At 43.6% G+C, this 130,872-nt stretch overlaps 1 protein-coding gene across 2 annotated transcripts; it reads right to left on the reverse strand.

Moving 5' to 3' along the window:
- Window positions 1-4,601: 4,601 nt before the first annotated feature.
- On the reverse strand, window positions 4,602-120,606 carry TAF4B (TATA-box binding protein associated factor 4b). 2 transcript variants are annotated; one of them, XM_066578976.1, is made up of 15 exons: window positions 120,190-120,606; window positions 117,100-117,245; window positions 98,948-99,070; window positions 89,172-89,876; window positions 87,034-87,156; window positions 84,852-84,941; window positions 81,335-81,586; window positions 77,099-77,234; window positions 74,335-74,431; window positions 52,306-52,475; window positions 46,136-46,266; window positions 32,851-32,976; window positions 30,192-30,248; window positions 16,763-16,870; window positions 4,602-5,344 (listed from the first exon to the last, which is right to left on the reverse strand). In XM_066578976.1, exons 1-15 carry the CDS (start codon window positions 120,401-120,403, stop codon window positions 5,192-5,194), a joined length of 2,631 nt encoding a protein of 876 aa, XP_066435073.1. In that variant the 5' UTR covers window positions 120,404-120,606; the 3' UTR covers window positions 4,602-5,191. The 2 variants fall into 2 exon arrangements, with proteins under 2 accessions (XP_066435073.1, XP_066435074.1); XM_066578977.1 differs by lacking the exons at window positions 4,602-5,344; window positions 16,763-16,870 and adding an exon at window positions 29,807-30,116.
- Between the last annotated feature and the right edge of the window lie 10,266 nt (window positions 120,607-130,872).

A 130,872-nucleotide genomic window follows, 5' to 3' on the forward strand; every position in this document is an offset into this window, starting at 1 on the left:
ACAAACACTTGTACAGCGCTGTCAGATCTACTACAGGGACGAAAAATACAGACGGCCTCATTACTTTTCAATCAGCCCTTGTACAACTTGGGGATTTTAGAAACATTTGGAAACCAACAAAAGTTCCTAGTCTGTAGTTTACATCTGAGTTTCCAACTCTATAGAATATTTTATTTTTGTTGTTGGGAATATCAAATGTGCGTTAGTCAGAATACTTGATGTGTCCACACTAATTGATACCTTCCAACTACTGAGGCATTACATAAGCACGATGGAAATCTCCTGCATAATTATGTGTTGATGATCACCTGCAATAAACCCCTTGACTGCTTTGTTTCCAGTAATTTCTGCAGTCAATGAGCCTGCAAATATACAGGCAAAATGAGGGGTTATAATTTGCCTTAATGATAATGAAATACGAAATTTTAATTTAAAATGTAAAAGATACCTGCCTACAGAAATTTATAAAATGCAGAGCATGGTATAGGAATTACTTTCAATGTACACTACTGCCGTGAAGATAGGTTAACCATCCAACAGTCATGTTAAATTGCAAAAAAACCCTCCCCGGTATAGCGCCAGATATCGCGCTCGCCGTGTGAAACCAGCCTAAAAACAAACATACATATTAAAAAAGCTGGAGGTTCCGTCGTAGCATGGAGCTGTTTGGCCAGGGGATTCCCATTTCCTGTTCCCCGAATGGAGCAGGAAACCAGAACCCCTGACGCAGGTGTAAAACAACCCTAGCTCGGTTTTCAACCCCAAATGAGTTAATATAGGATTTTAATTCTGGTATTTTTATTCTTATGTTCATACTTCCTTTTCGAAGGCAATACATGAAAGGGGAGTGGATTTGTAGGACTTGTGGTAGGATGTAAAAATCTCATTATAGCAGAAATACACTGGTTAATTCATGTTCCACATGAATCTAGTAGAACAAACCAGTTTTACTGGCAGTTACCCAAGGACAAAATGCCACTTGACTGAATTAATGCTGGCCTCTTGTCACTCGAGTTATTTGAGATTATTTACATTGCTGTTCATATGGCACTATTCGGCCTCCACCACAGCTAATTGTATGTGTTCCGGATTTTAATTGGCTTCTTTAATATTGCCTGAGGACGAAATGCTCTCCTTTGCCTCATACCAGCCTCTTAGCCCAGTGCAGTAATAGCTACAATTAAGAGTGTCTAAATCCTGCTCTAATCTTGTGCCAGAACACAGGGTGAAATCTGCCTCCCTCACACTTTAACACAAAATGTTATTTATCCTTTTCTACGCAGCATCAGAAAAAGAAAGTTTACAGCAAGTAAACCGAATGCTGATGAATGCCGAGCCACTTTATAAGGAACATGCCATTTTTAGGTAGTGATAAGTAAAAGCAATCTGTGGAACTCTCTGCATTGGGTACATAACCTGGGAATTTAGAAATAGGAGCGATCCCTAAAAAGGATCCAGATTGCTATTTTTGTAGCTTTGCAGTCACAGTCAATAAGCAGGGCTACTAAATGCTGTGGAAGTTGCACATCTGCTTCATGTAAAGATACTATTGTTAACAGTGTTTGCAAACTAAAAACAGTCAAAAGGTGCCGGTGTCATACAGATTAGGAGATGGAAGTAGAAAGGACTCACCAATTCGTCCTCTGATGGCTCTGCTGAGTGTTTCTCGGAGGCCACATGGATTGTTAGAATCAATGGTCTGGTGAAAGCCAATCAGAACAAACAGTAGCCAAAATAGCACAGCCCTTTCCCTTCCGATACTGGAAGTTGTGATCGGCAGGGACCATAGCAGTTCTACCTCCACTAATTAGACATTATCGTATATCATACAAATAAAAAAATAACTAAATTTTACTATTTGTATAGTGCCAATTTACATATATTCGCTTATATACTCTGATGTATACCTGGGCAACTGCATCCAAATAAATATTTTCTAATGCCATTTGTTATGTAAAAGGTACCGATTGTTGTCATTGGCCCAATAAGGGAGGTAAAGAAAATGCATCCACCATTTTTTTTTAAAAAATTATTTTTTAATCTATTTAATTTTTTTTCTTGAAAGCCTCTGGAACGGGCAAAGTATAATTGTCCAAGGGTAAAGTGTGGAGACTGCAAGCACTTTTTTTCTGGGCCACTGTGCTTTATTCATGGTGATACATCACATGACTCAGGCAGGCACCCTCATTGTAAAACTGGTTTAGAAACATTTTTGTTTTTCCACCTAGAGCCCAGATAAATGATTTGTTGAATCACTAGGTTTTTGTAGGAAGAAATTATTATATCGCAGTGAAGGAGCAAGAATAGAGCAAGTGAGAAGGAAGATGAGTAGTCTGTAAATTTAGAGGCGGTACGCCACACATTGGTCTACAATGTAAACAGCGTAAGGCATCCCCAGAAGATGAAGCAGTGTGAGCGATGATGAAGCTTGAGCTAACTGCTCTGAGACAGAAGCCCAGCAACTGTCAAGGCAGAATGGCTACTGCAGTGAGGGGGGGGGGGGGGGAAGGGGAGGATTTTGGGACCCCCTGTTATAGGGATTCTGTTGCAATTGTGATCACTGAACATTTTAGATTACGTAGGGCTCAGAACAGGTAACATTTTTTATATACCGGCTAGTCTATGAACAAATGTATTTGGAAAGACTAAGTAAAATGCACATAGACTGAACACTCTAGCTGTGCTGCTGTGTGAATGGTATTGCTCAGTCACCGGTCCCCATGTAAACATTCAGGGCTGTGAGACGCTCTTTCCGCACTAGTGTTCTTGGCTGGTGGGGTTGTATTACTGGAAGTAATGTTAGCTCCATCAAAATAGCACATAAAGTTGCAAGAAAAAGTAAAACCATTGTAATTACCTGCATTTTTGTATTGATTGCTAAGGAAATGTGGTCCAATTGTTTACGATTACGATTTAAAGGGAATTGTCAGCTACTTTGAGCCGTATAAGCCAAGCTTAGAGGTTCAGAGCAGTTGGCATACTCCGCTCAAGAATGTTTTATACTCATCTTCCCCAGTTTCATCATTGTCAGTGCTCAAACCCATGCTGAATGCTTTGAGTGGACTATTTAGATGCGAGCATAGAATGGGAGGACTACTTAGCGCATGCCTATGTAGTGCGCTCAAGGCATTCAGCGGCAGGTTTGAGTCTTGACAACAGGGGAACATAAAGAAAGGTAAATAAACTTATATTCCAGAGCTCAGAGTAGCTGACAGATTCCCTTTAAAACACAATCTAAGGAAACTAATAACGCACAAACTATTATATCCACAGTGCAAAAAAAAATCGATAAAAAGATAGTTATAGCCAAACATATCTGTACTCTGTTCTATAGCAATTCTTCCTAAATTTGAAGAAATTAGTTCTAGCGGACACTATGGATGCTCCACAAATGAAGAAAAAATGGTTTGTAAGTGTGTTCAGCCATTTTTCACGTTGGTTTTGTCCACTTCTGTAGGCTCTTCTTTTCCTGCCGTATTCAGCCTTTCCTGGCAGTCAATTATTTGCATTTTCCTTTATTTAAAGTGTTCCTTTGCACATGTCCAGTTATATCCTGCATGTCTATTAAAAAACTTTCTTTTGAAGACAAAATCACTAAGGTGAGGACAGGAGATTTCACGGTGCGGAATTCCGCACCGTGAGCATTGAGCTATTAGGTTCAATAGAACCTAATAGCTGCGGGCAACGCGGCAGAAATCTGTCCGTGGGAAGGAGGCCTAAATGAGAAAATGGGTTGCAGCTAGCGCATACCTAGCAACATATCAGATTGCTCTTTGCTGTTCAACTCCTGGGCAGGCTGATACTATTGTTGGCCATCTAGCCATGTCATTAACCATATTATTATATATACAGTAAGAACAAAGGTTGGCACAAGTTTTGTCTTTTTAATGAAAACCATAAAATGTAAATGAACAATGGCAGTGCAAATAACAGGACATGTAATAATATCCTTCATTTTACATTCTCTCTGTATCAAAAACTTTTTAGCAAAACATGTGGAAAAAAGTCAGAGGCAAATATGACAGATACACACATATTGGGTATCCAAATACGGTAATTACATTCTTAGGAGTATTGTATGGTCCTTCAGTTGAAAGCCAATGCAGATATACATATACAGTATAGTGCACTGAACTGTAAACTTTTTGATCTTCATACATGGATCTTGTATCCTGCTCCCCCTAAATGGAGAGTTTGTACAACGCTACAACTTCTTCATTACATGGGCTTGTATGTCCAGGGCAGATTAATGAGACTCTCCAATCATATACATGGATATTTTGGTACAGAATATGGTTAATACAGCAACAGAGATAAAACGGCATAGCCAGGCCTCTGTGTCCTCAATTCTATAGCAATTCTTTGTAGAGCTGATGGAACTGGTTATTGGAGACAGACTGGTTGCTATGGATGAGCTGCTCCACAGCACAAAAAGAAGGTTTGTAGGTAATGTATTCTATATAGCCAAATATGTACTAGAGGCTCTGAATATTATACGATTGTGATACAAGAAGGATCTTGATCTTTTCAAGTATGAAAACGGAAAACGCATACAGAAGATGAAAATACCCCCCCCCCCCCCAAAAAAAAATAGCATAAACTCTAAAAAAGGAAAAAATGAAAAAATATTGTCTGATATTGAATTGAATATTGGTAGATACAAAAATAGCCAATTTTAAAAATGACAAAAGATTAAGAAACATTGCCTTAAATAAAATTACAACCAAAACTGAAAAAAACATCTAGAAACAAAATATGCAATCAGCCTTATTTTGTTTTCCATTGTGGTTTTCTGGCACCACCGAAATCTAGCAGTTTGTTCACTTATACAAGGTATAAGCGGAAGAATTGTACGCTGGCTAAGGCTTGAAGAATGCAATTTTGGTTCGTCACAGTTGGGGGTTGGGGAAGGGGGTATTTTCCAGACAGTGCTTTAGGCATAAACAAAGTGTAAACACCCCACCGGATACACCTGAAGGCACTTCTGTGTGAAAACTGACAAGCAGGATCCCTCTCCTGGATCCCTGTGGAACGGGCTATACCGATAGAACACAAGAACAATCCACACTTGCTGTATTATGTCTTATTGGTATAAACATATCCTATAAAGAAATAACCTCCTAGAGACTATATATTTTCTGAAACACAACAAAAATGAACAAAAAAGAAAAGTCTTTGAGAACGAATCAGTTCACTTCAGAAGGGCACGGTACAGCGACAAGGAATGTTTGGTTGTCCGTTCTTGTTCCATACAGAATATTAAATCCCTGAGACTAACCCGAGTTATTCTTGGAACAAATGATTTAGATACGCTGAAAACTGGAGAACCAGATGTATAAAATCCCTGAAAAAAAAAGTAAAAGCAAAGATGTGTTAATTCTTAATAAAGTGCAATAGGTCATGAATGTGGTTATTGAAGACATCATCAAATAAAGCTTAGCATGGTCATCACTGTTTTTAATCCCCCTCCAGTTTTGATCATTCTAATTATATAAAAAAGGCAAAAAGGGGCCGTGTCATTAAGGGGTTAAATAATGTACTAACTTCCTCCTCTGGGTCATTACGACGCAGGGATACCACATGTGAATTTTTATTTTTAATTTTTTACAAAGTGAAGGAAGACAAGTGTTGTTTATTTTTTTAATAATTTTTTAACTTTTTTTAAAACTTTTTTTTTGTGCCTTTAGGGGACTTCCACAGAGACCCATCAGGACCCCCTGATCACATTCAGCGGGGCCGATGGCGACAGCCCTTTACATGCTGCAGTCACATAGACTGCAGCATGTAAAGGGTTAACACAGCAGAGATCGGAGGTTTTCTCTGATCTCTGCTGTAAGAGCTGGTGCCTGGCTGTCCTCTGACAGTCAAGCACCAGCTTTCCCTGCCACAGAGACCATCGGCTTGCTTCTGACAAGCCGATGGTCTTTATGGCAACCTGTACACAGACTAGTGCAGGGGTTTGAAATTAAAAGCGTGAGATTGCCAGGAGATCGGCAGTATCTCCCTGCTTCTTATTTCAAAGACCTGAACTACTCTGTGTGGGTCTGTGCAGGCAGAGCACAATGCCACAGCTTGTGGCATTGTGCTCTGCAGATCCCATAGTGACATATGGCCCGGAACTCTTCCGGGCTATATCGCTATGGGCAGTGGAGCTCCTACCGGAAAATTTCCGGGCGTGCCACTCAAGGGGTTAAAAGTTTAATCAAGGCATTGAATATGGGATGAAACACAGATAAGGCAGAGCAGTAAAAGTTAGGATTGCGTATGTTTAAAGGGTTACCAGGTGATGGACTTATAATCTGGAGCCACTGATGTGGTGTGAAGTGTCCATGTAATAGTTGTTAAATTTAGTCCGTGGGTCAATAGCATATCCGCAGAATAGGTGATCAGTAGCTGATCAGCAGGAGCCCACTGCTCAGGATCCTGCCAATAGCTTCGTTAAGTGCCGCTGCCATTTCAGTCCATAACAGACACAGGGCTCTACATAGTATAGCGTCTGTGTCTGGTATGGAGCTCGATCCTATTGACTTGAATGGGAAAGACCTCCATACCATACACAGCTACTATACAATGTACGGCGCTGTGTCTGGTATGGACTGAAATGGCAGCGGCACTCAACCAAGCGATGCTGTCATTTCAATCAGCTGATTGGCGGGATCCTGAGGGATATTGCAGCTCGGTCCCCTTCATTTGAATGGGACTGAGCTGCTTTCAGGCCACATAACCGATGTACATGCTGCGGTCTCGTTAATCAGCTGACTGGCAGGGTCCTACTGTTTTGGGATCTCCGCCAATCAATGACCTTTCCTGCGGATACGTCATCAGCCATGTAGCCCTGGAAAACCCCCTTAAGACTTTTAGATCTTTCACACTATGTTCTGGTACAGAGAGGACTTCCGACAGGTACTTCGCTCTTGTAGGTCTTTGTAGATTCATCCTGGACTGTAGTGTTTGCTTACTAGCTTTATAACATCTAAGAGCATAATTCATACTTTTGCTTGTTGTCAATGAAATCAGTCATAAAGACTGACATTCAGCAACCACTAATAGCTTGTCTGAGTTCTTGAAATACTATGTTGACCCTACACTTGATGGAGGAGCATGCTTGTTTAAGGTGGAGTCAGTAGAACATGTTATTGTTCAGTAGATGGCATGCAGAATATGCAGATTTATTACAATGAAGAGCAGGGTAAAAAATGGCTGTCAGACCCCTCTCTGGCAGTGGCTTACCACCATGTCCCATTCGGCTCATCTCTTATTCAGAGAGAGTTGGCGGGCTCACACACATGCACTGAATACATGATAATGTGATTGTGTAATGATGATACTTTCCAGAATGCAAATCACTAGAATTTTTTTGCCACAAGGAATACTGGGAGGTTTGAGCTCTGAATCCAGCACTGTAAGAATTATAGAGGTATGTCCACACTGTGCGGATGCTGTACAGATTTATGTGTGGATTTTCACTATATCCAGTGAATCTACAGTTCTGTTGACCATGCACCCAAATGGGTTTTTGTACCCAATTTACATGTCCTTGAAAATATCTGCACAGAATAAGGATTTCAACAAAAATTTTAAAATCTGATTATTCATGTAGATTAAGCACTGAAAAGTCATAGCTTAGTCCACTGAACCTCAATGGAAGTAGTCTACAGAAAATACAAAATCGGCAACAGAAATCCCAAGTTCTACAAATCCTAACCAAGTGAACATGATCTAATACAAAGTGCAACTTCGGATCAGTAATGGAATATGCAGAATTTAAGACGTTTTTGAACTTTTTTGATTTAGCGATATAGCAGTTCACATAATACATCCCTTCATGAGCAGAAGCAATTCAGATAAGACCAACACACTGACTGCTGCCATTCTAATGGAAATTGAAAGGAAGAGGAGAAGCCAACATCCACACAAGTTGGTCATTACTACTACCACTAATTTTTGTATGAATATTCCAACATTTATATATAGGTGTACATATATGCAGGTATACAAATACTATACAGTGCACACCACTTTATGGCTTCACTGTATTTGGGGAGGAAATTCATTATTGCACCTAAAGGCAAAGAAGAATTGTCAGAGTGCTTCATGTGTAATGCTGAGGAAAGGCAAATTGATATGGTACAGCGGCCATTCCCAGAAAACTGATGAGGCAGAAATGCTCCTATATGCCAAGAGCTGTACCCAACAATAAAGAACAGAGAAATGTCTGCTTTCTAGCTCTAAAAATTGTGTTCTGTAGGTGTATCTGTGTATGGGTTTTTATATGGCCGTGGTCTGTTTTTCCTCCTTGTGTACAGGGTGGGCTAAAAGGTATGGAGACACTTGGTGGTTGGAAAAGCCACCCTGTGTGTGGCATGTTACTAAGGGGAAGGGGGCAAAATCTGAGCACAGCAGAGTACAATATGGGGGCCATCATGAAAGCTACTATCTTGGAACCAAGTCGATATTTTTAAATGGATAGGGTGGTGCAAACCTGGTGTGTATGAGGGTCTGATGCCCAGTAAAATGTCTGGGGACCAGAAGCCTCAAGGAGCTGAAGAAAAAAAAAAAGTGTAGATTTGTGTGAAAATTGACTTTACTAGGAGGTGCTGCCGACCAGTTAAAGCCACCAACTGGTGGACTTTCACTTCTCCTGGTATTCCCTTGTATGCTCGTAGCGCATTCTGGTAACACCGCCGCTTTTGGGTTTATTCTCAAGCCCCAAGAGTTATGTCCAATCCAGCTTGACTGATGAAGGGGCCTACCCCGAAACACGCATCTGCTAGTTTTAATTGACACAATAAAGAGAAGTTGGATAAATCTTATTCCACTGCCTGTTGAAATTCATTGGAGAGCAGCACTGGGCTACCAGTATTGTTTCATAGAATCATAGAATGGTAGAGTTGGAAGGGACCTCCAGGGTCATCAGGTCCAACCTCCTGCTCAATGCAGGATTTACTAAATCATCCCAGACAGATATTTGTCCAGCCTTTGTTTGAACACTTCCATTGAAGGAGAACTCTCCACCTCCTGTGGTAACCTGTTCCACTCATTGATCACCCTCACTGTCAGAAAATTTTATCTAATTTGTGTCTCCTCTTCAGTTTCATGCCATTGCTTCTAGTCTTTCCTTGTGCAAATAAGAATAGAGCTGATCCCACTGCACTGTGACAACCCTTCAGATATTTGTAGACTGCTATTACATCTCCTCTCAGCCTTCTTTTTTGCAAGCTAAACATTCCCAGATCCTTTAACCGTTCCCCATAGGACATGATTTGCAGACCGCTCACCATCTTGGTAACTCTTCCCTGAACTTGCTCCAGTTTGTCTATATCTTTTTCCGTTTCTCCATTCGCAATATTTTCAAGTGGAAAGGGGTGCAAGTGATATGTATCTGGAAGAGAATTTGACATTTAAGCACAGACTTGGATATCTCATTAAAGTTATTATTTTTCTGTTACATGGAAATGCTCATGTTTTGAATTGTAAAGGCTATTCTCTTCTCCCATTAACGATGCACTGAGAGCAACACCTCAGCAGAAATGCTGGCATAGGCGTTCAGGATCTGCTGTTACATGTGCACTGCGTAAGCCCTGGAATTGACATTACCCCAGAGGTAGAAGTCCAAAGGGGTCAGATCTGGCGAGACCAGGGGCCACTCCACTAGGCCATGATGTTCAATCCATTTCCCTGGAAACTGCTGATCCGAAAACTCATGGACATTGCGTCCATAATGTGGGGGGTACCATCCTGCTAGGAAAAAAAGTCTTCATTGCCCAATGACAGGAACACCTAACAAGTGCAGATACTTGGCAGCAGTAAGGTTACCGTTGAATAAGCCCACTATCTTCACGCAAAGCACCAAAGACTTTCTGTGCACTAATCGTTTTGGAGGGATCCACACAGTGTGGATTAGTGTTGGGTCAGTAGTGATGGTTTGGTTTATTCCCCTCACCATTCACGTAGAACAGTACAGTCTCTGTGACATGTGGGTTCCTTTGCAATTTCTGTGACACCCATTCTGCAAATTCAACACAGAGATTGGGATCGTCCTTGTTGGAATGATGCAGCAACTGGATCTTTTACGGATTCCTTTTGTGTGAAGGCAGCATCCGCCTTATGGTGGTTTGACTTACCCCACTCTCCCGTGACACACACCAGGTGCTATAATGTGGGCTCTTGCAGAAGGATGCCAGGATGGCCATTGCTGTTGCATCACCTGTGGCAAATTTGTTACAGCCACTTTTTGGCAGGTCCAACACGGAACATGTTTGGTGAAATTTGCCAACTGTGGCAGATGTGTGTACTGTTAGATTGCCAACTTTTGAAATCCACTGCAATAACTTGGGTACTGTGCTCCCTGGAGATCAGCAGAATCTCTATCCTCTCCTTGCCTGTTACACAGACAGATATGGCTGCAAGATTAAAATTGATAACTTTGGCAGGAATAAAAGGTATATCGCATTTATGCACAGATTTGGATTTCTTACCAAATTCTCTATTGGATACATATGTCACATGCACCCCATTCCGTTTGAAAATATTAACTTGGTTCCAAGATCTTGGCTTTCAAAATGTCTGCTGCGTTGGGACACCACTCCTCAAAGATTTGCCTACTTCCCCTTAATATGGAATATGGTGGTTAGGAATGCCATCCTATGTTTTGCATTTATTCAGGTGTCTCCATACCTTTGGACCACCCTGTATTTTGCCCAACACAAGAACAAACCTATAAGGCATTTTAGACTATTTTTTTTGTTTTACATTATCAATTAGCAATGTAATTGGTTTATCCATGTGAGCGCCAACTACAGGGAAAAAATAGACCTGATCTACTGATCATCACAGTTGGAGCCAACCCAGGTCATGATGGGTCACATGATAACTGCTTCCTCTATTTTTCTATACAAGAGAAGACTAATAAAGCTGCTTCTGCGTTCTCTCCAGTTTTCAGAGATATTAAATTTGCCAATGTTCCAATGGCGCAGTTTTGAAACATGCACCATACAGATTTTAATCCTGAAATCACTGCACTATGCTTCTCAGCGGTGACCAGATATGTGGGGTAATTTCCAACTTTAACATGTATGCCTGGTCTGCCCCATTTTCTAGAGATTGTTTCAAGCTACAATCCTCCGCAGTGCTATTTTTCTCCTTCAGCTGGGATGATAATGCACTGAAAACAAACTATGGTTGTGGTTTTCCACAGTCTGTATTTCATATTGAAAATATTACTCAATGTTTAGTGTCACCTCTACTCCTAAATGTACATTTTGCTTAAGATTTGAAATTGTAGTGTGAAGGCATTTATCCTTTGTCTGATAAAGATTATACGTCAATATGCATAGGTGTAAATCAGGTGTTTTGGCAACAATGTAGATGCCGCATTAGGTGACAATTCTTTTAAAAAGACCTCTCAAGGCCAGGTTAGCCTGATTTTTCAAAAATGGTGCTATTCTAGTCCATAGACTGTAGTATTACAGCTCAGATCCAGTCATGTTAATGTAGCTTAGCTGTAATACTTGACAGAGCCCTTTGACAAGAGTATTACTGCTTTTTTTTAGCGAAAGCAGCCATGAATTTCTCATTTTACACTACCCTTTTAAAGTCTGTACTATAGGGTGTTTCACGTGAAGCGCAACCCAGTAATTTTTCAATATGTATGTTTAGGACGAGGATACCTCAAAGCAGTGTATACAGATGCTTACCTTGGTTATTGGTGAGCTCATAGCAGAAGATGTTGAAAGGGGTCACAGACGACCTCCAAGAATTAAACGCATGCCCACATGAATTGCAGCAATGTCACAGCTAAAGTTATTCTTCAGTGCAGCAACGGGGTGGGGTTTATTGGTAAAACACTTTACCCTTTAAGTGGCCATACAGGAAAAAGTCTGCCGATGTATGGTCTGGTGATCTACATGACCACAGACCCTTCAAAATGATTTTATCCACGAAGAATGAACAAGTTTTCACCATGCTCTGGTGAATTCCCAATTATCGTTATAACGACTTGTATAAAAGGGTCTGACATTGATTTACAAGAATGCTGATGTCCAATAGGTGGCGCTGCAGAGGTATTGTTCCATCTTCCTTACTTGCATATAATTTCCCAGAGGAGCATGCATGGCCTTATAAGTCTCCTCACTCACCTCCTAGGTGTATCTTTAAGGAAAGAAAATACCCTTCCTAACCTTAGTTGGATCTGTAACAAATCACTCAGTTTTGCTAGAAGAAACCATCTTGCAGCTCCTACTCCTCCAGCTGGTTCATGAATTCTGAGAGTACTGTCAGAACGTTCAATGTTGATGTCAATGAAGATAGGCAGTTGTGGGACAATCCACGCCATACACTGACCTTTCTGGGATACAGTGGTTTTTCATTGATTTCATGTGGGTTGGTCCTGTCCCAAATCCATGTGTTTTGGCTATTCAAGTGGCCACACAGCTAACCATGCGTCATTGGTAAACAGTTCCTGATGTTGGCCTAGATTTCGCCAGAACCACTCTTCGTATTCCAGAAGCTTCACCATATCAAGCAGCAGCAGTTCCTGAACAACTGTGACGTGGTAGGGTTTCAACTTTGGCAGCATGTCCGAGAGGCACTAAGCAAGTAAAGGCTTAAAAAAGACAGATATTGTCTCGTCTCACCAGCAATGCCTCTGAAGCATTATGGAAATGATAGAATCCTGCGGGAGCTCCGTCCTCATAGCAGTCGGCAAGCGTCCAGAATCCGTGGAAGAAAAGAGGTATGGAGTAGAAGCTCCCCCCCATACCTCTTTTCTGCCAAAGGCTTACCAGTTTCGTGTGATAAAACATGAAAGACTTTTGCGGGGAATGGGGCAAACGTCTCTTCACATCCTGGACTGTAGTTGCTGGCGACCTTGACCCCCCCTCCTTAATGTGTATTCAACAAAGTTCCACTTTTTAGGAGACACTCCTTCTCCAGAAATGTTGACTGCACACCAGCAGGTCCTGCTCCCTGATGAACACCAACCACATTCATGGCTGGAAACCGGACAGAAGTCATCAATAAACTCTAGACTTCGTCTTGAAATTTGTGTACAGGTTTTCTAAAATATGGATTGTGCTTCGAGTGAAACCTCCTGTATCTAATGCTGTTATTGCCATATTTTAATATAAAATGAACAGGATCTCTCTACCCTTCCTCATTACGGAGTGCAAATAAAAATAGATTTAAAATCCATTTGAATGCAGAACTTAAGAAAAGATTCCTGGCTTTTGTTACTTTTAAGGGGTACATAAAGGAATAGGAGGTTTCAAAGATGCTGCAGTTGGAATTTGGAGTAAGAGGAAATACTTTACGCTTCCCACTGAACATATAAAGAAGATTTCACGTTTTTTAACATTCAATTTCTTCCTGCTGTAAATCCAGTGTAGTGTACTTAAAATGACTACCAACTACAGGTCATAGAAGAAGAAAGCTTCCTTGTCCCTTTAGACACAATGCCACAAGGTCGGGTCTTTTATATGACAACCTTGTGTGATCTGAGGGAAATTATAGTAATGCAGCACAGCTGCCAGCGCAGGGTTGAAAACGAGGTCAAATCCGCAGGAAGCAGCAGAAAGCCCGAGGCAACATTATAAATGAAACAACCCCCAAGGGAGTTGCAGCAACCAAGGAGTGATGTCCTTCAAACTTTGGAATTATAGAAAGGTGAAAGTATAATCAAATACTTCTGCTTGACATTTCAGAAAGCAGACAGTATTTTATCCAACGCAAGACTTCACTGAAAAACTACTTTTCATGTATGCAGAGAACGGAGCGCATCAAGAAGGGACTGGAAAATACGAATCTTTGTTCATTTTTAATCACCTGCTATTCCTTTTATATGGAGCGTTTGCCTTTACGTACTAGATTTCATAATGACTAATGCATGCTAAGGACTACCAACATTGTATTTTCCTAATTAGATACAACCCTATGCGTAGAAACGTTAGACATGAATAACTCTTCTTTGATGGTCACAATCATGGCAGCACAGTTTAAACTCTCTTCCTACATAAGGAAAGTTTGCTGCTGAGCAGACTCCGAGCTTTTTCTTTGATGAGCGCTCCTGAATCCACCCGATCAGAGAGAACTGCTCAGCCGGACAGTAGGTGGAAAAGAAAAAAAGAGGAGGCAACTAGTTCACCAGCCACATGCAGAACTGAAGGACACCATGAGCATACCGAATGTAGACTATAGAACTCCATAGGAAAAAAAGGTCCTGCTCATCCAGTAATTTGGAAGAAATTAAAGATTCCAAGTTTTATTAAAAGGCGAATAAAATTCCATCTTGGCAGCAACCCATCGCACAAATACTCTGCTGACAGGTGTCTAATACCACCCCGTGTCCTTAGTCACAGTTGCACAGTCCCTCCCTGCACTGATCACTAGGAGGTAGCGTGAGAGGAGGAGGGTGGGAACCATATGGAGCTGGCTATGTAGAGGAAGGAGCAGTCTGTATGGGAGATGGGGGACCAGTATGTAACAGACACAAGGAGCTCTATGAGACTTGGAGGAACATGGGAGCAGTTATTGTTACGAAGGGAGAAAACCATGGGAGCAGTCATTACTGGGGGTAGAAACCATGGGAGCAGTCATCGTTACTGAAGGGGGTAAACCATAGGTACAGTCATAGTTACGATCAGTCAGGGAGGGATGGGGGCATGTCAACAATCCGCTGGTGAAGAGGGCGAGGTCTATGCACTCTACTTTAAGCCTTTCTAACAATGGGGATAATGTTGGAGCCTGGAAGATACCAGATATACAACATTAACACTCTTTTCTGCCTTCGACCACCAGGCCTTAGACCACTGGGAATATTACTATAAACTTGTTAACTATCCTACATAATTATGAGAAATTACTTGGCACTATATATTAATATGCATTTTCCTCTGTTTTGTTTTGCCCAATTCAGAAGGAACAGCGTCCATCTCCCCAAATTCTCTGCTCACTACCTACAAAAGCGACAAACTCAACATCAGTCACAATACACATGCTGTGCTATTCCATCCAAAACATAACCACTCATCTGAGCACCACAGCCCCTTCTAAGGCCCAGACTTCATATATATAGATCGCAAGGCCCTGTCCTATTCAAGTGAATGTAATTGAGCTGCTATAGCAGGGTACAGCCATTATGAAATGTGTGGCACTGTGCCTGGTAGGCAGTGAATTGGCTGCAGCCAGTTCAAACAGCGGATCAGCGGGAATCACAACCCCACCAATTTGATACGGATGACCTATCCTCAGGACTTTTGCAGATAAAAAATTAAAAAGTAATTTGGTTTTGCATCACTGCTTTGTTACACACAGAACCTTTATGCCGATGAAATTATATAAGGGATTATATTTTGTGAAACACAATTGTAGCTTTCATTAGGGAAGAGACACAAATTAGATATTAGAAAAAAAAACTTTGACAGTGAGGGTGATCAATGAGTGGAACAGGTTAGCACGGGAGGTGGGGAGTTCTTCAATGGAAGTGTTCACACAAAGGCTGGACAAATATCTGTCTGGAATGATTCAGTGATCCTGCACTGAGCAGGGGAGTTGGACCCGATGACCCTGGAGGTCCCTTCCAACTCTACCAGTCTATGATTCTATGATTAGTACCATTTTGGAGCACATGCAACCTTTAAATCAGTGTTTATTCTGATTATTGCAATGCAGATTACAAAAGAAAAAAAAACCCAACAATTTGGCTTTTTTTTTGTCTTACTTCTTCTGCATGGCAAACGTTGTAACATAGTAACAGTTATGATTGCTGTACAGCTCAAGTAATTATGAATGCAGCGATTTCCCTGATGTGTTTTTTTTCTCCATTTAAAAAACGTTTTTGGTAGGGAAAAATGGGGATTTATTTGTTTTCTTGGTATTTTGTGATATTTTATGAAACCAGAAGAAAAAAAAAACACCTAAAAACAACACTTTAAAACCGAGAAATGGACTTGTATATGTGATTATTTGAAGGAGAATAGAGGTAGCCCCCTTTTGATACCTTTCAGATGCTGCAGTCGCTATTGACTGCAGAATCTAAGGCTTGACAAAGTGTGATCACATGTGAAACAGCTGTAGGCTATGTTTTTAATCTGTATCCTGTGACCATTTGCAATAAAAGATTTCTAGCACCAGTTTTGCGAGTGCCATGCCTTGCTTCCTTTCCGTATAGATGTTATGAAGTCTCTATATTGATTCGGTACTAAAGCACCTATACAGCTGGTCCTGTAGTGTGCTCTGCCTAGTCATATTAATCTAATGGTTCCATGGAGGATATTGTGAGCAGTGCCAACTTCTTTCTATGCTTGAAAATAGACTTTCTAGTATAAAATTTTCAAAAAGGGTGTAGGTCATAGCAAGATTTTTTTTCAAGAAAATATTAATATACAAAAGCTTTTATAAACAAAGTAAAAGTAAGAACATGGAGCCAGTTGTGCCCATAACTGGAATTAAAAGGATCCCTATACTTTTGGCCATTGTTTTATCCCTGAACTCCACTACACTATCTATGTAATTACCTAACCGATACCCTAGTTATGAGTGCGGACATTGATTGGGACAATGTCTGAGTTTATCTGCTTGATTCTAGCAAACACAATGCTCCATCTAGAGACATTTAAGACCTTTTCCTGAATGCTAAGAGCTGCGTATAACCACTCAAACTAGTACACAAAAAACAAAAGGTTTTAACTTAAAAAAACAGTAAGACAAGGCACAAAAGGATAAAATGCCATGCAAACGGATTGTTAACCGTTGATACCTCCATTACATTTTGTATGCTTGTATCCAGGGGTCTTTTTCTTCTAGGCCCAATGGCAGCCAGCGCTGTAAGATTTGCCTCTCGGTATTGTATTTGCTCCAGTTCCAGCTGTTGCATCTGAGAAATAAAAGATATTCATCACTACAAGAAAGATGGAAACTACAATTTTCTGCACGGCCTTCATCCATTTGTTAAAGAAAAAAAAAAAAACCAGCAGCAAATATTGATCAATTAAAGGATATTTTTATATACTGTATTATAGCTATTTGTTTCAGCAACACAAACATACAGAAATTCACACTTTTCATAAAAGCAATGCTGAATGTGCTGAACTGTACTTCACGATAACGGGGCAGACTGTCACCAACCTGTGACGTATGGTATCCATGGGCAGAGCACACGGTCAACTTATTCACAGCTCCCCGAATCTTACACTTGTGCACGATGGAGCCCAAGCCATATCCAGGCATGGCCTCACCCCCCAAAACTGTTCGCTGCCACCACTGACCATTTCTAACAGGTAGGTCAGGTGCTTAAGTTCTGCTTACTGGGAATACGGGCCTCCCCGATCTCCATCAGCCAACACAATTAATACGCCTTTGGTGTTCCGGTTTATTTTGTTAGAGCTCCAGGACAGACTAAAGTTTAAATCTTTATTCTAAAAAGGCTAGCAGTGCTTAAAAAAGTATATAAAAGGGATATGTACAAAAGGGTAAGGAATATAAAAAATACACATAGAACAGTTATTAAAACAGTCTATGAGGTTGATTCAAATAGTCCTGGCTAGGAGCACATGGAAAGATGGACAGTCCTGCATCAGATGCAGCTCAAGGGTCAGACAATGGGAAAAGGACCCCCTTTAGTCTTAAAGGCTCCTAGGGCCGCACCGTTGCCGTCTTTCTTGTGACATCATGGGTAGGCCGGCTAAGTAGATGAGCAGATCTTATGGCAGAAATATTAAATTGGGTTTCCATCCAGATTTCCCAAGCTGGTGATCCAATAGGGAAACTATGGCCTCCATATTTACTATCATGAACTTACCAATGATTAGACATGAAACACCATGTGAAAAGGATTATAACCATGTTTCCCCGAAAATAAGACAGGGTCTTATATTAATTCTTGGTCCAAAATATTACTTTTTTACATGTATATGTGCCTGGACACCATTTAAAAATCATGCTAGGGCTTATTTTCAGGGTAGATCTTATTTTCACGGAACCAGGGTAGTCCATCAGGTGTACGATTCCATGTATTCTGGGGATTGCACCTTGATGGGAATGGATGCATTGTATTCACTGTATGCTTCTGGTTCAGGAAATATAATTAGGGTCTGGCTTACGCCGGGCTCACACGGCTGTATGCGTAATCTGCTGCGGGCCTCCTGCAGTGGATTCCAGCTGTGAGCGCGGCCATGACCCTACGGAAGGCCACGTAAATTGTATTGCGTATGACTGAGTACTCACGCAGGTAGTGATGTGCAGTACTCTTTTTTTTTTTGGCTTACATTTATCGATGACGTAGGTACACGCTGCTCTATGCAATGTAATGGAGTATGGACTATGGGTATATCCGTGACCTATGGATTGTTAACAGCGCTCGGGCATGAACATCCAGCAGAGGCATATATAACTAAATCCCGTTCAGACCCTACTGCGCAGGACTTCACATATGCAGGAATTTTGCCAGTCAAGCCCTGGATTGTTAATAGCACTCGGGCGCGGACATCCAGCAGAGGCACATATAACTAAGTCCCGTTTAGATGCTACTGAGCATGTGCTGCTTCTCCCCGGCATTATACAAGAATCAAGCATGACAAGTAAGGAGGGGGCTTGTCCGGGAGCTGGTTTCATCATTGGCTGATAGCCTAGCGAATCAGACGAGTGGATGGGCGGAGCCTCCCGCTTATAAGGGAGGCTCGGCACGGATCTTACCAGGGATGTCAGTAGGGGCTAAGACGCCGTGAAGTGCAGACAGAGGTGTTTGAGGAGTGCAGGGCTCTTGCTGGAGGCTACAATCAAGTATAGTTTCTACCAACTCTAGGGCGTGAATGCACATCCAGACTTCCAACTAGATAAGCACAGATTGCCCAAAACTGAGAGATATGTTATCTGAATTTCTCAGGGCTTTATCTGTACTATCTTAAGTGGATGCTCTGACGACTATCAGTCCTCCTAGCCTAAAAACAGAGCACTCTAACACTGATATATTAAACAGTGCGATCTTTAGCCATTGGGCATAAACACTTTGGAGATGTGTGTATAAGCATCAAATACCACATCATCCACATATTTGGTGCAAGTGCCAACATCGGCTCTGATCGCAAAAAGAGGGGATACCCCCATATAATTGAGTTACATTCCTTAACCCTCTGAACTACTCCATCACAAGTATTAGAAACCTTTTAGGCAATTCTGTGCCCAGGCAAATATACCACTATGTTAAATACAGTATAAATCAGTGGCATTATCGGTCGCAGGCGCCGACCACATGTACCTCTAGAAGGACAATATAAATGATCACGAACTAACTACATATAAGTGTTAAGCCCTACGAACCATTTTTCATTTGGGGCATTTGAGTACAAAAGACAGAGGCTATTTGTCTTGATCCTGATGAATCGGCTCACTTATTACATCAGGGCCGTAGAAACGCGTCGATTAAATATTTTTTATCTATCATCCTTAGCCTTCTGAAATAAAATTTATACTGTTATTACCACTGTATAAATAGTAATATAACCGTACCTGTAAATCTATTAAGGGAACGGTAATTAACATCGGTATAGTGGATCACCACGATAAGGTGCTATACCTACCCCCTGTCCTGTATGTTCTTTGGGTGTTTGTATGTTTATGTTCGTCTAGTTTTCTGATGTGTGCTGGGCCATTTGGTGGTGTGATTTAGCTTATTTTAAATAAAGTCCTATAATAAAAGTTCTATTTTAATAATAGAACAGATTATCTAATCTAATATTTCTGGGGCACTTTCACAGTGAAAGTCCCAGTGACGAGAGTTGAAGAATAGCTAGCTTCTTTTTCTGCCTCGCTTTGTGTAGCTTCAGTGGCCTGTCTTGCCTTTGCCTCTGTCTGTTGTCCTGAGGCACAAAAAGATGGTCTTTTGCTCTGTGGTCTCTCTTCCAGAAAGTTTTTTTTTTCCAACTGCAGCCTTCTAGTTTTTTGTCCAAGTCTGGACTGAACAAGAATTGCCCATAGGAGGGCAAGGAACATAATTTATTCATGGAGGCTAGGCCCCCTGACCAAGACTTAAGCCACAGGACTCTTCTTGTGGAGTTACATAGGGCTGCTCTAGGTGCAGTCTAACGGCCTCGGCTGAAATATCCGCCAGGAAGCTTGCTGTCATCTTGAGGACCGGTAGAGAGTCTAGGATTTGCTCGTGTGGAGTTTTGTTCTGGATGTGTAGCTGTAGCTGACTGTAGCCAGATGTTGAGCGTTGGACAGCAAGAGTAACAGAAGTCCTGAATCGTATAAGACCTGATATATCACTGAAGGGCAAGATGACCAGGCTCAGGCTCACATATTGTGGCCATGTAATGCAGGCAGAGTCGCTAGAAAAATCAATAATGCTTGAACAGATCAGTGGCAAAAAGAGAGATGACCTGGCCACCAAAGAACACGATGGCTTAATACTGTCAAAGCTGATAGTGGCATGGATATCAACCAACTGAAAGAAGCAGTGCAAAACTGAAAAACATGGAGGGAGCTCGCCTTTAGGGGTCACCAAGGCTCGTGAGCAACTAAAATGCCAACAGCAGCAGCATGGAAAGATGCTCATGGTTCAAGGAAGGGATACACCATTTTCTCAGTGGTAACATTGCTGTACTTTCATATCCTACTCATTCTACGTAGCTCCTACCCTCCCTCACACAGCTGTACCATATTTCATGTGTTTGGTCAGACCATGAAATCATGCTGTCATTTTTTTGAACCAGTTCACTTGGGACTTTCCTAAGAGATGGAGACTCAATGAGACTCTCCTAAAAGACCCTGTAACCATCTCAAAAATATCTGACCACCTCACCACTTTGCAACAAATGAAAATCCACAAATCACAACAGATCTAGGTTTGCCTAGCTTACAAGGCCTTCACGAGAGGTCAGAGCTCTGATTGCCTCCTGCAAAAAGAAGGAATCATCACAGGTCCAACTTGCTATGTTAAGACGTTTTACTCTGCTAGAGATAGAGAAATGCTAAGTTGTTGCCGATTAGCCAACTAAAGACATTAGTGATACAGAAATACAACTTAATCTCCTATACACTTCCATGGCTAAAAGAGCTCTTCAAATGGACCCAATCCAGTTATTTTAAACTAGCTAATAAACCCTTAAGTTCCGATCTACAAGGCTTAAGATAAAAGAGAATTAACATCGTATACTCCAGTAGTTCTGGAAGCGGAGCCTGCATCTCAAACTTAGATAAAATTGCCCTAAAATTCCATTAGTTTTATAGCACCTAATATAAGCATAGGCCCCAACAGAATCCTTCTGCTTAACTAGTTTCCCTAAAGCATATTCCTCTTCCAAATCTCAATACAAGCCATAATTTACAATTAAACCAACCTATCACTGAAAAAGTAGTTGAGGAGCCTATACTGGGTGAAACCCCTTACGCAGAATGCTTCATCGCTCTCTATAAAAAAAAAAACACACACACAATCACTTCCCTATGCCACCCTTTAACACTTCTCTACAACGAACTATTGCCTGGAAAACGTACCTGAAGAATTTCTAAATGCCCATATAAAAGTCATCCCTGAACCAAATAAAAATCATGTCTCCCAAAAAATATTGTCCAATCTCACTATTAAATTTGGACTCTAAAATCCTAAGTAGTATACTAGCTAATCATTTTAATTACTTTTTTTTCTCTCATACATAAAAGACCAAGTTAGCTTTATTTTGTCACAACAAAGCCCCAGACATGAGACGTTCTTAACCTTATCCATAGCCCTCACACACAAAAAACTCCAATCTTCATTCTAGCACTAGATATTGAAAAAAGCTTTTGATAGCCTTTCATGGAACTACCTTTCTGCAGTCCTGGAAAGGGTGGGTTTTCAGGGCGCGAGTGTCAGAGCACCGCAATCTTTACTAACTCTGTGCAATTAAAACTCCCATGCGCTAACTCCAGTTCACTATCCATTCAGGAGAGGCACAAGAAAGGGTTTTTTTTTTGTTGCTGTCGCTTTTTGCATTAGCAATGGAACCCTTGGCATGCCTTATTAGAAAAAAACCAAACATCTTGGGCATTACAAGTGGGAAATCTCTCTGCAGACGACATCCTCCTTATCCTTTATAGGCCCCTTACTGCTCTCCCAAATCTAATTGCAATGCTGGTTTCCTTTGCAGCCATAGCTGGTCGGCTGGTCAATATGAATAAAACAGAAGCTCTTTACTCTAACATTCCCTCACCTAGGCAGAAACTCATACAAGTTATTTTCAGGTTCCAAGCTCCCCTACAATACATTACATACCTAGGTATCAAGATCACCCCTTCTTTAGATTCACTATATAAATGGAACTACCCTCATTATTTAACTCTCTTAAATCGGATATGAAGAGAGAAGATCAACACTTTCTTGGATAGAACATATAAAAACTTAGTTAACATGACAGTTTTACTTAGACTTCTCTACCCTCCTGATCAAGGTCTCTCTTAACAACTTGAAAGACATACAACAAGCTATCTTCTGGTTTATTTAGTTTAAGCCCCTACTTTGTGAAAATACTTAAGCTGACAATTGTCAAAAAAAAAAACCCTACACTTGCAGGACCTAAAGCACCTCAATGGCGGAAATTGGAAGCTTCCCTCCTAAGCCCCAGTTGAACTTCATGCTATTTTTGGGGCCAAAAATATAAAACTCAAATTTAAACAGCAACTTTAGCCCCTAACCTACCACCTTTTCCTAATGTGCAAGAAAAATAACAGATTTAAAAGTATTCCCTGATGTCACTCTATCACAAGCTATTACCCATTATCCATAACCAGGCTTTTGCGCCAAGTACCCAGAGCGATGGGTTCCTTTAGTGGCAAAACAAAGTTCTGACTTAATTATATCACAATATAAACTCCCAACCCCACAACGTATAGAAAAATACTCAATACGAAGACATCTTTGGTTGGAGATATCCCAGATTTATAGCTTCCTTCGATTCAGATAACCTCCACTACTTTTAACATCTTCATTGCCTTTGAAAGACTATGCATATGGTCACCCCTTCAACCTGGTGCAATTTCCCTCCTCTAAGCTACTATTAATTAACATCCACCGGAAGTGGAGCTTTCTTTCATAAAACGCTGGGAAATAGAGATAAATATATCCTCTTTAGCTCTTTGGCAACATTGCTGGACTTTCATATCTAAAAAGGTAGCCATCAAGTAACTCTGGCTCAATCAGTTAAGATCTAACAGAGCTTATTTTGTTCGCTCGATGATTCATTAATTCTCCCCAAAAACTATTTCAGAGGTTGTAATTTACTAGGAACGACATCACATATTTGGTGGACATGACCAATAATGAGATCCCTTAGGAGGCGGGTAGTTAAACTTAATATCTAAAAGTTCTTGGCAAAACATTCCCCCTCTCTCCATTGACTTGTCACTTGGCTGACAAACCCCTTGGGTTAAGTAATCCATAACAAAACCTTATTATATATGTATGGCAACTATAAGTTTTATTGCCTTTTAATGGCGATCACGCACTCTTCAACATTAATCCAAATCCATGCCAGAGTCTCAAGATCATGTATTTTTGTTAGCTATTAAAAAAGCTATATCTACAAGATTACTTGGTTTCTCTTGCTGGGAACAATCCAGGATGATGCTATATGAAAAGATAATATGGATCTTTTTCTCAAGATTCGGCTTCACTGGTCTATATATCTTGACATATCTGGTCTTTCTCGACTACTTGCCACTTGAGAACATGTTAAGGATATTCGCTAAGGGGGGGGGAAAGGTGAGGGGGGAAGGGGGGGGGGTGTCACCAGGCTCTGCTTCCTGGTTTTCAGTTCTCTTTTACCAAATCCACCTAACAAAAATTATTTTTTCCCAACTCACTTGATGCTTTATGTGGATGTTTAGTGTTCTGTTTATTGCTTCGTATTACATTGCTATACCCCCTGCGAGGGGAACATTCTAGCCTCACAGCATGTACAAATACGCATAAATTCCAATAAAAGTATTTGAGACTAAAAACAATATAATCATGGACTGCAGCTCTATGCGATCCAGGTGGTGCTCAGCAAACGCATGAAGAATAAATGCACTTTCAATCAGAGGAAATACAAATTGCGACACTTGGCAAAAAGGTTCTTATAAAGTAGCAGTTTATTTTGTGTACAACATTACAACACACTGGGGAGGAGAATAAGTGCAATAGACGACGGAAGTTTCACATCACTTCACGCTTTTTTGGAGTTTAAACGTGTGGCATGTGTGTCATGGCGCCCCTTATAGACAAATGTCAGACTGTAACTGTTGTGACACAAACTGCGCTACAAAAGGCAAAAAGACATTAAAAACGACATTTCTTGCTCAATCCCAGCAAAACGTAAACGGTTAATGTCACTCATGTTTCTTGACCGAGTGGCTTCTTTTACATTGGTAAGACAATTTGCTCCTTTTACAAGAGAAGGTACAATACATTGTGTTTTTTCTTCTACATAGGTTCAAGGCGTTTGATTCCATGATTGAAGTCATTCCATCTTCATAACATGTTAATGCCACCGTCATGTTTTTCTCAGTGTTGATTCTTTCATGGCTGCTGAAGCTTGCGATTGCCTGAGCGATAACATGTACAACGGAAGGTACATAACCACTCGACAACTTCTTCTGGGTTCTGAACAGCAGGCACTGGAACCCCAGTGCTGGACAGTGAGCCACTAAAGCAGGAGAGTATACATTTTTTTCTTTGTTTTACACCATTTTAAGCTAATATTTAACAGGAACCACTTTAAAAAGTGACCCAAGTAGAAAATCGTGTGCACACCTCCAAAAATAAAAAGGCCAACATGTGAATAGTTCATACATACAGTACTAGCTAAGCCTCTATCTACATGCACATATCTTCATAAAATCACCAAAACCTAAAATACACAAAAATCTGCATTTAAAGGGGTGGTCTCGCGAAAGCAAGTGGGTCTATACACTTCTGTATGGCCATATTAATGCACTTTGTAATGTACATCGTGCATTAAATATGAGCCATACAGAAGTTATTCACTTACCTGCTCCGTTGCTAGCGTCCCCGTCGCCATGGTTCCGTCTAATTTCGGTGTCTTCTTGCCTTTTTAGACGCGCTTGCGCAGATCCGTCTTCTCCCTTCTCCCTTCGGCAGCATCGGCATTTTGGCTCCGCCCCCTTGTACGCATCATCGCGTAGCTCCGCCCCATGACGTGTGCCGGTTCCAGCCTCCTGATTGGCTGGAATCGGCACATGACGGGGGCGGAGCTACGCGATGACGCGAAAAGGGGGCGGAGCCAAAACGCCGATGCTTCCAAGACCAGCCGAAGGGAGAAGATGCATCTGCGCAAGCGCGTCTAAAAAAGCAAGAAGACACCGAAGTTAGACGGAACCATGGCAACGGGGACGCTAGCAACGGAGCAGGTAAGTAAATAACTTCTGTATGGCTCATATTTAATGCACGATGTATATTACAAAGTGCATTAATATGGCCATACAGAAGTATATAGACCCACTTGCTTTCGCGAGACCACCCCTTTAAGTTGAAAGTTTAAAAAAAAAATGTAATAGCATATAAAATACAAGAATTGCACACCTTGAAAAGCAACAGCACTCCTAAACCCCATTTCCTAAAAGCAGAAAAACTGCTGATTGCAGTTGTTTTGCTGGGCTAGTGACAGCCATGTCCGCCTTCACACAACTTTGTGACAAACAAACTTAAAAGAAATACCTTAAAACATACATTTGCACCCAAAACACATGCAAATAGAGGTTCACACAAAAAAATATATTAGATCAAGTTGTGGAAAGTTTATATATTACAATCTACATCAACAAGAGCTTGTGCTCTCGAAAATTCTGAAACGGAGGTCATTCAATATTTGGCTGTCATCCACATGCTAAAAATATATACTGCACATCGCAAACAGCTACTAGGCTACCAATATCTAAAGCTTTTAGAAACATTTAGTTTATAAAAATACAACGCAATTTATACACAACCACCTTCAAGAAACTTATCAAACAGTGCAGAGTAACAAATTCCATGAAAATTCTAATTTGCAACAAAAATACGTTCTCAAGCAGACCCCGTATGCAGATGAAATGTACTCTGCGAGGTAGACGTGTGGCATGTATGAACTCACAAGGGTATGCGTTAAAGAAACACCAACACTGCAGAAATGTGTGGACCAACTTTTGCATGCAAATTAAATTAAGGATTACGTAGGTTTATAGATGTACCGCACCTTTATACAAACTGCAACCCTGTAAATTCCTAAACCCAATGTAATGCGTTACCTAAAGATGCTTTTACAAAGGACTAAAATGATATGGACCCAACAGAAGTGTAATCGACAATGCTCTATAGTCATTTATTATCGCTATAACTGTAGCGTGTAACGGGTAGCGCTAGAGGAGCGCATTTTATGCTAAAAGATCAGGTACAAACAGGATAGGGGCAGCGTAAAATGTATACATTTTATTGATGTTTGTGTATGTGGTGCGTTTCTATAATTAATTTGATGCTGCAATCTAGATGCCGTAAGCGCCGGGATCGTGGCGTCAACAAACAGCCAAAATTAGGCAAAGAGGGGTGATTACATCGAAGAATGTTCATTTTCCCACCTCTTTTCTGAAGTATAAAATTAACTCCCCCTATGTGTGACTAAACGCAGTTATCCCTCACTTACCAGTGATCATACCTGAAAGATTAAAAGTCCATGTTACCTCCTCCCGTGATCATCTAGAGTTTTACACGGACAGACAGGAGAATCAGGTCTCATTTCTTATCTCCTTATAGCCTGCCAGCTCCTCCTCCTTCACAGTGAAGTGAAAGTAAGAGGCGGCTGAATGGGGGGTACACTTATTTGCGCTCTTAGGCTAGCTCCCACCATGACCAGCAATTTTGGGCTGGTTTTAAAGCAATTTAGCCTAAGATACGGTTGTAGAAATGCAGCAAACAGCAGATATACGAATCTCCTATTTCAACCTCCATTTCAGACTGTATTGTGGCTAGATTGGCTTTAAAACAAGACTGAAATCAAAGTTCTATGTGCAATATAGCCAATTATTAGCAACAATGTATATATACATACATCCTTGGCTATTTTGTCACTCTACAAGGACGCATCATATATATCCTTGGTAGGGACAACGTTAAAGAGTCAATATACTTTTGAATTTTTTACTAGGATACATAATTTTTATTAAATTTTGTAATTTATTTTAAGGTATTTTGCTGCTAAATGGCACCTGCAAACTCCTCTACTGAACCACATAGGGATAGCCCTATGTGAAATACCTACACACTGCACTGCTGGAACCAACCGTTACAGAGAGAGAAGTAGGTACAGCTGCAGGAGCCGGCACAGCCACCAGAGGTACAGTGCTGAATGCAGAAGAGCAATCAAGTAAATTTCTGTCTGGAGTGTAGACGGCTGAGCAGCGACTCCTGCATACACAGCCAGCGCAGTCAGTACACTGCTTGTTTAGAAGTGGTCTATGGATTCCACATGGGAACAGCACTATACAGTCTAGAAGGGGACCTAGCAGCAGTTTACAAGCAGAATAATTAATTAAAATTACTATTTCAAATCACATCCCAATGGAAAATTTAAAAAACCCAAAAAGCAAAGGAAATTGGAGCAAAAGGGGTTGTTCGGTTACCGGACAACATCCCTTTAATAAGGGTGACTGCATCCCAACGGTAGTGGAAGGGTAAGTATAGCTCTGTTATTTTACTACAGTCAGCCCTATTGAAGGGATGTTGTCTGGAAACCAGACAACCCCGTTTAAATATTGGTGGTACTGTATACCTTAATTTTGTTTAAAGGTCCAAAATTCTGTGTAGATTTCATAATATACCTTTTGTTGATGAAGCTATATTTTTATGTTGTGATCAGTGCTACATATACCATTGCCTCTCTTCACGCAGCCAATGAATTAAAAGGGGTGGCCCAGGGAGCCTAAATACTTAAAATGAAACCACAATTTCAGAAGAATCCACTTCTGGTCTGGTACTACCAATAGTATATCACCTCCCTCTGTACCAATCACGTCATTAAGGAGCTAGGGAAGGGGGATGGCTTTACTTATCACGATGAAGCAAAAAGCCTGTCTTAGCATCAGAGAAGTCGTCTGGCTTAGGTATTAAGACAAACCAAACAACCAGCCTCCTCGATGACGTGTTGGGCACAGAAAGAGGAGCCAAACCACATGTCCCGGTGTTGAAACCAGGTTGGGAGTGGACGCTCTGATACCATGGGTCCATGTAAGAATTGAGGCTCTGAACAATCCCTTGAAATAATACAATTTTGGCTGTGTGCTGCTGCTAATGGGGAGCTTACTGAAAAACTTGTACAGCTTTAACTGAACAGAAAAATGGATATATGCAGCACGTTTCTCCTAATGTCCAGATTTAATTTGGTTTCCAAATATCTTTTAAAGCCTGTTTGAAGGAAGCAGAGGATCTCTGCTAAAGAAAAAAAATGAGTTTCAAGTCCTTCTAAGGCTATACTATCAAATTAATTCAGCAAAACAGGTTGGACCTAAAAAAACAAAAAACAAAACGAAAACGATGTTTAAAGTTACAAATCATGGTATGAATCAAAATCCAAAGTCTTGACTTTGGCTCCCGGTTGTTACACAATATCTGACCTTTTTGTGCTGGAAAGCGTACGGTATGTTGCGGCTATGCGAGGACTACAGTGACCTTTTTCTTTTACAAAGCCCTTTTATTTCCTTTCCAAATAATAACCCGTGCACTTATAGTATTACACAAGGTATAATGTCACATTTATGAAAAGAAACCGTCAGCTACAGCAGAGTCCTTCTAAATGCACAAATTGTAAAAAGCATGAAAACTCAGGAAGAAAAATCAGCGTTGTAGCCAGGGACAGGCTCTCGCTGGGATTTCTGCTTGTTTTGCTTCAGCGTCTACATTAATAGCAATAATAAAGTTCTTTAAAACATTCATAAACAACCTGCTGCTGACACCTTGGAGCAAAGTGTAGCGGTGTTCAGCAACAACAAATTTCATAGTTCAGGAAGCGCAGTTAGGAGAGGAGGGGAAGGGGGGGGGTGAAGAAAAAGGTTGTTCTTAGTATCTGAGTCATTTGGAACAAAGATCCTCAAAAATTGCATGAAATCAGTCTTGTAACTATAGAAACCAATTTCTTCAGCTCCATATCACACGTCTCACACCTCAATTGTCTTTATCGTCGTCTACTGTCAGATCCTTAATCAGAAATGTGAACAGGCTTGATGATTTATTCAGCAGGGGAATGAAACTGTAGGTCAAGTGAAAAAAAAAATGAAAAAAAACCCGTATATCGTGCACACACACCTAACTCTCTGCAGCCTACGGTACTTTCATTTCATTCTGTTCCCAGTACCTCTGGGCCAATTGCAGCAAGCGCCAATATTAAGGCTCAATTAAAATAAGCTCTAATTAGCGCGGCTCTTTTCCTCTCAGGCTAGAAAAGTCAGGAAATGGATATTGGGAAATGTTAAAAAAAAAAATAGCTAGCGAGTGAAAGGCTACAGACATAAATGAACGTATTTGTTGATTTGTACAGTTGCTATGCAGAGGCCTCTGGGAGCAAAAGCTTAACCAGCCTAAGCTATAAACTAAAACCCCTGCAGCTAAACATGAACTGAGTGAAAACAAGGGCTCCATCTCAGAGCTGAAAACTGCTGGGCTCAGAAAATTAAAAGCCCGAGGCATTTTCCATTTAAAACGAAATCCCAGTACCGCCTCCCAGCCAAAGAATTATAAGCAGTATCAGATTTACAAAACGAACAATTACCCTGGAAAAATGTAGCCTATTGTACGGTCCCAGATGCTGGATGTAAAAGTGCTTCCCCTCTTATTTTAATATCGCTGCCTTTTCTAAATACCAGTTACAGACCTGATAAACCCAAATATAATAATATGCACATGTCATCTGAGGAGAACTTAAATCAATGCAGAGGAAAAAAAAAAAGAAGTGTCGTTCTTCCCATGACGGTGTCTCGTTTGAAATGTTCTCCTTGCCTCGAGCGGCTTCTGTCCTTCCTGTAGGCCTATATAAATGGTATGCAGCAGCAAAATACACTCTGACCTAATTGCCAAGAGAAAGCTTCCAACTCTTCCAGACCTCCTCTGCTCCAGCAGGGACCTATGCTGGCAGAGATAGGGATCAAGACTTGCCTTTTAAATAGAGAGCAAGTCCATCCGGACTCTGGTGACTTACCTCTTTGGCTTTTTGTTTTAATCTCAATTGCTCTGGATCTTCTTTGTTTGCTCGGCTCTGTTGAAAAGTGACAAAACCAAAATGTTCTTAAAAACTTGATTTAATGAAAGCTTAAGACAAAGCACAATATGCAACTTTAAGACCAGTAATAGATACAGGATATACTTCTACAGACACCACAAGTACAGTGCATAGTGAATACAGGAGTAGGAACATTGTATATAAAATAATACCCTGAAACTCTTTGGTTATCGGGGAAAAGCTGAACCAAAAACATTTCGTATCGTACAAAATGTTAACTCTTGCTTCCAATGGATGAACCTTGCAGTTAGAGGGTTACTGAAAAATGGCTACATTCTTAAACATGCAGCAGCCATTAAATATTTAATGCATAACAATATTCTCTTGTGATTAAAATGCGTCGCTGCAGGGGAAAGTGCCTCAGTCCAGGATTTGTAAGACTTCCCCTCATGCATTTTCATTCTCATTTTCCATAAAGGTTTGATGCCGGAGTACTTGCCTAGGGGAACCCTGAGTGCCAGAACTGCTACTTAGGCCAAGTTAATCATGACCTCCTTGCTATTTAAGTTTATGTGGTACAGCATAATAGAGTTATCAAAGTTGGCAACGATAAAACTGCTAAATTAAGGCCTATGAAATATACAGTAAAGCAACATATTGTGGAAGGCACCTGCCAGCCATCCCTTTGTATACCGCCATCAATATCTGGATCTCAGATCCAGACTATAAAACTAATTCTGCATTTCTATTCTTCAAAATTTATACTCAAACTTGCTCAAAATGTTTAAATGTTAAAACTAGTTTTGAAAAAGCATGTAGAAAACCCAAGCCTGGTAGATACAGAATGAGCATTTTACTAGTACTGCAGATTGCGAATACGATCATAAGGTAGATATAATGAGTTGGACCACAGAAAGCAAAGTGAATACTGCATCCGTGTACTTGGCCTAACTAAAGCCTCATTTACAAAGGATGATTATTGCTCAAATGATGTCTTTTCAGGGATAATCATTGCGTGTAAATGCTACCATCGTTTGCTTTTCGGCCGAACGATGATTTTATGTTGGGTTTAAAATCCATCATTCAGCAGGGCAGCTGATAGCAGGGACCGCATGCTGTCATTCTCCACGGGAGCACTAACATTGTTTTCATCAGCAGTCCCATGGCAGAACAAAAGGGGCTGTATGCAGATAAAACCACCCACTGTATTCTGCATACAGTGAAGGGAGCCTCATTTATATGCAAATGAAGCCAACAAGCTACTAATAGGCATTAGTGCCCATTAGAAGATTATGCAAAATAATTGCTCAAACTGTCATTTTCCCTATTGAACGAATTTTGAGCGATCTTTGCATGTAAACAGGGCTTAATACAGAGGGAGAATATGGCTTTTTACACTGTCTTTTTTTTTTTTTCTTCACACAAAGGGCCATTGCAAAAAAGACATACCATGCAGAACACAGTTGTTTTCTTTAAACAATGGATCCCTATGGGTGATGGATGCCACTGCATGTCATCTGTCACAAGCCTAGGTCAAGTGTATAAGTCTGACAGTAGGTTCGCGTGCAATGTATAACACAGCTTTAAGCTAGTGGAACTCAATTAAGGCCCATTTAGACAATGATTATCGCTCAAAAGACCTCTTTTAATCGTTGTGTCATTTACAGCGCAAGATGATCGCTCAAACGTTAAGCGATCACCTTGCGCTCAGCTGTTCCCCACTCCGTTAGACAGCTGAGTGCTCTGAGCGGAGGATGCAGAAGACAAGTGGGGTGTCCCTGCTTGTCTTCTGCATCCAGCTATTCTCTGCACGGATTCCCTGGCTGTTATACAGCTGGGCGCTCCCGAGCGGGGTATGGAGAACAGAGCTGGACCGCTTTGTTCTTCATACCCAGCCTGTCATCAGGGAGCGGGATGCAGCTAAAATAGTATCAGCTGTATCCCGCTGTGAATCCCTGATGAGGCTCATCGTTGCCTTTCAGCAGTACTGGTTCTATTTTAAATGGCTGTAGCTCTGGTTCTATCAGAGCTACCAAATGCATTTCTGTAGCCTCTAGTATGCGAGTTAGCTCCTTGGCAAACAGCTAATTTTCCCAGGGAAATCTGCAGCTAGTCAGACACTAGTATCGCAGTGTGCATTGATGGCCCGAGCCCATCCGAGTGGCTCACCGCTCTCGTTCATAAGGTACAACTTGGGAAAGTAACTAAAAGATATTAAACAAGACAATGCATATATTTGGGGCAGATGAGAAGCAGATTAAATCGAGCATAGTCACACGCCGTGCACAGCACACAACTGTTGGCCAGATGACCACATCCTCCTCTTAACATTCTCCGATAAACTAGCCGGGCATGAGTATTGTATGCAGGACCGAGAATGATACAATCCATAGGGACTATCCACAGTCATTAGCTAAATATTGACTGCTATCAAAGCAATATGTATGGGACGTTATTCGATATCAACTCCTTTAACATGGACCAGACGTATGAAGAAGGAAATCTGCTCAAACAATATTATGGGAGAACAATTCACAGCCATGAACGGTCACCCAGTGAAACATTGTCCTCGGTGTCCCAAGACACTTGTTGCATTTCACTTTACAGTTTTTAAACTATATGAAAAGCACTAAATCACCTTGGCTGCACGAAGCAGCATCTCTCGTTCTTCTTCAGTTTTGCGCTGTTTTTCCAGGTGCTCGAGTTGTTCAAGAAACTTAAGCTGTGCTCGAACGTCACTAGTCTGGACATAGCGATCACTTTGCTGAAAAAGAAAAAAACATTTCTAGTCTAATCATCATCAAGAACCAATACAAATTAGTTTTTGTACATAAACTCCATTTAGTGGTAGCTGTGGTCTAACAGTCTACTAGTTAGTGCTAGAAAACAAAATTCTGGCACCTGTAGCCACTATGTCTTTGCATTGGCTGACTGAAGCTTTCTAAAAAAAATATATGGAGCTCGGACCCGTATAACAATGTCTAAGACTAATGAGTACAGAATGTTAAACCCAAAAATTCATTTTAAGTGCATGTGGAAATGTTGCATGAGGAATTTCTTCCAGGGAATAGAGGACATTTTTTCAGTAAAGTAAGAGTGCTGACTGGAATGGCAGAGTGGTTGTGTAATTAGGCAATAATTACAGCATACAAAACAAGAATGTCTATTATAAAAATAGTAGTTGCTGATATTTATAGTACAAGCAAAACTTTTTAACTCTCACATTGTGGTGTATAAAAGAAAAATCGGCCACTTACACTCCAAATATTGAAAATAAAAATCAAACTAAAGCATTAAGGCTTGCTTTAAAGCCCAAGAAAGAAGCCTAATTTATTCTTTGCATCACCATAGTCAGAGCCATAACATTTTTCTTATTTTTCCATTGACACAGATGTAGGAGAGCATTTTTTTGCAGGATGATTTTTTTTTTTTTAATGGTACCATTTTGAGGTATGGATGAGACTTACGGATGAACATATTAACTCTTTGTGGGAGAGAGAACAGAAAAAAAAAAAAAAACGCACAATTTTATAGCAATGCGACATTGCTACAAAACGTGAAGCCCGTAGTTTCCAAAGGGTCTTTTCACATGAGACATGTTTTGTAGCCTGAAAGAACCCATTGGAAACCACTGGCTTCACATACATGCCTTTTGTAGCCCGTGTGAAACAGGTCTTCTAGTCTGTCACCTTAAAACTGACAGACAACCAATTACACTTTGCCTTCAGAATGGCCTAATAGGTATACAGCAATGGCAGGCTGAAAGGTCATATTAGAACCCCCCCATGCCCCAACTGCCAAGGCAGCCCAACAGCACCTTTCAATTGCATTCAATAGGGGGCAGATAGGGACAAAGGGAGTCCATCCGTCTGTCCAACAACCTGGATGCCGTGGGCACTATTGACCATGGCAGCTAGGGGTTAAACAGACAGAATTTGAGTTATTTCTGATCCCATTAGTTACAGTCAGAGGCTTTATGTACACACTGGACTCAGTGTGATGACCATGGCATAACTATACAGTATGTCTTGGTAGCTTAATGCAAGCCAATCCATTAAGTCAATCATATAGGCTTAATGGGTTAAATGCATACAGTATATGAGCGAGATGGGGAAAGCATGAAAGCATTATTAAAATGCTATACTAGCAGCTTTGTTATCTGTCCCTTCAAATATCAGGATACGTATACAGCGAAAAATACAGTAGTTGTAAGACACTTCTTTTCCCCCACAGTGGGAGGAAAAAAAGTCAGTGTGTCCTATAAAGCGAACATGCTGAAATTCAGACAGGCCAGCACGGTCGCATGGCCGACCGTTCGCTTGGCCATAGTGTATGGCCAGGTCCGCGCCATAGCAGGGAAGAAAAGCAGTTTTCTCCTTTCCCACTGGCGCTCACCACTGATTGGTGGAGCAGCAGCAGTTTCCACCGGCGTTCACTACCAATCAGCTCACTTCCTTCCTCCCACCATACACGAGAGCCACTGTTACAGAGCTCTGCTGTGGAAGAGAAAGGAAGGGAGTTAGTGGCCCTCTGTCACCCGGTGTTATCCCCTGCAATGTCGCCTTAAGTCCCTGGGTGTGTTCAAAATATTTTCCTACTTTCCTCCTTTAAAAACGTTGGTATGTCTTATAATCTAGTGCGTCTTATAAAGTGAAAAATAAGGCAAGCTGCACTGGAACAACGTAACAAGAACTAAACTCTCAAGATTAAAGCACATGAGCAAATTGACTCACAAAAATAAAAATGCAATAAGGACTTAACAACCCAGTCTGACTGTACATCATTTGAGGACTTATCAGTAATGGAAGAAAGTTCTAGTTAAAAGTACAAATCAGTAGAAAATCACATAAAGTAGTAAGTCAATCTTTAGAAGAATTCCCCCTGGGGCAGGATATAAGGATTGCAGACTGAGATATAGCTCAAGTCTTCAACAACATCTAGGTCAACCACATTGGGTCTAGAGAGTTTTGAGCACACAGAAGGTTACAGTTTACTGAATATACACACAAATTGGTTTAAAAAGTCTACACACCCCTGAAAAAATGTGATGTTTTTCTCAAGTTAAAAAGTCCAACAAGGATGAATTTCCACCTTCAATGTGAATCTGTACAATGCCATTGAAAAACAAACAAATATTTTAGGGTGGAAAAATAACAACAACATAACTAAAATAATGTCGTTCCATAAGTGTGAACATCAAACAGTAACATAGTATGTTAGGCTGAAGGGAGACCATGTCCATTTGATACAGCCTATTTTGACCCCCCAATTGTTGATCCAGAAGAAGGCAAACAAAACCCAATGAGACAGAAGTCAATTTAGCCCATTTGGGGGAAAAAAAAAGTTCCTCCCCGATTCTATAATGGCAGTCAGAATAATCCCTGGATCATTGTTTGAAATTTCCTACCTGACTCCAAGACCTGCATCAACAAACCCGCTGGTTAGGTCTATATCCTGTAATAGCCTAGCGCTCTATATAAAAAAAAAAAAAAAAAAAAAAAAGGCATCTAGTTCCCTCAAACTACTCTTATCAATTTTGCCATCACCGCGTCCTCAGGCAGAGCGTGCCACAGTCTCGCTGCTCCTACAGTAAAGAAACCACTTCTATGTTGGTGATGAAACTTTCTTTCCTCTAAACGTATCAGATGTCCTCTTGTTAACATCACAGTCCTGGGTATAAACAGATCATGGGAGAGATCCTTGTATTGTCCCCTCATGTATTTATACATAGTTATTTGGTCGCTCCTTAACGGCTTTTTTCCTGGGTAAATAATCCCAATTTTGATAGCCTCTCTGGGTATTCCAGTTCCCTCATTCCATGTATTAGTTTAGTTGCCCTTCTTTGAACCCCCTCAAGCACTGTGACATCTTTCCTGAGCACCGGTGACCAGAACTGTGCGCAGTATTCCATGTGAGGCCTGACAAGTGCCTTATATAGTGGGAGGATAATGTTCTCATCCTTCACGCTTATACCTCTTTTAATGCATCCCAAGACTTTATTTGCTTTTGCAGTAGCTGATCTACAGTCCACTAGTCCCCCCAGGTCTTTTTCCATATCACTTTTCCCTAGCTGTACCCCTTTTAGTGTATATTGGTGACATCCGTTTCTCCTGCCCATGTGCATAACCTTACATTTATCAATATTGAACTTCATTTGCCAGTTTTCTGCCCAAGCCCCCAGCTTATCTAGGTCCGTTTGTAGCCAGATATTGTCCTCCGTTGTATTAATCTTGTATAATTTTGTATCATCTGAAAATATTGATATTTTAGTGTGCAGTCCCTCTATCAGGTCATTGATAAATATATTGAACAGAATGCGGCCCAATACTGAACCCTGTGGCCCCAGTAGCGACGGTAGCCCAATCAGAGTACGAACCATTTATTACCACCCTCTGCTTTCTATCTCCGAGCCAGTTCTTTACCCAACTACACGCGTTTTCGCCCAGTCCGAGCGTTCTCTTTATATATCAGCCTATTATGCGGCACGGTGTCAAATGACTTAGAAAAATCCAGATATACGAGATCAATAGACTCTCCCAGATCTAGCCTAGAACTTACATCATTGTAGAAGCTGATCAAATTGATCTGACATGATCGACCTCTCATGAATCCATGCTGAGTTACACCATTGTTTTCTTTAAGGTATTGATGACATCCCTCAGAAACCCACTCAGGTCTGCTACATGCACGTAACACACACCACACACAGCTGTGCTACATGCGCATGACACAAATACACAGCTCTGCTACATGTGTGTCACACACACAGTTCTGCCACATTACGTGCATATTACAGACACACAGCTCTGCTAGATGCACGTGTCACAAACACAGCTGTACTACATAAATTCTTCTTCAGCCTCTGCTGGTTTAGGATCTGTGATGTTACCATCATGTGACCCTGTACTCCTTCCACACAGGTGACTGATCAGATGACCGTGACATCACAGGTCCTGTCAGCACACAGCTGCTGTCAGGCTCTGCAGGTTTTTAATAGAGTGAAGCACCAGTGATGACATCAGCATCCTGTGATCAGGGGTGGAGGTCAGAGCCCAGATGACTGATCACATGAGTGACATCACAGGTCCTGTGAGCACACGGCTGCTATCAGGCTCTGCATGTTTTATGCCTAGGACCTACAATTACATCAGTCATGTGCTCAGGGGCGGAGCATAAGCACGCACACACATACAGTCTCAATAGTGTCCCTAAACATAAGGGAACTAAGTGACACGATAGACCGCTAGTTCTTAGGTGTATTCCACCTAGGCCCATCAATTTGTCAATTTTAAAATCGGCTCTGCACTTCCTTGTGCGTTAGGTAGGTGATATTTTGTGAGGGGTTCGTTTTATCCCCCCGGCATCTCGTGTGACATTTTTTTCCTTCATAAATACACTTGAGGAAAAAAAAAATAGATTTGCCTTCTCCCTACCATCTTCTATGATTTCTCCTGCATTATTTGTTAGAGACAGTGCTTTCAGTGCAAATCCCTTTACGGTTTATAGAATTGAAAAATAGTTTAGGGTTATGCTTGCTCTCTTTGGCAAATCAGTCTCTCTGCCATCTACTTGGCAGTTTTGATCTTTTCCTTATATAAACTTGATTTTAGCACTTCACTGACTTATTTTTTTTCCGCTTCTAGCCCCTCTTAGTCTTGTCCAACCACATTGGTTTCTTTCTACTAGTAGTTCTTTTCTTTTTAAAGGGTATGAAATGCTCGCACGAGGTAATTAGGATGCTTTTAGACTTCTCCCATTTATCATCTGTACTTTTATGAGGACATTGTCCCAATTAATGTCGTGAAGTGTAATTCTGAGCTGATCAAATTTTGCTTTACTAAAGTTTAGTTTTTTTTGTCGCTCCCTGATAAGGCTTCCTATTAAATGACAACTGGAAATTAATTATATTGTGGTCACTATTTCCCAAGTGTCCTTCAACCTGCACCCCCATGATTCTGTCCAGTTTGTTAGTAATAAGTCCAGGATGGCCCTCCCTCTAGTTGTCTCCTTCACTAGTTGGGTAAGTTGTCCTCTTTAATTGTTCTTAAAAAAAAACGTATTGCCAGTGAGATTCGCAGGTTTCGTCTTTCCATATTATATCTGGATAATTAAAGTCCTCTATAATAATTACTTCATTCCAGTTTGATACCTTTTCTATTCGTTTTATTAATATGTTTTCAGTTTCTTCTGCTATTTTTGGTGACCCACAGAAAGCCCCCATCAGGATTTTGTTATTTTTCCCTCCCTGTATTTCTACCCACAGAGATTCCATGTGTTCATGTCCTACACCTATATCTTCTTGTAGCTTCGGCATTAAGTAGGATTTAACATAGCCATACCCCTCACCCCTTTCTGGTTCCCACGGTCTCTTCTGAAGAGATTGTAACCCTGTAAATTCACCGCCCAATCGTACATCAAACCATGTTTCCATTATTCCTACTATACTGTCATTTTCTTCAGACATTCTCGCTTCAAGCTTGCCCCTTTTACTGATCAGACTTCTTGCATTCGTTGCCATACAAGTTATACAGTTGTTCTTTATATTCATTATGCTACTTATGGTCCTATTAGCTGTTCTGTCAGTTCTAATTGTACTCACCCCACGCCCCACTCAACCCCTATTCCTATTACTTGGTCCCAGGTCACAGTCTACACTATATTCCCCTCTATTGCTCTTATTGCCCACCCCCAGTCTCTAGTTTAAACACTCCTCCTTCTAGCCATCTTTTCCCCCAGCACAGCTGTACCCTCCCCAGGTATTGAGATGCAGCCTGTCCCTACTGTAGAGTCTGTAGCTGACATTCGATCACCACCTAGACAACAAAATATGTTGAGTACAATTCTGCATTATCTTCACAGTTTAAATCTCAATAGATGATATACTCTAGCTGTACCGTTCAAAAGTCATACTCCGTTCATTTTATCCTGTTTAAATAAAAAACATTTAATGACAAACAAAATACAATAAATATAAAAAAACAAAAACTATTTGATAAACCCCCGGGGCCCATAATGTGACAAAACTATATAACAATATACTGGAACCGCTATTCTTTATAAAAAGTGTCTCCAAGTTCTTACGAGACAATCACTCGCACCATGTTCGCATACCTATGGAGTGCCTTCATTAATAGAAAGTCCCTTCCAGAGAAACACCCATCATTTGAAAAATCTTTCAATTGTGCTTAATGTTCATGTTCCAGACTCCAGCACTTATCACCTCTTTAAGATGGCAGCACCTCGTCACTCTTTATAACTTTTAAAGCAGAAAACTCTGCGATTATATTTTAATCACCGAGTATTGGCATTTCCCGAGATTCAGCTTCTCAAAGTCACATCACTGCTAGGAACCTACGCCCTGGATTGTATAGCAGGCTTAGTAGATAGCGCATGTAGGGCATCTCATTAGCCGGCCATGCTGTAGTTCCATGCACATATGCACTCATATCAAGAGGTTTCTGCTGCGCAGTGTTCAAACAGCTCCACTTCTCCTCCCCACGAGCAAATTATATGATGGGTCCAAGTTACATATCATTTTGCTGTCCAGTTAAGTCCACTTAAAAAGTTACACTTCTACAATTTCTCCTCCAGACGAGTTTCCAAGCAAACTTCGCTTTTTCTTCAGTGACCAACAGTTCTGCATTAGACTCCTTCCATTTTGGGTTTGAGGTATGCCAATTGCATTAATGAACACGATTCCATAAATCCAGTTCATTCTTGTTGAACAACTCATAGTATGAAACTGCTCACACAATAAAAATATAAGATATTGTGGTACGAGGACTTATACGTTATTGTTTCTCTTATTAGCCCAAAGGCTACAGCATATTATATACTGTTCTGTTTATTATATATGTATCTACCAGATGAAAAGTAACATATTGCATATTAATTTGAGCCTTATTAACTTCCCTTCCCGTATTAAACAGTTGACGGTATATACAGTCTGTTGAACTATGTATCTAATCCTCTATGTGATAGCGTTCCTCAGCTACAATATAGAAGACTAATTAGGAATTGGATACCAGAAGGAATGTATCTGCAAATCCCCCACTAACACTTATGCCCCCCTCTTCCTCTTGTAAGTGAAAGTAAATATACTTCCTGCTCTTTGTCTCATGTTAAAGATAAGATGAACCAATAAGTGTTAGCTTGTAATAAACCTGCCTACTCAATACATAAACCGATACAGGTGATGTAATAACCACTCAGAGATGTGTGAACACACGGTTCCCTCTGAGCAAATAGTGTTGACACAAATAAATCTTTGTTCACTTCCTACGTCGCGGGCGTCTTGGCAGATGTTCGATCACACATCCATATGATAACATATGCAAGTATTGAAAATTTTTTTCCCCTTTTTCCCTTCCAAAAAATATATACAATTAGGGCATAGGTTCCTAGTAATGCAATGAGGTGACTTTGAGAAGCTGGGGTGCGGGAAATACCAACATTCAGTGATTACACATTTTAAAGCTCAAGTTTTGTGATTACATTTTAAAGAGTGACAAGGTAAGTGCCAAAATCTGGCATGTGAACACTGAGAAAGATTTCTTGATTTTTCAAATGATAGGCGTTTCTCTTGAAGAGACTGTCATTGAGGCAACTCCATAGGTGTGCAAACCTGTTGTAGGCGATTCATAAGAACTTGGAGACAGATAGTTTTTAACCCACTTAGGACCAAGCACTGTAAATTTACGGCGCTTGGTCCTGGGCTTTAAACCCAGCCAATTGTTAAAAATACAGTGCGGGTTTAAAGCCCCTGTTTCTGAAATCAAGCAGGAGCATGTCGGGTTGTCAGCTGTTAGTCATAGCTGATAACCCGGAGAAGGCAGGTGGGGTTTTTGAGTGCTATGTACTAGAAAGTGAAAGTATAACTTCCACTACACAAGCCGGCAGTCTGCTACAGCAGAGCTACAGGGTCGTAGAAGACCCTGATCAGCTCTGCATATTCTTACTACAGGGGCTGTTTTCCCCTGTAACTGGGGCACCTATGGATGCTGCTTCTATGGATGCCCCAGCTACAGTGGAAAGTGTCAAATTATTTAAATTATTAAAAAAAACCAAAAACATGCGAAGGTCCTCAAGAGGTCTTATATGACCTCATGGGGACATTGATAGTAGGGGGGAAAAAAACTACATACGTAAAGTTAAAAAAAAAAAAATTCTGAACAAAATAAAAATACACACAAGAAAGAAAAGAACCCAAAGCAGACGCAAACCAAAATAGTCACCATATGTGCCCTATAATCCAAAACCACGCATTTTATATATCAAAAAATCTGAAACAAAATGAGGAACCCATTCCCATACTTTATCTTAGCGTTAATATACAAATTAAAAAATATATATAATTTTTAGGTTTTTAAAATAGGGCAGTAAAACCACCACATGGGTAAATTCCCTTAAAAGGGTCTGGTCTTTAAAATACAAAACAGCCTGGTCCTTAAGGCGTTAAAGAAGATCGGTTCAAGTATGTTGTTAATACTGCTATTGTTTGTCATATTATATAGCATATGTATTTCCAGGAGAGCCCTGCAGTGTATCAAATTATAGTGGTTTTAATTGTACCTTATGATTTGTCATAAGTGTGAACACTCTCTTAAATTTGGGGACGTGGTTTTGTTCTGAAAAATAGTCAGTACTCCACTGCCAATATTTACAGTGATTCTGATTCACCCCATATAAAGTTCAACTCTTCTAGTAGGCTTTTCCTGGCATTTTCTTATTTGGTCCATAAAGAGCTTACAGCACATCAAAAGGATCCAATTGCTGAAAGGTGCGAGTCAGGAGAAGGGACCCTAAAAATGCCAAGACTTCACATATACTATGGAGCACAGTGAAGATGGTCATTAAGAAATGGATTAAATTTAGTACATCAATGATAATTGAGAATAACTGGACATTCAATTTTCTTCTGGTCTTTTCATCAAATTTTGTAGGTCAGGAGGCTGCCAAAAGGCCTACAGAGACATTAAGAGCTGCAGGAATTTCTGACAAGTCTTGGTTGTGTAGTGCATGTGACAACCATCTCCTGTATTCTTCATATGTCTGGGCTGTGGGGTAGGGGGACAAGACGGAAGCCTTTTATAACAAAGAAAGACATCCAAGCCCGGCTGTGTTTTGCCAAAATCTACATCAAGTCTGTCGGTATGTGGGAGAATATAATGCTCTGGTCTGATAGGGCCTAAAATTTCAACCTGTGTCTCAATCCCCTAAAAGTATGCTTCGCACAAAGCCAACACTGCCCATCACCAAAAGGCCCCAATACCTGCTGTGAAGATGGTGGGGGCAGCACTGTGTTTTGGGCGGTTTTTCTGCTGCTACAAATGGGGCTTCAGTCAAGATGAATGGAATTATGAACAGTTCCAAATATCAGTACATTTTAGCACAAAACCTACAGACCTCGGCTAAAAAAACCTGAAGATTAAAGAGGAATCTAACTTTTCAGCATAAAGACCCAAAGCAGACCTCCAAATCACCAAGAGAATGGCTTCACCAGAAGATCAAAGTTTTGGAATGGCCTAGGCAGAGTTCAGAGCTCCTATTGAAAATCTGTGGGCTGACCTGAAGAGGGCGGTACACACAAGATGCCCTCATAAATCTTACACAATTGCAAGTAAGAATAGGCAAAGATTGTGCCATATTGACAGTCAAGATGTGCCATACTGATAAACACCTACCAAAAAATACTGAATGTTGTCAAAGTCAAAAGGGTACATCAACAAAGTATTAGTTTTAGGGTGTGCATGTTTATGCAACCACATTATTTTAGTTTTTTTTTATACACACATCAAATCAATCAATCCATCCATCCATCCAGGTGGCCGACTCTTCGTGACTTTATAGGCGAACATTCTCTATGCTTCCCAGTCATGCACTGCTTCTAATTGCTCGATGAAAGAAAAAAGTGAAAAGGGAGAGCGCTTTGGAAAAGTGACAATATACAAAAAAAAAAAAACTGACGGGAATTTTGCATGTCAAGGTAACCTGAAATCCACTAATACGTAGAAAGCTGCAAACCCCCCAAAAAACACCAGACACTGAGTGTCCGGGAAATAAAGACTAAAGTAACCTCAGTGTGTACTGAGGAGAAAAAAGGGACTTTCTGGTTTGATTAAGACCCCCTTGGAACCTGCGTACTAAAGATTTTATGTCCACTACCCATATTTATCGGCATGCTACATCATTGAGGGGTCTCTGTTCTTTAATTTAATCTCGCAAGTATTTGAAAATACTGTACAGTTGGTATTATGGCAGGGAAATCTCCGGGGCTTGCTGCCTTGAGTATGCAGTAAGAACCCCCGGAAGACTTCAGACGACAGCTCAGTGCTCTCGACATTTCAGCACTAGAGCTGTCCACGGAAATCTTCTGGGGTTTAACTGTATGGTCAGTGCAGCAAGCCCCAGAGATTTTCCGGGCGTGCCACTAAAGGGGTTAAGCAGCATCAACCCCACATTGTCTTTTCTCCTTAGTACACACTGAGGTTACTTTAGTCTTAACTGCTTGATGCACATATTGGTATCCAGTTTGATGGTGTCAAGCCAGCGTGTTCTTTATTGACTTTTTCTTCTGGTTCCGCTGTTCATTCCCAACATTATGAACTTCTCTAGCGAGTTTGCACACATGACGTGGCCAAAGTAGGACAGTCACAGTCTACTGACTTTAGCTCCTAGCAATGTCCCTGGTTTTTCTATGATCCAACACTTCTGCTTGTTACCCTGGCTGTCCATGATATTCTTTATAATTTCCGCCACCACCACATTTCTAATGCATCTCCTTCTGTTGGCCTCTTAGTGTCCAACTCTCGGACCCACACATCATAGGAAAGACGATTGCTTTAGTCTGCTTTTGGTAGTTAGCTACGTTTTGCTCTTCCAGATCATATTCATGCCAACCATTGCAAAGCGGTCCAATGGGATCTGACGTTTGATTTCTAGGGAGAATTCGCTGTCAAGGTTGATTTTTGACCGAAGGAAGATGAATTCATGAACTGATTCAATTTCTTTGTGGTTAATATTTAGCTTCGATTTTCCTTAGCTGCTGTTGCCATGATCTTTGTTTTATTGATGTTAAGGTGCAGCCCCATTTTTTCACCTTCTTCCTTAAGTTTTAAAATCATGTTCATCAGGTCCTCCTCTCTTTCAGCCAGCAGAGTTGTATCATCCGCATATCTCAAGCTGTTGACGGTCCCTTCCACTGATCTTCACTCCAATGTTTGGAGAGTCCAGGTCCTCATAATCACCTCAACATAAAGGTTGAAGAGAAGTGGGGACAACATGCAGCCCTGTCTCACACCCTTGCCAATCCTGAATCACTCTATATCGCCATAGTGTTTACACCATTGCTTCTTGATTGATATACAGTGATCTGATAAACTTGATCAAGTGAACTGAGACGCCATATAAAATTTATATTACAAACATACATATTTATATATGTTCTACTGTGATCTCTAATAAATGGCCTTGAAAGCTGAATGCTACTTGCTACTATGACCTCATTGGCTCTCTAAACAGTTTTTCACGTTCGGTTGATATGAACATGCTTTCCTTGACTGGAATATAACCAGGGGATCTGGTTATTTAGCTATATCTTTGGATAGAATTTAAAGGGGTTGTCCCGCGAAAGCAAGTGGGTCTATACACTTCTGTATGGCCATATTAATGCACTTTGTAATGTACATTGTGCATTAATTATGAGCCATACAGAAGTTATTCACTTACCTGTTCCGTTTCTAGCGTCCTCGTCTCCATGGTGCCGTCTAATTTTCAGCGTCTAATCGCCCGATTAGACGCGCTTGCGCAGTCCGGTCTTCTGCTTTTCTCAATGGGGCCGCTCATGCCGGAGAGCGGCTCCTCGTAGCTCCGCCCCGTCACGTGCTGATTCCAGCCAACCAGGAGGCTGGAATCGGCAATGGACCGCACAGAAGAGCTGCGTTCCACCGAGGGAGAAGATCCCGGCGGCCATCTTCACCAGGTAAGTAAGAAGTCACCGGAGCGCGGGGATTCAGGTAAGCACTATCCGGTTTTTATTTTTAACCCCTGCATCGGGTTTGTCTCGCACCGAACGGGGGGGGGGGGGGGGGGGCTATTGAAAAAAAAAAAAAACGTTTCGGCGCGGGACAACCCCTTTAAGTAACTGAACAAACTTTTTATTTATAAATAAATAAATAAAAAATAAAAATCACACCAGTCTTTCCAGTAATGTGTAATTTTATGGTACATGTTAAACATAAAAACTGGAGTTAATTAGCCATCAATCAAAAATGCACTTTTTTCAAAAGGTTCCCACAATTTCAAGAATCTGAACATAGCAAAAACAATGAACACAGCAGTGGCTAATTCTTAAAATGGGTTTTGATTTTGGCTTTTTTGTTTGTATAGTTTTTGCTGTTGTTGCCTTGCAGTAAAAAAAAGTCAAACAGGCCTCACTAATTATTTCTGTTTAAGAGAGCAAATCACAACAGAAGCAATTAAAAAGATACGTTAATTATACTCTAAAAACAGATATTCTATATAAAAGTCTTGTTTTGATCCATTAATAATGTCTCATCACAAACTCCCCTGCTCGGTCTTGCCCTTTGCATTATATTGCAGCTCACCCTGCTCAGGTTGACTATTAGCATCGGTCCATCACATGCTCATTAGATAGTCACAAGCAGCCAGTCAATAAGACTAGCGAGAAGACTGATGACTAGGGACAACAACTTTCTACAGGTACTTGGTTTTCATCATTAGGAGACATTTTATTTTCATTTGCCAACTTGACCAGAACCAACCTAATTTTCATTTGATTACCATTTTTGGTACTCCACAAGATGATTGCACTTTCAATGAATTCTTTAAGACAAGAAAAATGAATCCACCTTACCCTGAGACAGAAGACCGTATTTAGGATTGAGTGAACTGGTTACATTTACCTTGCAGTTTGTAGACCGGTGCTGTGCTGCCACTGTCAGTTTTTCAATGAGTCCTCGTAATCTCTCCTGTGTCGCATGGGAGACCAAGTTCATAACATCAGAGTTAAGTTCCTTAATGTCATGCCTTTTACCTGTGGAAGCAGAGAAAATCCATTACATGTTTTAGTGGAAGCTGATAATTGAAATAATTAGCACAGCAGGTATTCTGTTCCCTCCAGAAGTCATACCCATTAAGAATAGAGGCTTGTAGATTATGATTTTCCTGCTACACTCACAACTTCAAAGATATTAGACACTGCATTAATAAAACTTAGCCTGGAGCTCTGGAAAGTATAGGCAATGTTTCACTTGGCCTTCAGAATATATCTGCTCACAAGGTCAGTGTTAGGACACCAATATTAAGCAGACAAGCTAAAAGACATTGAGGAAATAGTATGATAAATACAATTAAAGCTACATTCATATGTAGAAACAATACAAACTCCTAAAAACAAAAACACTTAGCACTACAGCTTACAGTGTTGCACCAACATATTGTCACTACCACTCAGCATTTGTGTTTGATTTGTTCGTATTAGTAAATAGTCATTAAAGGGAATAGATCACGTTACATTAGATTTAAATATTGGAATGTAATATGCATAACATAGTATGCAAGGCTGAAAAAGACATATGTTCACCCAATTCAGCCCATTTATGTCAGTGTAGAAAAGTTCTTTCCTCTAGATACAGAGGGCGCCCCCTTGTCACAGTCCTGGGCATAAGTAGATGATGGGAGAGGTCTCTATTGACCCTTGATATATCTGCACATAGTTATTAAGTTGCCCCATAGTTGTCTTTTTTCTAAACTAAATAAGCCCAATTTTGATAGCCTCTCTGGGTATTGTAGTCCGCCCATTCCATTTATTACTTTAGCTGCCCACCTTTGAACATGCTCAAACTCTGATATGCCCTTCTAGAGTACCGCTGCCAAAAATTGTCCACAATATTCCATGTGTGGTCTGACCAGTAACTTGTAAGAAAGGAAGAACCGTGTCTTCGCCATGTGCCCCTAGAACGCTTTAGTGGCTTTTTATATTAATATACTGACAAAGTGACTAACAGTATCTCAGAATTACCCTGCAATTCAAAATACATTCAACCAAGCTTTTTCTTGCTAGACCATCATTACCATTGAAGGGATTGTTCCACCAGAGGACAGCCCATTCTCTAAAATGAAGAAATGCTGCAAGTCTTCGAGTGGTTTTGTAGTATGATGATGGTAGTATGCAGGGCTCAAAATAGGACAAACTGGAGGCACAAAAGGCACAGCTTGCAGGAATTCTTGTTTAGTGATAAATGGACTCGGAACAAAGATTTGACCAGAACATAACCAGTGTGTTTTAACAGTGAGCAACCAAACCCAATAGCAATCAATCAAAATATGTCCTAAATCAGTCCACACTACCCTATAGTACTGTAATTATAACTAAACAGTACACACTGCTTGATTAGTATATGCTCTCTGTTTATATTATCGGCTATGTTGACAAATCAGAGCCCCCTCAATATTTAGAGTCTAATTATGTAGCCTTAGGCTGGCTGCACACGGCCGTGACGGGCTCCGCAGCGAAATTCCGCGGCGGAGCCCGTCACAGCGCCCCCCAGGAGACCCCAAACTTACCTGCCGATCCGGCGTCCTCGCTCCCGCATGACGCTTCCCCGCCCACTGCTGCCGCGTCATGTGACACGCCCACCGCGTCACATGATGCAGCCGGCTGCGTCATATGACGCGGCAGCGGTGGGCAGGGAAGAGTTTTCACGCTATCTTCCGCTGTGCTACAGCGGAAGATAGCGTGAACGGACGGCTTCCATTGACTGCAATGGAAGCCGTCCGCGTGTACACCCGCGGCAAATAGAGCATGCCGCGGGTGAGGACGGGAGATTTCACGGTGTGGAATTCCGCGGTGGAATTCCGCACCGTGAGCATTGAGCTATTAGGTTCAATAGAACCTAATAGCTGCGGGCAACGCAGCGGATTTCCGCCGCTAGTTACGCGGCGGAAATCCGTTTGTGGGAAGGAGGCCTTAAGCCCAATGTCCACGGGTGGATAGGATTTGGGGCACCCACGCAGGAGATCCGCAAATCAAGCCGCCCATAGAGATGCATGGGCGCCCGCAAAGCAGTAAAAAGCATGCAGAAGTTGTTTTTTTTTTTCTTGGAGGGCGGATCACACGCGTAGGAAGAAATCACAGCATGCTTTATTTTCCTGCGGATCCTGTGCGGATAGCTTCCATTAAAGTCAATGGAAGCAGTCCAATCCGCAGACCGCCCGCAGCTGTCACTGTGGACATGTGGCAGATCTGCGGAAAAGCAGGAGATAAAAAAAAAAACAAAAAAAAAAAAACCGCGCATGCACTTCGGCGAGCGCTCCTGGGCACATCCACTGTGCTGCAGTAAGGAGATCTGGCCGTGACGGAGGAGACCCGTGCTTTTGTTCCTCTTTTAAATCTCCTGCTTTCCCATGGATCCACGGTACGTCCGCAGTGTCATCTGAAGGTGTGCCGCAGATCAGATTGCTTCCATTGACTTCAATGGAAGCAGTCCCTGTGGGATCTGCAGAAAAATGGAGCATGCTGTGTTTTATCTGCATGCCGGGGGGAAAAAACGTGCCAGGATTGCTGATTGATCTATAGGAGTTCTTTTATGTGTGAGGGGGACTATTGAGTTGGAAGCCGAAATGATCGTTGCATTGCAGATTGGTGGTCGGTAGAGAACAGCCACTTGTAGATTAGAAGAGTAGATGCAGACAGTGTACTTGAAACGGAAGAGAGGGAGAGGAGAGGTAAAGTAGGAATGAATGAGAAATGTTCTTCTAGTAGAAGGCTGACTCCAGAACCACGTTTGTTGCTGGGGCTGGATGAGTGGGTAAAGTGAAGGCCACCATAAGAGTGCTGAAAGGAAAAATGGTGTAAAATGGGGTCAGCCATGTGTTGGTAAAGGATGGAGAAATATATGGTTCCTTGCTAGGTAACGGGATAATTATTATTAGGAGGAGTCCCACTCGCCACAGAACAACCACTTAAGGAGTGCGCCAACTCCACACACCATGACCATAGGCCAAGGCACAACAGCAACAATATAGTACAAAATGGGAGAAGACAGGTATGTCTTATAATTATGTGAACTTCTCCCATATTTAATAGGACTAGTAATTATTAGAAAATTATAGTACCAGTGTTTCTGTAGGTGTACTGCGCCACACAGCTCTGCTACATGCACGTCTCTCACACACAGCTCTGGCATGTTGCTTTCACATATCAGCTGCACGTGATTTACAAACTTCAGCTGGTGGCGGAGGTGAAATTGTGGCTTGTTGCTGTGTCATGTAAGCTGCATTAGCCTCACGGTGGTATTGAACCCTCTGTGGTGACGTGTTTGCACAACAGCGACAGTTTGTTACAACAGTGGACAACGGCTGACAAATAGATGAAGGCTGGACTGGTGTTGGCGGCATTAACACTTGATGACATGATATCACATTCAGGAGATGTGAAGATAGTGGGGAAGGACTATACTTCAATGTTGTTGGTCAATATACACTGCCAGCTATGTTTGCAGACATTTGTCAGTTGTCATTTATTGGAGTCTCCACACAGGTGTGCAGCAGTCTGGCAACCTGCTACACACTGGCAGACTGAGTACTGCTGTATAAATAGCAACTGAGGCTGCAGGGGTTTGCGAGGGATGTAGTCTGCCCCCAATTCCTCATTCAGTGCAGGAGGAGGATAAAGGACCTGTGATGACAAGCCAGTCATGTGATCAGGAGGTGGGGCCAAGAGCCATCTCTGCCTGTAACTCTTACACACACACAAATTTGACGTACAAGTGGTCGTTAGTAGTTTGATAGTGTTAGATGTAGAAATGACACTTCAAAAGGGGTTTGAGGGAAGGGAGATTTTCAACCTATTTTCCTTTGATTTAGGTTTTTTGATGTTCGCTTTAAACAATCAGACTCTTTCATCCCACAATTCTACAATATTGATAGGCATTTTATTCAAGCACATAAGCAGCATAGGAATTGTAACACGTTTCAGGGAGTTAAAGTGTACGCTCGTTCACCCCCTCCTTTCTCAAGCAGATTCAATAATATATTAATAATATGGTAGATTATTGAATCTGCTTGGTGAACCAGCATACAGATTAACTCATGAAGGGTTGTTGCAGTTCCTAGGTTGTTGTGTTTGATAAAACACCTATCAGTATTGCAGAATCGTGGGTTGAAGCAGTCTGTCCGTTTAAAGCGATTCTGGATTTAGGGGTTTTTTTGTGGTTAAGGAGCTGAAAATCTTCTCTTCCTCCAAGCCCTACTAAAGTATCATTTCTACACCTTAGGGTCCATTTGCACCAAACTATTATCATTTGAATGAGCGAGTGATGTCACCAATAGCTCATTTGCTCATGCAGCCCATTTATACAGGCAGATACATCATTGGCTTACTCAAATGAGAAGGTTTCTCTCTTTCGCTATATAAATAAATGAGAAGGACTGAACAATAAGTTAACGAGCCAACAGTGATTTTTAAAGGCATCGTTCGGTCGTTGGCTGCGATTGGATTGAAAGATTCTTGTTCACTATCACTCATTTAAACAATAATTGTTCAGTCTAAAAAGGACCTTAATACTATCCTGTTAAATACAGGAGTTGATCCCTGAGCGCCTGTCGTCTTCTCCCATTTTATACTATATTGTTGTTGAAAACGTGTGTCATTCTTATCACCTTTAGTCCACTTCTGGAGCAGTTTTGGAATAGTTCTGATATGAACCTTAAGGCCCATTTACACGCAAAGATAATCTTTCAAATTACTAAGAGATTAGCGATCATTTTGCATAAAGTACTAATGGGCACTAATGCGTGCAAAATAAGCCTCAGAGCTATTTTCAGAACTCAGAGGGGGTCCGAGCTCTGCAATTAGCTCTATTGTTCAGCCATGGTCTGCTAAGAGAATACAATGTAATCTCTAGCTCCCGTGGAGATAACAGCCTAGGGTCTGTTTAAGCTGGATTTTAAGCACACCTAAAAATCATCATTCAGACGAAAAGTGCATGATGCTAGCATTTTCACATGATTATCGCTCAAAAGCCATCATTTTAATGAATTTTGAGCAATACTTGTTGCGTGTAAATGGGCCTTAAGAGCTGATCATGGAGCTAGAGAGAAAAAGACTAAGTTCAGAAAAGACATCTTGGCTTAGATTTATGCAACACTGATTATATAAGAAATGCAACCAGGTGTGAACAAAAGGGGCAGGAGAGAAGTTTGAGCTAATCAGAATATCAGAGAGGGATACAAAAGTGAAATGATAAATGTACACAGCAGGGAAATAAGTAAAACTACCAAAATGGATCAACACAGTGATGCTTGCCATAGACGGGACTGTATGGAATCATACACAAACACACCATATGTTAAAATGCATTCATATTATGCCTAATCACATGGCCGTGATACTGCTCCATGCAAGATATGTAGCATTCAAAACCAGTATTGGACTCAGTCAAAGAAAGAAAGAAAAACATAACCGATATGATTTACTATACTTTAACCCAAATAGGATCAAATCTTGTTTAATACCTATAAATCGCTTAGGAAACAGATCTCACTACACGTCGGCATCCCCGTGGTGGTGCTCCACTACACATAACTCCACTACAGAGCCACTGTGGGGCAGTGTGAACGCAGCCTTATTCTGATCAATTTCACTACCTTATTACTGAAGCTGCTGTGGAAAAGAATCTTCAAATAGCTGTCAGGAATCAAGACAGTAGAATCTCTTTAACCTGGCAACCCCAACCCACATAGGACAAAATTAGCCCATGCTTACTTATGGATGAATTACATGGTAGCCAATCACTGGACTATGTTCCAACAATGCCAGATGCTTTACAGCAGACATTGCACCAAGGTCATTAGAGCCAGAATATTAGCACCTACACACCACCAGGCAATGGGGTATGTACACACATTAGGTCTAGATTCATTTTTTAAATATCCAGGATACTAGTAGTTTGAAAGTTTTCTGGATTACTGCGATTCTACAATATCTTCCTTGTTAAACAAACATGAATGATATATGCAATCACCTATATGGAATTCATTTTGCCTGAGGACCTACCTTAACATTTCTTACCTATGTCCAAGATTCGGGTCTGAAGAACAGATGTATATAAAAAGGGTTCGTCTTTACAAGATCGAATCACTGCACCAACCAGTTCGGAGTTGGTTGCCAATATACAGGCATTTTCTTCGTTCAGATTAACGCCTGCCATAGACGTAACATCATTTATATCATCTTCTTCTCTAATACAAAAGGTTACAAAAATTAACCATTTTTTGTATTTTTTTTTTTTAAATAGATAAAACACAAATTCTGCAATGCAACATAACCCATCATGTATGCATAACTACATAAGGAATGTTCATGTGAAAATACCAATAATTTTTTTTTTTGAATACACGCAAACTCTACACAGTCCCTACAAAACAGAGCAGCGATTCCCTATCCGTGCCATATAGTCCCTGCACAAAGTACAGAGCTGAGCAGATGGATAGATCATTTTATGGATATAATTATATATTCTAATATATGATAATTTATTATACCGTATATACGCGAGTATTAGCTGACCCGAGTATAAGCCGAGTCAATAAGTTTTAGCCCAAAAAACTGGTAAAAACTTATTGACTCGAGTATAAGCCTAGCTAAACTCGAGTATATACTAGGTTAAAAAAATGCAATACTCACCTCCCAGCCGGCATCTGTGTCCCCGATGCGATGGTCTCCCCGGCGGTGTAGCAACCTGCTTCAGACTTCTCCTCGTTGTCATCTCCTTGCTCGGTTTTCAATTCCTCTGCCGTCAGCGCTGTGATTGGATTGAGTGCCAGCCAATCACAGCCGGCGGGGAAATTCAAAGCTGAGCAGGGAAATCACAGAGGGGAGAATTCTCAAGCAGCTTGCCGCACCGTCGGGGAGACCATCGCGCTTGGGACACAGACACAGGCTGGGGGGTGAGCATTGCGGGGGGGGGGGGGGGGGGGTGTTTGAGTTTTTTTTTTTACCTCACTCAAGTATAAGCCAAGGGGGGCTTTTCCAGCATAAAAAACATGTGCTGAAAAACTAGGCTTATACTCGAGTATATATGGTATATATTTAATTTGACAGTTGTGTATGAGTATTTCCATACAGAAATAATAGTCAATCACTATCAGTGCAGAGAACCTCTGCAAAAAGCATCTCCCGCTCTGCAGGACTTTGCACAATCATTTATAACAAAAAATATATAAAAACGGTCATCCTGTAATACTATTTTTCACCTACGAAAAATCATCTTTCCCCGATGATAACTGGTCATGGAGATTTCATCTGCTGATTGCCAGCATGTAGGAAAGGGGTTATAATAGGAGAGTCCTTGAAAAAAGCCAAAAGCTCATGACCAAAGATAAAACCTGCACTTTAAGCTCCTCGTTTATAGACATCCTGTTTAGTTGCAATAAATAACGTATCCCACCCCAATAAATGCTACATCTCTGCAACATGACAGCAGACAAAAAGAAAGCAGATTTCTTGTTGAGCCCCACTGGCTATAAAGTGTCAGATGTGCTTAAGATGTGAACTCCATGCGCTGCAGTATTATTTTAGGCATAGAAACCTACGAGGAATATGTAAGAGTGCTAATCGATTTCCATAAGGTTTTTCTTTTCATGGATAGCTCCCTCTATTCTGACTGATCAGCGCTGCAGGATTTGCTTCAGTCCCAGTAACCGGCTCCTTGCTGTTGGCACTGGAGTCACGCAACAGATCTTCAGTGTTAAGATCTTTCCTACGCAGCTGGCAACCCCACAAGGCTATTTTCATTTAAAAACGTAGGTCTGTATGCCAACAGCTGTTCATGGACTTATTCTTTCCAGAACACAACTTGCTCTGATATTCTCTGCCACTGATACATAGTAACTTCTAGGTCACGTTGTGTCAGCTTAGGGCATCTCTGAAATGTAGCAAGTTTAGGTTCTTCCACCAACAAGGATGTATGATGACAGGAACCATGTCTTGGATTCTACATTTATCAGTTATGTCCCTTTAAGTTATTCAATTAATTAGATAACCAAATCTGAGGCGGAGGTGTTGGTCCAATTTATATGAGCTAGTACACAGCACTTTTTTTTTTCTTACACGTAAAAGATAACAAAACTTTCCCCCTACAATCTATACCTTCACATGTGGAAAGAGGGATGTCGAGGATTATCCTCAAGGTCTAAACAGAACAAGCTAATAGTTGTTACTAATATGATAACTAGTTCAGATATTTGGGTACTGGCCAGGCCCCGACATCAGTATAGCTGCTACAAGTAATGCTTCTTCAACTAGATTTAGAACACAAGGAGCCAAAGGCATGATGTGCGCTGCCATACGGTACTTTCCAACATAATACAGAAGTGATGTTTCTAGGGGAGAAAAGTTCTTCTAGAAACCCATATGTCTCCATAGCAAAAGACCCCAAATAACCCTGGGTGGTCCTCTCCTGCATTTATATGCCCATCCGGCTTTTCTCTAAAGCCAGGGTCACACGAACGGATCGGATTGCGCAAGTGGATATCCGGAGTGAAAGCCCAGCAATCCATCGCAGAAAGTAATTTCGAAGGATCTCAAAAGCATGCCATTTTTGGCACGGATGGACACACAGGCACAGCGTATCATCCGCGCAGAAGACAACTTGCAAGCAGGGAATGACATTACAACATCGGCCAGCCAACCGCCCAGACGAAAATTCTTATTCTCTCTCAATCTCTTCTCCTATAAACTTGTGAGCATTTCCGCCACTCATACACAATGTTAATTGCGTACGGGCTGCGGGACACCGTGCATCCACTGACTTCACCGGAAGCCATGCACATTGTGCAGCCAGAGATTGCAGTACAGCCCTCCGACATCACTAGCTAATGGAAGTGGATGACGATTAGGGAGTACAATTTGTACTCCTTGCATACGACACCCACCGGAAGTGAGCCCAACAAAGATGTGATTTAACCCTTTTCAATTTAATTTTGGATTCAGAGTTTCCTAAAAAGGCCTTCTCTTTTTGCTGTTTGTCCAACGGTGCCATCTGCTGGCTAAAGTCAGTGTGTGTGCGCCAGAGAGGCTCCGACTGGCAATAGACGGTAAGAATACCCTGTCCGACATCTGACATTGGAGCTGTACAAACTTCAATCAGAATGTAGGAAGACGTCAGACAGTGGATTGGAAAGGGTTAAAGGAAATTCAGAGCTCTTTATACCACTATGGTAAACCCTCCAATTTTATATTTAGCAAGCAGCACTGTAGCCCCATCTAAACTGTTACATTGACGGGGTTTACCCCCCCCTTGCCGCTCTTTGAAGAAAAAAAAAAAAAGTACTACGGTAAAAAAAAAAAAGAAAAAAAAAAAAAGTACTACGGTAAAAAAAAAAAAGAAAAAAAAAAAGAAGAACTATACACGTTTGGCATCGTAGTAATCGTACTGACCCATAGAATAAAGTTGTCATTTTGCCAAACAGGCGGTGTGCAGTCAAGCAAATTGCAGCCAAATACCACACTGATGCTCCAACTAACATGTCCATGGTTATTGAACGCATTTAAGTGGGGCATAAAACATGCCTAGGATTAGCAGGCTGCTCTTGTATCAAAAAAAAGAAGAAAAAAAACACTATGACTTCAAAAGCAGCCTTAGCAAAAACAAGTAGTAACATAAAAAGCTCCACTTTGAAAACAGAATCCAAGAATTGCTCTTTGCTGCAGTCATGATTTTATACTTTAGGTCTCACCTTAACTTTTTATTGTTCCAATTTCAGATTCCAATGAATCTGAAATGAAAGATTAAGAAACTCCAAATAATCCAACTTCTTATATCTACAGCTCCTAAGCAGACCTGTGCGTTTCCATGGTAACAGACTACAAACAAACCCTGCAGAGTCTGACACTGCAGTCCTACTACTTTTCATCTTGCTAATACTTCTTCCCATTATACATTTGGTGGAAATGGAAGAGACACACAGGACTGCGAAGAAGCTGGAGACACTAAACTGTGGATGTTTCATGGTGACCATTTGGAAAAGGTGTTTCACTTTCCATTTTAGTTGCACTAGAACAATGTCAGTAGAGCAGCTTCTGGAGGTCAACAAGATTCTTTTTCATTTATCAAGAGCAAAAAGATCAACAAAATAGTGAGAAACAAACAAAAAGTATATTAGATTTTTTTTATTCTATAAGGATAGTTTTATTTAGATAAAGATAGTCACACACAGTATAGACGATACGTATTCTAGAGCAGGGGTCCCCAACCTTTTTGGCACCAGGGACCGGCTTCAAGCAAGACCATTTTTACAAGGCCGGCAGGGTGGGGTGGGACATGGGCGGGGCTTTGGTTATACGGGGCGGGGTTATGAAGGGAGTTGGAGTTTAGTGCATTATTATTTAATTATGACATTTAGGGCTCATGTCCACGGGCAAAATAAGAATTAAAATCCGCAGCGGATTTTAACTCTTCTCCTGCCCGCGGATCCGGACCCCATAGGGATGCATTGACCACCCGCGGGGTAGATAAATACCCGCGGATGGTCAATAAAAGGGATTTAAAAAAAAATGGAGCATGAAAAAATCTGGACCATGCTCCATTTTCATGCGGGTCTCCCGCGGGGACGGCTCCCGCGGGCTTCTATTGAAGCCTATGGAAGCCGTCCGGATCCAAAAAAAAAAAAAAAACAAAAAAAAAAAAAAAAAAAAAAAAAAAAAAAAAAAAAAAATCGCGATTTACTCACACGCTCCGTTTCTTCTCTTCGCGCGGCGCCATATTCTCTCCGTCGCGGCCGGATCTTTTTTTCTTCGAGACGGCGCATGCGCGGTGCACGTCACCGACATCATCATGCACATCCGCCGAGCCGAAGAAAGAAGATCCGGCCGCGACGCAGAGAAGATGGCGCCGCCGCGAAGAGAAGAAACGGAGCGGATGGGAGGTGAGTTTATTCTCATTTATTCTGATTTTCAGCGCTCATGTCCGCGGGGCAGGAGGGACCCGCTGCAGATTCTCCATGGAGAATCCGGAGCGGGCCTGATTTTCCCCGTGGACATGAGGCCTTAGAATGTCTTGGCAGTACACACATAGGGCAGTATATAATCTATCCCCCCCCCCCCAGCACACACATAGGGCAGCATATAATTTATCTCCCCCCCCCCCAGTAATAGACAGCCCCCACCTCTCAGTAATTAGCAGCCCCTCCCCCAGTAATAAGTAGCCCCCCCTCGTAATAAGCAGGTGTCCCCCCCAGTAATAGGCAGCACCCCCAGTAATAGGCAGCCCCTTCCCCAGTAATAACCAGCCACCCCAGTAATAACCAACCCCCCCAGTAATAGGCAGCCCCTTCCCCTGTAATAAGTAGCCCCTCCCCCCAGTAATAACTAGCCCCCCCCCTGTAATAGGCAGCCCCCCAGTAATAAGCAGCCCCCCCAGTAATAGGCAGCCCCCCCAGTAATAAGCAGCCCCCCCCAAGTAATAGGCAGCCCCCCCCCAGTAATAGGCAGCCCCCCCCCAGTAATAGGCAGCCCCCCCCAGTAATAGGCAGCCCCCCCCAGTAATAGGCAGCCCCCCCCAGTAATAGGCAGCCCCCCCCCAGTAATAGGCAGCCCCCCCCAGTAATAGGCAGCCCCCCCCAGTAATAGGCAGCCCCCCCCCAGTAATAGGCAGCCCCCCCAGTAATAAGCAGCCCCCCCCAGTAATAAGCAGCCCCTTCCCCTGTAATAAGTACCCCCCCCCCCCCCAGTAATAAGCAGGTCCCCCCCCAGTAATAGGCAGCCCCCCCCCCCCCAGTAATAGGCAGCCCCCCCCAGTAATAGGCAGCCCCCCCCCAGTAATAGGCAGCCCCCCCCCAGTAATAGGCAGCCCCCCCCAGTAATAGGCAGCCCCCCCCCCAGTAATAGGCAGCCCCCCCCCAGTAATAGGCAGCCCCCCCCAGTAATAGGCAGCCCCCCCCCCAGTAATAGGCAGCCCTCCCCCAGTAATAGGCAGCCCCCCCCCCAGTAATAGGCAGCCCCTTCCCCTGTAATAAGTACCCCCCCCACACAGTAATAGGCAGCCCCCCAGTAATAGGCAGCCCCTTCCCCTGTAATAAGTAGCCCCTCCCCCCAGTAATAACCAGCCCCCCCCCCCCTGTAATAGGCAGCCCCTTCCCCTGTAATAAGTACCCCCCCCCCCGTAATAGGCAGCCCCCCCCAGTAATAAGCAGCCCCTTCCCCTGTAATAAGTACCCCCCCCCCCCCCAGTAATAAGCAGGTCCCCCCCCAGTAATAAGCAGGTCCCCCCCCAGTAATAAGCAGGTCCCCCCCAGTAATAAGCAGGTCCCCCCCCCCCAGTAATAAGCAGGCCCCCCCCAGTAATAAGCAGGCCCCCCCCCCAGTAATAAGCAGATCCCCCCCCCCAGTAATAAGCAGATCCCCCCCCCAGTAATAAGCAGGTCCCCCCCCCCAGTAATAAGCAGCCCCCCAGTAGTAACCACCCCCCCAGTAGTAACCCCCCCCCCCAGTAATAGGCAGCCCCTTACCCTGTAATAAGTAGCCCCCCCAGTAATAGGCAGCCCCCCAACCCTTATACTTACCTCCTCCCTGTTGTCGCTCTCTATCTGCTTGTCCTGACGTCAGCCCGGAACGCTTCCTCCCGAGTCCTCTCCTGCGGAACTAATGAGCAGGGGACTCGGAGAGGAGAATCCTGGCTGCACAGACGTCAGTGTGTGCGCCGGGATCAGCGCGATTACCAGCGGGGAGCTGCGGCGCCCCCACTGGTAATCGCTTCAGTGGTCAGCGGCGTCGGCACACACCGCCGGGCCACATAGCACAAGGCAGCGGGCCGGATTCGGCCCGCGGGCCTTGTGTTTAGAGCAAAAGTTCCCGGCGGTGCCGCGGACCGGCGCTAAACACCCAACGGCCCGGCCCTGGTCCGTGACCCGGCGGTTGGGGACCCCTGTTCTAGAGCATTTACAGTACAAGCTATATGGATGTGATTTGGGGCAAAATCTGGGCTGAATCAAAAAGCTGTGCAGATTTTAAATCTGAAGCATGACAAGTTATTTCTGTTCATTTTCACCACAAATCCACATCCAAATGAGATCGCTTTATGCTGAAAGCTGTTTCCAACTTAGAAAAGAGGCAAACGGCGCTCACCAACGGACGACCACGGCTATGGCAACTAAAAAGGTGCTTCAGACTGAATTAAATTGTATCAAATACCCAAAAGGGGAAGATGAAGAGGCGGCACTCCTGGGTATTCAGAACTAAGAGCAGCACTTTATTACATATCAAAACATAGCAGGTGCAAAGCCAGGACACGGGGCATAAAGGATAGGCAACAGTTTTGTGTTACATGACGTTTTGTCAAGCCTTCACTATGACACGAAACAGCGGTCACCTACCTTTTGTGCATCGGGTCCCGTTTTTGCACTTGCTATGTTTTGATATGAAATAAAGTGCCGCTTTTAATTCTGATTGCCAAGGACTTCCGCCTCTCCATCTTCCCTTTCTAGATAAAGCCACTTTCAGACAAATGCATTTTTCCACCCCTATTACGGATGAGCGGGTCTACTGTGATCTATTATGCAGCGGGTTTGGGTCAGTAGACTTGTGGTCGGGCCACCTCTATGTAATATGGACGCAATAATGTGCTTGCAATAAGCTCATCTAAAAAGGGATGTCTAAGCATAATGGGGAGTTTTCACTACAGGTCTTCCTGGAACAGTTCTATATACTTGTAGCTCCGTCCAAGAAGAATAAAGACTAGAGCTGGAAAGTGTCCTGGAGGTTTTGCTATTAGAGGGTCATCTCAGACTAGAGCATGAGGAAATTTCCCTATAATGAAAAGCATCTCAGACTACAGCACAAGACAACTTTTACTACACTGGAAGGTTTATCCCAAACTACAGCATGGGGATACTGCATCCCCCACAATGAAGAGAAGATTGAACCTGTGCAATGCCCCATCATCCACCTTCAAAGAGACTGACAGAAATAGCCGAGTGCTTGTATGTGGCTACTTCAGTCACCCCACTAAAATGAATGGAGTGGCGCCGCACACGTGTGACCACCTCTTCAGCCAGCCTGACATCACTGCGGGTGGGTTCAGCGAGCCTGCCGGGATGAGAAGTGGGGAATGCAAGATCAAGAGTATTATCACCAGTCTATCTTGGGATAACCCATTTAACCTGGAATACATGAGGCTTTTACCTTATGTTCAAAGTCGTATTGAGCAAGAACATACAATATGTATGGAAGACAAAATATGCCGGCAAATGGACTTAGATAATCTGGGGCCTTGGGTAGAAAAAAGGCAAATGAAGTTTAGTATTGGTAAATGTAAGGTTATGCACATGGGCAGGAGAAACGGATGTCACCGAGTGGGGTACAGCTAGGGAAAATGGAGATGGAAAAAGACCTGGGGGTACTAGTAGAATGTAGACTTCATTGGAGCAATCAATGCCAATCAGCTGCTGCAAAGGCAAATGAAGTCTTGGGGTGCATTAGAAGAGGTTTAGGAGCGAGGGACGAGAACATTATCCTCCCACTATATAAGGCACTTGTCAGGCCTCACATGGAATACTGTGTACAGTTCTGGTCACCGATGCTCAGGAAAGATGTTGCAGTGCTTGAGGGGGTACAAAGAAGGGCAACTTAATTAATAAATGGAATGGGAGGACTGGAATACCAAGAGAGGCATCAAAATTGGGATTATTCACCCTGAAAAAAGATGGTTAAGGGGCGACCAAATAACCATGTATAAATACATTAGGTCAGGAACGCTATGTTTTCTCCTTAGGGAGAGCACCTAGAAGGTGAGTGAGGAGAGACTTATAAGGTCATTCATGCTTTTCTGGGTAATATACAAATAAGGGAGATGGAACAATACCGCTACAGTGCCACCTACTGGAAGGCAACATTTCTGCAGAGTTATTGTTCCATCTCACTTATTTGCATATTACCCAGAGAAGCATGAACGGCCTTAAAAGTCTCCTCACCCACTCACCACGTCACAAGCCACATCACAGGCCTCTTGATAGCCAAGCCAGAAACCTACTGCACACTGTAGAGGGGCAAACACCAAAACAGATGTCCGTGTATGGATTCTGGCTTGCCTTTCAATTCCTAGTCACTGTTACCAGGCTTGTATAAAGAGTCTAACATGGACTTGCAGGAGTGCTGCCTTCCAATAGGTGGCGCTGCAGAGGTATTGTTCCATCTCCCCTATTTTTGTAAATACATCAGGGGACAATACAAGGATCTCTCCCATGATCTGTTTGTACCCAGGACTGTAACGATAACAAGTGGGCATCCTCTACGTTTAGAGGAAAGAAGGTTTCATCACCAACACAGAAGGTGATTCTTTACTGTAAGAGCAGTGAGACTGTGGAACTCTCTGCTTGAGGAAGTGGTGATGGCAAAATTAATGATGGTGTTTAAGAGGGGACTAGACGTCTTTTTAGAGCACTACAATAACCAGCGGGGTTGTTGAACCGGGTCTTGGAGTCAGGTAGGAACTTTCAAATGTTGATCCAGGGATTATTTTGACTGCCATTATGGAGTTGGGAAGCAATTTTCCCCCCTAAAATGGGGTAGATTGGCGTCTATCTTCCTCTGAATCAACAAGGTGGGTGGAAATCGGGTGAACATTTGTCTTTTCAGCCTATTCTACTATGTACTATACATAATGTATAGTTAAAAATAAACAATAAATACTATAACAGAGAAGTCTTCATGTACTCCTGAATAAAGTCCCACTACCCTGAAAGCCGTACAACACACTAAGGCTGTAGATTTTCATTATCCTCAAAGTAATGTAGCCATTCAAGTCTTCTAAACTCCAGGCTGTGATTGACAAAGTCTAACAAATTGTATTACTAGCAGTTTACTTCTATCCCAGCTGAAGACTGCACACAAGTGAATGTATATTAATCCATAGCAGAACGACCGCTTACCCCCCTACATGGCACAGCTGTCCATATTTCAGAATAATAACACCGACGGAAGACATGACAGTTTTTTCAGCTGCTTTTACGAGGCTAAAAATCTGTAATCATACTTTATTGCATATTTGTGTCATAAAACATCTTCGGGTAAAGAAAGAATGAACATATTCCCCAAACGTGGAGCCTGAATTTAAATTAGTCTAATAAGATGTAGGTATTATTGTCTTATTTTAATGTTCCCATGCTTTAAACCCCTCAGGAACCTCGGTTAAATTAGGTACTACACCTAATTGAAGCCACCCTGATGGGGATATAAAAATGAATGAGCTGCCCAGTCATGTGTTGGATAATAAAATGAGCCTCTGGCACCCCCTAGTGTTCAACTGTATCAAGGACCAACCATCGCATCAAAGAACAACATAAATTAACAAACATAATGCCAGTGTATTAATAAAAACAAGAGATAAAACAGGGTTATCAATATATTTCCCGCTTGGAATATACAAAATCACTTCTTTATGATCTTCTACTGCGTGCAAAAACACAATCAGGAGATTGTTAGCGGTTATTGTTTTATGCAGTATATCGAGTATTGTACAAATAACCACAGGACAATCTGATATCCTTGGGAAAGGTACAAATGAATGCTGCAGCTGGAGGATTTGCAGCAGCCTTGATAGAACATTCTAAATCCATCGCAGCAACAAATTTTGATCCTGATCACAGACAGATATAGTCGCAGTCAGAACAGCAAAAAGGGCGCTCTACCTGGTACTAGAGACGCTCATCATGAGGAGCGTCCTTCATACCAAGACTGCAATAACCATTAAAAGTGACTTGTTGAATTATTTTAGTTGTGTGAATCTATTTAAATTATTATTTTGTTTAGTTTTTTTTTTTGTAAATTTAGCAAATAAACCCAAGTTTCCAATAGGGGTCGATTCATTTTGATTGCAACGGTGTCCTTCATAGCCATATCCAATACAATTGTATTGTACTGCGAAGGATAACTCCTATACAATGAAAATTCTCACCTACTAAATAGAAAAAATAAATAAATAAAAAATGTTCTTCTGCTATAGTTTGCTAGTAATAAAAACACATACAAAAGCAACAGAGGAGTCACCAATGAGAGCTACTGGACTACAATGCAATAGAACAGTGAAAAAGCATCTCGTTTTAAGTCACTTTCTGCCTTTTTGATACAATATCAAGGCTGAATAATTACACTGTTTTCCATCCGCACACTTTCCTTAAAGCCACCAACACTACCTGCGGGACAGTAATAATCATCAGCACAGTCTATGGGAATGGAAGGGTGCGAAGGCTAAAAAACCTGGTATCTAGGCACTGCTCTCCAATGGAGGTCATAAGACAGTAGGATAAAAACATCCAACTTATCTTCTACTGCACAGGTGTCAAATACAAGGCCTGTGGGCCGAATCCGGCCCGCCACCTCATTTGCTGTGGCCCGCCGGCTGTGCACAAAGTTCCCTCACCTCCGTGCTGCTGTCAGTAGGTGATCTCTTGGCTTGTTCTGTCTAGTGCAGACAGTAATAGAGTGCCGACTGACAACGGCTGCGGAGGAGGGAAGAAGAGTGCAGAGACCATGATCTCTGCAGGGAGGAGAGCAACGCTGAGGAGGAGCAGCTGCAGAGTGAGAGCCTGGTCAGCACTGACCTCCTCTCACCAGCCCTAACTCTACTCATGGCTGCAGGCCTGGGAGACATCAGGGGCCCAAGTATGCAGGAGGGCCCCAAGAGAGCAGCCGGTATACCTGCCAGTGGGACCACATTGGATGCAGGCAAGTATAAAAATGTGTATAAAAATGCAGAAGTGTCCTTGTGCGTCACTGGCCGCTATGGAGGACCTTATTACCAATTGGGCCACTGTGGGGTTCACTTTTACTATACGGTCTTACAATTAACAATTAGAATCGGCCCATTGAAGGCAACCATAAGGCTGATGAGGCCCTCGGTGAAAAGGAGTTTGACACCCCTGTTCTACTGGGTTTCAATTTATTTAATACCAGAGAGGAGAGTTTTGAGGTGAACCCCTTTAGCAGTCAAGCTGGGTGAATCCTCACTCTTGGGGCTGAGGGATGTGGATCCAGAAGTGAGGCTTTGGAGTCTTTGTCTGGGTCTTAGGCCCTCAGCAGTAATGGGTTTGCTCCACCCCACACCCCATTGCTTCCCTCCTTTCTCCATGTGAAAGGAAGGGAATGAAAAGCTTGGAGGCCTTACTCTCTAGCATCTGCCTGCCCACTGCATTTAAGTGTGCCGTAAGTGAAGACAGAGCCACAGAAAACGGACGTTCTAACACCCACCAGTGCCATGTTATGTTGGGTGGAGAGAGTTCAGGCAGTAAAATGAAAAGTTATGCCAACCTCTAATATACTTTGGGTAGGGAACTAATAGGAAATAGAGGGAAGAACAAGTGGAGGCTTTGCCCACAGCTGCCAGTCCACTATCAGCAGTTCTAGGCGTCTTTTAGAAAATGAAAGCAGTGATCTTACGGGCAGCTGCACTACTTCTCCTCTGCACGCGGTTTTGAAACATTGTCCCCTTTATTTCCCAGTCATTTACAATATCAAGATCTGCCTGCTTCTGGTGAAGGGAAACTTTTGCTTACATTCACTGAAAGCCTGTCCTGATCATGTACGGGTATAGCTGACATGGGTGCATTAAGCTCTTCAGGACAAAATACTTCCATTCACTGGCAGAAAGCAGAGATCTTGAAGTTTTATTCTCTCATCTAGGGCTAGCTTCAGACCAGCATAGTCCTGGCAAATATTGTGAGCTCAGATTATGATTGCAAACATAAGTCAAAACTAAAACAGATCAGCGATTTGCCCATATGCGCTTGTCCGAAATATTTATGAAAATACATCCCTGGATCATTGACCCATCTTCAGCTATCCAATATACATACAGTAACTTAGAAATACCATTTATTTCAATACAGACATCACAACCCCTTTTAACCTGTTTAGGACCAAGTGGCGTAAATATACGGCGCTTCGTCCATGGCTTTAAAACCAGACAATAGTAAAATAGAGCGCAGGATTACAGCTCCTGCAATCTGGCAGAACCAGGACAGGTCTTTGGCTATCAGAGACGGACAAGGACCCAGGGGAGAAGACAGAAGTGATTTTTAACTGCTTTTGCCCTCTTTTTTTGCAGGCTACATAGTACTTAATGAGTGCCATGCAGAGAATAGAGGAAGCAGCAGTACGGTGTCCTTTAGTGATCCCAGCAATCATGTGATCGCCAGGTGCCCCTGACATGGTTGAGCTGTTTAGTCTTAGCAGACCCAGAACAGCCCCAGGAGTGACTACAGTCACTACAAGGGGATGTTATTCCCTGTAACTGGGGCTGCCATGGATGCTGCTTCTACAAATGCTTCAGCAAAAGTGTAAAACTACTATAAGTGTTCTTTAAAAAAAAAAAAAGGGGGGGGGGGGGGGAATATGGCTTTCAAATGAGCTTTTGGCAGATTGAAAACAAGCAAAACATTGTGATGTCCTGCATCCGTAAATAAGCATGCATTCCAGCATATGTTTCACCGAGTGAAGGTTCCACTAGTGCAATCCAAAAAGCCTGGGTATGATAGAAGGGATCTTGGATTTAATGCAAGGGGAATTTTGCAAGATCTGGCATGCTGGAAGGCATGCTTCCAAAACAATGCAGGATACTGCGGCATGAATATAATCAGCTTGCCATATACAGTTCTTGAATGCAACATCCATCATTCATGAAATCAAAACTACACATAAAACGCCGTGTAGAACACACTAAATAGAGCCGGAAGAGGTATATAGAAAAAAAACCAAAACACCACATTGTTCAGAAGCATTGGAAGGCTTTGGAGAACAATATCCTGGAGTATTCCCCTGATGGCATTCGTGTATCTTGTCGCCACCAGCAGAATGGGTGGAGTCAAGATACACGACCCCCCCCCAACCAACAGCCCTACCAGGATTGGCTGTCCAGGAGAATGGGTGGGCATCATCGGCAGTGGCCGTAATGTTGGTTGTAGGCGCCACTGAAATCCCCCTCGGCTGCTGGCCGTTCTTCCCTTTGCAGCCTCCCGAACTGTTCCGCTGGTTATATAATTGGAGGGTGCGGAGGAGACATTGCCGGACCATGGAGGGGTGAAGCCACAGCCGCGGACCCACTGACAGCTGAGCCCATAGAAGTGGGGCAGTAGGAGCAGTGGGACACAGCGGCGGTGAGTGTCACCAGCAGAATGGCCAGCACAGGAGTCACACAGCACCGTCGGGGACCGTGAGGAGCGGCGCTGCCTGTAGCCCCAGCAGAGGAGTGACTGAGCTGAGATCCGTCGGCCAGTCACACAGCAGCGGGAGAAATCGGCGGGGAGCATCTGCTGCGGGCCCATCGCAAAACACAGCGGAGGACTCAGTGGCCACAGCTCTGGCAAGCAGTGACATAGCACCGTACGGGTGACACCTGTGCAGTCGTTCCGCTTTGCTGCAGAATGAGGGCAGGGCATCACAGTGGTGTGGACACAGCACACTGGAGCTTCGTTTTAAGCAGGGGGACACAGTACACTGGCAGCAGCTGTATTATTGAGCCACTCGGGAGCTGGGGGTGTGACTGGGGCGTTCCTCCTGTCAAACACCTAGCTTCCGGTGGCGTCAAGATACACTAATACCTCCCCTGATATTACCATTGTGTATTCTATCTGGTTATAAGAGAGATATTGAAGTCATTCATGCTTTTACCAGTTTTCATGCTTTTAGAAAGACAATGTTCGCGATTAAGGGCCCCTGCCTTTTTGCAAGCTGATTGGATTAGGGCTTTTGGATATTTTTTTTTGTACAATAAGCCCGTTTTTCAAGATAGTCGATTGTGCTTTGAAACTCAAATCTTTTGCACTATTCCTCTGAATCCTCTTGCATTGGTCGTATGGGGTGTTAGTTTTCTAACTTTTAAATTGCTGTTGGAGTTAACTGCCTTGAACGCTTGACCAAGACCTCATATTTTCTAACAAAATGTGTAAATCTAAAAATTCTACTTCATTAGGATTAAAATTGCCAGTAGAATGTAAACCCCTTGTTCTGGTTCAAGTTTATAATAACAGTTCTCAGATCCGACTCGGGCCATCCCATACAATTGGAAAGTTGTAAATGAATCTTTGATAAAACATATACAAGGGTCATTCAAAATAATTTCCTCAAAGACCCCAATATAAAAATTAGCATAACTGTAAAACGCGTCCCCATTGTGGTACCTTTTACCAGGACATAAAATTAGTTCTTGTATTTAAAATACTTATCATGAAGGGTAAAATGTATTGCATCCAAAACAAATAGCTGTTAAACTGGCATCAAGGGATCTGCAAAGTTTCTTCATAGGCAGTAAAACTCCCATACGGAAAGTTGGTATGAAGAGGTTACATCCAGGAGGCCGAGGTATATGATGGTTTCCACTCCAGGTGTTTTAATAGTTTGAGGAGGTGCCCAGTGTCATGAATAGATGATGGGAGGGTTTTACCATTTTTGTAAAAGATGATCAACTAATTCAGACAAATTGCTTGCAATAGACCCTGCCCCTGAAATAATAGGCCTCTCTAGTGGGTCTGATAAGGATTTATGGATCTTTGGGAGACAAGTAAAAGTACAGTGTCTCAGGGTTTTGGATGTAATTTTTTTTTTCTTTTTTTTGAGACAATTCTATAAAATGGCACTTTCCAATAATAAAAAAAATGGATTATACCTACCTGATAATCAGGTTTCCAGGAGTCTCCACGACAGCACCAATTGAGATTGCCTCCTCGTGGTAGGACAGGAACATACTGAGAGGTTAAAAGCCCCCCCCCCCCCCCTTCCCCACTTTCCTCAGTGGATTCTAACGAATTGCTGGGGTAGGAGCTCAACTTAAATTTCTTCCCTTAACCGGGTATTTTTTGTTGACTATATATTTATTTATTTTTTATATTATATTCTATAGTTTCTTTTCTATCCATTTAGGGGGGAAAGGTACGGGTGCTGTCGTGGAGACTCCTGGAAACCTGATTATCAGGTAGGTATAATCCATTTATTCCCCCAGTCGTCTCCACGACAGCACCAACTGAGACGTACCAACTAAAGTTTATTAAGGTGGGATTGCTGCTGAGAGGACTTTGCGGCCGAAGGCCATGCCCTCGTCCTGCTGCACTTTTACCCTATAATGTTTAATGAACGTGTGGGGTCTTTTCCAGACTGCGGCTTTGCATATCTGCTCGACCGAAGCTGAGCTATGTTCAGCCCATGAGGATGCCACTGCCCTTGTAGAATGGGCTTTAAGAGCTAAGGGGATTTCCTTCCCGAGGGCCTTATAGGACTCTATGATGGCCAGGCGGATCCACCTGGCTATGGAGTTTTTTGTCGCTTTGTTCCCTTTATTTGGGCCACTGAACTGGATGAACAGGTTGTCGTCCCGTCTCCAGTGGCTTGTCGCATCTATGTAGCCTAGGACTGCTCTCCTGCCGTCCAGGCAGCTTACGATTTTTTCTTCCTCGTTTTTAGGTTTGCTAAAAAATGAGTGAATTATTACGTCCTGGGACCTATGAAAATGTGATACAACCTTTGGCATGAAGGCAGGGTCCGTTTTAAATACTAATTTGGAGTCCGAGCTTTTTAGAAATGGGTGGCGAATGGACAAAGCCTAAAGCTTGCTAACCCTCCTCGCAGACGTGATGGCTACTAGAAAAACGGTCTTGATCGTAAGCATTTTTATCGGTAGTGCTTTGATCGGCTCGAATGGTTCCGCTGACATGGCCCTTAGAACCCAATTAAGGTTCCAGTCTGGAACAAGTTTTATGGGTCTAGGTCGTAATCTAGCTGCTGCTGTCAGGAACCTGTTGACTCATCTATTGTCCGCGAACTTTGTGACGCATATGGCGCTAAGGGCTGTGACCTGGAACTTCTGTAGGCCCTCCTGCAAGAATTCTAAGATCAAAGGGATGCTCGGGATAGAATCCCCGGAATCCCTTCCCTGTCTCCATGAGGAGAACCTTCTCCAAACCTTCTGGTAGATAAGGTGGGTCGTCTTTTTTGTGCTGGACATTAACGTTTCTACCACTCTTTGTGAGAATCCCTTCCCCCTTAGTGAGGATTCCTCAAGGGCCATGCTGTTAAGTGGAGTCTGTCTAAGCCCAGGTGGTTCAGTGGCCCCTGTGATAGCAGATCTGTCCAGGTCGGAAAGGTGACTGGGTCCTGGACACTCAATGTTGTCAGAAGACCGAACCAACTTCTTTTGGGCCAGAAGGGGGTCACCAGGATTAGCGTGCATACCTGGGTTCTGAAATGTTGTAAGACCCTGGGGATCAGCGGTATTAGAGGAAACGCGTACGCTAGCCCCTTTTCCCAGTCCTGGCCTAGGGCGTCTATTGCTGTAGGATGATCTCCTGGCCGGAGGGAGAAGAAATTGCCTACTTTGGCGTTCTCCCTGGTTGCAAATAGGTCCAATTGTGGGGACCCCCACCGGTTGGTCAGGATTCTGAATGCCTCCAGGGAGAGAGACCATTCTCCTGGGTCTATCTGCCTCCTGCTGAGGAAGTCCGCTTTTTGGTTTAGCGTCCCTTTTAAGTGTGTTGCCGTGATCGAAAGGATCCGGCCCTCTGCCCAGTGGAAGATTTTCTGCGAAATGTTCTGCAGGGCAGGAGACCTTGTGCCCCCCTGGTGCCGAATATGGGCGACCATGGTGGTATTGTCCGACAGTATCTTTATATGCGGGTTCCGTTGTGAGTTTCCTAACTGCTGTAGGACCCGCCATACGGCCTGTAGCTCTCTGTAATTGGAGGATTGTTCTTTTATCCTTTGGGACCACGGGCCCTGAAAGAACTGGTTCCCCACATGCGCTCCCCATCCCCAGGCGCTTGCGTCCGTTGTGATGTGCGTGGCTGGGTTTTGTAGCCAATGAACCCCTTCCTGCAGGTTCGCTGGGGATGTCCACCAACACAGGGATGTTTTCACTGTGTTTGGGATATACATTTTTGTCCCTAGCGAGGACTGCTTTTTGTCCCATGTGGATAGGACGGAGGCCTGTAGAGCTCTGGTGTGAGCCTGGGCCCATGCTACTCTGGGAATGCATGATGTTAGGCTTCCCAGGAGAGACATGGCTTCCCGAATTGTGCATGATCGTCTCCGTAGGAAGATTTTGACCAGCCGTTGGATTTTTTGTATTTTTTCCTCGGGCAGGCAGGAGCATTGAGATTCTGAGTTGAGCGTTATGCCCAGAAACGTTTTTTCCTTGCCTGGGTTCAAGCTGGATTTTTCCCAGTTTATGATCCATCCTAGGGACTGGAGAAGTTCTAGCACTATCTCTAGGTGCTTCGTTAGTAGTTCCCTGGACTCTGCTATTATTAAAATATCGTCCAGGTAGGATGTTATTAGGATCAACTTTTTCCTTGGGTAGGCAGCTACCTCTGCCATAATTTTGGTAAAAATTCTGGGTGCTGAGGAGATCCCGAAAGGCAGGCATCTGAATTGGTGGTGCTCTATTCCTTTGCCCATATCCACTGTGAACCTTAGGTACCTTTGGGACCCCTCGTGGATCGGTACGTGGAAATAAGCGTCCTTTAAATCGATGGATGCCATGTAGGCCCCTTTGGGAATCAAATTTATCGTTGAAGTGATGGACTCCATTTTGAATTTTCTGTACTTGACACAGGTGTTCAAGGGCTTCAGATTCACTATCATCCGCTGTTTCCCGCAGGTTTTTTTTACTAGGAAGAGCCTGGAATAATGGCCCTGAGTTTCCTCGTTTTGCGGTACGGGGGATTGATAATGAATTTCCTTCTGGGGAGGGACACCAGTTCTATCCGGTATCCCTGCTGTAGGATCTTTGGGATCCATGGGCCTTCGCAAATTGCGGCCCACTGGTCCACAATGTTCCCCAGCCTTGCCCCTACGGAGCTGGCGTCAGGGTCTCTGCTTGGGCTCCCCCTGGTGGGGATTAAAGAGGATATTTCTCCCTCTGCCCCCCTTGGGGTAACTCCAGCGGCCTGTCTTGCCCTTGCCTCGGTAGGCCTCGGGCTGTTGCCCTGGGGTTCGGAAGAAGGTCTTCCCTCTCTGCGGCTTTTCTTCCGGGAATCCCTTCTTTTTGTCGGCCGCCTTCTCCAGGATTTTGTCTAGGTCTGGTCCGAACAAAAACTGACCGTAGAACGGGAGGGCGCATAGTTTATTTTTTGAGGCTAAGTCGCCTGACCATGATTTCAGCCATAGTACTCTTCTGGCTGAGTTAGATCGGGCTGTAGCTTTTGCCGAGAGTTTAACCGTTTTGGCCACGGCATCCACTAGAAAATTTGTTGCCATACACAGGATAGGTAGGGAATTAAGGATCTGTTCCCTTGGCGTTTTATTGGTTAAGTGTAGCTCCAGCTGTTCGAGCCATACCCCCAGAGTGCGCGCCACGCAAGTGGCTGCGATCCCTGGCCTAGGTTTGCCGCTGCCTCCCATGATTTTTTTAGAAGGCCTTCGGCTTTGCGATCCATGGGATCTTTTAACTGTGCGGCGTCCTCAAAGGGCAGGGTCGTCCTCCTGGCTATTTTGGCCACTGGGATGTCTACCTTGGGTATCTCTTCCCAGCTTGCGCAAACTTCCTCCTCGAATGGGTACCTTCTTTTTACCCCTCTAGCGGAGAAGGAACCTGCGTCTGGTTTCTTCCACTCCTTTTGGATAATTTTAATGATGTTTTTGTGGACAGGGAAGGTATGTTTACGCCTCTCCCCATGTCCCGCGAATATCTCATCTTGCAGGGTGCGTGGTTCTCTGGGCTCTTCCATTTTTAATGTAGCCCTGACTGACTTAATCAATTCCGTTAAGTCATCTTGATGGAATAAGTATCTTTTGTGGCCCTCATCATCTGAGGACTCCTCGGCCGCCTGTTCCTCTTGCTCCGACCTGATAGAGCTCTCGGAGTCGGAAGGCTCGTTGGGAACATACGCCTTTTTCTGGCGTTTGTCTGGCGGCGCCAGCTGTGACGTTAGGGCTGATCGAACCTCCTCCTTCACCAGCTTCCTAACGTCATCCAGGAATCCCCCCGATTCCTCTTTGACTAGCCTAGCTACTACCAAGGTCGGTGTCAGTATTCACTCTTGTGACACAGACACACAGACACTTAAATTACTGGGTTGTGCTTTGGGTAAAACACCCTATAGATAAGTGGAACAGTGGATGCTTGTTCCCACTATAAAAGCATTTATAAAAGAATTCAAGGCAAACTTAGGAGGCTTTCTGGACAATTCCCGTTGATGACCCATCGTCAGGATAGGCATTAATAGTTGATTAGCTGGAGTCCGCTGCTCAGGACCTCAGTCGATCAGCTGTTTGGGCGCCAGCTGTCAGTGCCATAATAGTGTTTACTGAGCAGAAGCAGATCACTCCAACCCCTTTGTAGTGGCCAATGCAGCTTCCAGTAAAATCAATAAGAACTGAGCCTACAATTACCAGCGCTGGCAAGTACAGAGGACCCGGAGCGATCTGCTTCAGCTTCATACACATAGCAGGACCCAGAACAGCTGATTGGCCGGGATCCCAAGCAGCGGACCATAGGCGATCAACTATTGATGACCTATTCTGAAGATAGGTCAACAATGGAAATTGCCTAGAAATCCCCTTTAACCAAAATGGCTACCACAGTAATATAGCATCCCATCTAGTTTTCAATTGGTTACCCATCATGTAGTTTTCAGCATGCTAAAGATGCAAAAACATTCTCCAGGTTATACAATGCCCACTGGATTGCTGCATCAGATGACCTGGCCTACACCAAATCAAAAGGCGTTCTCCAAGATTGAGTTTTGGGTTTTTTTGGTTTTCATTTTCTTGTATTTAGCCCTTTTATTCTTGAGGAATACAAAAAGCTTTTCTCAATCCATACATAACTTGCCCCCCTCTCTGTTCAATATATAAGACAATAAAAAAGGTAGAAGAATACCTCTGCAGCACCACCTTTTGGAAGGTAAAATTCCTGCAAGCCATTGTCAGACTCTTTATATAAAGTCTTTATAACAATGACTGGGAATTGAAAACCAAAAGCCAGAAATCCATACACAGACAGCCGTTTGGGGGGGTTTGCCCCTCATCAGTGTGCAGTAGGTTTCTGGCTTGGCTAGTGAGAGGTCTATAGATGTGGGTCAGTAAGGGTATCATCTCTCCTTAAGGAGGGAACCTAGGAGGTGAGGAGACTTATAACGCCATCCATGCTTCTGTGGGAAATATGCAAATAAGGAAGATGGCACAATATCTCTAAAACTCCACCTAATGGAAGGCAACATTCTTTCAAGCCAATGTCAGAGACGATTAGTCTATACATTAGTCCAAAGTGGGTTTCTGACCAGGAGGGGGTAATAAGACTCCTCACACCCCTCCTAGGTGCTTTATTTATGGAGAGATGATACTCTTCCCGACCTGTATATAAAGACACAAACGTGACCTGACTGCAGCAGGGAAAGCCTCTCTGTGCATGTATAGACAGAGGAAGGGAGTCCATCTATGTACGAACTTGAGTGCTGCTACAATAAATACATCTGGCGGGGCTCTGTTTAGTGACTGCCACAGGGAGGGAGAGAATGTTAGATATTTACATATTGAAAAGCCCTCTTTATTTTTCTATATTTACATACAGGTCAGCCGCTTTAAGACCTTTTTAATTTAGCATTTATGATCACTGTGTAATTTATTCTAGTTATTGCATTTATTTAGTGGATTTACAATTATAAATAGTGGAAAATGTTAATAAAAATCTTTCAATGGATGAGTATCCGTGCCGAAATCCTTGTCTGCAATATCTGCGTTTTCAAACTTTATAACAAGGTAAAATCTGTTTTTATAAAGTTATGTAGTAATATTAAGATGAAAAAAAAAATATGTATGTTACAGTTTGTGTCCCCTTAGGTAATGTACGTTGGAACTAAAGTGACAAGTACTGCCCTGAACACTTGTCACTTTCCTTCCCTGACATAAGGGTGTCAAAAATGTACATCGCAAAAAAAAAAAAAAATTTTTAATTCCTCCTAAATTTGCTGAATCTACACATGTTGAACTATTAAAAAGCGTTCCATTATAAACGACCTGCAACTACCATATTAAAGTACATTCAATTGTTCATCTTGCTGCGATTACTCACGGTTTGTGGGTTTTAGAAACCAGACACCTGAAGTTATCTTATCCTATTACCTGAAGCATGCTGTGCTGTTCTCTTTACTGGGAAGAGTAGATGCTTGCAGGGATAGAACTTTATTTCCAGATACAGCGATTTGTTTCAGAACTGATGCTTAAAAGAGAAAGAAACATAAGATCAATTAAACCAATACTTAAAAAAAAAAAAAAATGGCCGCATGATAATGCACAAGGTCAGATTAATAGAGTCTTGTATGAAAGTGGGCCCATAGTTTCCTATATTTTTCAGTAGACAAAAGCATCTAAATGACATAAACCCACTGATATAAGATCTCTGTATAATGCGCACTCGGATGAGAGTCAGCCTTACATTAGAAGGGAACCCATCATCAACTATAAGCACCATACACTAAGTAATGGTGCTTACAGTTTAGGTGACATGGAATCCGGGAAGCCTCTTTTCATACTCACCTGGTCCTCCGTCCCTGCGCTGTCCCCCGGTCAAGTCATTGCAGTCAGTTGGCCTTTAGGAAGAGAGTGCTCACATTCCTATTCATCTCTACGGAAGTTGCGAACACACTCACTTCTGAATATGGTTAAGCTGTTGTACGCAGACAGACTTTGCCAGGGGAGACCGCAGGAACAAAGGACCGGGTGAATATGAAACAAAAGGCTCCCCGGACTTCATGTCATCTAAACTATAAACCCCATAACTTAGTTTATAGTGCTTATAGTTGGACAGTTTGCCTTTAACTATAGTTTAAAGGGGCTTCAGCTCTTGTTAGAAAGCAGAGTAAATCAGGATTTTCATAGAGAAACCTACTCCATGTCTAAAATAAAAGTGATATGTTTTTGAAAACCGCAAAATTCATGCAATATTGAATACCTAACAAAAACCTAACAGATGAATAGGGGACCGTGGTAAATAACTCATTAGTCAAATGACCCTCACAAGCATCAGAGGTCCACTGTGTGCTTACCCCTGCATGTGCTGCAGCCATTCTACACTACAGCTATATTAAGGCTGCTTTTATGTGGGATGATCTCTTGGGCATCAGAGACCCGACAGGTCATCCCAGTGAATAGTTCCTGTGCTTTTATACAGGAATGAGCGTCGCTAACTGAATGGAGGCAGAGGGGGGCCGGGAATGTTCCAGCTGCCTCCATTCACAGTAAGCAGGCAGTCGTTTATAAGCGACCGACCTTTTTACATGGAACAATAAGTCATTCAATTTTCTGCATGCAGAAACTAAATGATGAATGAGAAATTAATAAACTTCGGCAGTTCAGTCAGTGCATGCATTTACACTAAACGATAATCATTCAGATTCTCACTGGATTGCAGAATCCGAGCGGCAATCTTTCTGTATAAAAGCTCTTAGAATTTGTGGACTTGTACTTTGCTTAGTTAGGGCATTTAGAAAGAATTTTCATAATGGTTTTACGTTAGGTAGAAAAAGAATCGCTTTACCTGCAGTTCAAAAGATGAATTAGAAATATACCGTGCTTTACGTCACAGCAACGTACAAGCTATAGAGCCATACTGTCTGAAGTTTGGAGTAGGTAGCAGTCACATCCACAGAAGCAGTGCCAATATCCAAATTCACTGGCCTTTAACTGATTCTGAAGTATATGACCTAGTCTTTGAAGGGGTTGAACCACAATCAAATTGTTGCCTATCCCTAGCATAGGTGACACAAGTCTGATTTTTGTGGGTCTCACTACTGAGACCCCCACTAATTCTAAAACAGAGGGTCCTATGCCCCCCCCCCCCCCCAGCTCTTTACTGCGGGCTCTCTGCATCCCCTGTAGTGACGAGAAGTTTGAATAGAGCGGCAGTCACATATGCGCTGTTCTGCTCCATTAATTTTCAATGGGACAGCTAGAGATAGCACTCACCTATTCCCATTAGCCCCACTAAAAAGAATGGTGAGAAGAGGGGGATACTGGACCACTATTTTTTGGATAGGTGACAGTCCTACTGATCAGACTTTTATTACCTATCCTAGTTTCAGTAGCCCTAACTACTACTACACCTACTACAACTACAACACCAACACCTACTGCTACTTACCACTAAAGAGAACTGAAATTTCTCCATGCATCTTGTCAAGCCTACGTTCAATGCATGTCCTGCCGACAGTATGTCTGACAAAAGTGCTCGAAGCACCAAATACCTAATAATTAATATTTGTGTACCTCCTAAAAATATATGGTACATATTGCCTACCATACTCCAAACAGGCATAGGGGGGGGGGTTTCCAAAGATCTAAACTTATACCTCATGCACAGGACGGAATAACTGTCGGTGGGGGTCTAACTGCTATAATCCCAGTGATAATAAGAACAGAGTATCCCAAGAGTATCTTGTGTATCCCCAAATGAATAGAGCAATGGTTGAGTAATGAACACTGCTGCTTCGTTTATTTCAATAGGACTGACCATCATTTTAGTGATCAGTGGGGGTCCCAGCAACCAGACAGTTATGCCCTATACTGTGGCTAGGGGACAAACTTTAACTCTTGGGAAAACTCTAATGCCTATATGTTGAGAAAGGATAGCGATTGCCCTTGATGTAGTAATAATGAAGCAGACGATTCATATGCTATGGACACGTTCCAAACCATTCAGATATTGGGAAGTAGTAAGATATCTCTCATATAAGTACATGTGTTTTGCTGGTTGGCTCCACTATTACAGTTTTACGAATGTGTGTAGGAGCTATAGAACAAATGTTCATTTGTAAGAAGCAGGAGGAAAAAATAAAACGTAATTTCCTCTTTCCTGGAAGCGATTGGCACATTATCCAATAACGAGTACCTGGCGGCAGATGCCCCATTTGTATTAGGGTATTCAGAGAGACGTGTTTTTCTCCAGGTTTGATGATGCCAAGTGCTGGGTTTGGGGGCAATGTGGTCACTTGCTTCACCATCCCACTGGTTGGCTGCTGAACTACCTGCAATGATAACAGCATCATTAGTAGCACAAACAGGTCCTCGTTCCAAGTAGTCCATCAACATGTTCAATCAACCACAACGGCTATGAGGCATCTGTGTCTAGCCTCAGTTTACACACATCACGCTCGGGAATCCTCAAGCGGACTCTTGTCTGGATATGACAACAAGAAATCTCACCAGTTGTTTACAGTAATATCTAACAACATAAACTTGTCCAGATGGCCTTAATCCCTTAAGACATGCAGGCCTATCAGTCCGCAAGTCATGGAGGTTTCACAATTCATCATTAATGCAGTTTACTCAAATGTCATGAAATAAAATCTGCAACATTTTCGCTGCACTTTTATTTCATATGGAATTAGATCACAGATGTCAAATGGATTGCGAATGTTCTCTTAAAATAATATTACATTTCTGCAGAGACAGAATTTATGAAAAACGTTATGCAGAAAAAAAAAAAAAAAAAAAAAGTGCCATATACACAGATAGCGATTATATAGTACGCACACCACGAGCGATTCCAACGTGTAACTAGTAGTCACATTTATAAAACAGGAGCGCGCATGAAGCAAGGATTTCCACTTGAGAGCGTCTGGATAAAATGTAGACCATTTTATTTTATAGCAGTGCAGATACGTCAATGCAATGACGCGCACAACGCAAATTCTACAAAAGTCACGTGAGGCTCGGTTCACATCAGTGTTGGGGCTTCAGTCATAATGCCGTTTCTCTGCTCCAAAAATTTTGGAGCAGAGAAAAGGAAATAAAGAAAAGGGATCAATTTTTCCCCCATTGATTTCTATGGGTTTTTAAAAAAAAAAAAAACAGAAGACCTCCGTTTATTTTTTTCCTAAAAATAAAATAAAAAAATGGAACAAATAGCGCTTGCAGGAGAAAAAAAAAAAATAGGAATTTATCTTACCGTTAATTCCCTTTCTTAAAGTCATCATGACAGCATACACATGGAGGTTGTCCTCTGGACTTCTGTTGGAACAGGAAGTGGAAGCGTATAAAAGGACCTCCCCCTCCCATCCGATCACCAGTGCACCCCAAATAACTACACTGACTACGTCCTTAACCAGAGGGGGTTTCTTATTGTGCACCAACACCTTTAAACAGAAAACAGACATTAATCTTACATAGGAAGGTTTGAAGAACGTAAAGTACAGGCAGGGAAAGCCCGTATGCTGTCATGATGACTAAGAAAGGGAATTAACAGTAGGATCAATTCCTATTCTTCCCTCGTCATCATGACAGCATACACATGGAGGAATACTAGATCAAAAAGAAAGGGCTTAGGGAGGGACTACAGCCTGTAATACTTTCCTTCCAAAGACCGTATCTCGATCGGCCTCCAGATCTAGTCTATAATGTTAACCCTTTCCAATCCAATTATTTTTTCTCATTCATTCTCCCCAGCTCCAAATAAATTGGAGCTGGAGAGAATGGATGAGAAAAAAAAAAAAACATTTTCCCTGCACCCTCCTGAACTGACAGAGTTCAGGAGGGTGCAGGTGCTCACTACACCGTGGGGGAGCCTGCTTACCTGTCCGGCGTCTTCTGCATTCTCCCTTTGCCTCCCGTCTCGGTGTTCATGTGACCACTGGGGGTCCGGTGACACCGGCGGTCACATGATCACCGTCCGGAATCTCTGTGCATTACATAGCGCTAATTGAGCGCTATGTAATGTGTAAAGGAGAAGGCAGAAAGGGTTAAAAACCCTTTCTGCCTTCTCCTCGGGGGTCCTTGATGAGGACCAGTGCAGAAGTGTATCTGCACCCGATGTGTCTGATGATCGGGTGCAGATGCACTCCTGCACTGCAGTGTCGGGCCTGCCCCGACAACGGAGCTGTGGAGGGAAATTATGATGTCGGGGCAGGCCCGGCATTGGATTGGAAAGGGTTAAACAAAGATGTGCTGGTTAGACCACGTGGCAGCTCTGTAAATTTGATCAGTGGCAGCATAAGCTTTCGCTGCCCCGGAGCAAGCTATGGCCCTAGTGGAATGGATATCAGTTCTCCAGGGGGTTGAAAGGAGGAGGGAGGGCGGAATGGGGTGGGGGGTGGGGGGTTTGGGGAGGGCGACACCCTGAGTTTTTTAAGCCTCCTAAATAGCTAGTCTGACTCGAAGGGCGATCGTATCTTTAGAAGCGGCCTTTTCCTTGGCTGGTCATTGAAATTGAATAAAGATGTTATCAGCATTTCTGAAGGAATGGGTTGCCTATAAGTAAGGTAGTACTGCCCTCCTGACGTCAAAGTTGTGGAACTTCCATTCCTTCTCCTTCCGGGGGTCCTGGTAGAAGGAAGGAAAAGTTATTGGTTGTGGGCCAGCAGACTCTTACTTGAGTTCCGGTGTGCACAGACACAGACGAAAGCGGGACACCACCCCCTGGGGTAGGCCGGGCTGTGAAGATGGAGACCGCTCCCGAACAAGTGGCCCTGGCAGGCAGGGGGGCCCTTCCTTGGGTCCCTGCCCGCGCTGACACTGTCAAAGCCCAGGAGGGTTACTTTTCCTCCAGGGACAGGAAGACACTGGTGATCAGGAAGGTTGAAGGGGGGGGGTGGGTGCTTCTATACTCTTTCGCTTCCTGCCTCAATAGGAGTCCAGAGGACAACCCACATGTGTATGCTGTCATGACGACAAGGGGAAACAGAATTCGGATTTAAGCACTAATGCAGATGTGAACTGAGCCTTCGTCCCAATGACCACGAGCGGATCAGATTCCGCATGTGGAAGCCTGCAGCAGAATCAGACCCTGCCAACGGCCGAGGACAAAGCTTTCCCGTCCAGGTCTTCCATTTTCTTCACAACGGATGTGTGCGGAAGCAATTCAATTACATACAGGCCACGGATCGGACGGCTTCCATTGACTTCAATGGAAGATGTCCATGCAGGAACCGCACTGAAATGGAGCATGCTCGGTTTTCTGGACCAAAAAGGTCCGCAAAAAAATCTGCATGCTTTCATTCATTTGCGGACACCCATGCTTCCCTAAGGGCAGCTTGATTTGTAGATCTTCTATTCCGAAAATCAGATGCGCCCATGGACATTGGGCCTTAGATGTGCAACATCATTAATAAGGGCTGTTCGAGGTTAACAACTGCTTGATTTCTTTTCCCATAGAAACACATTGTTTCATTGGCTGTATTTGATTGTGTGGTTCAACTCCAGTTCCATTTACGTGAACCCCAGTGTACCAGACAGCCTCAAACAAGAATGGTGCTGTGCCTGGAATAAGGGAGGGGGGAAAAACAAGAACACATAACTTGCTTTATAGAACCTCTTCAGTATTGAATCTCACTGTTCAAAAAAAAAAAAAAAAAAAAAAAGCTCTTTTGGGATTCACGTTACCATAAGCAGATTAAAACTTTTCAGCTTTACCAATTTCCCCAGTCTTTTAAAACTATGGTTTACATTGCATAAGAGTAGAAACCCTGTTATACTGAATGGCTGCTTTATTAGCGCCACCCATCTACTAGCAGACGGAAGCTCCTTGGCCTTCAACACCATCAGAGGACTCCAGCTCCATCATTTGACAGCAATTTGCTTAACTCCGCACCGCTTGTTTGTCAGAACAATTCTTCACATCCTCCTCTATTCCCCTTCATCGACGAGCTGTTTACATACACAGGATCCTCTTTTAGTGGATGTTTTTCCTCATCAATGGATGTTTCTTCTTAATCCCACCCTTCTCAGTTTCATCTCAACACGGTTTCTCAAAAAAACCCCACAAGGTTGGCGGTTCTTGAAATATTGGCCCCGGTTAGTCTAGCACAGATGACCATGCCTTGTTCAAACAATCAAGATCGCCTGATGTTCTCATTCTAATGTGGATTTACGCTGAAACGGATCCACAGTAAACTTGCTGACTTGATTTTACACTTCACTTTGGGGTCATATGTTTAATTTCCATACAGGGAGTTCCCAATCGTGAAAAGGCAGCATCTAATGAGACGGCCACTCAGTGTATATCATGTAGGCAAATGAGCCAAGCATGTCAGTGCAATATAACAAACCTAAAGTTTAACCTATACATAGTATCAAAAGTAAAAACCAATAAATGAGAAAACAGGAAGAGACTAGGAGAGGAAACGCTTACCACCTGTTTTATGTTCACCGGCTTCAATGTACCAAGAGGCTGTGGCACTGTGGAGGGAGTGTGCTGGACTTTCACAGTGCCAAGTGCTGTAGTGCCAACGGGTTTGACTGTCGGCATAGAAGAGGATGGCGTAAACTTAACAAAAGATAGTGAATTTGTAGCAGTAGTCACTGGTGGAGGGTTGGGTTGTCCACACTGCAAGATGAACTCCTCCGAATTTGGTGTGAGACGGCGTAAGGAAGGAAGACTTTTCTATTTAAGAGAAAAATAATACCTTATTAAATCACACATATATGCTATACATGTATAATGGCACATGCAAAAAGGATGGTTGGTATAAAGATACAGCATTTGTGAGAACAAACTGGGACGTCAGGAGTTGGATATATTATGGATTATAGTCACCAAATATATTATAGTATTGGATCTGGCACTACTGATAGAAGCTAGTGCCTCCACCTCTGGCAGGCAAACTTCTACATAGAGAGATAGGCATTTATCTATGTGTACATACAGTGGGCCAAGAAAGACTTCAAACCCCTTCACTTTTCTTCTCCACATTCTGCTAGGTTATGTGTTAAGTTTTTCACCATCATTCTGCACTCAATATCCCAGAATGACAAACTGAAAACCGAATGTTCAAAATTTTTGTAATTTTTCTTTATAGTGAATTAGGTCTCATGTCTCACGGGTGGATCAAATTCCACAAGCAGATTTCCACAGTGAGAGACCTGCTGAAACCATTTGCGGGAGATCGTGAATGTAATGGGTTTTCCTCACGGATGTACTGTAGATCTGCACGGGGAAAGAAAAAATAAGAAAAATAAAAAATCAGCAACCCCACCTCCCAGCCTTTTTTATCCCTACTTCCCTAATTGATTTTAACCTTCAAATCTGCAGTGCATCTGCAAATTGTATTTGGAGATGCACTGCAGATCTGCGGATCGTCTGCACCCATTGACTTTAATCGAGCCCTTCCGCACGGAAATGCATGATGCTGTGATTTGTTTTCCTGCACCAAATGGGCTGCAAATCAAATCTGCGTGCTTAAATTCAGTTGCGGATGCCAATGCTTCCCTATGGGCACTTTGAATTGCTGATTTTCCGCGCTGGTGACCCGTGTAGATTCCGCAAATCAAATCCGCTTGTGGACATTGGGCCTTACTAACATTTTGCGCTGACATAAGTATTCAGACCCTTTGGTATGACACTTGAAATTTGTGCCCTCCCATTACTCTTGATAATCTTTCTACACCTTAATTGAAGTCCACTTGTGGCAAATTCAGTTCATTGAACATAATTTTAAAAGATACACGCCTGTCTATATCAGGTCTCACAGCTGACTATGCATATCAGAGCCAAATCAAGCTATGAGGAAAGAACTGCCCATAGAGCTCAGACACAGGATTGTGTGGGGGACAGATCTGGTGAAGAATAAACAAAATTCTGCTGCACGGAAGGTTCCCAAGAGCACAGTGACTTCCATAATTCTGAATGGAGGAAGTTTGGAACGAGGACTCTTCCTTGAGCTGGCCGCTCCAGAAAACTAAAGGGCCTTGGGTAAGACAAGTGATTCAAATGGTCACTTTGGCTGAGCTCCAAAGATCCTGTGTGCAGATGGCAGAAACTTCCAGAAGGTCAACCATCAATGCAGGCTCCACCAATCTGGGCTTTATGGCAGAGTGGCCAAAAAGAAGCCTCTCATCAGTAAAAGACACATGAAAGCCCGCCTGGAGTTTGACAAAAAAACACCTACAGGACTCTCAGACTGAGCAAAAAGATTCACTCGCCTGATGAAACCAGGATTGAACTTTTTAACCTCAATTCTAAGTCCTTTGTCTAGAGAAAAACCAGACATTGTTCATCACCTGCCCAATACCCTCCCTACAGTGAAGCATGGTGGTGGCAGCATCATACTGTGGAGGAAGGTTTCCACAGCTGGGACAGGGAGACTGGTCAGGGTTGAGGGACAACCTGAATGAAACAAAGTACAGTTTTGTTTTCACTTTGTCATTAATGGGTTATAAGTGCAGAATAACAGGGGGGGGGGGGGGTATTGATTTTTTTCTATTTGCACAAGACAACATAAAAAAATAAAATAAAAATAAATAAATATACAGTAAATTCTCTCCTTTTTTTAGTGCAGCCATCATCTGTGGCACGGAAATTTCTATTTATTTAGCTTTTACGCCTCTTCTTTCTCAGTGAATACACACGTTTGTGGAAAGGCATACTACTTCTACAAGAGAATTCACTGGCAAAAGAGGATTTGTATACAGCTTCAATAATAGTCAATGAGCGCAATATAAACACAAGCAATATTGACCAGCCACAGATCACTTTATATCAGCTTGTAGGTCAAGGGATGGACAGATGACACTTGGGGTCCTTTTACATGGGCCGATACATCATTCAGATCCCCATATTGTGGTTCAGTATAAATGCGTGCTCAACTGAACAACTAACGAGGATTCGATCGCTTCTCATTGGTTTGTCCGTACACGCTCGATATTCTGCAAGAAGTTTTGTGCGTTGCGAGACTAACAAAACTTGCACCAAGATTATTCCCAATGGGTCTATTTACATGGGTGATGCTGCAAAAGTCACAGCAGGTCCTATTTTTGTGCAAGTCTCACACAAGACTAGTGCACACAAATGTGCGGTGTCCAACACATCACACGGGTGAGGTGCCTGTGTGATGCAATGAGAATCCCAGGCACAACTTACCGGCAGCCATATAAATATGGCCTCACAAACATTGGGGGCAAAATACCAAATTTCTGTAGGCCTTGTTGTACAAAGTCAAATTTGTTCTTTTTATTACTTTTGATCGCCATCTTTTAACCAATAGCCATTTTTCTGCTGATGAGACCTATATAGTTTCTATTGGTACCATTTTAGAGTATACGACTTTTTGATCATTTATTTAATTTCATCTTGGAGTTGGGGTGATCACAAAAGCTCAATTCTGGAGTTGGGAATTTTTTTTCATGGCGTTCACTGCAACGTTTACCATGCAGTATAAATAATGGGTTATTTTAACAGATGGGACTATTCCAAGTTTGTTGTTTATTTTTACAATTGGTAAGTGTTACTTTTTAAACTTCAATTTTTTATAATATAAAACCATTTCACTTTTTTTCTCATACATATGTTGTGTCTAAAGGGGACTTTAAATTTGCGATCGTTTGATCACTTATACAATATACTGCAATATTTCAGTATTGCAGTATGCTGTATTTCTGCAGGCACCCTTTTAAGCTCTGCCACAGGCACATCTTAATGGGCAGAAATACATGGTGGCCCTGGGAGCCTTCACAAGGCCCCAGGCTGCCATGACACTCAACTGGAACCCTGCTATTTCATTGCAGGCAGTTTGTTGGGCGGTTTACAGTCTGGTGTCAGAATTGATGGAAGCATCTACAGGATTACCAATTGCGATCAGCATTTTATCCGATCTTGACCAACTTCTCATAATCTTCTACATCTCAGGAGAGTAAAGCAGCATAAAACATACCTTCAGAAAAGGCACTAGGTAAGGTTGTGGCGAGGACTTCAGCTCCATATACAGTTTTGTAGTAAATTCTTCTGGTTCAAGTTGTGAATCCTTGAGTATGAAAAAGTAGTAAAATAAAAATTAAAAATTTGCATAGGTCATGTTCACACATCCTATTTGCAGTCTGGCCAGCGCAGTAATTTTGTTTGCACAGCCTCTTCCCCCCACCCCCTTTTTTTTTTTTTTTCTTTAAAATAAACCACAACATGCTCCTTGTTTAACTTTCATGGCATATCTACAGGATACACCATTGAAGTCCGATAGATGCAGGGCCTACCTCTTGGACCCGCACCTTTCTTGTTTTGATCCCTACTTCTAGCAGGCTGAATGTGGTAGCTGAGGTTGTCAGGACTTTATAGAAAGTCTGAGCCAGTCTTCAGCTATCCAAGTAGACATAGTGCTAAAGGCCCATTTAGATGGGACGAATGTCAGGCAAATAATGCCCGCCACTCATCTTTTCACATACACTTTCCTGTGCTGTTGCACAGGAGCTAGCATGGCTGGCTCACAGCAGGGCGGCAGGAGCAGATTTCTCTCCTCACTCTCTCCCACCTCTCTCTATTGACTTAACATAGCGGCCGTTTAGTACTGAACGGCTGCTATTTACACTGAACCTTCTTCCATCATTTATGCAGCATAAACGATAGACAATGACCTGAACGCTGATTGTGCAGTGTAAATAGCAGCATTTCAGTACTGAACAGCCGTTATGGTTATGTGAATGGAGAGGGGCGGGGGAGCAAGAAGAGAGAAATTCCCTCCTGCCGCCCCGCTGTAAGTCAGCGATACTAGCTCCCGTGCCGCAGCATGGGAGCAAGTATGTGCAAGGACGAATGTCAGACATAGTTTGTCCGACATTCATCCCATCTAAATGGGCCTTAAAAGTTGAGCACTCCTGCTGCTTTTGCTCTAGCAATTCGTGGTGAAGCCAACACCCAGACCCCTACTGAGCAAAAAACTATTGCCACACCCTTATGAAAGGTCAGAAGGTTTTTTTGTTTTGTTTTTTTTAAGTGTATAGTTAAGACCCATTTAAAAAAACGATTATCGCTCAAAATTCGCTCAAAAGCCATCTTTTCAGCAATAGTGTCTAAAACGCTCTTCCATCGTGCACTATTCGCTCATCGCTAGATTTTAGCAAGCTAAAAATCAGCGATGAGCCTTATCAGTGGGATATTGTTTCAGCTGGTATCCCGCTCTGAGCTCTCAGCTGTCTTTTGCATACGCCGCTTGGAGCTTTCAGTGGGATACCAGCTGAGAGCTCAGAGAACAAAGCAGCTGCATGCAGAAGACTGCGCTCCCGTTGTCTTTAAGAGAAAAAAAAAAAGGTAATATTGTGTGCATTTCATGTTAGGTATTTTTTCTGCTCAACACTAAAAAGAGCGATAATGTAGGTCCTAAATATTTTTGCTGCATTATGTAGGACTGAATGAGACATGGCAGCCTATTCCCCATCACAAATAAAGTGGAAAAGGAATTAGCATTAAAGGGGTTGTCTCGCGGCAGCAAGTGGGGTTAAGCACTTCTGTATGGCCATATTAATGCACTTTGTAATATACATCGTGCATTAATTATGAGCCATACAGAAGTTATTCACTTACCTGTTCCGTTGCTAGCGTCCCCGTCGCCATGGTGTCGTCTAATTTCAGCGTCTAATCGCCCGATTAGACGCGCTTGCGCAGTCCGGTCTTCTCCCTGGCCATACAGAAGTTATACACTTACCCCCTACGGTGCTGGCGTCCCCGTCTCCATGGCGCCGACCGAAGCCTTCTTCTCCTTCCATTAGACGCGCTTGCGCAGTCTCCTCCTCTGTTCTGTTGAATGGAGCCGCTCCGGCGTGCTCGCGCCGCACAGGGCTTCTGCGCATGCCAATTCAACAGAACAGAAGAGCAAACTGCGCAAGCGCGTCAAATGGAGGGAGAAGGCGGCTTCGGTCGGTGCCATGGAGACGGGGACGCCAACAACGGAGGTGGTAAGTGTATAACTTCTGTATGGCCAATATTTAATGCACGATGTATATTACAAAGTGCATTAATATGGCCATACAGAATTGCTTTACCCCACTTGCTTTCACGGGACAACCCCTTTAAATCAGTGCGTCTCTGAAAATTAATGTACTGCAATCAGAGAAATAAAATCTTACAAGCAAACTTTTCACCAGGTTTTTGACATTTTGTCCCATGGTTGGTGACTGAGGTCCACTTGATGCCAGTTTTATTAATGTTGCAAGAAAGTTTTTGCACTTCTTTACATTATCCAAGGCTTCCTAGTTGGGTAACAAGAAAATATAATTAAGGTGCACAGTCTAAAATAAAGCAGGATGCTGCACAAAGGCTACAAATATGCGAATAAAAGTTATAGACAAATTAGTCCAGTTACATCACATTTGAGGCAAAAGTACTGAGAATGAAGTGAAAAGGCACCTAAAAAAAAATCATAAAGATATACTGGTGAATTAAAAAAAAAAAAAACTACCTTTAAAAAGTAGACTCTCTAATTACTGTATATAGAGGGTTTCGGAAACAGGTTTGATCTACTGTGAATCATTTTAAATTCTACATAATGTAAAAAAAGGCCTGTATTTTGGCAGAGAAAGCCGCGTGCTCTTCGATGAGACCACCCATCTACCTCACATAAAGCTGCCAGATGTGATAGTTACTGTAATTCCTTTTTAGTAATGTAAGGGGTGACGTTAGTGATAAAATTATGACTGCATAATTATAAAGTATGACCAAGCATTCTTGTAAAGATATATCAAGCAGCTATAAATGATCAATACACGGTCTATTAAAACCCTACGAATATTTTAACCATTTCTCTAGTAGATTTTACAGTGTGTGTCTTGAACAAGAACAGTACATGAAAATCTGCAGTGTCCCGCTCAGCACACAGATTGGGTGTAAATACGGCCTTAAACTGCTGGTCCTCTTATTTGGCTGAAGGAAGGGAAAATCTGTGCTGAGTCAGCGAGTACGGAAGGCTCTTCAATACATTTAATCTCCACAACTGTGCCATGAAGAATGCAGAGTACAGTGGTGCCTTGGGTTAAGAGTTTAGTTTGTTCCGTGACGGAGCTCTTAATCCAAAACACTCAAATCAATTTTCCCTATTGAAATGAATGGAAAAGCCATTAATCCGTTCAAGATCGCGAAGCTCTCCCACTTATTTCAATGGGGATGGCGTTGCCCCATTGAAAGCAACAGGACGCTGGCACCCCCGCAGTGATTTTCGGGGAAGGGCTTTAACTATAAGCCCTTTCCTGAAAATCATCCCTAGCTGTAGTAATAAAATATTTTCAGGGAAGGGCTTATATTTAAAGCCCTTCCCTGAAAAAAAAAAAAAATCACTGCAGGGGTTGCCGACAGGCTATTGCTTTCAATGGGGCCACCGGCAGCAGCAGCGGCCCCATTGAGAGCAAGGCTCTTACTTCAAGTTTTTGCTCTTAAATCAGAGCAAAAATTCAGGAGAGAGCCTGCTCTCAAGTCAAAAAGCTTGTAAGCTGAGGCACTCTTAGCCCAAGATATCACTGTATTTTATTAGACATGGCTTTTATCCCTGTGACTTCAGTTCACTCTGCACGGTGATCTTCTCTCTCTGGTTTCCTCACTGAGAAGTGAAGCAGGTAGTTCGGTTAAGGAGCATCCTGTTGGGGAAATGGATTCGGTTTCACTTCACAGTGGAAGCAGCCAAAAGATAAAATCCCATATCCTCTGTTAATACTCTTAGAAATGTATTCATAAAACATCTGACAATTACATAGCCTATTGACAAGGGCAATGTCTCTACAATCATCCAGTTCCAGGAGGGGTAAGAGAGGAATAGCACAATTCAGGCAGAATTTTAAGAAAATATGCTCCAGAATCACTTTATGAGCAATATAAGCATTCACTAAAAACGGACAAGTCAGGAAAGTCGACAGGTCCTCTTCAATCATAAGTCTTCCTTGAAATGCTTCAAGCACCACAATACTTGTGTAATGGAATTACATTTCAACAGAAAACCAGTAAAAGTTCTAAAAAATATATAAAATAAATAAATATATATGAAGTCATCATAATTCTTCTAACATCATTTGAATGACGAATATTCTATTCCAATATAAATGCTAGGTCTATTGATAGTGGTTATATTGTTCGGGAAGAATATAAAGGAGCATTAGAATAGTATATTACTGCACTCATGAATGGAAAAGTTGGCAAAAGAAAACAACATTCTGCAACGTTACCCAAAGCGTAAAGTGATCCCATAAAGGAGTTACAATAGAGGAACACGTATGCTTACAGTTGTATTTATAGGAAGTGCACCTTGTGGTTTATTCAGAGGCTCGGCTTTGCAAACAGTCACACCGGCAGTTACTGGTGCAACGCTTGCTTGTGTTTGCATCGGTCGTTGATTTTCCTTCATGGACGAGGTAACCAAAGGTGTAGCCGGGGATATGCTGGATGCTACCATCGATGTCCCGACTGGAGTAGGTGCACTGCAAATATTGCTGCCGGTTATCTTGATAGCAGAGCCGCAACTGACAACTGGAGGTCCACATGATGGGATGTAGGTCTTCACTAGATTTGCTGCTGCTTGTTTAACAGGGATGGGAATCGCAGACGTGGCAGGAGATGCTGGCAGCTGGGAAGGACATACAGTGGCAGTTGGCCTCACAACCGAACTGCAAGTATTTACCGCTATGGGGGTAATTGGAGGTATTGAAGTTCTGACAGGTAAAACAGCAAAGGTGCTGGAGTTTAACCCCAGAGCAGAAGCGCCTGTAATGCCCACTGTCGACGAAGCAGTGGTGGCAGCAGGTGAAGTGCAAGAGACTGGCACAGAAGGGGTAGAGGCTCGGATTAGTACCGTAGAGGCTGCTTGGCTACTAGGTACAGTTTGTGGCGTGGTGCAAATCCTAAGTAGTGTAGGACCGGAAATTGAGGTATTTGCTTTAGAAGCTGAAGACGAGGAAACCTTGACAATTCCACCTGGTGCACTGGTAGACTAACAAGAAAAGGAAAAAAAAAAAAAACATATTTGAAGACGTTAATTTTTGTTCCTTTTATTAAAAGTAGAATCCTTTGAAGATTATCTGTCACACTTTTTTATTCTTATAACCAATGTGAGTTTATAATCTGTCTTGGGAGCACTCAGGCAAGTGGTGCCATGCAAGATCTATGGGGAGAATGGAAGGAGCCGAGCAGGGAGGAGGAACAGCGGACACGCTAGATGAAAACCACAAGTGACAAGTACCTGATGAAATCTTCATAGTGCTGGCTTATACTAAAAGTCCACCAATCAAAACATCTATGCCGATTACTTTCTAAACACACCTTTATATGAGCCAGATATTCATTTTTTTTCCAGATACTGAGCTTCATATTCTCTGCATAGCCATAGAGTTAAAAAAATAAATTCTGGCTTTGTGCAGCCAGCAGTGGGGCGAGAGTCTGAGCTTACTAGACGTGGCTTTTATTATGTAGTTCAATATATACACAATGGGGGACGGGTTACTGAGCTTATGGCGCCAGAAATCCAGCTAAACACCATGTATATGCCTTGTACTAGGTTTATTATGGATTTTAGACGTTTTACTAGACAAAAGGCTATGGCTCATAAGAAATAAGAGCAGGGCTAATGGAAAGGGAGTGCAAAAAAATTTAAAAAAAAGTTTGAAGCCAGATATCCAAGCAGTGGCATAAAGTTAGACAAAAAAGTGTAAAAATGTGCAGAATGGATATAAAAAAGCGTGAGCCATTGTGATAAATTTCACGCATTTAGTTCATTTCTAAGCGGTTTTCATTTAAGACAATGAGCCTCATTTATCCAAACTGACAATTGGGGTGCATTTATAAGGGAGACAGCGAGTCGCACTCGACATTCTCAGGCGAGACTAGCGTCACACGGACACCATGCCTGGGTACTGTGCGATGTCTGGTAGATTGTATATCTGCACGTTCTATTCTCGAGTATGAAAATAGAACAAGCCGCGACTTGCCTGTCTCGCAGCATCGCTGTGAGGGGGGGGGGGGGGGGAAATAAATAAATCACCCATGTAAATTCAGCCCATTATTTGCAATGGGTGTATTTTTGCGGCTTTTCTTGCAACGCATAAGACTCACACTATTTTCTCACCCATGTGACTACACCCCAACAGTGGGTCCAACTCGCTAAGCACAACACCAGAGAGCCAGGATACATGAATACTTTACTGTCATACAGGCACCGGCGCCTTCAGCTTTTGTGCTGTATGTGTGCAAAGGTGTTGATGTGAGCGGGCCATGTGATGACAGTCACATGACCAAAAAACAAACATACATTTACACATTGTAACAGTCATAGGCATATGGATAAAATACAAAATGACTGAATATCCGTAATTAAAAAAAGATAAAAAACAAATACAGAATATATAAATCAATTACTCAATTAATTACCAATAAAAGAATGGTGTGAAAACTATCAGGAGGAGATACATTTCACACCATTCTTTTATTGGTAATGAATTCAGCAATTGAATAATTGATTTATATATAGTTGGTCCATTTTTATTACACTGGTACCATGCGCTCCTTTGAAGGATTATTTTGTGCGTCATTCTATAATTTTATTGTTTTACTAATATAAGGATGTATGCAATCTTTTATCATTTTTATTGATTACGGATATTAGGCATATGAATAAAATACAAAGTGACCTGTGAAAGTATTAAGTTATATTTAATACAGTAGCGTCAGGTGCATAATAAGTACATGTGCAAAAGCACACATTGTAGTTTAACTAACAGGGTCTCAGATGCTTAGCTTGCAGCTTTACCATAATTAACCTTTGTAATGTTTTACTAAGAGAGAAGTATCACGTATGTTGTAGACTTTGAATTGTTAACTTTGTGGAGGATGCCACACTATGTAACCTCTTGCATTGAAACAATAAGGCTGACTGCCCACGGACAGATTATCGCTGCAGAATTCGCGCTCAGACATTCGCCACAAATTCTGCAGCAATGTCTGCCTATAGACATGCCATGTTAAATGATTCTCCCCTGCCCATTAGTGGAAATCAACTGCGATTTCCTGCTCGCGGGGGAGAAACGCAGCATGTTCTAATTTCAGTCAATGGAAGCCATCCGTCCTGCGATTACTTCTGCTGTGCTCACAGCGGAAGTATCGCAGAAAATCGCGTCACCGCCCAGCACCGGCGTGTCATGCGCAGCGCATGCGCGCTGACTCGCCGGCAGAGATGCTAGCAGAGAGGCAAGTATAGGGTCTATGGCTGGGCACCAGGTCTGTTTCTGTTGTGAGATTTTGCAGTCGGAATACAACCCAGCCGTGGGCATGAGGCCCAAAACAGAAGAGCTTGGAAACATCACTTGAGTATTATTGGATGCATCGGAGAAGAAAACAATGAGAATCAGGCATACATGATTGATCAGGCTATGATACCCATTGAGTATCACCTAAATTAGGGGTTTGCTTGAACAACTTGGTGGAGAATTGTGGGCATGTGGAATGTTCTAAGGACTGTCAAGGTCTCTGGACAGTAGACACCAAACAAAACCAGGGTGAGTAGGACTCTTGTCTTTACAGTGTTTGTTCTGTATGCTGTCTTAAGAACGAGGTACAGTCAGTCCTTCATTTCTATTTCTTTTGCCAAATTATCAATCAGTGTGAGTGAACAGACAATGTCCGTACTGTGTTTGTTAGTTATATGAGCAGGATCAAAAGATTCTTAAATTTTATAGAACAATTTCCCATGGTGATCAACATATCAGGGTGTATCATGCTCCCTGCTGAAAAGACAGAATAGTTTGCACAAGGAATGAAAGCCCTTCCCCTTCTAGCCCCTTCCATGAATTTTGTTACACTGCAGAGATAGGGAAAGTACTGGCTGTTTCTCAGTAACCCTGTGACCTGCGTGAGTATCGAAAAATCTCTTATCTGATGAATCTAGGTCATGAGAAGTGAAGCCTATGCTTCAGCTTGCACTGTTAGTGCATGTGAATAACCTGTACAAAAGAATGCAACACCTTGTGAGATTGATCTGTGCCGAATAGATGAAACGTTCAACAGTCTCATGCTGGAAGAATAGTGTGTTTATAGTCTAATGGCTACCTGATTGTTATGCTAAATGGTAGGTGGAGTCTGGGACTCTACTAAGGGGTTAAGACATCCCAGAAGTGCATGTTAGTCATTCTGGGAACGACGATTGCAGAAGGAAATTCCGAATTAGTAGAATTCTAGATTAATAATGTTTTCGTTAAAATCATGATATTTGTGGCTGCGGGACAGAGATGACTTAATGTAGGACACGCTTGATTATCTTACAAATTATGGACACTATAGGAGTGCCAAAAGACAGACAAGTGAAATGAAGCAAATTTAAGAGCAAATGTGGAGGCTGGATAGCAGATCACTGCAAGTGTATGCTGGAAGTTACAATGAGATTGAATTGAATTCATCTCAGACAGAGGAGGACAGCAAGGTGTTTTCTACTGACTCCTTGTGACTTAATGCAGCAGAGCTGGACTTGTACTAACCCTATGGGATTTCCTAGACAACTGCAGACTACAACATACACTGCTACTTCATTGTTTTTGCTTGCAAGGGTGATGGGTCATTATTATGACAAACAGACCTGTATTGGGCTAAATGTGGTATGGGGGAAACCAAAGAATAAATTGCTTTGTATAGAAATCCCTAATTGGAAAGATGTCAGACTATGGTCAGAGCATGTAGAAATTCGAAAAGGAAATCAGTTATACAGTTCCCATGGTTTACTTACCTACAAAGAGTTCCTTTTTTTACATTGCATTCCAGAGGGGAGGGGGTATTGTCTGCGTGAGACGCTGTGTTAGTAATGACAGTTATTGCTGCACAAGAGAATTAGAATGTAATTTTTGTGAAATCTGATCTTGCCATTTGATCATTTATATATTTGTTATAATTTGTGTGAGAGTGTGAAGGGCCCATGTATGAGTCATATTGTGTTATATGATACATGTATGGTTGGACTGCTGGACATGGACTTAAATACGCGCAAGACCACAAGAGGTGGAGCTAGATGATGTAAGGGGTGGGACACTGAGTAAGATGTCTCTGGCATAATAGTTTTACCCCTCCTTAACATAGACCAACCTAGCAGAAAAATAGTGCATCTCCATTTGAGTGGAATGTGTGTATGTAATTATACATTCACAATGTATGTAAAACACAAGTGCATAGTATATTCAATATATTGGGTTTTACTTATTTGAATACTATTAAATTATGATGCTAAGACAGTAATGAGACAATTGTGTTCTTGACAAGCTTAATAAGTACTTTACAAAACAGAATCAAATTAATGTCAAGGGTTTGCTTAAAAAGTGTGTTACATTTTCAATGTGGGTAGATTTGTGTTGTCAGAGACCTGCACAGTCAACGTATTAGGGGCAGACATGCTTACAGCAATACAAGTAACAATTAAGTATGCCCCAAACAGTATCAAACTCCCCAACTAATCAACAGTAAACCACTATTTGCACTGTGCTTAAGATTATAGATTCCCACGACAATTATCTCCTTATATGCAATAAGTTTTTGCAACAGTACTAAAGATACTGTGGCTCAAAGACAAAATGGATGTTGACGACTGTCACTCTGATTGATATAAAGGTCAAACCTGGCATACAGCCACCCAACATGAAGCAATACCCATTTAGGTGCTGTTCAGGAGGTCAGTATTCATGAGCAGTTGCAGGCCTACCGTGGAAAGGGGAACATAAAGGAATGCCATTCCCTTTACAATACACCATTGTTTCCAGTCAAGAAAAAGGTTGCCAAGTGCAATCTCAAACCTTCCTCATGGTCCAAGATTTACAGTTAATACGATGTCACGATTGGTGCCCAATTCCCATATGTTGCTGTCACAGTTACCAGCCAGCTCCAACTTCTCTGCAGTGGTGGATTTCAAAATATCACAGCAAATCACTACTTCACTATGTTAATGGATTTCCTCTTGTGTTGCAATACTATTGAACAGTGTTTGGAGGAGACTACCTGTCACACTTTCTTGCTGAGAACGACTGCCAGGCATCCAAGACCTAACTTCAGTTTTGCCAATCCACAGTCGTGTTCCTAGGCCATTAAATTTTACAGGGCACTAGGCATATTACTACTGACTAAATCCAGGCAGTTCAGGATAGCCCATTCCCCAGAACCCACCAGGAATGGCACACTTTCCAGGGATTTGTTGAATATTGCAGAGAATGTATACCCCAAGGCTCCCGTAACTCCTCCATGACTGCTTGTCCTTCCCAAAATAGTGTCCTCAAATATCACAGTTAGAAGATGTATAGTTCTGAATCCAGCTTCATTACTACCACTGAATTCAGAAAAGAGGGGGGAAAACATGGATCATCAAATGCATGACTGTTTAGAGTAAATGGAAAACAAGAGCAGGTTATGAAAAAGTTGTTGAAACTCCCATTACCAATGCAGATGTTGAGCTTTTTTCGTATATGGCTTCAGATACCATGAAAATGCACAAGCAAAAACAGGCTATGCAGTGGTAACCAACAATGAGGTAACTGTTCAGTCAAGTTAATGGTAGGAACTGAGATAAGGTACATACGTTGCACATCAGTGCATGGTTACAGAGCTCAACCATTCGCTTCTAGACCAGAAGGCTGAGCATAGTAACAGCTCCATCGCTTTAACCCCTACACAGATGTCCTGTTACCCATTAATAAATACCGGTAGACATTGGGGAAAAGGGCATCATGGGAAGGCACATAACGAAAGAACAGACAGAAGTGTGAAAGACATGTGATGACCCTCCCTCGGTGCTGGATATTACCACCTTGTTTAAAAGGGAAAATGCAGGGAAACCAAAATTTACAATGTTTGTATATTGGGTGGTAAAAATTCTTAATTCTGCAGCAGCCTTACCCGCTAGTATTTATATAGTGTGCGGATATGAAGCATACAAATGGCCCATGGGAAATATTCAAGCAATATTTCAGATTTTACTATTGTGCCTTGCTACTCACTGTTCAGAATAGCTTTATGCTGCCTTCCAATATTCCTTAAGCTTTGTAGAAAATAAACCAAGATGGTATGCAGGGTGGTACACCCTAGACCACGGAGGTATGATAAAGCATATCCAATGCACACACATGCCTACAAGTAAATGTTTTCCTCAATCCTCACAGGGATCATAGAAAACCTAATAAGAGACTAGCCCCAGTCAGTGAAAAGGTTCCCAAGACCTTCTTTCACTAAAAGCGATACCTGTTAGATAAAAGTATTAATCAAAAGCTGGAAAAGGGTGAAAGTATTAAATTATGTTTACGCAGTAGTGTCACTGGATTTCAATTGAAAATGTGAAAACTACTGAATCATATTTTATGCAGTAGTGTCGTGTGCATAGCAAGAAGTACGTGTGCAGAAGAAAAGCATTTTAGTCTTACTAAGAGGGTCTCAGACATTGAGCATGCAGCTTTGTCATCATTAACCTTTGTAATGTTTTACTAAGAGAGAAGTATCGAACATGTTGTAGACTTTGAATTCTTGGCTTTGTGGGGGATGCCACCTCATATAACCTCTTGCACTGGAACAATAAAAACAGAAGAGCTTTGAATTATCACCTGCGTGTTTCTCATTGTACTCTTCTCCAATGCATCGAATAATAATTAGGCATACCTGTTTGATAAGGCTACCATACATTCCTTGAGTATTACCCAAATTACGTTATTAATTTAACAGCCTATGATTCTTACAATGTGTGCACATTTGTTTTTGGTCATGTGACTCATCAAATGACCCACAGACGTCACCACCTTCATTCCCCCCCAGTTTTAAAATCCCGTTATGCTGCATGTGTGTGAACAGTCAGATGAAGGTTGCTGTCAAAGTATTCTTCATGTATCCTGATTTCCTGGTCCTCTGCTCAGCACAGTTGATCCCACTTTTCCTCGCTTTCTCCTTTACGTTCCACGCAGAAGACATCGCTTCTGGGTGGCTGCAGCAGTATGACAGATGTCATATGTGTTATACTCCTAGTATAACTGGTCGAGTTACCATTATTCCCTCTTTCACCATTCCGCTCTAATCCTGCTGCACTATGGAGCGCTGTGTTCTTCTCTTATAATAGTAAGACTGTCCTTGTTGCCCAGAGCTCAATCCAAAGTAGAATAACAAATGAAAAGGGAGTCTTAATTAGTTGTAACAAGAACAGACTTACTGTTACAGTTTTGGTAAAGGAGGCCAAATATTTATAAATCTACCCCAGTATGTAGCAAGCCTAAAAGCCTCCATCTAGTGGTGGATGCAGGCAGCCAGAGTGTAGTTTTTTGTTTTTTTTTAAATCTACCTCTAGGCAGGAGATTTGGAGATCTGTGTAAGAAAAACTGAGCTCAAGCTCTATAAAGATATATGAAGACAGTGATCCAAAATTGCATTCAGATTATTAATTTCAATTTTTAAAAATCCAAGCGTAAAAATCACTTTAAAGTGACCTTAAACAGATCTTGCTTCACACTGTATATGGGGTTTGTGCAGAAAGGATTTCTTTTGTTTCCGCTATATTTGGAGTATAGAATAACGTAGTCAACTACGCTATTCTATACTCCAAATATAACTAAAGGAATGGAAACCCTGTCAAAAACGGACACCAAAGTGGTGTCCATTTCCCCGAAAATGAATGGTTCTGTTCATTTCTGTTTGGGGTTCCATCACAATGCTGCTTTCAGCAGCTGTAACTGAACCCCAAGATGGAATCCCACAGCGCCGTGAAATACTGTTAGAACACTCCCTTAGTACCAGGCAGGCTGACAGGAACGAAGAGTGTAGCATTAGGCTTACTCCCTTACCGTCAGGTTTAATCAACCTGTCCTAGTAACATTCTAGGATGGGGTTCTCAGAGGCGACAGCCATTTTTTTTTTTAACGTCCTCTAGGATCCCTTCAAGTTAAGGAATTACATGTACAAAGTAAAGTTAACATTTCCTTTAGGTCATGTTCACACATCCAGGATTCTGTCAGGATTTAGGCGTGGAATCTGCGCCTAGTGACAGAATCTGTTCACATTCCCTAGTGCTAGTGCAGTTGAATAGGGTTCCCTTCACTAAACTCTCCCCTCTCCAATCCATCCTGAATGCGCAGACGTCTCCACCCTGTACTAATCACTGCACGGATTGCCTGTCAAATATAGACTTTAAAAAGTTATCACTCATCCATAAGGCCCTCTGCAATGCTACAACCCTATATCATCTCCCTCATCTTTGTCTACTACCCAACCCACGCTCTCCGCTCTAATGAGCATAGGCTAAACTCCTCTCTAATCTGAACCTCCCACCTCCAAGATTTTTCCAGAGCTGCACCAGTTTTCTGGAATGAGCTACCCCAGACAATCAGGCTAATTTTGAGCACCCATAGCTTCAAGTGTCTTAAAACACATTTTTAGGGAGGCCTACCATATTCCCTAACCTAAACTGTTCTCCATCTACCCTGCCTCTAGACTCCCTTGGAAACCTGAGCCCTTTCTTCCCACCCCATCGCACCTCTAACCCGTTTATTCACAAATATGGCTGTTGATCAACTCACACAGCTTTATGCATATATGTATAGTATCCTATGTGTAGGGTCTTATAGTCTGTAGGATCTTGCAAGGAGAGCCCTCACCCATATTGTTCAAGATATGCATTAGTTTATTACTGAATGCTATGACCTATTCTTTGTACGTTTCCCCCCCCCAATTTGTAAATCCCTTTGGATTATGTTGGTGTTCTATAAGGGTTATCATTTTCTACACAATTCACAGGCACCAGCAAAAGCCCACACAAAATAATGAATGCACTCAGATTTTTAGAATCTGCACCCCATACAATATTTGTATAGATTCCATACTGAAAAGCCGCAGATTAAACCCTCAGAATGACAGTCTGCCGGCACATCCGCAGCACAAATCTAATGCCAAAACTCTGAATTCTGCTGCCATAATCAGAACCTGAATGTGTGAAAATAGCCCCCCTACCCCCAAATAAAAATTTCTTACAGGTTTATTTTACTATACATTTGTTAACTGTTAAATACATACTTGCATTACATTAGAGCTCCTCTGGAAAGTGACTGTTTGGGGTGCAGGTGACAAGGATGCAGACGCAGGCACAGTTTTCTCATTGCTGCTTGCCAGACTTGATACCAGCTGTTTTCCTGCATTCTTCAATTAAAAAAAAAGTCATAAACTACTGTAAGTTATTAGGTTTGTTAGTTTCATCCGTACAGAACTTTTTCCCTTTTTTTATGTAAACAGGAGATTTCAAGACAAAAAAAAAAAAAGTTGAATAATTTTATACACACACACACACACACACACGTGATATATATATTTATTACACACATACATATACACACACACTAAAATATATATCTTGAAAGGCTGCACATCCTATGAAGCTATCCATCTGATGATAATGCAAAGGAAAATCCGTCTTCAGCTACATAGACAGTGAATATAGCCAGTAGAGATGATGGCTCTTCTACAGGTGCCTGCAGCCCATAACACTACTCCTGCAGAGAGCTTTTGCATTACTGATGGCTTTTAGGTAGTCTCTGTAGATTTTGCTGTGCAGTGCTATTTGCCTGTGCTTCGGGCCTGGAACAGACACTGATGAGAACCTATTCTCCACAAAGAGGAACTAAACCAAATCCAGCTTCTGCCCACGGCGTGCCCACTCCACGAGTACCCGCTGCACCAGGTCTCAGTCATTATTACTGTGTCTCAGTATTCTATCTAATGCACTGAGATGCATTTGTCCTGTCAGAACTGCACATGCATACGGGGGGTAATTACCTGCGGTGATAAAGTCTTGCTTTAAGGGTACTAGATATGTAATACAGAAAGAAAAAGTATGGCGAGACAGATTTTTGAAATGGGTCAAAAAGTATTTATTGTAAAAATGGTTGGTGTTGGAGGAGGTACAAGATTGTGATGCAGATACGGATGAGACTGCTCCAAAGAGAGGTTTGCTGGGTTTGTACCTTGGATTGCATCAGCACAAAAGGGTTACATGAAGCTTGCACTTTTAAGGTGTTTGTTTAGCTTGTGTTATAGATTCGGTTTCTTGTCATAGTGGAGTCTATAGGCACACTTTGCGCAAGAACATACAGTAGTGTGCAAAAGTTTTAGGAGGGTGTGGGAAAAAAAAAAATGCTAAAAAAAAGAAGGCTTTTAAAAATAAACTGTTAACCCCTTAACGCCACATGACGCAAGGTTAGGTCATGGAAGCAGGGTACTTAACGCAAACCTTAAGTCATGTGGATAGGCCGAGATCAGAAGAGATTCCCCCGGCATCCAGTAGCAGGAGCCGGCTGTTACTGATAGCCAGCCTCCCACTGCAACAGGACAACGACCCCCACTGTTAACACTTTACATGCCACGATCTATGTAGATCGCGGCATGTAAAGGGTCCACACAGAGCGTGCTCTTGATGTGACATCATTGGACCCACACAATGTGAATGCGGAGGGCGGACGTGTTGCCATAGCAACAGGATGCCAGATACAGGATTCGTACTTTACTATTGCGTATGATTACTATTACAAGAGATAAGGCATTGCAGTACAGAAGTCGCGCAATGCCTTGTAATAGCGATCATAGCTGCTATGGATCAGATCCTCTCCAGGGACAAAACAGTGTGTGTGTGTCAAAAAAAAAAACAAAAAAAAACAAACACTTTTTGGCTCATCTTCCCCTATTTGTATGAAGAAATAAAATTTAAAACAGATGTGGCATCATCGTGACCTTAACGACCTGTACTATAATGTGAGCACACCAATTATCATGCACAGCAAAAAAAAAAAAAACGTAAAAAAAAAAAAAAAAAAAAGTGGTAACACGCTTAACTTATTCATTTTACCTCCCAGAAAGCCCAATAAAAGCGATCAAAAAAGCCATATGTACCCCAAAATGCTACAAATAAAAACTACAGCTTGTGACGCAAAACACAAGCTCTCAGAGCTCAGTCCATGTAAAAATAAAATTATGCAACTTTGAATGCAATGATACAAAAATTATGCCCCAAAAAAAGTTTTTTTGGGCGCAAAATTGGAAAAAAACTACCATTAGAATTTGTTTTTTGGCATTGTTGTAATCCTACCGACCCGTGGGGAAAAAAATGTATCGTGTAATTTATGCTGTATGATTGACAATGTTAAAGAAAAAGCAAAATTGATGCATTTTTGTCTCTCCCTGCTCTTAAAAAAATTAAATAAATGTTGTACAATACATTATATACACCCAAAAATGGTACCAATAAAACCTATAGCTCGCCACGCAAAAAAAAAACAAACAAGTCCTTATACAGCAGTGTTGACTGAGAAAAAAAAAAAAGTTATGGCTCTTGAAAATTGGAAGTGAAAATCCCAAAAATCGTTGTGTCCTTAAGCCCAAAGTAGGCCATGTCTTTAATCGGTTTTCTGGGACTTTAACAAAAAAAAAAAAAAAATTAAAGATTGATATTAACCCCTTAGTGACGAATCCTGTTTGCGCCTTAGTGACAGAGCCAAATTTTGGAAATCTGACATGAGTCGTTCAACGTAGCATAACTCCGTAAAGGCTTTACATATCCAAGTGATTCTGACACTGTTTTTTCGCCACATGTTGTACTTCATTTTGGTTGTAAAAAGAGACCGATATAATTTGTGTATATTTATTAAAAGTACCAATATTGGAAAAATTTTGAAAAACTTCATTTTTTCACATTTTCAACTGTAATATCTCAAATATGTCCAAACATACTGTACAAATTTTTGATAAGATATATATTTCCACTTGTTTACTTTATTCTGAATGCACACTTGAAAAACTTGTGGTTTTTTTAACCATTTAGAGGACGTACAAATTTAACATTACTTTTCAGCATTTTGAGGAACACTGTTTTCCTGCACCAAGCCAAGTTTGCAAAGTCTCATGAGTGTCAGAATAATAGATACCCCCCCCCAATTGACCCCATTTTAAAAACTACACCCCTTAATGTATTCACTGAGGGGTATCATGAGTATTTTGACCACCAGTTTTTTTTCAGGAATTAATTCAATTTAGAGGACAAAAAAATAAAATTTCATATTTTTGCAAATATGTCATTTTAAAGACATTTTTTTCCTATAGTGCCCATGAAAATGAGGATTTACACCCCAAAATGGATACTCACGTTTCTCCCGTGTTTAGAGACACACCCATTGTGGCCCTAATCTTATGTCTGGATGCACAATGGGACCCAAAATGAAAGGAGTAGTCGGTGGTTTTCAGAACATAGATTTTGCTTGAAGGCGTTTTAGGCCCCATAGCACTTTTGTAGAGCTCTTGAGCGGCCAAAACCATAGAGAACCCCCACAAGTGACCCCATTTTGAAAACTAGACCCCTTAACGAATTTATCTAGGGGTGTACTGCCCATTTTGACCCCACAGTTTTAAATGAATTCAAACAAAGCAAAATTTGAATAAAATTTACAATTTTCATTTTTTTGGCAGTTGTATCAATTTAAAAACTGGTTTTTTTTGTACAGCACACATAGGAATGAAGACTTTTACCCCTAAATTGATACCCCTGTTTGTCCCGTGTTCAGAACCATACCCCTTGTGGCCCCAATCTACTTACAGGACACATGGCCAGGCCTATAATGGAAGGAGCACCTGTTGGATTTCAGGGTACAACGGAATAAATTCCAGGCCCCATTGCCCACTTATAGAGCCATTAAGCGTCCAAAACGATAAAGAACCCCCACAAATGACTCCATTTTAAAACTAGACCCCTTAATGAATTCATCTAGGGGTGTACTGCGTATTTTGACCCCACAGTATTTGAATAAATCTAAGCAAAGCAGAAGGAAAAAATTACGATTTTCATTTTTTTGGCAATTTTGTCAATTTAAAAACAGTTTTTTTTGTACAGTGTACATAGGAATGAAGACCTTCACCCCAAAATGGATACCCCTGTTTGTCCCGTGTTCAGAAACATACCCCTTGTGGCCCTAATCTACATAAAGGACACATGGCAAGGCCTGTAATGCAGGGAACACCCGTTGGATTGCAGGGCACAACTGAATCCCAGGCCCCAAAGTAATAATGTGAACTGTGTGGTATTTCCGAAGACAGGGGTAATTACGGAGGCTGGTTGGGATGGGTACATGGGGCAATAAAACCGTGTATCCCCCCCCCCCCCTCCTCTCATGCTTTTTGGGGGTCATTTCTTGACCTCAGTGGCGGGTATGGGGTGTAAAAAGTAGCGCTCTGTGAGTCTCCGTAAGCTTGATGAGGTGCGGCGGTCTCGCACAGAAGACGCTCAACAAGCTGCTCCTGGAACTGCAGGAAGGCGAACGTTCCCGGGGCTTCTTGTAAATTGCATATTACAGGTAGCGGTCTGAATAACGCCGGGCTCACGCAGCCGTAGGCGGGATCCGCTTGCGGAAGCCCGCAGCGGATCCCAGCTGTGAGCCCGGCTGTGACCCTGCGTACGGCCGCGTAATGTACTGCGCATAACTGCCTACTCACACAGGCGGTCATGCGCAGTACTTTTTTTTTCCGTTTGTATTTCCCGCACCGTCGCTTCGTGATGACACTGTTACCCGCAGCCCGTATACAAGGTAGTTGCGTATGGGCAGCGGGTATATCCGCGACCATGGAGCACAATGGGCTCTATGTTGCGGATATCCGCAGTAAAATAGAACCTGCTGCGTTCTCTTTTCTGCAAATGGATTACACAATTCCGACCCACTAATGTGAGCGGAATTGTGTAATCCAATGCGATTGATCTGCGTATTACCGTGGATCAGACGCATGCGGAATCCGTAATTGCTATCCAGTCATGTGTGACCGGCCTAAGGTAGATCGCTACCTTTTTTTCGCGTGACCGGGGACCGCTCAACGAGGCCACCCGTCACTGCTCCAGGCTCTCGGCGAGCGTTGGTCGCTGGGAGCAAGGAGATTTTAAATTTCCTGGCCTCCCCGTCTCCTGCGCATGTGTCCAGTGTTTTGCCGGCGGTCGCATGCGTAGAATCCGGGAAGGTTCACGAAGGAGGATTGCGTCGGGGTGCAAATACAGAGGCCTCCGGTAAAAAGTTTCATCTCCTCTCACCGATCGCATCGGTGAGGGGAGATGAACCTTCACCTTTTTTCACTTTTACGCGATCGCCATTATACATTGGATAACGGCGAACACGTGACCAGGAACCGCTCAACGTGGCCCCCCGTGAAATCTCCAGGCTCTCGGCTAAGTTTTGTAGCCAAGAGCAGGGAGATTTTAAATTATACTGGCAATCCACAGCTTTTGAGCCTGCCATTTTGGCGACGGCCGCGTGCGCAGAAGCTGGGGTAAGGTCCGCGGACAAATCTGGGGGCCTTATGTACGTACTTTCATCCTCCCTTACGGATATGATTTACGGATAAAGCCAACTTACTGAGGACGTAGTTTCCCGATGGGGCAGTCGTTAAGGGGTTAAGAAAAATTTAATACTCGCCTATCCCGGCAGCTCCCCATCCAGTACTGCAGCCCCAGTGCCCGATGCATGGATGAAGCGGTGGGTGGTCATGTGCCCACTCAGCCACTCACAGGCTTTAGCGGTGATTCATCTATAAGCACTGAAGCCCGTGACCGATTGTCATTCATATTGTGTGGCCTACATTACTACAATGGTAACAGGCAATAGCTGCGAGGACACACCGGTGTGTGGAGTCGTCAGCGAGATACCATTTCAACCAAGTCAGGGGCCATTTGTATTGATTTCCTATTTGCTTTGGGCACACAGAAAAAGGTGATTATACCTACCCGATAATCGGGTTTTCGGGAGTCTCTAAGACAGCACCACTTAAGATGGCCTCCTCCTGGTTGGACAGGAACACACCGAGAGGTTAAAAGCTCCCCCCTCTCCCACCTTTCTTAGTGGTTTCTAACGAATTGCCGGGGTAGGAGCTTAACTTAAATCTTTACCTAACTAGTATCCTATCCTATTTTCCTAATGGAAATTATATTTCATAAATTTCTCCTAGTACTTCTTTAAATATATCGCCTTTTTCGGGGGGGGGGGGGGGGGGGATGTACGGGTGCTGTCGTGGAGACTCCTGAAAACCCAATTACCAGGTAGGTATAAATCACCTTTTTCCCCAGTCGTCCCCACGACAGCACCACTTGGGACGTACCAACTAAAAGTTATTTAGGGTGGGATTGCCGCCGAGAGGACCTGCGGCCGAAGGCCATATCCTTGTCCAGCTGCACCTTTACACCGTAATGTTTAACAAAAGTGTGCGGCTTCTTCCAAACTGCGTCCTTGCATATTTGTTCAACAGAAGCTGAACTATGCTCGGCCCATGAAGACGCTACTGCCCTTGTGGAGTGGGCTTTAAGAACAGCGGGAACTTCTTTTCCTAGCGCCCTATAGGATTCTGCAATGGCCAGGCAAATCCATCTGGCTATGGAGCTTTTTGCTGCTTTGTTCCCTTTATTTGGACCAAAAGAACTGGACGAACAAATTGTCATCTCGTCTCCAGTGACTTGTGGCGTTACTATAACTCAGGACCGCTCTCCTGACGTCCAGACAATTTAGGGCTTTTTCCCCCTCATCCTTAGGTTTATCGAAGACAGAGGGGATCACTACATTCTGAGGTTTATGGAAGGGTGACACCAACTTCGGCAAAAAGGCTGGGTCCGATTTGAACACTGTCGGTGATTTTAAGGAACGGGTGTGGATAGATAGGGCCTGTAGTTCACTAACCTGTCTTGCTGAGGTAATGGCCCCCAGGAAGACTGTCTTGATCGTGAGCATTCTTATTGAATGCGATTCGATCGGTTCTGCTAACATAGTTTCAGGACCCAATTTAAATTCCAGTTCGGAAATACGTTTGTGGGCCTGGGTCATAACCCATCTGCTGCTGTCAGGAATCTGCTAATCCACCTGCTCTCTGATAACTTGGTGTTGAATAGAGCACTAAGGGCCGCGACCTGAACTCTTAGGTGCTTGGGGAGAGGCCCATATCCATATCTCTTCCCTGCCTCCACGAGATAAAAACTTTCTCCAGACTTTTTGGTAGATGTTGATTGTTCCCTTCCTACTCGACATTAGGGTCCAGATTACTTTCTCAGAGAACTCTTCCCCTCAGTGTGGATTCTTCAAGTTCCATGCTGTTAGGTGGAGCTGGTCTATGTTCAGGTAGCTCAGAGGTCCCTGCGTCAGTAGATCCGCCTGGGCAGGGAAGAGGACTGGGTCCTGAATGCTTAATGCTCTTAGAGGACTGAACCAGCTCCTCCTCAGCCAGAAGGGGGACACTAGAATCAGCATGCATCTCTGGGATCTAAAGTCTTGCAATACTCTTGGAATTAACGGTATTGGAGAAAAGGCATAAACAAGCTTTTCGCCCCAATTCTGACTCAGTGTCTACCGCTGTTGGCTGGTCCCCTGGTCTGAGGGAGAAGTTCTTCACCTTGGCGTTCTCTTTGGTTGTGAAAGAACTGTGTTCTGCAGGGGTCTGGTATGCGCTTGGGCCCAAGCTACCCCAGGGATGCAAGAGGTCAGGCTTCCTAGGAGGAACATGGCCTCCTGGACTGTACATGACCGCCTCCATAGAAAAGTCTTGACTAGCTGAAGGAGCTTCTGTATTTTTGTCTCGGGAAGAAAGGAGTATTGAGTGTCCGAGTCGAGCGTTATGCACAGGAATACCTTTTCTTTGCTGGGATCTATGCTGGATTTCTCCGAGTTTACTATGCACCCCAGGAATTGGAGCAGGTTCGAGGACCGTCGCCAGGTGTTCCGCTAAGAGGTCTCTGAACCCTACTATGGTCAGAATGTCGTCCAGATAAGGTATTATTAGGATTGATCTTTGCCTCAGGTAGGCTGCTACCTCTGCCATGATCTTTGTAAAAATTTGGGCCGCTGAGAAAATCCCAAAAGGGAAGGCATCTGAACTGAAGAGGACCTGTTTTTCTGCCCATGTCTAGTGCGAATCTCAAGTACTTCTGAGAATCCCTGTGGATCGGCACATGAAAGTATGCATCCTTTAGATCTAGTCTGGAGTAGTTAGTTATCAAAGGTACAAAAGATACTGCGTTTAAATGTAGCAAGTTCCGGACGCTCTGTTGGAGTAGGCGCATTTGTTGTGCTGAGCCTTCTGTGGTTACGTAATTCCTTTGGGAAAGGGACACCAGTTCTATTTGATATCCCTGCTGTAGGACATCTGGGATCCATGAGCCCTCACAGATTGAGGCCCATCGAGCCGCAAAGTTCCCCAGCCTCGCCCCCACTGGGATGACGTCAGGGTTTTTGTTTGGTTGGGTCCCCCTGATGGGGGTTGAAGAGGAAATTCTTCTCCTACCCCCTTGGGGTAACTCCATCTGCCCTTGCCCCTATATGACTCGGACTGCTGTGCTGGAAACCCCTTTTTCCGGTCAGATGGCTTCGAGAATTTTGTCGAGGTCTGGGCCAAAGAGGAAATGGCCATAGAATGGGAGCAAGCACAATTTTTTTTTTTTGAGGCTAGATCGCCCTATCAGGATTTTAGCCATAAAACTCTTCTGGCTAAATTGGACAGGGCTGTCGCCTTTGCTGAGAGCTTTAGCGTCTTCACCGACGCATCTGCCAGAAAGTTTATGGCCATCTTCAGAAAATCGGGAGAGAATTTATAATTTGCTCCCTTGGTGTCTTGTTAGATATATGGAGCTCCAGTTGCTCCAGCCATACTCCTAGGGTCCTGGCCACACATGTGGCTGCAACCCCTGGTCTGAGAGTACCAACCGCTGCTTCCCAAGATCTTCTCGGGAAGCCCTCAGCCTTCCGATCCATTGGATCTCTTAGTTGTGTGGCGTCCTCAAAAGGGCAGGGTTGTTCTTTTCGCCACCTTGGCCACCGGGACATCAACTCTGGGTATCTCTTCCCAGCTTGCACACACCTCCTCCTCGAATGGGTATCGCCTTTTAACTCCCCTGGAGGAGAAGGATCCCGCATTGGGTTTTTTCCATTCCTTCTGGATTCGTTTGGAAACATTACTGTGAACCGGGAAGGTATGTCTGCGCCTTTCCCCTAATCCCCCGAAAATCTCCTGTATAGTACGCGGCTCTCTGGGTTCCTCCATTGAGGGTGGCCCTCACCGATTTAATGAGCTCTGCTAAATCCTCCTGATGAAATAGATATTTTTTGTAATCCTCTTCATCCGAGGACTCTTTGGGTGCTGGCTCTTCCAGCTCTGTCCTAATCGAGCTTCTTTCGGAGTCTGAATATCCTTCCGGGCTATACGACCTTTTCTGGCGCTTAGCCCCGGATGTCCCTGCTGGCGGCACTATTTGCGACGTCAGAGCTGATCGCACCTCCTCCTTGACCAGCTTCCCAACATCTTCCAGGAACCCCCGCTGATCCCTCTTTAACCAGCCTCGCTACGCATGCCATGCATAGAGGCCTCTCATACGTCGCCAGCAGCCTCGTTCCGCACTTTTTTTTTACGTTTTGTTCTGGGAGGGGCGTCTTTTTTATCCCCTTGGCAGACAAACAAAGTTTATGTGGATAAGAACGCAATATTCTAACATGATACAATGGATTCTTGCATGAACGTTTTGCTCCACGGGCTACTTACAGCTCCCACTGTAGCTGACGACTCAGCGATGTCTAGTGCTGGAGCACTCATCTAACAAACAGTGCTGCAGTCACTCTGGAGCAATACAAGCCAGCCCTTATAGCAATGGCTTGTTCCTGTAGATCTTCTCTCAGGTTCCTTAATCTTTCACATTTGGCGCCTCCACGCCAAGCCCCGCTGTCCAGCGTCACCGACGCGATGACGTCATCGCGTCGGTCACATGACGCGGCGCGCATAAGGGACTCCAAGAGCGCCGCGCCCGGCCCTATGCCGGCAGCCAGAGAAGAACTCTGCGCAGATGGAGGACAGCTGAGGCCCCTGCTTTGTTCCCCCCATGGGCCCCCACAGGAGGAACCTGACCTGGGGGAACCACCCAATGTCGCGTCCCGGGAGCTGCTCGTTGGAAGGGGAGGATAGGCTGACCCACTTGCCCTCCGATCCGACGGCGAGTCTCTTCATGCTGGCGTCTCCACCAGCACCTCTTGGGGATCCTGCCTCCTGACAGGACAGGAAAACACTGAGGAAGGTGGGAGAGGGGGGAGCTTTTAACCTCCGTGTGTTCCTGTCGAACCAGGAGGAGGCCATCTCAAGTGGTGCTGTCGTGGAGACGACTGTGAAAACTCAGATTTGTCTTGTGCTTATTGTCAACATTCACGTGTGTCGTCCCAGCATTGCGGGGTTGTGGGTTCCTAGCAGTTGGACCCCCAGTATAAGACCTTAATCCCCTAGCCTGTAAAGATTTTTTTACATTTATTTTGCTTCCGAATTTATGTGATGTGCAGCAAGTATTATTAAATCCCACAGCGGAATTTCCACCCGTGTGCAGGAGGCCATTGTTGGAGTCAGTGGGGCTGAAGCTAAAAATCTCTTTAGTTCTGTAGCCACCCCCACTCGTGACATAACAGCATGACAGGTCCTCTATAACCCCACCACCACCACCACCGTCCCCCAACAGTTACATTAAACTCACAAAAACAAAAATGCCACTTTATTATAGATTTTGAATGTAGGTCTCAAATATATTTGGAGCAGAATTTAGTTGCCTCCAGTGCATTTTCGACCCCTTAACCCCTTAGTGACCAAGCCTGTTTGCGCCTTAATGACCAGGCCAAATTTTGCAAATCTGACATGTGTCACTTTAACATGGAAAAACACCAGAAAGGTTTTGCATATCCAAGCGATTCTGACATTGTTTTTTCGCCACATGTTGTACTTCATTTAGGCGGAAAAAATAGACCGGCAGAATTTGTGTTTATTTATTAAAAGCGCCAAAATTGGGAAAAATTTTTTTGGGAAAAAAAAAACGGCATTTTTTCACATTTCCAACTGCAATATCTTAAATATGTGCAAACATAATATAGTGTTCAGTAATATACCCATTGTGGCCCTAATGTTATATCTGAGTCCACAACGGGGCCCAAAATGAAAGGAGTAGTCAGTGTCTTTCAAAACAGAAATTTTGCTTGAAGTCCTTTTAAACCCCATAGCACACATGTAGAGTTCTTGAGCGCCCAAAACCAGAGAAAACCCCCACAAATGACCCCATTTTGAAAACTAGATCCCTTAATGAATTTATCTAGGGGTGTACTGCATATTTTGACCCCACAGTTTTTGAATGAATTCAAGCCAAACAAAAGGAAAAAATTGTGATTTTCGTTTTTTTGGCAATTCTGTCATTTTAAAAACAGCTTTTTTTGTACAGCACACACATGAATGAAGACTTGCACCCAAAAATGGATACCCCTGTTTGTCCCGTGTTCAGAGACATACCCATTGTGGCCCTAATCTTATGTCCGCATGCACAACAGGGCCCAAAATGAAAGGAGTAATCGGTGGCTTTCAGAACATTGAAGTCCTTTTAGGCCCCATTGCCCACTTGTAGAGTTCTTGAGCGGCCAAAACCATAGAGAACCTCCACATATTACCCCATTTTGAAAACTAGACCCCTTAACGAATTTATCTAGGGGTGTACTGTGTATTTTAACCCTACAATTTTTGAATAGATCTAAGCGAAGCAGTAAGAAAAAAATTACGATTTTCATTTTTTGGGCTAATGCGTCAATTTAAAAACATTTTTTTTGTACAGCACACATATAAATGAAGACTTTCACCCCAAAATGGATATCCCTGTTTGTCCCGTGTTCAGAAACATATCCATTATGGCCCTAATAGACTTACAGGACACATGGCTAGGCCTACAATGGAAGGAATACCCGTTGGATTTCAGGGTACAACTGAAAAAATTTCAGGCCCAATTGCCCACTTATAGAGCCATTGAGCGGCCAAAACTATAAAGAACCCCCTCAAATGACCCCATTTTGAAAACTAGACCCCTTAACAAATTCATCTAGGGGTGTACTGCGTATTTTGACCCCACAGTATTTGAATGAATCTAAGCAAAGCAGAAGGAAAAAGTTACGATTTTCAATTTTTTTGGCAATTTTTTAAATTTAAAAACAGTTCTTTTGTGTACATAGGAATGAAGACATTCACCCCCAAATGGATACCCCCGTTTGTCCCGAGTTCAGAAACATACCCAGTGTGGCCCTAATTTACTTACAGGACCCATGGCAAGGCGTATACAGGAGGGAACACCCGTTGGATTTCAGGGCACAACTGAATGCCAGGCCCCATTGCTTATTTGTACGGAATAAAAATTGACTCCCTAAAAATTTCCCCTCCCCTCCATCCCCCACACTCCGCGCCCTTTTTGGCGTTCGCAAATCTTAGATAAAAGTAATAATGTGAACTGTGTGATATTTCTGAAGACAGGGGTAATTACGGAGGCCGGTTGGAATCGGCCCATGGGGCAATAAAACCGGGTATCCACCCTCCTCTCATGCTTTTTGGGGGTATTTCGTGACCTCAGTGGCAGGTATGGGGTGTAAAAAGTGGCGCTCTGTGAGTCTCCGTAAGCTTGATGAGGTGCGGCGGTCTCACATAGAAGGCGCTCAACAAGGTGCTCCTGGAACTGCAGGAAGGCGAACAATCCCGAGGCTTCTTGTAAAATACGTATTACTGGTAGCGGTCTGAACGCCAGGCTCACGTAGCCGTAGGCGGAATCTGCTTGCCAAGGCCCGCAGCGGATCCCATCTGTGAGCCCGGCTGTGACCCTGCGTACAGCCGCGTAATGTACTGCGCATAACTGCGTACTTACACGGGCGGTCATGTGCAGTACACCTTTTTTTGTTTGTATTTCCCGCACCGTCGCTTAGCGATGACGCAGATACCCGCAGCCCATATACAACGTAGTTGCGTATGGGCAGAGGGTATATTCGTGACCATGGAGCACAATGGGCTCTATGTTGCGGCTATCCGCGGTAAAATAGAACCTGCTGCGTTCTGTTTTCTGCGAGTGGATTACACAATTCCGACCCGCTAATGTGAGCAGAATTGTGTAATTCGCCGAGAGCAAGGAGATTTTAAGTTTCCTAGGCTCCCCGACTCCTGCGCATGTGTCTGGTGTTTTCCCGGCGGTTGCATGTGCAGAATCCGGGTAAGTTCACGGATGAGGATCGCGTCTAGGTGCAAATACGGAGGCCTCCGGTAAAAAGTTTCATCTCCTCTCACCGATCGCATCGGTGAGGGGAGCTTAAACTTCAATTTAAAAAAAAAAACTTTTACGTGATCGCCATTATCCATTGTATAACGGCGAACCCATGATCAGGAACCGCTCACCACGGCCCCCCGTGAAATCTCCAGGCTCTTGGCTACGTTTTGCAGCCAGGAGCAGGGAGAACTTCAATTATCCTAGCAATCCACAGCTTTTGCGCATGCGTCCGCCATTTTGGCGACGGGCGTGTGCACAGAAGCTGGGGTAAGGTCCGCGGACAAATCTGGGGGCCTTATGTACGTACTTTCATCCTCCCTTATGTACGTACTTTCATCCTCCCTTACAGTACGCTTTTTAAACTTTTTTTTTTTTTTTTTTTTTACTTTTTTACACTTTTTTTTAACTTTAAATGATCACTGTCATGACAGTGATCATGTCCCCAGTGACACCCCTCTGCTCCTGGCTACACATGGCAGCCAGGAGCAGAGGGATTTTGAATTTCCCGGGGCTCGAGCCCCTCTGTGCACGCGCCCGATGTCGATCATCGGGAGCGCATGCGCAGAGGGGGACTTCGGGTCCCAGAACACCGGGGACATCGGCGGACCCGAGGTGAGTATTTTCACTTCCCCTCATGAATCTGATCCATGAGGGGAGGTGAGACTAGCACTTTTTTTTTAAACTTTTTCACGATCGCCGCTATCCAATGGATAGCGGCGATTGCGGGCCTGGGGACTGCTCACCGCGGTCCCCGGTAACACCTCCTGGCTCCCGGCTACCTTCAGGAGCCGGGAGCCAGGAGATTTTGAATTTGCCGTGGGCTCCCGGGCTTCTGCGCATGCGTGTGACGTCATCGTCTGGCGCGCATGCGCAGAAGAGCGGCGGCGGGTCCGGGAGGACCAGATCTTCAGCGGGCAGCGTGGAGAAAGCAGGTGAGTATTTTCAGCTGCCCTGATGGATCCGATCCATGAGGGCAGCTGAAACTAACTTTTTAGGCACTTTTATTTACTTTATTGCGATCGGCGCTATTCATTGGATAGCACCGATCGCAATGCCGGGGGGGGGGGGTCCCCGCAGCCCGGGATGACAGCTCCATGCTGTCGGCTACCTGTGGGCACCGACAGCATGGAGCTGTCACGTCCATAGCCAACGGGGCTTTATTCTCTGTAGGACGCATGTTTTTACGTCCTCAGAGAATAAAGCCCACTTCGGCAGAATGTAAAAACACTATGGGCTGGTCGTTAAGGGGTTAAAGGAGTTCTGACATGAAAAAAAAAAAATTTTTTTTTTTTTTTTACTACTTACCTTGCCAGGACGGATCGCCAGGCATGTCTCCTCCCCATCCAGCATCCTCTTCTGTGGCTATTTGAAGCAGAGCTGGAGCGGTCAAAATGACCACTTCCTGCTCCGCTCCGTCCGTCCGTCCGCCACTTCCGAGGTGAATAGACGGGCAGCCCACAACTAATATGGGTACATATAAATGTATTGAATAACTTATTCAATTTTGTTGTGGGGCAATGGAAAAAAAAAGTATTGTTATTTGGAACTTTTATGGTGTTCACCATGTGGTATAAACAGTATGCCAAGTATTTTTCTTGCTGGTCATTACAATTATGACACCAAGTTTATGGAGGTTTTATTATGTGTTACTGCATTTGCACAATATATATTTTTTTACAAAAAGACTGGTGCCATATTCCAGGACCTAAATGTAGCTTGTTATCCATCAGCAGAGCGGTATGTTGGCTTGTTTTTTGTGGGATAATTTTAGGTTTTATTGGTACCATTTTGACCATATATGACTTTTTGAATATTTTTTATTCACGTTTTGCCAAAAAGAGATGAACAGAAAAAGGCTATTTCTTTCTTTATTAAATTTACCATGCTGGATGTATTATTTAATGGTATGGGTTGTTATGAATGGGGTGACACTAATTAAATGTAGGGGTGGTTTGTCCTTTTTTTTTTCTTTTCAATATTTAAAGCTTTGTGTAAGGGCTTATTCAGACGACCGTATATCGGCTTGGTTTTCACGCCCAGCCGATATACGGTGTCCTTGTCTTCAGGGGGAGGAGGATAAAAGAGCCAGGAGCAGGAACTGAGCTCCCGCCCTCTCTTCGCCCCTTGCCACTATTTGCAATAGGAGGGGGCGAGACAGGGGCGGAGCTAAGTAACGGCAATCAGCTCCACCCCCACCCCACCCCTTTCATTGCAAATAGTGGCGAGGGGCGGGAGCTCAGTTCCTGCTTCCGGCTCTTCCATCTCCCCCCCCCCCCCTGCAGACAAGGACACCGTATATCGGTTCGGCGTGAAAACGCAGCCGATATACGGTCGTCCAAATAAGCCCTAAGAGAGGGGGGGGGGGGGGGGGCAATTTTCTTTCCTATAAAAACATTTAGAAGCCATGGTCAGCAATGACAGCGGCATCTGCATGGTTAAATGGTGTAGAGGACTAATTAGCTAAGACCTCATTTTTTCCACTCCTTTTCTGGGGAAAAGAACCCTGTATGACAGCAAGGGTTCTTTCACAGGAGCGTATATCAGCCCGCCGATATACGCTGTGATCTGACACATTGGATTCCAAGGCATCAGATCAATTGGCCGTATCCCCGCGACGTAAAAGCGCCTGGCCGGCCACTATAGGCACCAGGGATTTATACATTGGGCCCAAAAGATAGTCCTGGAACTATCTTTTGGGCCAGAATAGGTCAGCCGCTGCATGGGTTCCTATGGGAGCCTATCACAGCGGCCGGAGAAGGGAGGTAGGAGAGAGTTTAGCAGCATGATTGCTAAACTCCTGCCCTCTGCTCTCCTCCCCTCCAGCTAATTCCAATGGGAGAGGGCAGGACTCCCACTGGAATCAGCCGATAGGGAGGACAGAGGAGGTAAGCCGGCGAGGGGGAGGTAAGGGGAAGGCTCAACGGCATGACAGGCTCGGCGTATATGCGCCAGTGCCCATGCCGTCTGAACGGGCGCTCAAACGTTAGATTTGTGCGCCAGTTCATGAGTTTTTACTCCTCACATCATACCATACATCGGCTGGCCGTGAAAACGGCGGCTGATATACGTTCGTGTGAAAGAGCAAAAACACAAAAACATGTCACCCTCTCTATTGGTACAGGGGGTAGAGGCAGGAGAATTACATATCTTCCCTGCTGCCACTAGTCTCCCCTCCCTCTCTGCACACTGAAAAATGACAGCTGTAAATCCCGTATTCCCAAACCAAATTCCAGCAGCTGTAGCTCCGGTTCGGTATGAGCTTCCAACACCCTTCTGGGAATGTTGGCTATAAAATGACACCAAACGCAGAACCAGGACTACAGCCTTTTGCAGTAGAATGAGCTCAGCAGATCCAAAACTGTGATGTCCTTTACCTGCAGGACCAACTCCGCTTGTCCAAAACTGTTGGGGGCTTAATCTAACAGATCAGCTTTAACCCTTCCCAATCTAATTTCCCTGCCACCCGCATCCTGCCCAGCTTTTGTTTATTTTGGGTTGGGGGGGGGGGGGGGGGGGAGTGTTGTGGATTCCTTGGAATTACTCAAACCGAAACACAAAAATTAACTGTCACGAGGATTTTATTAGCAAATTTTAAAAAATAAAAAATTTGTTACTACCGGTATGTATACTAATAAATATTTTTTATATCTAACACTAAAAAAATCTACATATTAAAAGTATGTATACAGCACCAAAGAGTGACAGCAGCACTTAAACGCACCTCAGTGTGAAGGGAGGTATACTCCAGGTGAATGATGCAAGCTCAAAAAGATGGATCTGGATTAGAGATGAGTGAACGTACTTGTAATGAGTACTTACGCACCCGAGTACCGCCATTTTCGAGTACTTCAGTATTCGCGCGTAAAGATTCGGGGGGCGCCGGGGGGCGGGGAGAGGCGCGGCAGTGCGGGGGGTAGCAGCGGGGAACAGGGGGGAGCCCTCTCTCCCTCCCCCCACTCCCCGCTGCAACCCCCCGCGCCGCCACGGCGCCCCCCGAATTTTTTCGCCCGAGTACGGAAGTACTCGAAAATCGCGGTATTCGGGCGAAAAAGGGGCGGGGCCGAGCACGTTCGCTCATCTCTAATCTGGATCCATGACCCATATACTCCAACCCAATCCTTTGTATAATAGAGCCGCACCAGGGATATTAACTGTCTAGAGAGATAAAGACTGCTAGACAGCCAAAACAGTGTACTTGCGCACATTCAATAAAGATGGAGCACTCATTTATGCGAGTATGGCCGCCTGTAGACGGGCAGAAATTCCACGGCGCGATTTCCAGTGGAATTTCCCCGTTGGAAGTTGCCATAGGATTGCGTTAGCAAACGCAATCCTAGGCAGACGGCCGCAGTTTGTCCACACAAAATCTCGCGCGGCAAACAAACCGCAGCATGCTCTATTTCTTTGCGGGGCTCTGCGAGCCCCGCACAGAAATGTCACTCACCGGCTCGCTCTGCGCATGCACCAGCTGCCTGGCAGCCGGCACATGAAAGAGCCGAAGCTGCGGGGCGCGGGCGAGTACGCTCTGCTCTCTGCAGGGGCTCGGGTCCGGTCCCGCAGCGAGAATTCTCGCAGTCGGATCCGACCCGGCCGTCTGCCGGCGGTCTATTGTGCCGTCAATATCCCTGGTGCAACTATTATACAAAGCATCATAGTAAAAATATGCATATTTCTTAGTACATATGTATATTATAAACATATTACACTATGCAGAGAGGTCCGTCATCATGGCTCTCTTGTATATTACAGTATGCAGGGGGGAGATCCAACATTGGAGTTCTCTTCTATACATGTATATTACACTGTGCAGAGATCGGACATCGTAGCTCTACTCCTCTGCAAATTGTAATATACCTATACAGAAGAGAGCTCCGACGTCACAGCTCTTTTCTGCATAGTGTTAGACACGTGTGTCGGACCTCGTCCAACAGTGGAACTATACAGGGAAATCTCAATGTCGGACGAGGTCTGACACTGGATTAGAGAGGGTTAAATGTATAGCAAGTTAAAGTGAAAAACAGCAATTTTACTCTCCACTGCAAGCGTGCTTGTACTACAGAAGGTAACAAACTGTCTACATGGCTACCTGTATGTTGCAGATCTGTATGGTGGGAGCGCTGGTAGATACAGGTGGTCTCGCACTTGCATTCTGTACCTGGGCCTGAGCTCGGGCCAGAGCCTGCTGGGAAACAAGCATTAGCTGGCCATTGCTACTCTTTATGAGAACAGTACCTGCAGAAGAGAGCACATGTACAGTGAATGTAGCACAGAAACGGACGTATACAGTTCAGAGGTAGGACTGCCGGGCGCACACCCTCATGATAGTCCTGCTGGCACCTATTGCTCCTATGCCTTCACACAGCAGCGATGGTCAGTGACTGGAGGAGCAGCACTGGAGATCTCTTCCAACTGCCTGCATCCATTCACTGTGAACAGGCAGTCGTTCAAAGATGGACTGCCTATTCCCAGGGGTTAAGAGTTACCCTATTATAGAGCTCCCTCACACGGGTGTATGGGGCTGCGTTATACATCTTCCTCATTGATTTACATTGGCCCATTCAGACACGTATTTCATTTTTTATTTACAAGCGTGAAAAAAGCAAAAAAACCCATGACCTATTTTGGTGCACAATATCCCCATTATCGCACTTGCCAACATGTGATTGCCCTGCGGATGCAAGGCTTTTTTATTAAAGCCACCTCACATCATTGGGGGAGATAGAATTGCATTGTACTTGAACACCACCCCATCACTAGAAAAGGGATTGGAAGGAATTCCTGTAGGGTCTGTCACCCTGAAGGTGAAGGGACGACATGTCACCTGGAAGGAGCTGTAGCTTGGTGTAGTTGCTGACACCCTGGCAGTGTCAGGGCTGTCACCCTGAAGGTGGATATATAGGTGTGGGAGCTGTCACCCTGGAGGAGGTGTAGTGGCTGTCACCTTGGAGGTGTAAGGGCTGTCACTTGTGTAGCTTGGTGTAGTTTGTCACCCAGGCTGTGTAGGTTGGTGTAGTGGCTGTCACCCTGGAGGTGTAGGGCTGTCACTTGTGCAGTTTGGTGTAGTTGCTGTCACCCAGGCTGTGTAAAGGCTGTCACTTGTGTAGGTTGGTGTAGTTTGTCACCCTGGAGGTGTAGGGCTGTCACTTGTGCAGTTTGGTGTAGTTGCTGTCACCCAGGCTGTGTAAAGGCTGTCACTTGTGTAGGTTGGTGTAGTTTCTGTCACCCTGGAGGTGTAGGGGCTGTCACTTGTGTAGCTTGGTGTAGTTGCTGTCACCCTGGAGGTGTAGGGGCTGTCACTTGTGTAGCTTGGTGTAGTTGCTGTCACCCTGGAGGTGTAGGGGCTGTCACTTGTGTAGCTTGGTGTAGTTTTTGTCACCTTGGCTGTGTAAAGGCTGTCACTTGTGTAGGTCGGTGTAGTTTCTGTCACCCTGGAGGTGTCGGGGCTGTCACTTGTGTAGCTTGTTGTAGTTTCTGTCACCCAGGCTGTGTAAAGGCTGTCACTCGTGTAGCTTGGTGTAGTTGCTGTCACCCTGGAGGTGTAGGGGCTGTCACTCGTGTAGGTTGGTGTAGTTGCTGTCACCCTGGAGGTGTAGGGGCTGTCACTCGTGTAGGTTGGTGTAGTTGCTGTCACCCTGGAGGTGTAGGGGCTGTCACTCGTGTAGGTTGGTGTAGTTGCTGTCACCCTGGAGGTGTAGGGGCTGTCACTCGTGTAGGTTGGTGTAGTTGCTGTCACCCTGGAGGTGTAGGGGCTGTCACTCGTGTAGGTTGGTGTAGTTGCTGTCACCCTGGAGGTGTAGGGGCTGTCACTCGTGTAGGTTGGTGTAGTTGCTGTCACCCTGGAGGTGTAGGGGCTGTCACTCGTGTAGGTTGGTGTAGTTGCTGTCACCCTGGAGGTGTAGGGGCTGTCACTCGTGTAGGTTGGTGTAGTTGCTGTCACCCTGGAGGTGTAGGGGCTGTCACTCGTGTAGGTTGGTGTAGTTGCTGTCACCCTGGAGGTGTAGGGGCTGTCACTCGTGTAGGTTGGTGTAGTTGCTGTCACCCTGGAGGTGTAGGGGCTGTCACTCGTGTAGGTTGGTGTAGTTGCTGTCACCCTGGAGGTGTAGGGGCTGTCACTCGTGTAGGTTGGTGTAGTGGCTGTCACCCTGGTGGTGTAGGGGCTGTCACTCGTGTAAGTTGGTGTAGTGGCTGTCACCCTGGTGGTGTAGGGGCTGTCACCCTGGTGGTGTAGGGGCTGTCACTCGTGTAGGTTGGTGTAGTGGCTGTCACCCTGGTGGTGTAGGGGCTGTCACTCGTGTAAGTTGGTGTAGTGGCTGTCACCCTGGTGGTGTAGGGGCTGTCACCCTGGTGGTGTAGGGGCTGTCACTCGTGTAGGTTGGTGTAGTGGCTGTCACCCTGGTGGTGTAGGGGCTGTCACTTATGTAGGTCGGTGTAGTGGCTGTCACCCTGGAGGTGTAGGGGCTGTCACTTATGTAGGTCGGTGTAGTGGCTGTCACCCTGGTGGTGTAGGGGCTGTCACTCGTGTAGGTCGGTGTAGTTGCTGTCACCCTGGAGGTGTAGAGGCTGTCACTTGTGTAGGTCGGTGTAGTTGCTGTCACCCTGGAGGTGTAGGGGCTGTCACTTGTGTAGGTCAGTGTAGTGGCTGTCACCCTGGAGGTGTAGGGGCTGTCACTTATGTAGGTCGGTGTAGTGGCTGTCACCCTGGTGGTGTAGAGGCTGTCACTTGTGTAGGTCGGTGTAGTTGCTGTCACCCTGGAGGTGTAGGGGCTGTCACTTGTGTAGGTCAGTGTAGTGGCTGTCACCCTGGAGGTGTAGGGGCTGTCACTTATGTAGGTCGGTGTAGTGGCTGTCACCCTGGTGGTGTAGGGGCTGTCACTCGTGTAGGTCGGTGTAGTTGCTGTCACCCTGGAGGTGTAGAGGCTGTCACTTGTGTAGGTCGGTGTAGTTTCTGTAACCCTGGTGGTGTAGAGGCTGTCACTTGTGTAGGTCGGTGTAGTTGCTGTCACCCTGGAGGTGTAGAGGCTGTCACTTGTGTAGGTCGGTGTAGTGGCTGTCACCCTGGTGGTGTAGGGGCTGTCACTTGTGTAGGTCGGTGTAGTTTCTGTCATCCTGGCTGTGTAGGTTGGTGTCCCCGTGACTACCACCACACGATGCTCCGTCTGTACATACAGGCACTCACCTGGGGGGATCTGGAAGTTTGCGGGCAGCTGGATGGTCGCCTTGAGGGTGGCGGCTGGCTGCGGGGCTGTCATCCTCACACCTCCTGTCACTTTAGCCCCCTGGTTAGCAGGGACTTTGGTCCCCGGAGCGCTCACCGCTGGGACTGACCCGGCATTGTCGGGGGGCTGGGACGCCCCGTGACCGGCGGGCTCCGCTGTGGTGCTGGCATGCATTGGGCACGGGCTGTGTGGTGTTACAGCCGGGCACACGCTCGCTCACACGGCTATGTACTATCCCTCTCCGCGGCAGCACGCCGGACCCGCAGCCATGTTTATATAGTGGCGACCATGTGGGCGCAGGCGCCCGCCTCGGGGTGAGGTAACTGGGACTGGAGGGTGGAGCTCACGGAGTCCAGACTGACCGTACGGCTGCCGCTCCGGAGACACGTGTGTGCGCGGCCGGTGACCGGGGAGGAGGAGGACACGTGTGTGCGGAGGGGGACACGTGGTGTGGCAGCGCGGCTCTATGTGTGAGCCGGTCCCCTCAGGGGTCCCCCGCTATAAAGTAGTGTCGGTGCCTCGGACTACACGCGGAGGGGTTGACGAGCCCGTGTGGTGCCGCCACCCCGCAGTCTGATGAGGATGAAGCCGGTTTGAAGCTCACAAGTTTCCCCCCAAGCAGCCCCAATGTGATGGGATTATTTTGATCATGAAGTCACAGTTGCAGCGCGCCCTTCACCCATAAGGTGGCAGGATGGCGCTGCGTGCTGTGGCGGCACGACCTGCGCTGCGCCTGAAGGCGCCGTGTAGCCCCAGCCTGGAAGCCTTGACTTGCGCTGCGGTCACACCAACGGGTCGCACTCAGCTTGCAGATTTCTGCAGAGGAGGATCCGCGATCATTCGCGGAAAGTAATTGCAAATGATCGTGGATGGGAGCGGTTTCTGGTGCGGATGTGCGCGTATCGTCCGCACCGAAGACGGTTCTCTCTTCCCCACACCGGCTTTTATGTCTAATTTCCTCTGATGTTTCCGCCGCTTATACACAATATTAATTGCCTGTGGGTGACGGAACACTCGCTTCCATTGTCTTCAATGGGGGCCATCAGCATGGAATCTGCGCTAAAATAGAGCATGCTGCGGTTTTTCTTCTGCTCGGAGAATACGCAATTTGTACCCGCGAGTGTAAACAAAAAATTGAAAATGCATGCCTTTCAGTGCCCACAATTTACCGTGAGTCTTCTGTGCGCACGGCGATCACGGATGCCGCAATTAAAATCTGTTTGTGTGAGACCCCCTTAGGCGGCCCCCACATTACGCAGCAGGCTCCCATAGACTCGTATAGCAGCTGAAAAAAAAGGGAGGGGGAGGGAGTTACCCGGCGTACAGCGCAGAAAAGAAGGCGCTCGCCCTGATTAAGCGTTTAATTACCATTCTAATAAACAGGAAGGGTGTAAGACGCCAGTGTGGGAACGGCGGATCGTCTAGCACGGACGTATCAGCCTGCTGCTGGCCATCAGCTCCCTTAATTCATGCGAACGTGCGTTCTGTACGGCGAACATATTAACACAAACGTTCAGGTGAATAAGCCCTTGCTAAAAGCGCAGTAACAACGCAGGCCAACGCCCACACTGAGCGCTGTACGACGCAGCTCTGCCCTAGTAGTAGAGCTGCGGCCTGAGGGCTTATTCACACGGCAGTCATGTTCATCAGTGTTTTGTGAGCGGAAAGTAGGATGGAAGGATCTGCACGGCTTCCGTATTTTGGACCCCATCCTGGTCTTGGCTTTCAGAATACCAGGCTCATCTGAGCTGTTAATCTTTTAAATGCCGCCATCAATTCTGTGAGGGGCATTTAAATCCCCCAGCTGATGTGCCGGGGTCCCACACAGCCCACTGCGATGAGATTGCGGGTTGCTGTGCGGGTGTCATGGCAGCCAGGGGCTTTCTGAAAGGCTCCAGGGCTGTCGTAGAATGCCTATCAAACCATGCCTATGGTGCGGCTTGAGAGAATGCCTGCCCAATCGCATTATGATGTAATGACTAAAAAAAAAAGTAGCAAAAGGTGTTTGTTAGCAAAATGGTTACAGGCCAACCCCCCGACGGTGCCAGATATACTGCAGCACCTAAAATACCTCCTAAAAATGGAGAGATTAGAAACAGCAAGACGGGCAGAATCTCGAGCATCAATTTTTTTTTTTTTAAATGGCAAGTTTTCATAGAAAAGTTCCTAGATCCAAACGAGATTGTGGAATGTATGTAGCCATTCAGTAATACGTCCTGGTACCATACTCGAGCAGGGGCGAACTGTTTGGGAAAACTAAAAATATTACAAAACAATATTGTAAGCCGCATAGAGGATGATACACCCAAGACACAAGCGGAAAGGGCAGATCTTGATATGATATGACATAGGCCTAAAGAAGAGTGAGTCGGAAGAGAACGCATGAAGACGCACCTTAAATGTCTACCTCTATTGGTTGGTTGTTGTTACAAATGTTGTCAAGTTATAGTTGTTATTAAAGATCCAAATATTAAACAGTGTTGGAGCTGTAGATGGTTCTTGATTAACAAACTGTGTATTACAATGTATGCGAATGCTGTTTAATTTTCTGATTTATGGGAAAAAAATGATACAATAAAGAGTTTAAAAAAACAAGTAAAAAAAAGTTTTAAAAAGTTTTACTAATTCTTAAAGGTAAAACGTAATAAAAGTTTACCCCCCCCCCCCCCCGCCACATTTATAATATCAGAATCTAAATAATAAAACAAAAATACATACTTGCCATTGCTGCGTCCGTAAAAATCCGATCTATCAAAGTGACACATTACCTCACACGGAGAACGTTGTCTGAAATGAAGAATGCCAACATTGTGCTTTTTTTTTGGTCACCCTGTCTTCAAGAAAAAATGTAATACAAAGCAATCAAAACGTCGTCTGTACTCCCGAATGGTACCAACAGAAACTACAGGGAGTCCTGCAAAAACTAAAGCCCTCGCACAACTATGTTGACAAAAAAATGAAAAAGTTATGGCAGTCAGAAGATGGCGGCAGAAAATAATTAAAAATATTAAATATCTTTGAAAATAAGTAAAATTAGTACAGCAAAAGAAAACGTTATTAGTTTGGTATCGTAGCAATCGTATTGACCCATAGAATCAGTTATCAGGTCATTTTAGTTGCAGTGTGTATACCGTAGAAACAAGACGCACCCAAAAATGGCGGAATTTCATTTTTTTTCTATTTCACTACACTTAGAATTTTTTTAAAGTTTTTCAGCACATTATATGGTACGTTAAATAGTATCATTGAAAGATACAACTCGTCCCGCAAAAAACAAGCCCTCATACAGCGACGTCGATGGACAAATAAAGGAGTTATGGTTGTTTAAAAGAAGGGAGGAAAAAATGAAAATGGGAAAAAAATGGCCATGTCCTTAAGGGGGTTAAGCAATTTTTTGAACGAAAATCTTTTAATGTAAAGGAGTCTTAACAACGCCCCAACACTCCTAAAAATAAAAGTTCAAGATGCGCAGCGGTCACATACGCCAACTTCCTCTACATGTCTTCATAAAATCATCAAAGCAAAATAGATCAAAAATCTGTCTTTAAGGCACACCGCAGCCAGGTGGATTCTCAGAAGTGAGGCTATGTTCAGATGTGGCGGAAGTGTTCCTGATTTACAGAGTAGATTTCGCACCACAAACCCACAGCAATGCACAGTACAATCGGATGGGATTCTTAAAAGCCTTTATGTACATAGCGGGGGAGAAACCCGCCTGGAAATACGAGCATGCTGTGGTTTTCTCCTTGGATTTCACCTCTTTTCTGCAAATTCATTGCACCACTAATTTGTGGAGCAGCCTACCCTATGGAAACAAGGACCAACTCCCAAACTACGACCCTCATCTCAAATGTCATCTCCTCACTCATGGTGCTCCACTGCAGGTTCTATGTGGTCCCAGACCCCCTCTAGTTAGCCTGCTATAGACACTGAGGGTGATGTGTTGTGTTCAGCACAACGGACAGCGCACAGACGGGATACTGTCTGATACCAGTTGCACCCAAGAATCTCAGGTACAACTTTTCAGTTGGCCATGTACAAGTAGCCTAAAAAGGAATCTGTCACCATCTTTCTGCAGCCCTCACTGGGATCAGTATAAGGTAGTGGCAGGCTCAAGGATTGCAGTGATATTTCTGCTGTATGTATCTGTGCAGTAATTTGGGAGAAACTTGCATTGTATTTGCAGCAGCTGGACACAGAACTAGTCCTGAATCTTCATCAAACTGTAGCTAGCCACACCCACTCTACCCAATGATTGGCAGCTCACTCTCTCTGCACAGTAATAAGCAGCGAGCTGTCAATCACTGGTTGGAGGGTGGTCTGGGTAGAGCTAGCCTGCATCTCATGAATATGGAGGACAGCTTCCTGTAGTCCTCTATGTATGTGCTGCTACTACTACTAATAAGTTTCTCCTAAACTACTGCACAGATACATACATATTAAGGGCTCATGTCCACAGGCAAAATAAGAATTAAAATCCGCAGCGGATTTTAACTCTTCTCCCGCGCGCGGATCCGCATCCCATAGGGATGCATTGACCACCCGCGGGGTAGATAAATACCCGCGGATGGTCAATAAAAGGGATTTTAAAAAAAATGGAGCATGAAAAAATCTGGACCATGCTCCATTTTCATGCGGGTCTCCCGCGGGGACGGCTCCTGCAGGCTTCTATTGAGGCCTCATGTCCACGGGGAAAATCAGGCCCGCTACGGATTCTACATTGAGAATCTGCAGCGGGTCCCTCCTGCCCCGCGGACATGAGCGCTGAAAATAGGAATTTAAAAGAATTTACCCATCCGGAGCGGTTTGGGAAAGCTTTCTCTTCCTCACGGCCGGATCTTCTTTTTCGGACGGCGGATGAATTCGTCACGGCTGCGGCACGTCGCCGACGTGCCGCGCGCATGCGCCGGGCACACCCGCCGAGCCGAAGCAAGAAAGATGCGGCCGTGAGGAAGAGAAGACCTTCCCGGTCCGCTCCGGATGGGTAAATTCTTTTAAATTCCTATTCCTTCGCTGGGCCGAAGAAAGAAGATCCGGCCGCGACGGAGAGAAGATGAAGCCGCGGCGAAGGGAAGATCCGGAGCAGGTGAGTAAATTCCGATTTTGGTCTCCCGCGGATCCGGACGGCTTCCATAGGCTTCAATAGAAGCCCACGGGAGCCGTCCCCGCGGGAGACCCGCATGAAAATGGAGCATGGTCCAGATTTTTCCATGCTCCATTTTTTTTAAATCCTTTTTATTGACCATCCGCGGGTATTTATCTACCCGCGGGTGCTCAATGCATCCCTATGGGGTGCGGATCCGCGGGCAGGAGAAGAGTTAAAATCTGCTGCGGATTTTAATTCTTATTTTGCCCGTGGACATGAGCCCTGAAGCCTATGGAAGCCGTCCGGATCCGCGGGAGACAAAAATCAGATTTTACTCACACGCTCCGGTTCTTCTCTTCGCCGTGGCGCCATCTTCTCTCAGTCGCGGCCGGATCATTTTGCTTCGGGCCGGCGCATACGCGGGGCACGTCACCGACGTCATCCTGCACATCCGCCGAGCCGAAGAAAGAAGATCCGGCCGCGACGCAGAGAACATCACGCCGCAGCGAAGAGAAGAGACGGAGCGGGTGCGAGGTGAGTTTATTCTTATTTATTCCTATTTTCAGCGCTCATGTCCGCGGGGCAGGAGGGACCCGCTGCAGATTCTCCATGGAGAATTTTCCCCGTGGACATGAGGCCTAATGCAAACAGCGAGCTTGTTGCTACCTTATGCTGCTGTCAGTGAAGGCTGTGCAAAGATGGTGACAGATTCCCTTTAAATGTACCAATAATAATGATGATCTTTGGCCACACATGAGGCTTATATGTTTGCAAATGTGTCAATTTTAATTGTTTCATACTGTACTTTTTTTTAAAGATTGTTGAAATGTGTCGTTCACGCATTCTGGTATCCAGATCTTACCACATCGCTTTATCATATAGTGCTACAAATGCAGAGCGAGCGCTGGAGGAGCCACACATGTAGATGGTGCAAGATGGCAGCAGCACCCTGCAAATAGTCTGTGCCAGTGTACCTCCTCTGGGCTATGTGCTTTCCCCCATCAGTCACTGCAACCGCACACGGCAACCAAATCCTACGTTTAAACGACCTTTTAACTTTTCCAAACAATCTGCCATTTCTATATGCTATAGGAAGCCTGGTAATCCTTTACAAAGCTGTTAAAGGGGCCTTTCCAGAATTACAAGTTATGCAGTATCCAAAGGATAGCAAATAACTTACTGATCGTGGGGTCTCACCGCTGAGACCCCAACAATCCTGAGAACGGGCCCTATGCCCCCATCCTCCTCACCGTGGGCTCACTGCACCCTCACAGTGAGGAGGAGAATGAATGGAGCGACGGTCGCACAAGCACGCTGCCACTCCATTTTCAATAGGATTGTCAGAGAAAATGAGCGACAAGCTCTCAGGTATTTCCATCAGCCCCAATGACATGAATGCAGCGCCGACTTGAGATGCTCTGCTTGCGCTCCATTCATGGTAACATCACTGCGAGGGGTGAAGACCCCCACTGATCCTGAAAACGGTGGTTCCAACAGTGAGACCCCCATTGATCAGCACGTGTATATACCACTATTCCGTGTATATTGGAAAACTTGTAATTCTAGTAAAAACCCTTTAAGGGTGACTACCCACTACAGTTTTTTTTTTTACTGCGAAATTCGCAGCGTTTTTTTTCTGCAGGGGTCTATGGGACTTGTAATGTTAAAATCGCAATCGTGCGAAATCGCTATTTACCGTGAAATCGCAATTTTGCGCGATCGTGATTTTAACATTACAAGTCCCATAGACCCCTGCAGAAAAAAACCACTGAATTTCGCAGTGAAAAAAAACTGTAGTGGGTAGTCACCCTAATACAGTCAAAAAGCTGCATGGTTAGTATTAGGCCTCTTTCACACAGGCGACAGCGATATCGCAGCTGTGTTCTGTGCGATATCGTTGCATTTTCTCACTGCAATATCGTGATTTGGTGGCGTTACAAAGTCACTCGACTTTGCAGTGCTCTTTTGCCAGGTGGCTTGAAATATAAGCCCTACCTCGAAAATAAGCCCTAGCTACATAAAAAAAATTACAAAAACCAACACATTACCTAACACTTCTCCTCTGGCAGCTCTGCCGCACTTGTTTTCAGTTTTCAGCCACCTCTTTCTGGTGAGGGGGTTCATAAATCACGTCTCCAGGAAGAGCTGCTCTGATTGGTTCTCGAGCACCGCGGCTTAGCCAATCAATGCAGCGCACGATTAACCAATCACAGCCATTCATGTGGCTATATGGAACATGCCGCAATTTTTTTCTTTTTTTATATGGACGACCATTATAGCCACAGAGGGGCTTATTTACTTATACAGTCTAAAAGTTAGACTGGACGGCTCTTAAATACACTGCATTACTTTGCCTGCCTTCTCACAGGCATCAAATTCTCACAGTATTTGCGCGTTGCGAGATGCACAAATGTGAACCCCATTCTTTTGAACAGGGTCATACACTTGAGCGATGTTTTCCAGCATGGCACCGCAATGCGATGCTGTGCGAGAAACATATCACAGCATGTTTTATCTAGCTGTGAGATCTCGCATCGCAGTCTCAGCAGCAGCATCGTGCAGGGTGCACACAATGTGATGCGAGGTCTCACATTAAAAACAGTGGCAGCAACTCTGCAAACCACCGCCGCAGCGGAGGATCCCCGTATCCCTGAAGTGTGGTGAGGCTGTTTTGACATGAACACACCTCACATCCCTGGGGAATTCACATGGTGGGGAGCGCAATATGGGGGCGGGAACCATGGCCCCATATCACACTCGCCTGTATGAAGTTAGCCTTATGTAGTGCATTCTACTTTGCCTAGGACAGTATGCTATTAGACTCTGCAGGAGGCGGGGCCTAAGCAGTTGAATTACGTGGCAGACATGGAGGACTATTCTCAGGCCTCCGTCTGCCATGAGAACCCACTGCGGGATACCAATGGATGACAAAAACAGCCCCGTTCCCCTGTCATCTGCTTCCATGCTACAGTTGCTATTGATTGTGGCATCTAAGGGGTTAAACTACCAGGATCTGAGGTTTCTCCATTCCTTGCAGTTACAGCAGGAGCCTGGCTGTCATTACTCAGCCAAGTCACCACCTTAAAAAACCTATGTGCAGGTTTAAAGCCCATTAAAGACTTCCGTAAAAAGGCATACTGGCAGTCACCAAGGGGTTAAAGCGTTCCATAAATTTGTGTGATTGTGTTATATTATACATGATACAAAACATACTGTATGTATCTGTATATATGTATAACAGTTTTCCGAGAGATGAAGTTCCGCGCCACATCCTGTTGTCACGTATAAAAGCAGCTCTTCAAATGATTCAATTTACAAACAAACAGAAACAGGAAAAAAGCAGATGTGAATTTCTGCATTATGAAGTATTCAAGGAAACAAAAGACGTCTAATAAAAGAATTTTGAAGTTGTCTCTAATTTTAAATGATCTGTAATTATAGAAGACGGAGTGGGCTGAGGCGCAAAGTTTTAAAAAGCGATTGTTAAATATTCAGACACACTTATGGCTGTGTAGAAAATGCGCTATTTAGCAGCAACCATGCAGATCGCACTTCCACAATCCTCGTAGGCAAACAATAATTGAAAACATGCTTTTCAACTGTAAGATGTTGTTGGGTATATGCTCTGAAAATGCCGAATCCTCATCTCCTACAATGAGGCATAAGCAGTCATGAGGAGTATTAACCCCTTAAGGTCATAGAGGTGTGGGGTTTATATTGAGGGGGATTGGGAGCCAATCCCGCTCCATACAATGCGGACGCCTGCTGTTTCTTACAGCCTGCACCCGCCAGCAACAGCTGAGATTAGCACTCCAGCTGTTAAGCCTTTAAATACGATTCTGACAGCAGCATTTAAATGACCCGATTCATAATGCTCCCTGACATGAGATCGCGGTATGACATTTGGTTGCCATGGCAGCCGGGGGCCTTCTCAAAGCCCCCAGGGCTGCCATTGCAGATTGCCTATCAAGCCATACCTGTGACGTGGCTTGATAGATTGCCTGTCAGATCGCAGTATAATGTAATACTATGGTATTATGTCATACTCCAGGAGCGATCAAACCATCACAAGTTTTTGTCCCCTTGTAGGGACTAAAAAAAATGTAAAAATAAAAAAAGGGAATAAAAGTTGTTTTAAAAAAAACAACATTTCCCATATTTAAAATAAAGACCCAAAAACATATTTGGTATTACTGCGTCCATAAAAGTAATGCATTAACGGTGAGCGTCATCAGAAAAAGAAAATACAGAACGTCAGAATTGCCCTTTTTTTGGTCACTCCATCTTCAAGAAAAAAATGCAATGAAATACCTTCAAAAAAGTCACAATAGAAACTACAGGATGTCTTGAAAAAAAAACAGCCCTGAGGGCTCTTGCACACTTGCGACAGACTTTCCTGCGATGCGAGAGTGAGTGAAAACGCATGATTATGAAACAAATGATTTTTAGTGGCTTCATTCTCACTTGCAATGTGTTCACTCCTGCCTCGCTAAGATAAAACAAAAATCTGTGACATCACCAATTGTTTTTAATAGGAAAAGGCTGTGAAACACCCTTGGAATAGCGAGGAGAGGGGGGGGGGGGGGGAGGAGCTACAGGGGATCAGTTACATATCTTCCCATATTTGGAGAGATAGAGGGTGGGGTTAGAGGGCTTTCCCAGGGCTCCCCCAAGAGCGGGGGCAAGGCTAGAGGGATTCTCATAGTGATTCTTCTCTAGCATTGCTTTCATAATCATATGTTTTCCTTCACTCTCGCATTGCTAGAAAGCCCTGGGCAATATCACAAGAGCCCTCACACAACTATGTCAATGGAAAAATGAAAAAGAGTTGGGTAATTTCTTTTTTTTGTTAATAGTACAAAAAAAACCTATTAGTTTGATATCGTAGTAATCGTACTGACCCATAGAATAAAGTAATCCTGTTATTTTTTGCTGCAGTGTGTACACCGTAGAAACAAACCCCCCCCAAAGATGGCGGAATTATGCTTTTTTTTTCCAATTTCACTCCGCATTATTTTTAAAAAGTTTTTTAGGTCATTAAATAATACTATTGAAAATATACACGTATCAATGATCAATGTGAAAAAAAGATTCCAACATATCCTGTTTTCATCGGTACCACAGAAGAGAATAAGACATGGGTTTTGACAGCACACAGACTTGTGCCAGTGTACTGTCCGATGCGAGTTGCACTCAAGAATCTCAGGCACAACTCACAGCTGTGTAAATCTGGCCTAAAGCAGTAGTCGGTGTTCACAAGTGTCAATAGAACGATTGAACAAACTTAATCTGATTTAGTTAGTGGAGCGGAGGGCATGGGCTGGGTGGTGGATAGAGATGAGGGAAGCAATGTAGGGCGGTGCCGTGCTAGTGAGAACTTTGTGGATGAGGGTTGTGAGTTTAAATCGAATTCTGTATTTGATGGGCAGCCAGTGCAATGACCGGAACAGGGCAGAGGCATCCATGTAGCAGCTGGACAGGAAGATGAGCCTGGCTGCAGCATTTTGGATGGATTGGAAAGGGTAGAGTCTGGCACGGGGAGGCCGATTAGCAGCGA

This window comes from Eleutherodactylus coqui, chromosome 9 (genome assembly GCF_035609145.1).
Source record: "Eleutherodactylus coqui strain aEleCoq1 chromosome 9, aEleCoq1.hap1, whole genome shotgun sequence".
NCBI lineage: Eukaryota > Metazoa > Chordata > Amphibia > Anura > Eleutherodactylidae > Eleutherodactylus > Eleutherodactylus coqui.

What these genes read in the sequence shown, in the direction of transcription:
- TAF4B (XM_066578976.1), bottom strand. Translation starts at nt 120,403, where the DNA reads ATGCATGCCAGCACCACAGCGGAGCCCGCCGGTCACGGGGCGTCCCAG. An exon ending in GGAGCTCTAATGTAATGCAA is followed by an intron (nt 89,877 to 98,947) that starts GTATGTATTTAA and finishes TTTTCTTGTTAG; the next exon opens with TCTACCAGTGCACCAGGTGG. An exon ending in AACAGCACAGCATGCTTCAG is followed by an intron (nt 52,476 to 74,334) that starts GTAATAGGATAA and finishes CTTTTGTATTAG; the next exon opens with AGAAGAAGATGATATAAATG.